General features: G+C 41.7%; 2 protein-coding genes across 2 annotated transcripts; both read left to right on the top strand.

Moving 5' to 3' along the window:
* Positions 1-59,846: 59,846 nt before the first annotated feature.
* th (tyrosine hydroxylase) lies at positions 59,847-98,813 on the top strand. The gene is given in 14 exon segments (XM_052029134.1): positions 59,847-59,930; positions 63,823-64,026; positions 69,689-69,863; positions 71,157-71,231; positions 71,234-71,244; positions 78,863-78,930; positions 79,063-79,113; positions 80,472-80,617; positions 82,347-82,482; positions 90,950-91,019; positions 92,762-92,818; positions 92,971-93,066; positions 94,381-94,514; positions 98,654-98,813. Coding segments are annotated over 14 exon segments (1,467 nt in total).
* Positions 98,814-114,242: 15,429 nt separating this feature from the next.
* On the top strand, positions 114,243-117,957 carry LOC127577996 (insulin-like). The gene is made up of 2 exons (XM_052029703.1): positions 114,243-114,429; positions 117,803-117,957. The coding sequence occupies exons 1-2, from the start codon at positions 114,243-114,245 to the stop codon at positions 117,955-117,957; spliced, it is 342 nt and encodes a 113-aa protein (XP_051885663.1).
* The last annotated feature ends 26,222 nt before the right edge of the window (positions 117,958-144,179 follow it).

Below are 144,179 nucleotides of genomic sequence, written 5' to 3' on the forward strand. Positions count from 1 at the left end.
TCAATGTTGAGGTCTCTGTGTGTTAGCTTCGGTGGGTTGTCCTGCTGGTCGGATAGGATGAACCTAGGGATTGTGATGAAGGAGTCTGTCACATGGACCTAGTTTGACCACTTCAGGCTGTGGAACAGAGGTCCCGATTAAATGTTAGTCCTCAGAAATTTTGTGAGGAGGACTTTGCAAGGTGAATTGGGCCAGAAGTGACTTGGCCCTGTCCAAATTCATAAGACCATAAGATATAGGAACAGAATCATGCATTTCAGCCCATCGAGTCTGCCCTGCCTTTCGATCTTGGCTGATTTTCTTACAACCCCATTCTCTTGCCTTCTCTCTGTAGCCCTTAACCCCCTTACCAGTCATGAACCTATCAATCTCTGCCTTAAATACACCCAATGACTTGGCCAGCACAGCCCTCTGTGGCAGTGAATTCCACAGATTCACCACCCTCTGGCTGAAGAAATTCCTCCTCATCTCAGTTCTAAAGGGACGTCCCTTTATTCTGAGGCTGTGCCCTTGGATCCTAGAATCTGCAACTAATTCAGTGTCTAGGTTAGTGTGGGGGGGGGTGGGGGCTGGGGCGGCGGAAGCGGTTCTTCAGGTCTTATTTTATCCCTGTTTGAACATATCAGTAATGGTGCAACCGAATGATCATTTCAGAAGGCATTTGAGTGAACTATCTTGACAGTGTAATCCCCTGAAAGGCATTAGAGAATTTAATGGGTTTTTGTGTTTTTTGTATTCTTATGGTCATCATTACTAAGATCAGTTTGTTTATCCAAATTCCAGATTATAAATTGATTTTAAATTTCACAACTGTCAAGGTGGGATTTGAACTCTGGTCTCTGGACTTTTAACTCCAGGATTTTGGATTACTAGTCCAGTAACTTGGACTAGTAACTCCTGTACAATAGCAATTAATATCCTTTTCTCTTTGTGAATGGCAGACTGGAATGGCAAAGTGTACATGATTATTGGTATTGTTTATAAATTATCAAACCCAGAGAAGCCTTTCTAACTGGTTCTTTTCTGCTGCAAGTTGATGATGAGATGGACTATAAGGGATCCAGTTCTCTGAGACATTTGGGTGCACTGAAGTTACCTAATGGCAACATGGAAGGATCTTCAGTAGGATTTAGAGTCGTGGCCACTTTAAGAGGCACAAATAAGGTCTGCTTAGTGGAGTGACCACTTCAGCATGGAATGTATGAGATAAAACAATTTGATAACAACAGGTGTTGTGCACAGCACTTTGCAACCGTAGATTCCTGATAGAGTAAATAGTGTCAAGTGGGTATCCACTGCCAAAGGGTGTTGCAGCCTGCCACTCTTTCAGCGCTCTGACTTCTGTGCTATTGCACCAAATACAAATGCTGGCAATACTGTATGTTGTGTAAACAATTCAGACTTTCCAATCCCAAGTAAGGGCAAACAATGGCTGAAGGATCAATGTCGGAATCAGCAGCAGACAGCTCAAACGGAACCAGTGGTGGACAAACATGTCTGAGTGAAAGCAAACCAACTTGCTATGGAAATATGCTCCCAGACTTCCTGACACTATCACAGCTTGATGTTCACAACTAAATTACCACACTGAATAGGGCCAAAAGCCCATTATTGAAAGGAACTACTTATTATATCTTCTTGGACAATGCAAATTCTCCTTTGAGCTTTTTATTAATTTTATTAATTTTATCTGTTTTTTCAATATCTTGATCTTAAGCCATGCTCCTCATATTTCTCTAATAATATAGAAAGAGGCCATTCAGCCCATTGAGTCTGTCAGCTTTCAGAGCAATCCCATTCCCTTTTTTATTTCCCTGTAACCTTCTCTCTCTCACATGCCCACCAACTCCACTCTGTATCTCTTATGAACTTTCTACACACAAGGGCCAATAGTCATTGACAAATTTACCTACTGACCAGCACGTCTTTGGGGTGTGGGAGGAAACCAGGTCACTCAGAGGAAAGTCGCGCAGTCACAGCAAGAATGTGCAAGCTCCACACGGACAGACAGACAGCTCCTGAGGTCAGGATCCAACCAGGGTTGCTGGAACTGTGGGGCAGCAGCACTACCTGCTATGCCACTGTGTACGCTAGCCAATGTTTGAACCGACTGCTGTCATGGGTCAGAAATTGTCATTAATTTCGTTGCATTTCGTGGGATCTTCCTACTCATAACCTAGCAGCTGCATTCATCTGTGTCACAGTGGTGGCCATGGATTGGCAAGAAGGTCCTTTGGGACATATTGAGGGCAAGAAAAGTACTTTGCAAATCAATGTCCATTTCTCAGTATTGCCATCCATACAGACTGGTACAGAAGAGGAAACCAATTAAATCAATTATATTTTCCTGTAACTTTTCTTCAGAATACCTAAGTTAATTGTTAGTGGTACATTCACCCTCCTTTCCAAGTGAAAGGGGTGCGATTAAATAGAACTCGAGAAATTGGCATGTTTTAAATTCGATAAATCTCATCCTTGATTTTTTTTTAAGGAGGTGGGTACAAGGGTAGTGAATACTCTGGTTATCATCCTCCACAGTTTGATAGATTCTAGAATTGTTCCTCTGGTTGGAGGATAACAAATGTGACCCCACTATTTAATAAAGGAGGGAGAAAGAAAACTGGGAAGGACCTAGCAGGAGGAGGGAAATGTTGGAATCTATAATGACAAATGTAATAACAGAACACCTTGAAAAGAATAATAGGTTTTAGCAGAGACAGCATGAAAGGTGAAATGTCTGACTAATCTACTGGAGTTCCTTGAGGATATGACTGGTAGAATAGATAAGGAGGAACCAATGGGTGTGGTGTATTTGGATTTTTGGAAGGCTTTTGATGAGGTTGCACACAGTAGGTTAGTCAGCAAGGTTAGAACATAGTAGATTGAGGGTAATATACTGACATTGGTTATCGTACAGAGAGCAGTCTGTGACTAGTTGGATGCTGCAAGGATCAATAGTTATTTGTTAAATGATGTGAGATTGGGTAACGTTGATGTTCAAAAGGACCTTGGTAATCTTATATGGAAGTCACAGCAAACCAACACACAGGTGCAACAAATGATAGGGAAGGCTAATGGTGTTATACGAGGATTTGAATGCAGGAGTAAGGACATCTTACTGCAATGATATATGGCCTTGGTGAGAGCACACCTGGAGTACTATGTAGAGTATTGATCTCCCAATTTAAGAAAAGATATTCTTGCCAGGGAGGGAGTGCAGTGAAGAATCTCTAGTTTGGTCCCAGAAATAACAGGTTTGCTATATGAAATTGAGTATACCAGGCCTGCATTCTCTAGAGTTCAGAAGAGTAAGAGGAGATCTCATTGAAACTTATAAAGTCTTCCGGGGCTTGACAGGATTGATGCAGAGAGGATGCTTCCATTAGTTGAGGAGTCTAGAACAAAAGGTCAGAGTCTCAGAATAAGACAGAGGTCATTTTGAACTGAAATGAGGAGATATTTCTTCATGCAGATAGTGGTGAATCTTTGAAATTCTCCATTCCAGGATGTTGTGGAAGCTCAGCTATTGAGTTCATTCAATATCAGAGGTCAATAGAATTCTGCATATAAAGGGAATCAAGGGATTGTGTAGGGTGGTGAAAAATGGCACGGAGGTAGAAGATCAGTCATGGTCTTAATGAATGGCAGAGCAGGCTCAAAAGTCCAGATGGCCTACTCAAATTTGTCAGGTGTATATGTTCTTATGTTGTATTTTTATACTGCACAAACTCCTTGCTGCTGTCGGTGACACCTGACACAAATCTCTGATTTGCTGGATTTGTTACAATTGTCTGCTGGGATGATACTCTACAACGGGCTTTCAAGATGACGCACTGGTAGTCTACACCATCCAACACGTTCTAGAGAAGCTGTATGACTTCCATTTTCAATGAGGTAAATGGAAGCAACAAAAGTTGGTCTCTGTGATGCAGGCTTGGTTCAGGCAGGCTGACCTATTGAAAGAAAAGCCTTTGTGTTTTCTACCATATGTATCAAACAGACAACACCAGTGCAGGTCTTGTGTAGTATTAAAGCATTCTACATCACTGACACCGTGCCTTTAATACACTCAATTATGGCTCCAGATTTAATCAGTTCACAACCCCTAACCCAACACAAAACATATTGAATCAGTCATTATTGTCGGCATGAGTAAAGAAACAAACTGAGCAACCCATTTGACTACTTTCAATGTGGAGCTTCGTTGAGCATTGATTGCCCACTTTCATTATGCTGTGATTTACTCTACCATTCTCACTTAAGAATTGGGGGAGAAAAAACACCTGCTCCTTGTCTAAATCGTACCTGCATTCATGAGTTATTGAAGTCATGTCCAAATAAACACTGCACTACATGAGGGGAGGTTTTAATAGCAATTTTATGTGGCTTTTAAGACAGTGAAGCCACTCCTGACACGGAAAAGGTAACTGGATGTGAAGCGTGCAGCCTATCTAATGATCAAAGAATAACTCTAATTTCTTTGGGGCTTGTGGCTGGAGTTGAGCCAAGGAAAGCTCCAGCAAGAAAAGACAAAGCAAGCCACCTGCTCCACTAGTCATTTATGTAAATACAAACTGTTACATTCAACTTGGCTGTAGAGTACTTACATGAATGGTTTGACAGTCCTTATCACATATAAGCAAATATTTAATTATTATTTAACTGTTTCCAGTACCAAGTGTACGAAAGAGTTCAGTACAAGAACAGACTTTGTGGCCTCTCTTTGTTTTCTTTTTAAGTGATTTATTTTTCCTTCCATTTGGCTTCCCGGGCAGTGTTTACGATGTTGATTGACGCTGGCTTACAGTTCCACTGGTTATTGGTGACATAGAGTCACAGAGTCAGACAGCTCAGAATCAGCCCACCATGTCCACACTGACCAGTGGGCATCCATCCATATTCATCCTATGTTCCAGCACCTGGCCCATAGCCTTCTATGCCTAGGCAATTTAAGTGCTCGTCATGACACAGCGTAAATGCTGTCAGTGACTCTTCTTTCAGCACTCTCTCTGGCAGTGCATTCCAGGTACTCACCACTCTCTGGGTGGGAAAGGTTCCAAAAGAGTGGGCTCAGATCTGCACTAAATCACTTCCTCCTCACCCTAAATCTATGTCCTCCAGCTTTATTCACCTCTGATAAGTGGAAAGGTTCCCTGCAGTCTACCCTATCTATACCACTCATAAGTTTATATCCCTCAATCATGTCCCCCCTTAACCTCCTGCACCTATGGAAAACAGACCTAGCCTTTCCAGTCTTTGCTCATAACTGAAACGTTTCATCCCTGCCACCATCCTGGTGAATCTCCTCTACACTCTCTCCAGTACTATCATACCTTTCCTATTCTTTCTCTGCCTGCTGAGTTCAGGGAGCAGAAGTCCATCTTCTCCAAAAATTCCAACAATCTTGGCTAACGTTTCAGTGCCATTCAAATGGGATGCCACACTGTCAGAGGTCCTGTTTTCTGGATGAGATGTTAGACCACCCCGTCAGCCCTTTCGAGTGAGTGCAAACAATCTCAAGCCAGATTTATCAAAGAAAATCAAAGGAATTCTCCTAAGCAACATTAAACCTTCAACCTGGTCAACGTGGACTAACTTTTAAACATTATCATGGTGCAGTTGGTGAGAGCTTTCTTTTGAGGAAAATTGTCTGTCACAGATCCTGCATTACAACAGTGTTTACACTTCCAAGTGGCACAGTGACACAACTAGTAGAACTGCTGCCTCACGGCGCCAGAGACCCGGGTTCAATCCTGACCTCAGGTGCTGTCTGTGTGGAGTTTGCATGTTTTCCCTGGGACTGTGTGGGTTTCTTCCGGGTGCTCCGGTTTCCTCCCACATCACAAAGATGTGTGGTTTGATAGGTTAATTGACCACTGTAAATGGCCCCAAGTGAGTGGTAGAATCTGGGGGTTAATGACAATGTTGGGAGAATAAATATGGTTTTAATGTTGGATTAATATAGATGGGTGCTTGATGGTCAGTGCAAATTCAGAGGGCCAAAGATCCTATTTCTGTGCTGTATTTCTCTCTGACTCTATAACTTCTAAAGTATCTCACCGATTGAAAGGTAACTGGATTATATTGCTGCTATATAAATGCAAGTCATTCCTCTAAATTCCACTTTTCATATTTTCATCCAGCATAGATTAATGCCAACCAGCCTAGCCTGTCTTTGCTCTCGGAGCAATCCCATCAATCCCATTTCCCTGGAGAAAGAAAGGACTGCAGATGCTGGAATCTAGACGAAAAACACTGTGATGCTGGAGGAACTCGACAGGCCAGGCAGCATCCATGGAGAAAAGCAGGCAGACAATGTTTAATTCCCCTACTGTTTTCCCTGTAGCCTTTTCCATAGGTTGAGCGAGCTACGGCTTTTCTCTTTGGAGAGAAGGAGGATGAGAGATGACTTGATAGAGGTGTACAAGATGATGAGAGGCATAGATTGAATGGACAGTCAAACTTTTTCCTAGGGTGACAATGGCTAACACAAGGGAACATAATTTTAAGGTGATTGGAGGAAAGTATAAGAGGGAAGTCAGGGGTAAGTTTTTTACACAGAGAGTGCTGGGTGCATGAAACACACTGCCTGCAGAGGTTGTGGGGGCAGATACATTAAGGACAGTTAAGAGACTCTTTGATAGACACATGAATGATAGAAAAATGGGGGGGCTATGTGAGAGGGAAGGGTTAGACAGATCTTAGAGCAGGATAAAATGTCAGCACAACATTGTGGGCCAAAGAGCCCGTACTGTGCTGTAGTGTTCTATGTTCATCTCACATAGTCATCAACTCTTCCCTGATTTTCCTACCACCCACCTACACAAGGGGCAATTTGCAGTAACCAATAAACCTACCAGCATGCCTTTGGGATATGGGAGGAAATCGGAGCACGTGGGGTGGAATGTGCATCCTCCAGACAGACAGCACCCAGAGTCAAGATTGAAGCTGACTTGCTGGAGACGTGAGACAGCAGCACTACCTGCCATGACCCCGTGCCACCCATTGAAGGGGATGAATCCAGAATGCTGAGGGGAAGGGGGGTGATCAAGAACAAGACCAGCATATCCTCCCCCAATATGGCTTCACCCACAGCAGTGGGCTGATGATAATGTACAAAGGACCTCACCAAGTTCCTTCTTTCTGGTCCATGGAGGTAGATGTGTGATAGTTACGACAGCTGCCTGAGACCTTGGCCAAATAGAGTCATAGAGCCATAAAGGGATACAGTACAAAAACAGGTCCTACAGCCCACTGAGTCCACCCTGACCGTCAATCACCCATTTATGCTAATCTTACATTAATCCCAATTTTTATTCTTCCAACATTCTACCACTCACCTACACAATTTTTAAACAAAAATTGATAGATTTTTTTGTTAACCAGAGGTATTAAGGGATATGGAGATCACGGATCTCATCGATATATGCTCGAGGGGCCAAATAATCTCCTGACCCTGTGTTCTTGTAATTGAAACTTCATGAACATTTTCCTTCCTGGTACATGCTGCCGCTTTCCTCAGCAAGGGGATTTTGAGACATTATAAATGTTGAAGGCAGATGGTGGCAGTTCTATGATCCTCCTGGATCAGAAGATTTGCCCTGTGTTTCAGTTTGATGGGGAGAATGGTGTGTGTGCCCACCTGTAGAGGCATTGGGGATTTGACATGTGACAATTTTAAGTTACCCCCAAAAAATATGTTCTGCTGTGGCCAGTCCTATTCAGAAATCAATAAAAGGGGATTTGGATGGAGCTACAGGTTGTGAGGGATCACATGAGAGCTTCTGTTACCTCCCACAAGAGTAAAGAGTGCAGGTGAGCAATGGGGCAGGCAGGGAATGGGACGCCTTCCCCGCCCCCCAATAGGAGACAAAGGAGACTTTAATTCCTGTTGCCTCTTTGCACAGTCACTGGTATTTTCATCTGTGAACCCAATGAGAGGGTCTTAATAATCAGCAGGATTTTAACTCAGCTCCTGAAGCAGCACCCACCACCCCAGTCGATCTGTGGATTGAGGAGAAATGAAACTTAAACTGAGCAATTCCCTGTGAACAACACTGCACTAAACTGCAACCATGATGGAAGACCCAGCCCCACTCTGCAAGCTCCCAGCCATCGGCCAATTAAGTGCTGGGATTCTGTTTGTATTTAGCAGATAGTTATGACTAAAAGATCCTGAAACCCTTCTTATTGAAACTTCCACTGTTAAACGTTATTCTCCTTTTCAGCTTTTCACAGCATTTGTACTGTAAATGCAACAGAGGTACAGATGCACTGGTGCTAGATCATGAGAGGGAAGAAGTCAGCCACCTACAGTTCAGGTGAACAGTGTATGATTGGGGGATTTTTAGCTGGGGATTTAGCAGATTTAATGCAGTAACTGGTTAACAGCCAGATCATGCTTGATCTAGTCTGCTCCGTGTTTGCCCCTGTGATTTTCTTGCAGCCATGCTTACATCTAGCTGGTCAAAATGGCCTCCAGGCCTTGCAGTGGAGCAGACCATGAGGAGGGACTAGGCCTCAGCTGGAAGATCCTGAGACCCTGTCCCCAGACCACCTTAATGGTTCCCTGCCAACTCAAAGACCTTTTTAGTTGAAGTCATTTAAAAACAGTTGAAATAAGTTAAAATGATAATAGAACATTAAAAACTGATAAATTAACAACACTAAAATTAATCAAAGCGTTAATATTGAGCAAAATAAAAAAACTTACCTACAATAACATGTCCAATCCAGGTTGGCAACCCCATCCAAAATGCACAGGTGTGGAAGTCAGGAACCCACTGACCAATGCACAGCAACTCACAATTAGTACGACTTGTCCCAATACTCTCAATTGTTCAAAGGCTACAAAAAGCAGAACTCTGGAAGAACTCGGTGGTTTAAGCAGCATCTGTGAGTGTTAGTCAATGTTACAGGTTGAGTCTGTGCATCTTGACTGAGAGGGAAGAGGTGAAGGTGGGTGGGGGGTAGTGGGAGTGGACAGAGACTGGTAGGTGATAGGTGAAACCAGATGGCGAGGGGATGATGGGTAGAAGGAACAAGGTGGGGAGAGGGGATGGAACAGATGAATAAGATGAGAAGAAAACTAAGTGGACTGGTGAGTGTGTGTGTGGGAGGAGAGCACCAGGAATGTGGGTTACCTTGAATTCAAAAATTCAATGTTTAAGCTATCCAAGATATGAGATGTGGTTCTTCCAATTTGCATTTGGCCTCTCCATAGCAATACAGAATGCTGAGGACAGACAGGTTGGTGTGCGAATAGTAATGTTAGTTAAAATGACATGCAAGCCAGAAGTTGGAGATGGTTGTTGCAGACAGAACACAGGTTGTCTAGTCTACACTTGATTTCACCAATGAAGAAAGGGGCACATTGTGAGCATTGAATGGAGCAGACCAGGTTGGAAGAGGTGCAGGTGAACCTCTGCCTCACCTGGAAGGGCTGCTTAGGTCCCTGGATGGTGGTGAGGGAAGAGGGAATGGGACAGGTGTTACATTTCCTACAGCTGCAGGGAAAGGTGCCAGGGGACAGGAGGGGGTGAGTGGGGAGGGATAAGCAGACCAGGGAGTTACAAAGAGAGTAGTCCCTGTGGAAAGCCAAAAGGGGGGAGAGGGGGAGATGTGATTGGTGGTGGGATTGTGTTGCTCATAAGCAGAGCTGGGTGTGTATGTAAGCTTCTGCTTCCACCATGTGGTGATTTGCAGTCATTACCATTCTCTCATTGAAATACTGTTACCTCTTGCTACACAGTAGGAATATTACAATTTCATGCAATTTAAAGAGCAAAGATTCAAGAGATATTGTCAAGACACAATACAAGAGAGCTCATCCCTATCCTGAGATCATACTTGGAGAAATGTTTGCAGCACTACTTTTTATATAATTGAGAATGATATAGATGTACTTGAGAACATGCAAAAGAAATTTGCTTGAAAAGACTTGCATTTGTATAGATCCTTTGAGATCCCTTTCAGGACATCTCTTACCACTGATTGAGTGCTTTGAAGAGTCGCCATTATAATATAGGAAAGGCAACAGCTAGTATGCTCCCACAAATGGCAGAGTGATAATGACCAGAATTGTAGGTTATGTGTCTCCTGCACAAGCTTGACATACTGTGCTGTGAGCTGCCTGAAATTTGTTGGTCTTCCAGTGTCAGTAGCCTGCATGCAAATGCTGTCAACTTGAACATTTCAAGGTGCAGGAGTGTGAGGGATGCACTGAAACTTGGTGCAGCCAATGACCTGAAATGTTGACTCTGTTTCTCTCTCCGTAGATGCTGCCTGACCTTATGAGTATCTCCAGTATTTTCTACTTTTGTTTCAGATTTCCATAATCTGCAATTTTTTGGTTCAGTCACTAGAAAGTGGTCTAGGGTTTGAGATCATAAAAAAGTAAACACTGTATTATTCTGCTTTGATTGCAACATTTTTTTCTCTCTCAGGATGTGGCAGAGGCTCCAAGCAACTTGCAAGGTATTATTGTGAAATACACATCAGATTGGATTGTCCAACCTATCTCATAGGTGATTATGGCAGCAATGTAAAGTGTTCCTTTCTCCTCCCTGTCCCTTCCTCTCAGTCAAGTTTGGCTGGACTCAATGCAGTGTGGACATCAACTGTGTGTGGTATAGGGTACATGAGCAGTTTTCACATGTGGTGAACTGGTGACGTCAGCTTTAAAGGCACAACACCCCTTACCCAAACTGTGCAATTGTGACAGTAGCAGCAAAAACTCAAGTGGAAAGATGAAATGTCTGCAAAGAGCCAATAATATTGGATGCCTTTCCAGAAAATAAATTTGCTTTTGTACACCACATATGGCCTTTGGATGAGATTTGCAGTGACTAATGTGCAGATACAATGAGCACATGCTTGAACACGCTCCAAGCATTTTGAAGACAACAATGAACAGTTTCTATCCACTTATGGATAGAAGACTCTTTCCAATTTCCATTTGCCAGGAGGGATGTAAATACAAAGACTGAAGATGGGTTCCCTAGACTCAATATACAGACAAGAGAATCTGGTGAGTCCATAACCAGCTTCTTGTCTCCTTTCAGCTTTCTGATTATTTTGTATTATTGACTTAGAGTCAACTTGTTTTTCTCCTGATGTACCATCCAGTGATTTGATTGAGTTTTTCAAGGTAATAGGAAAAGATGAGGTAGCTAGAAAGTACTTGCTGGTTGGGGAATCTGGTTGACAGGGGGATAGTCCAAAAGTTAGAGGCAGGGCTTTCAGGACTGAAGTTGAATGGAACCTCCACATACAGAGGGTGGTAGAAATTTGGAACTTTTCCACCAATGGAAAATGAGCAGCATAATGGCACAGCTAGTAGAGCCACTGCCTCATAGCGCCAGAGACCCAGATTAAATCCTGACCTCGGGTGCTGTCTGTGCGGAGTTTGCACATTCTCCATGTGACCACGTGGATTTCCTCTGGGTGCTCTGGTTTCCTCCCACTTCCCAAAGACACTCAGGCTGGTAGGTTAATTGGCCACTGTAAATTGCCCCTCATTTGTAGGTCAATGATAGAATCTGGGGGGAGTTGATGAGAATGTGTGATTAATGTGGGATTCGTGTGAGTGTGTGGTTGATGGTTGGTGCAGACTCAGGCTGAAGGGTCTGTTTCCATACCATATCTCTCAATGACTCTATGAATGGTATCTGTTGCTCGGTCATTACTCTTAAATCAAAGATCTGTTAACCAAAGGATATGGGGAAAGGCAGATTTATTGAATAAGGTCACAGAGCAGCCGTAACCTTATTGAGTGTTGGAATGGGAACAAGAGATTAAATGGTATACACACATTGATGTATTCTTGAGTTGAATGTCACATTGGTGTATTGATTGAGATCACTCATCATGAAGCAACGATCTTTAGCAATTTACATGGTAATAAACAGCACTTGTCACGACCGACTTCATTCCATCTGGTTGTTCTTATTGCAAATGAAAACGAAAGCAGGCAGATCCAATGTAGTTCATGACAAAACTTATTCTCCAAGTAGTTTTATAAATTACAAGGGAAATAAAAATGTTCGCTTCTCAAAAATCTACAGCTTTCACCTTGAGATAAACTTAATGTAGGAAGAGTAACCAAGACTGGACCTAGCATCCAATGCAACCAAAATTACCAGAGAGTGCCACAGTAAACCACACATCCCTCCAAGTGTTGGAGCTGATAGGACTGGTGGGAGGAAAGCTATCCCAAAGCTAGGAACATTGCAAATGGTGGTGTCATGCTGAGCTATGTTGGAGGTTAGCCATATAGTGAGGGACCAGTCTGATCAACACACAGGGCATTGGAGAGATCAGAGATTGAGATTGAGTACTTGCTGAGTACCAAGTGGGCCACCTTCCAGCCTGAAATAACTTCTGTACCTGAAGATTATTAGAACAAGAATCAGAATCAGATTTATTATCACTGACTTATGATGTGAAATTTGTTGTTTTGTAGCGACAGTACAGAGCAAAGACATAAAAATCAATAAATTGCAAAAATAAATAAATAGTGCAAAAAATGAGGTAGTGTTCATGGGTTCAGAAATCATTCAGAAATCTGATGGCAGAGAGAAAGAAGTTGTTTCTGAATCATTGAGTTTGGGTCTTCAGGGTCCTGTACCTCTTCCCTGATGGCAGTAATGAGAAGAGGGCATGTCCTGAATGGTGAGGGTCCTTAATGATAGGTGCCACCTTCTTGAGGTACCGCCTGTTGAAGATATCCTCGATGATGGGGAGGGTTGTGTCCGTGATGAAGCTGGCTGAGTCTACGACCCTTTGCAGTCTCTTGTGATCCTGTGCATTGGAGGCTCCATACCAGGCTGTGATGCAACAAGTCAGAATGCTCTCCACCGTACATCTATAAAAATTTGTAAGTCTTTGGTGACATACCAAATCTCCTCAAACTCTGAATGAAGTAGAGCTGCTGGCATGCCTTCTTTATGATTGCATCAATGTGTTGGGCCCAGGATAGATTCTCTGAAATGTTGATGCCCAGGAACTTGAAGCTGATCACACTTTCCACCGTTGACACCTCAATGAGGACTGGTGTGTGTTCTCCCGGCTTCCCCTTCCTGAAGTCCACAATCAGTTCCTGGGTCTTGCTCACTTTGATTATGAGTTTGTTGTTGTGACACCACTCAACTAGTAGATCTATCTCACTCCTATATGCCTCCTCATCCCTATAACAATGGCGTCAAAGGCAAATTTATAGACAGCGTTTGAGCTGTGCTTAGCCACACAGTCATGACTGTAGAGAGACTAGAGCAGTGGGCTCAGCACACATCCTTGAGGTGCGCCAGGAGAAGTCAGCGAGAAGAAGATGCTGTTGCCGATCCGCACTGACTGTGGTCTCCCTAGAAGGAAGTCAAGGATCCAGATGCAGAGGGAGGTACAGAGGCCCAGGTTTTGAAGCTAGGTTATGAGTGTTGAGGGAACAATGGTGTTGAACGCCAAGCTGTAATCAATAAACAGTAGCCTAAACTATGTCTTGCAGTTATTTAGGTGCTCCAAAGCAGAATGGAGAGCTAGTGAGATCCTGTCTGCTGTAGTTGAGACTAATGACACAGTCACCAACAAAAAGCAGCACAACTGACATCTCCTTCCAATGGATAACTGTTGGCATTGACCGAACTGGTGGGAAGAGGAGGCTCAATAATAGAGGACAAAAGGCAAACTGTTATCCTAAATTGCCTACAGTAGGATAGGAAGAGGTTGGTGTTCACCACAAAGACCAGATGGATTGAATGAAGGCTGTTTCTGAGCTGTGACTTCCACATAATTATAGTTCTCATTTAAATTCCTAATTAGCTATTGTTCTTCATTCTCAATGCAAAATACTGTGAAAATTATAATTATTATCCAATTGCCTCGAAGAGTAGCATTCCAAAGCAAAGAAGACCTCACGTGCAGGTAAAGATAGATGTTGGTAGTGACAAACGCCAAGCTACAGAATATCCTAGTATTTATTTTACATCAAACCACACACTGCCATGTCAGTGGCTGCTTGTAGAAGATGCTAAATATAAAAGGGCACTGAATGATGGGGACCAGTAAAGCAGAGAGAAGCACTTGCGAAGGGAGCTTTGATAAAGGCACCACTGTCATGTATGCTTGGGGTTTGTTAGTCTTGCTATAGTACTAACTGGAACTGATTTCTAGCCTGTCAGTTGTTAGCTGTTGCCCATAGTTTTAGCTGAATCTGCAGCCTTCAGGCAAATGTGTATGTGTCCAAGCCAATCTTTGTTATTCAGGGTGAATATTTTTATGTGACATTTCCCAGCTCAATCCAGCCACATCAGGAACATAGGCAAAAACAAGCAAGTCAATACAAATTTACTATTACAAATCTTAACAAGTAGTCAGTGAATCATTTGGCAGATGATGAATGTTGTCTTAAAAACTTCATGGGGTAGAAATAGTTAATGTGATATACACATGATGCAAATACAAAACATATAATTTTACTGTTAGAGTAGACTAGGGCCAATCCCCACTCCTAACACTTTAATTAGGTATTTTGGGTGAACATGTAAAACAGGAACTGCAGTCCCTTAAATATATAAACCAGCAGCCAATTGCCTGTCGAAGGAACCCATTGAGAAATTAGTCTGGTCAAGAGTTGAATATGATCCACTCTGGATTTGATAACTCCAGGTAAATTTAAAAGAAATAGAATTCTAAAACCTGCTGAAGACTCCATCACACCTACCTCTTCCATAGCTTAATCCAAATTCCACCTTTACTTTAACTGATTCACTATCAACCCCTTGAGGCGGATTTGTCTTTAACTTTATAAGATATTTATTTATTAGTCACATGTACATCGAAACACACAATGAAATGCATCTTTTTGCGTTATTGAGAATGTGCTGGGGGCAGCCTGCAAGTGTCGCCACTCTTCCGGCGCCAACATAACGTTCCCACAACTTCCTAACCCGTACGTCTTTGGAATGTGGGAGGAAACCGGAGCACCTGGAGGAAACCCACACAGACATGGGGAGAACGTACAAACTCCTTACAGACAGTGGTCCTATCCAGGACCTATGCTCTTTGTTGTTTCAAGTTGTTGCCAGGGCCCAACCCATAATCTCTTTGTTGTAGCCTCTAAGATTCTTTAGCCACCAGATGTTTTTCTTTATCAAACAGAGCTGCTTTTCTAAATATAACAACTCATTTTCCTACCTCCAAAAACATGTTCTTGGGGCCATTTTTGCCCCCTAATATCTTTTCATCAGGAACGTGACAGATTCCCCAAGATTAATAACTACTTTGCAATAAGTAATTCTTGATAGTTTCTCCAACATGGTGAGTCTGGTGGCAATCATTCAGAATAGTCTCAACTCCATGTTTCCAACAAAAGGGCTGGAACAGTAAGCCTATTTCTTGCTCCATACATGCTGCCTGATCTGCTGGGTACTTCCAACATTTACTGTTTTTACCTCATGTGTGATACACTGGGTAAATCATATATTGCCAGGTCAATGCTGTTAATAGCCTGAAGAGATAGACCTGAAAATAGGACCTGGTATTCTTCCCATTCCAGTTGACTACAAGTTACATGGTATTAGCTATAAGGGAGAAAGAAGGCTCTGTTTACCCCTGTTAATCTGCATCTATACACTTTTGGATATTTAATGTGTGTCCTGGAAGGAGTGAACATTCCACTTTGAACAAGTAATAGCCCCACCTATGTGCATGTCTCAGAGACTATTAATACGGGGTAGTTTTCTAAGATTGCTACAAATAAACCTGGTAACTCAGCACAGACCTGAGACCTACTTAATCTGTGTCATTCTTGACAATGCACTCAGCCATCAAGGAATTTTGATGCTCTGCTTTTGAGTAAAGCACTGGATGAGATAAAATCTCTGATGCAACTGGTAGAAAGGCAGATGGTCTTGCTTCATTATTTAAAATTAGGTACCTCCCTCAAACAAAAAGAGTTCTACAGTAATTTCAGATATGATAAAAGCAATTGTCACATATATGGCTGGAATTTTCTTCACATTGTATCAAGTCTGTTGCAGACTGATTGATAGACATCAATTGCTATGATTAGTCAACAACTTCATTACTTTTGTACTGTGCAGACACCTGGATGATTGAAGCTTTACATCCTTCTTAATTTTTCGTACACAAATCAATTTCAATGCAAGTGCTTTCCTCCAACTGGACTATTTCCCATCTGTTTAACAAATAATATCAGCTCATCCACAATTGCTAGATCCCAGAATAATCCTTACGAAGTAGGCAAAATAATTCTGGCAATGGACATACAAATAGTTTCAGGAAACCGGCTATGAATAACAATGTTGGTCTCAGAAAAAGTGTGTTTACTTTTTACTGCAATATGTCTTAAATCGAAAGGGAATTTAACAACAAATAACACTCAGAAAAACACCAGGGAGATTTTGGTGTAGCATGTTTGTAAGGAAGCTTCATAACATTTGGAAAGTGAAAAAAATGAATCCTTTTCCATTGTGTGCAAGCACATTTCCAAAGAGGCTTTTATGTGATCTCCAACCATCTTGATATGGTCAATTCAAGGAAAGGGCATTCTCCTAGCTGGCCATTTCCCCAGAGGTATTATGACAGGAATGGAAACAGTGTAACCAGTATCTGTGCCTAGACATTAGAGAAGAGCTATCACAATCCTCAAGAATTGAAAGGTCTCAGCACAAGAAACCAATCCCCACTTCCCAGAGAGCCAATATATTTCAACCATTTTTCACTTACTACATGTTAGAGTAGTGTATTAATGGATTTTACCAAGAGTATATGTTGATCATAGCATCAGAGGAAGCTAACTCCCTAAAAGGCTTATAAGGAGATTATAAAACTGTTATAATGCAGATATACTTGTTATACTGAGTATGAGAGATCTCACAACAAAGTTGACAAAAGAACATCTTTCATTAGGACCAAGTACTTCACTGGGAGAATTTCTAACACAGTTCATTATGGTATGCAGTATTGCTTCATTGGTTGTTATTCAAAACCTTTGAAAAAGAAGTATTTTCAATACTTATTACTAAAAAAACCTCATCAACCAGAAGCCACAACTTCTAGACAATTAGTTGTGATAATTCTTTGATAGTATGCACAAATTGGCAAATCAATAAAGATAATTATATTAGTCTATTATTCAATTTGGACTGGCCAATATGTTGAGATGAATGCATTTTTGTAAATATCACAGCCTCATATCAAACTGTTGTCATTAATTGGTTTAGTTAATGGAATGGATACAGAGTATTAAAGATAGGCAGTTGGAATGATTGAGAAAGATTCTAATTTGTTTGATAAAGGTCCATCATTTGAGCCGGCAGACCACATGAAAAACTTCTGTGACGTTTGCAGCTGCCTAGTATTTCATCTGGTGGCATGCAAAGCCTTTTCAATCTGCCTGAGTTAATGCAATCATAATAATAGAGATTCAGTTTAAATATTAGCTTGATAATGAAACAGAATGCGTCAGCGAGGCCAGTAAAAGGGCAGCTTCATTCCTATCTTGCCCTGTCAATTATGAAAAGAAAACATCATGCATTGAAATTACATCCTTTATGTTAATAATTGTTTGCACAACACAAGTGCTCTTGTCTGATAGTGCCATGCTTAGCATTTAGAACATTTCGTAAACTCTGCTATTATTAGCTTTTACATCCACTTTGTATTGAAGCCAAAGGAAATCTATATTATCTACAAAAAAAAGTGCATTTTGTTTTCCTAATAACGATCCATATCACACAGTGCAGAGTAGGATTCAGCATGAAGAAATGGCATGTTCAAATAAAAACAATGAAGCTGTCCAAAATAGCATCAGTAATATTGTAGCTTATTCCATTTCACATTGATGCTTACACAGAAATCTCTACATAAAGTGGAATAAAAAACAATTCAAATGAAATAAGGTTGAACATTTCTGTTTTCGTCAATTCCGTAAGGTCATTGCAACTCTGAGATGACACAGGAGATGCCCAAGTTGCAAGAACAAAAACCCAAGCAAGATTTGTGTCTGTCCAATTAGGGTGATGCTGGCCCCACAAGACTTCAAGAATTGCCCCTAATTAGGTATTTTATGGAAGCCTCTGGTGTCCAATTGGTCAATTATTAGGAACAGATACAAAATATCTGGAACTATTACAAGTATTTATAGGAATCCAACATCTTTTAAATGGAAGAGCCACTTTAGTATGAATGTACTTAACGAAGTTAAATTTTGGAAAGAACTGCTTCCATAAGAAGCGATACAGATTGTCAGCCAAGGGCGAATTCCTCCATAGGGAAGTGAAGCCTCAGAGGTGTGGATGTGATAGACTGAATGTCCTCCTACTACGGGGTTGATGATACTACTGATAATGTCTCTGTGGTAGCCTTGAAAAGACCAGGCAACATAGATGCTCATGGTATTGTGTCCTTGACCATTAAAGATGCAAGGAATTGCAAACCACTTGTATTAGCATACAGTAGCATTTTGTATTAACCAATTACATAAAATAAACTGCTGAGTTCTCTTTGGAGGAGGGGGTGGGGTGTCAATGCTGCCATTTAAACTCTTCAATAACCTGCAACTACCACAGTAATTTATCTTTAAAATCATTCATGGAAAATTAAAGATTATATTCAAAGCCAAAATGAAAAAAAATATCAAAAGTTCACTGTTGGGGAACATCAAATTTAAGCTTATTACCCTTGAGGCATCACAGTTCTCCACAGGAACAGCACAGAGTACACACTGGCAAAATTCATTAGTGAAGAGGCAGAAAATGTTTAAAAAATGCAAATAAGGAATAAATGCTACTCCATACAATACAAATAATAGAATATTAAAATTTAAGACATTTGAAACTTGCAGGCAATTAACTAAGGTCAGGAAAGAACAACGAACGGCCCAAACTCTGCACACTTTTTCCAGGTTTGACTAAAGCTCACCATGGACCCAAAGTTGCAAGTTCACCATGCATTTTCCTGCATCACTCATTAAGCAGATAATCAGCGCTGAATTGGAGAAATGATTCATTGAAATCACTTGCATGCTTTTTTTTGATCAGTTCTTTACCAATAAAAAGTTCCTTCTCGGCCATTCATGTAAGTGTGAGCCCAGTCTGATTTTTGTGTTCAGGGAGTATATAAATTATTCACAATGGATTTGAACTGCGATGTATTTATACTTGTCGGAACTCACTTTTGTTTCAAGAAACAGAGGCTATTGGTGTTTAAAGTTCCAGGATTCTAAAGCTTTGTGCTTAGCACAACAATAAAGCAAAGAACGAGAGAAGGCAAAATAAAGTGAGTTTATTTTTATTTTTAAGTTAGAAGTCAATATCAAGGAAGAGAAAGTGCGAGAAACGACAGAGATGATGGAGTTGGCATGATGAGGCAAACAATGCACTTGAGCCTTTTGGTAGGATTGCAGAGAAAAGTTTGGAGATGCAACAGTATTGACTTTAAGAATGAAAGATAATATTGGTCATAAGCAATAGCACCACATCCACTTAAATGGTATCAGTGGATATTGTGAGCTAGAAATACAATTACACAACACCAAAGAAAAAGTGGTTCTGTGCTGTTGAAAATCAGACTAAGCAATGATGTGCACACTTGACCGTGCCTGTTGAAGGGATTTTTGTTCTTCCCAGCAGTCTTATTCCCAGTGGAAAGCTCCCCTAAAATGACAAGAACAGTAAAGCAAAATCCAATATTTGTCTACACTGAGATTTTCATCAATGGTCTGAAAAACAAAAAATCTGATTTGTCTGCAGAACAACCAGGTTTTGCTAATCCTGAAACTCTGCTATTTAAAGGGCCAACACTCAGTGCGAAGGAGAGAAGATCATCTCATTTCACTTCAGCCCACAGGGATAGCAGACTGTGCAAGGAATTGGCCTGCTTTGCAGTCTTCCCCAAAGTGCAAGTGTTCAGAGAATGCACTCATGCTGTTACAGAGACCTCCCTGGCAACTTCCTGCTTATTTGTGCTAATTCTGTATAAGACCTCAGCTGTGCCATGTGTTGGCAGCAGGAACACATCATTGGGGAGCTTCACGCTGAAACTGCCAATGACTGCATGGGATACCGGGAAATTCTTTTCTCTAAACCCCACAACCAAAGTTCTCACACCTTTAACAATTTTCACAACTAGCATTGTGATGCCCCACAACATTGTTTGAATGGTTTTCAGAGTTGAAGTAGAGTTTATTGTCACATGCATACACAGGTGCAATGAAAAATTTACTTGCAGCAGCATCACAGGCACATAGCAACAGATACATAACATTCACAGGAAAAACATAAATTAAACATAAATTATACAATAAAACACAATTAGAACAAATAAAAACAAAGTCCATTGTAGTGCAAAGTAGTCATAGTTTTGCTGTACTGAGTTAGTGATTAGGGTTTTGCAAGCTGGTTCAAGAACCAAATAGTTGAAGGGAAGTAGCCTGGTGGTGTAGGACTTCAGGACCTCCTGCCTGCCCAATGGTGGCTGCAAGAAGATGGTATGGCTTGGATGGTGGGGATCTTTGATGATGGATGTTGTCTTCTTGAGGCAGAGCCTCATGTAGATTCTACCGATGGTGGGGAGGGATGTGCCTGTGATGTATTGGGCTGAGTCCACTACCCTGCAGCTTCTTGCATTCCTGCACATTTGAATGCTGCACCAGACTATGATACAACCAGTCAGAATACTTTCAACAGTACATCTGTAGAAGTTTGTTAGTGTTCGGTGACATGCTGAACCTTCTTAACCTTTTAAGAAAGTAAAGACACTGGCATGCCTTCCTTGTGATTGTATCTATGTGCTGGGCCCAGGACAGGTCATCCGATATGCTAAAACCCAGGAATTTAAAGCTGCTGTCCCTCTCCATCGCTGATCCACCAATGTAGACTACTGCATGTTTGCCCTCCTTCCCCTTCCTGAAGTCAACAATCAGCTCTTCAGTTTTATTGATGTTGAGCAAGAGGCTGTTGTTGTGGCACCACTCAACCAGGTGACCTATTTCGCTCCTGACTCATCAACACCAGTGATTCATCCAAAAACAGTGGTGTCATCGGTGAATTTGTATATGCCACTGGAGCTTTGCACACAGTCATATGTGTATAGGGAGTAGAGCGAGGGCTAAGCTCGCAGCCTTGAGGTACACGTGTTGATGGTCAGTGAGGAGGAGAGGATACTGCCAATCCTCACTGATTGTAGTCTGCCCATGAGGAAGTTGAGAATCCAGTTGCAGAGAGAGGTAACTAAGGTCCAGGTCTTGAGGCTTGATGATGAGTTTGGATGGAGTGATTGTGTTGATTGCTGGGCTGCAGTCAATGAACAACGGCCTGACATATATGTTCCTGTGGTCCAGAGCAGAGTGAAAACCTAGAGAAATCACATCCGCTGTTGACCTGTTGTGGCGGTAGGCAAATTGGAGCAGATCCAGGTCATCTGAGGCAGGAGCTGATTCACGCCAAAACCAACCTCTCAAAACACTTCATTACAGTTGATGTAAGTGTTACTGGATGGTAGTCATTGAGATGGGAACCTCAGACCTCAGAAGTGAGAGGCTGAATATGTCCGTAAATGCTCCAGCCAGTAGGTCCACACAGATCTTTAGTACTCGGTCAGGTACGCCATCTGGACCAGATGCCTTTCATTTGTTCACCCTCTAGAAGGATGCCCAGACTTCGGCCTCAGAGACTGAGATTACAGGGTCATCTGGAGATGTGGGGGCTCATATGGGTGTGTCATAGTTCTCCCTATCAAAGCTTTCATAAAAGGCATTGAGCTCATCCGGGAGTGATGGGTCATTGCCACTTATGCTAACCAATTTCGCCTTGTAGGACTAATATTGTGCAAGCCCTGCAACAGCTGTCGAGCATCCGTCCATGATTCCACTTTAGTCCGAAATTGCCTCTTTGCGCTTGCGATGGCCTTCCAGAGGTCATACCTGGATTTCTCATATTACTCTGGGTTGCCAGCCCTAAATGCCACAGATCTAGCCCTCAACAGATTTCTAATCTCCTGGTTCATCCAGAGCTTGGAAAGTTTTTGTGGGTATGGTTAAAATAAAACTGTATGGCATGATTTCTAGGTCAGTGTATTTGTTGATGTAGAGGTAATATAGACTTCAATATAGTCACATTCAACCTGCACTTTCAGGTTGACATTTCATCTGGCCAATGTCTCATTACTTTGTCAGTAGGCCGTCCAATATTATTTCTTAATTTGCTGTAGTTTGCTTGTGTTTCTCAATGACTAGTCTGGAGTCTGGTACACTGCTGCCAGCTCTAGCTCCTGAAATGGAGCTGTGTTTAACCCAGTCTCCACTGTCAGTGCTGAAGAGGTCACAAGTGAGATATATATCAGACAATTAGAAGCAAACTGTTGAAGGAAGTTTTGCAGTGGAGAATTTGTCAAAAGGAAAAGGAAGCCAACTGGGATTTTCTTTGCTTTATAACACACATTTTTATTGTCCAAAATATCACCAAGAGTACGACACTGTGGACTAGACAGAGGCCCGACTTTTATATTTTATGGTACTAATGCTCACAATTAGCAAAACAAAATGGTATCTTTTTAATTTGTGTATTGCAGTAGGCAGCAACAATTGGGTGTCTCTTCTTGTGTCGAGTAACAGCTCAACAACTGCAGCTTTAAAAAGGTAACAAAGCTGTACTATATGTACAGTAAGAATAGCAGCTAGCATCACCATCAAATGCTGACTTGCAACCGACTGGAATCACTATAGGATTACCAATAGCATTTATCATGAAAAGAATTACCATTAATGTTAAAATCACTTTTTGCTGTTGATTTCTGTTGCTTGCTTTGAAAATCATCAGCATTGCAAAGTCAAGGAGAATACCAGAACAATAGTTGAGATTCATAGTGAGTGGAAGGAGATAATATATTACCAGAATCCCATAACTCAGATGTGGTGAGCTTCATGAAAGAGCCTATGTGGATCAAAGCCATCTGCGCTATCCCTCAGAATGGTTAATTTCAGGCAAATATAACTTTTTCTGAAAATAAATTTATACTGCCACTTCTGCATTAATATAGTGGATATCTTCATAAAGGAATGGTGGTTTATTTCCAGAGGCTACTTAGCATACTAAAATCTCAAAAATATGAGATTCCTTCCAAAAAAAGCATTCTTATCAATTCAAATTCCTGGACAATACAACATAAATCCAGTCCTAAAATTTGCTTTGCTCATTAATGAACATTAATGAATATTTGCACTATTTTAAAAGATTATCTTTTTAGGTAAAGTTTGGGACTTACTTTTAGGATGTTTCTGGATAACTGGTGGAAGCTCCATTGTTTTCTGCTTGATGGGATGACATTAGCTTTTCCCATTTTCTCCTGCGCTGTACACTGAGAGTGTCATAAAATTTGTGATTTGGAAACTGAAAAATGAAAGAAAGTATAATTCAATGTATAGGGCAGAAGGCATGGTGGGGGAATATCATTCCATGGAGAGAAACTACAGTACCTGTCTCAGCTTAAATGTGTAACTGGGAAACAATTGTGATCCTCTGAAAAGTGAGAAGGGGAAATACTTGACAGCTAGTAGATTTATGAATCATGCTAAGAAAAAGCTCAAGCAGATGCTTTTGATGTATATAAAATAAGCCATAAGGCAAAGATATTGAATGCACTTCGAAGCACAGGTATTGTCGGGATTCTCAGCTGAATCGGTCATTATATGTTAATGTCACAATTGATACTTTCATTCCTTGTTGAATGAAAGTGTGCTTTTCTTGATTGCTGTATTGACATGGATGATGCCTCCCAGACCCACTTGAACCTCAGGCAATCTGAGGATGTCTCTCGATTCATTACAGCTCCTCAGGTTACCTAGGATTACATTGGGATGTCTCTGCCAGACCACCATTTCAGGAATTACTCTGCCACTTCTGACAGATGACAATGTCCATATTTTGTTTGCTATAAATCTTATGAGACACCTGCTGCTGTTATTGACCATTATTCAAGTTATCACATGTACCCTGGCTCTCACTTTACCCCAGAAATACTGTTTGTACCATATACAGTGGTTGCTTCTGTTGCAAAACAAGTGCAACTTTACACCTTGACAACATTTTCCAAGTCTACACTGCCCAGCGTTTTGAACAATTCCAGACTACGTGCTGGTGTATTCCACACTCGAGTTGCAGGCAAAGTACCTCAGCGGCAAAAGGTTTACAAAACTTATGTCAGAAATTGCATGATTTAGTTGAGGTGGGGAATAGGGCGGTAGCATAGCAGGTAGATTGCTGGACCAGTATCCAAAGACGTAGACTAATGATCCAGAGACAGGAAGTCAAATTCACTAATGGCAACTGGGTATTTAAAACTGTTAATTTAATGAATTCTGGAATAAGAAGTGAATATTGGTAAATGTTGTTGTGGCTGTGAATGAGCCACAAGAGACTAGAGCTGTAGATTTAAAAGGTCTTTATTCAGCACAACAAGCAGACATCCAGGAGAATCTCTCATAAACATTCATCGATACTTTAAGGACATTAAAAACAGCCACTGAACATGGGACATTCTGATTTTACACTATTATAAGTTACGCAGGGGAATACAATAAATGAATGTTAATGTTAATTGGCTCACATTGAAACTCCCAGGATGAGATTAGGGAAGGGATTTAGGGGACATGCTGTCACTTAATGCATAGATTAAATTGGTAAATTGGTTTATTATAGTCACATGTACTGAGGTACAGTGAAAAACTTGTCTTGTATACTATTCATACAGATCAATTTGTTACAACAGTGCATTGAGGTAGTACAAGATAAAACAATAACAAAATGCAGAATAAAGTGTTACAGTTACAGAGAAAGTGCAATGTAGGTAGACAATAAGGTGCAAGGTCATAACGAGGTAGATTGTGAGGTCAAGAGTACGTCTTGTCATACTAAGGAACCGTTCAGTAGTCTCATAACAGTGGGATAGAAGCTGTCCTTGAGCTCAGTGGCATAGCTTTCAGGCTTTTGTATCTTCTGCCAGATGGGAAGGGGGAGAAAGGAGAATGTTTGGGGTAGGTGGGGTCTTTAATTATGCTGACTTCTTTACCGAGGCAACGAGAAGTGTCGTCCATGGAGGGGAGGCTGGTTTCTGTGATGTGCTGAGCTGCGTCCACAGCCCTCTGCAGTTTCTTGCGGTCATGGGTACAGCAGTTGCAGTACCAAGCTGTGATGCATCTGGATAGGATACTTTCTGTGGTGCATTGATAAAAATTGGTGAAGGTCAAAGAGAACATGCCAAATTTCTTTAGTCTCCTGAGGAAGTAGAGGTGCTGGTGAGCTTTCTTGGCCATGGCATCTACGTGGTTGGACCAGGATAGGCTATTGGTGATGTTCACTCCTCGGAACTTGAAGCTATCAGCCCTCTCGACCTCAGCACTGTTGATATAGACACGAGCATGTGCACAGCCCCCCTTCCTGAAGTCAATGAGGTGGACTCTCACCTCACGATCTACCTTGTTGTGACCTTGCACCTTATTGCACTGCACTTTCTCTGTAGCTGTGACACTTTACTCTGTACTGTTATTGTTTTTACCTGACCTACCTCAATGCATTCTGTACTAACACAATGTAACTGCACTGTGTAATGAATTGACCTGTACGATCGGTATGCAAGACAAGTTTTTCACTATACCTCGGTACAAGTGACAATAATAAACCAATACCAATACCAATGACCAGTTCTTTTGTTTCGCTGACTTTGGGGAAAAGTCATTGTCATGACACAATTCCACTAAGCTCTCTATCTCCCTCCTGTACTCCGACTCATTGTTCCTTGAGGTACAGGTCACTATGGTGGTATCATCTGCAAATATGCAGATAGAGTTAGAGCAGAATCTGGCCTCACAGTTGTGAGTATATAGGGAATAGAGTAGGGGACTGAGGATGCAGCCTTGTGGGGCACCGGTGTTGAGAATAATCGTGGCGGAATTGTTGCTGTCTATCCTTACTGATTGTAGTCTGTTGGTCCAGTTGCAGAGGGAGGTGTTGAGTTCCAGGTCTAGGAGTTTGGAGATGAGTTTGCTTGCAATTATATTATTGAAGGCAGAGCTGTAGTCAATAAACAATAGTTTAAAGTAGGTGCCTTTACTGTCCAGATGCTCCCAAGATGAGTGTAGGGCCAGGGAGATGGCATCCGCCATAGAGCTGTTTCAGCGGTAGGCGAACTACAATGGGTCAAGGTTGTCTGGAAGGCTGGAGTTAATGTGTGCCATGACCAGCACTTCATGATGATGGATGTCAGAGCCACCTGGCGGTGGTCATTAAGGCACATTATCTTGATTTTCTTAGGTACCGGGATGATAGTGGTCTTCTTAAAGCAGGTGGGAACCTCAGATTGAAGCAGGGAGAGGCTAAAAATGTCTGCAAATACCCCTACCAGTTGATCTGCACAAGATCTAAGGACATGGCTAGGGACACCATCTGGGCCAGATGCTTTCAACATTGATAGCTCCAGGTGTTTGACCACATTCTCTTCTCAGAGAACTTTCAAAGTTCATTTCATCTTCCTTCATGTTTCCACCCACCCTTATGGACATGCTTCAGGGTATGGTCTATTCCTGTCGGATCCATGCTATTGAAGATACCTGTGTTGAAGATGTTGGCTATATCATTCGTGCCATTTTGTTAGCTCCTCCCATGCTGACCCATTGCAGTAAACATTGCATCCTTGTCTCACATTCTCACCTTCACCCACCTGGTCCCAATACAATTCTTAGACCATCAGAATGGCTATCTGCAGTTACTGAGTGGGCAGGAGACACCAGCTGGTTAACTTAATTTGGATCAGGTTGCAGATCTAGAGGGATGTCTGGGTTAGGATAACCAAAGTCTGTTGGTAGGTCTCTTGGATCTGTTCACAGAGAATTTTGGGGTGGCAGACATCTAAATGGTTCTCTCATTCTCTATCTCTATCTGGAATCCAGGCCTTTTTCTCTCTCCAATATCAACCCCAAAGGAAGGAAATGAAAGAACACAAACTTAAGACACAGAACAAAAATCCATTCTTGCACTCACCTTTCTTCAGAACCTTCACAAATAACTGTAAAGCTCAGAATAAACAGTTAATCCATCCCTGATCTGATACTTGGAATTTCAGCCTGGGCCGATTTACATAAACATTCAGTTACTGTATTCCCTGCATAATTTACTATAGCGCAAAGCCAGAAGGTCCCATGCTCAATGGCTGGCTTCAGTTTCCTTAAAGTATCAGTGAATATTACATTATTTAATAAAGTATCTTAGTACAAGGGTCAATAGAAGAGATTGTCTTATCAGTTCTAAAGTATATCTCTTAAGGGGTCTACCGTTGTGAACTGATGGCCTGTGATCGTTGCAGACAATGGTGTCTGTTTGATTAGTGTCTGTAAATTACATGTGACTAGGATTTTTTGAAGACTGTTTCTCATTTGTACTAATGACTGCTCTTCACGTAATTCCTGATGGATATCTAACAGTCATGATCATGAAAATGGCTGGATCATCATTAAAAACTCATCTGGGTCACTGAAGTACTCGAGGAAGGAAATCTGGTGTCCTTATCTGGTCTGTCAGATGTGTAACTCCAGATCATAGCACTGTGGTTGACTCTGAGCAAGTCACTCGGGTTAAGAGCAACCAGAGATAGACATTGACGGGGAAATTAAGGTAGATAGCTTCAATTAAAATAATCACTCACAAGTTAATTAAACAATGGAATGTGTATGAGTGACTGATTGACTTGCTCCTGTTCAAATGTGACTGGAATTTAAGGTGAATGCATGCCTCCAGCTCTGCATGTTTGGTTCAATGTACAAGATACACAATATGATTATATTGTGAACATGGGTGATGCAGCGTGCACTTAAAGACCAACTGTATCTGCAGCACAGGTAGTGCACACAGTGTAGACTGTGTACTTAGAGATAACGGTGAATATGACAGAAACTGGGAAGTGCAGTTACTCAGCAGATAATGCCGCTACTACACAGATCCGGTGACCCTGATTGGATTCTGACCTTGGCTGCTCTGTGTGGAGTTTGCACATTCTCCCCTTGACCATGTAGTTTTCCCAGGTTTCTCCAGTTTCCTCCATATCCCAAAGATGTGCTGATAGGTTAACTAGTTGCTGTAAGTTGCCCCTAGAGCAGCAGGGTCATAGGAGAATCAGGGTGGATTGATAGGCATGTGGGAGAGAAGAGGTTATAGGGAAATGAATGGGATTGATCAGAGAGCCAGCATAGACTCATGGACTGAATGGCCTCCTTCTATAGCATAAGAAACCATGAAAAAAAGAAACATTAAAAGGTGGGGTCTATACTTATGTTGCAGGCTATGCATAAGATAGGGCCTGTGCATAGTAAGATTTATATACATTATGGGGTACATATACAGTGGGAGCTGTGAACGGAGATGAATCTTTGAAAATGGTGGGAGTTGTCTGTGTTTAATAACTGCCATTGAAAACTCTAATTTGAGTTGTAGATTGGAAATTATTCAAATAAATCTGTTCATGGAGACACATGGAAATTGTAAGCCAGCATTTAATTATGTATGGCATGATCTGTCTGGATGGCATGCAAAACAAAAGCTTTTCTCTGTATCTTGGTACATGTAATAATAATAAACCAAGCCAAAAATTCTTTGTTAATTGGTCTCAGCACTCCTGCAGAGTCAGGGGCTATGGTTCTCAACCCCACACTAGTAACTTCACATGTAACCAAGGGAGCAATGCTGCAGGAGTGCTACATCATCAGAGATGCTGCCTGCTGGATGAGCTGACAAAGTCAGCATTGATTAACAAAAGTTAAACAGATGGTTAACAAAAGTTTGTTGTGTTGTATCATGCTGGACTGAGCCTGCAGCCGGGGGTCACCACCACAGCCCTTGTAAACCCATCCACCTGGCCAGGAAGTGGAGAAGACCTTTGGCTACTCCCAAAGCTGTTAAATATTCTAATATTTTATAAAGATCTGTCATTTAAAAACTATTAAAATTGGTGTATATGATTTAAATAAATAATACAGAAAGAAAATAAAGTTAATTAAAAAGACATATAAATACTTTGAAACCTTAAACTAATTCCCCCTTCTCCCTTCTACCTACGTCCAAATTACCCCCAGTGAAATCAATACAGACTCAGATCTAGCCTACCTATGTTTATAAAATGAGAGCACAACAAAATATCCAACACTATTGCAAAGAAGATTGCATTTGAACATTATTAAGGAGGCAAATGAAAAATCTCAAATTCATTCCCTCCTTATTAAGACAATCAGCAGATTGGCTATGGGTTCCCAGTTTGGTGCTGTCTCTTAAAGGGACAGTATTCTTTAAAATAACAACATCAACTCTGCTGGGCTGAGGTTGGTGTTCTCCAGCATTATGCTTGTAAATTACTTCACTCTGACTCTGCTATTGCTTTCCATGTGGAAGAAAAGAAGTTCCAGTCGGAACTGCCAACTCCAGCCCACCAAAATTAACTCCACTATTTTTAAGAGATAGCACCAAACTGAGAATCTTTGGTTATTGTGCTGATTGTTTACTTAACAGTAACCAATTCAATCTTCTTTTTAACACTGTCCCTTGTTTTGCTGTGGTTATATAAATAAACATAATCTTATTTTTTATTTCAATTTTACAAATCCACAGATTATGTTCATGAAATATTGTACTACAAGTTGCTATCAAAAACGCTGCCTTCTTGCTCTAACATTATACCAAGATTCAGTTAAAATGAAATAGCAATGCTTTTGTTTAAACTGCTAATTGTTGCTGGGGGAAAAAAATTGCAGCAATGAATACACTAGCCAAATGTGAGACAGTCTTTTTCTGTCACAATCATTATTTCAATGCTACATCTTTCAGCATGCTTGAAAATGCAGGTTACACGTACATGCATTGAGTCGATTCAGACTGAGGCATGCTAGAATGGTAAACATTGCCAAATGTTTCTAAAAGCAGATCATGGTACAGTAGAGATATGTTGAATACATTTCCATCAGTTTGAATGTTACTTACATACAAAGTATTGTACTGTGTGTTCATTGTGGGTAATTATGAGAAACAAAACTGAAACCACCAGGATTTTCAAAAAAAATATTCATTTCTTGACATTTTATTTATTTTCAATAAATTGTGTGAGATTTCACACTGAAAGTGTGCCGTCAAAAAATGATGACTGAAGTTGATTCAGGGCCTGTTTGACACGAGGAATGTGATGGCTAATAAACACAAAAGAATCAATGTTCTCTGATCAAGGTGTAACTTTTTTTAATAAAGGAGGAAGAAAGACAACAGGAAAGCACAGGCTGGTTGACATCAGTAGTGGAAAAATGCTGGAGGCTATTGTCAAGGATGAGATAACAGGACACTTACAATTATCAACAGGATTAAACAAAGTCAACATGGATTTCTGAAAGGGAAATAGAGTTTGACAAACCTAAAAGAGATTTTTGAGGATGTAACGGGTTGAGTAGATAAGACAAAACTTGGAGATGTGGTGATTGTCGGAAGGCTTTTGATAGTGTCTCTCACAAAAGGTTAGTGTGCAAAATTAAAGTGCTTAGTGACGTATTGGCATGGATTGAAATTTGGTTGGCAGACAGGAAGCAGAGAGTAGGAATAAATGTTTTTTTCCAGGCAGTAACTTGTGGCAGTACCACAGGGATCTGGGCTTGTGCCTCAGCTATTTCATAATATGTATCTGTTATTTGGATGATGGAACTAAATGTAATATTTCAAGTAAACTGAGTGGGCTTGTGAATTGTGAGGATACAAAGAGTCTTCAAGATGACAGAATGATTGAGCAAAACGTGACAAATGCAGTACAATGTGGATAAGTGTTTAAAAATATCCACTTTGGCAGGAAAAAATCAGAAAAGCAGTGTATTATTTAAACGGTGTTTGACCGGCAGATGTTAATGCACTTAAGAGATTTGGATACCTTGAACACCAGTTACTGAAAGCAAACATGCAAATGAAGCAAGCAGTTAAGTAGGCATTTGATATCTTGGTCTTCATAGCAAGAGGATTTTGAGTACAGGAGCAAGGATATCATGCTGCAATAATACAAAGCCTTATTGAGACACACTTGGAGTATTGTGTGCAGTTTTGATCCCCTTACCTAAGAAAGGATATATTTTCCATAGGGTGGTGCAGCAAAGGTTTACAAGACTAATTGGAGGGATGGCAGGATTGCCATATGAGGAATGATTTAATCAAATAAGCTTGTATTCACTGGAGCTTAGAAAATGAAGGGACATCTAACTGAAACTTACAAAATTCTGACAGAACCTGGAATTCAAATGTTGCTAATCTCCCATGACCCTGCTGGACTTACCTTATTTTATATTAATGTATTATTAGAATCTTGCAGTATTTTAATTAAATCTATTTATTGTTATTCTTTCAATCATTTTTATTTTTGTAGTAGTTTTTATTGAGATTTTTTTTTATTGACACAGCCTATGACAGTGGCGAATTCCAAGTCCTCACCCATACACCACCTGAGACCTACTTCCCTCTCAGAGCCTGCTCTGCATCACCTGGGCACCAGGCCTAATCTAGCATGTTCGGTGTTGATTCTAGGCTGACCAAGATCTGCACACCTTTAAACCTTCATGAGTTTTCAACCTGAGTTCAGTTCTAAACTTCAGATTCCAAATGATTTGCTAACTTTAATTTCTAAATCTTACTTTTCATTTGCAGTGAAGTGTAGTACCCTGATGCCTGATAATTGATGGGAGCTTAAATTACATATAAGATGACAACTGCCAATTCAGGAAAGTTTTCTAAATCAATATATAGAGGTACCAATGAGAGAGAATGCAATAGTTGATCTCCTATTAGGAAACCAGACAGGTCAGATGACAGAAGTATGTGTAGGTGAGCATTTTGGGTCCAGTGACCAGAATGTCGTTAGTTTCAAGTTAATTATGGATAAGGACAGGTCTGGTCCTCGAGTTGAGGTTCTAAATTGGAGAAAGGCCAATTTTGTGGAAATGAGAAAGGATCTAGGAAGAGTGGATTGGGATAAGTTGTTTTCTGGCAAGGATGTGCTCAGTAAGTGGAAGGCCTTCAAAGACAAAATTTTGAGAGTGCAGCGTTTGCATGTTCCTGCCAGGATTAAAGGCAAAATTAACAAGCATAGGGAACCTTGGTTTTCAAGGGATATTGGCGATCTGGTTAAGAAAAAGAGAGAGGTGTATAGCAGGTATAGGCAACTAGGAACAAATGAGATACTTGAAGTATAGAGAAAGTAAGAAAATAGTAAAAAACGAAATCAGGAAGGCAAAAAGAAGACATGAGGTTGCTTTGGCAGCTAATGTGAAGGTAAACCCAAAGGGTTTCTATAAGTATATTAAGAGTAAAAGGATAGTAAGGGACAAAATTGGTCCCCTAGAAGATCAGAGTGGTTGTCTATGTGTGGAGCCTCAGGAGATGGGGGAGATCTTAAACAGTTTTTTTTGCATCAGTATTTACTCAGGAAACTGACATAGTGGATATAGAAGGAAGGGAAACAAGCAATAGAGTCATGGAACATATAGAGATTAAAGAGGAGGAGGTGCTTGCTGCTTTACAGTGAATACAGGTAGATAAATCTCCCGGGCCTGATAAGACATTTCCTCGGACATTGAGAGAGACTAGTGTAGAAATTTCAGGGGCCCTGGCAGATATATTTAAAAGGTCCTGAGCCACGGGTGTGGTGCCGGAGGACTGGAGGGTAGCTCATGCTGTTCCGTTGTTTAAAAAAGGATCAAAAAGTAAACCAGGTAATTACAGGCCAGTGAGCCTGACATCAGTAGTTGGTAAATTATTGGAAGGTGTTCTGAGAGATCAGATATACAAGTATTTGGACTGCCAAGGGCTGATTAAGGATAGTCAGCATGGCTTTGTGCATGGTAGATTGTGTTTAACGAATCTTGTAGAGTTTTACGAGGAGGTTACCAAGAAAGCAGATGAAGGAAAGGCTGTGGATGTTGTCTACATGGACTTTAGTAAGGCCTTTGACAAGGTCCCACATGGGAGGTTAGTTCAGAAGGTTCGGACACTAGGTATCCATGGAAAGGTTGTAAACTGGATTCGAAATTGGCTGTGTGGGAGAAGACAGAGAGTGGTAGTGGATGATTGTTTCTCAGACTGGAGGCCTGTGACTAGTGGTGTGCCTCAGGGATCTGTGCTGGGGCCATTGTTGTTTGTTGTCTATATCAATGATCTAGATGATAATGTGGTAAATTAGATCAGCAAGTTTGCTGATGATACTAAGATTGGAGGCGTAGTGGACAGCAAGGAAGGCTTTTAAAGCTTGCAGAGAGATCTGAACCAACTGGAAGAATGGGCCAGAAAATGGCATATGGAATTTAATGCAGACAAGTGTCAGGTGTTGCATTTTGGAAGGACAAATCAAGGTCGGACATGCACAGTAAATGGTAGGGCACTGAGGAGTGCAGAGGAACAAAGGGATCTGGGAGTTCAGATACATAATTCCCTGAAAGTGGCGTCTCAGGTAGACAGGGTTGTAAAGAAGGCTTTTGGCATCCTGGCATTCTTAAATCAAAGTATTGAATATAGGAGTTGGGATGTTATGGTGAGGTTGTATAAGACATTGGTGAGGCCAAATTTGGAGTATTGTGTGCAGTCCTGGTCACCTAACTATAGGAAGGATATTTGTAAGATTGAAAGAGTGCAGAAGAGATTTACTAGAATGTTGCTGGGTCTTCAGGAGTTGAGGTACAGGGAAAGATTGAACAGGTTAGGACTTTATTCCTTGGAGTGTAGAAGAATGAGGGGAGATTTGATACAGGTTTACAAAATTATGAGAGGTATAGACAGAGTAAATGTGAGTAGGCTCTTTCCACCTAGATTAGGAGAGATAAGTACGAGAGGACATGGCTTTAGGGTGAAAGGGGAAAGGTTTAGGGGGAACATTAGGGGGAAACTCTTCACTCAAAGAGTGGTGGGAGTGTGGAACAGGCTGCCATCTGATGTAGTAAATGCGGGCTCACTCTTGAGTTTTAAGAATAAATTGGATAGATACATGGATGGGAGAGGTCTGGAGGGTTATGGACTGGGTGCAGGTATATGGGACTAGCAAAATACCGTTTCAGCACAGACAAAAAGGGCCGAATGTTTTCTGTGCTGGAGTGTTCTATGGTTCTATATATTGCATTGGATATAATATATAGATGCATTGTGCTTTACAGATGGTTAACATATAACTAATATATAAATCCTATATAATAAAATAATCATTTTTCTCCTTGCCATTTTTTCTCTCCTTTTTTCCCCTCCCCCCCAAGTTGCCTGCCTCCATACCTTTGACCCATCCTCTGGTGGACCTGCTCTCCCCTCCCCCGCACCTGGCTATCACTATCCCTGACCTGCATCTACCTATCACCACCTTGTGCCCACCCCGCCTCCCCTCTTTTGTCCACCTATCACTGCTCTGTTTTTCCCTCCTATATATTTGGCTTCCACTTTTCCTATCTTCAGTCCTGAGGAAGGGTCCTGACCCGAAACGTTGACCGTCTGCTTTTCTCCACGGATGCTGCCCGGCCTGCCTGAGTTCCTCCAGCATCTTGTTGTTTTATTCATCTAGATTCCAGCATCTGCAGTCCTCTGCTTCCCTTCTTTAATGTAATCAGATCTCTGGTAGTGTTGCTGAAGCCATTTTCTAACCATAGGTAGAATGAATTTATTCTGATAGGATAGCCTAGAATTACCAGGGAGCAGTGAGTTGCCTATCCTTGAACCTCACCTATCTGCTAGGATTACACTTACACCTACTAAATGGTACACAACATATAGGATTGAGCCTGTGGGAACAGTCCTTATTGAGTGGCTCAGATATCCCCACCCAACATTTCTCCAGAAACCAGCACCTTCTATAGAAGGAGGAGGGGCACAGTTGGAAATAGAAAGAGGGACAGAGATAAAGGGAGACATTTAAACAAATCTCATTAAGTGAAGCAGATCTCTCACACACAACTTATAGGCAGATAATCAGATAGCTTCTGCCATCCCTTTTTAGAAACAAAGATAAATAAAATTGTTTGTCTGTAGAGGCAGTGAGCATTTTAAAGTGAAAATGTCATGGTTTCATTCTGATATTCATCACTGGTAGGACTGTAATTATCACAAGCACTTCCACTATCCCTGTAGGCAAACCACATTGGGAACAGCAGATGCAGCACACAGTGCAGTAATGACTGATTAATCAAATAACAGGCTAACCATTTTAAGGGCCTTAAATTTCAATAATAAGACCAATGTCTTTAGCTGAGCAAGCTCAAAATGTATTGATTTACTTGTGCAAATCTGGTGGTATTGTTTACATGGAAATACATAAGAAAAAGACTCTGAAAACTGAATTTGCAGTAAAAATATTTTTTTCTTATCTCTGAATTGTGCCATCTTAATTAACCCTTACCTCTATCCCCATTTTGTTTTTTTTTGTGTTCCATTTGATATTTTATTCTGCCTCCAACTCTTTGAATCTTCATGACTCAATGTTTTAGGGAATGTAATAAATGTTTTTGTCTTGTTTCTTTTCCAGTAACTCTGGAGAAATGTCGCTGCTGGAGCTTGGCACCTCCTCAAGGAAAATCAGGGTGTGATACAGTTAACAATGTGCTAATCGATTTCCAACAGCACGATAATAGTGAGTCAGGCAATACCCTGCTTCTCTCAGCGAAACTTGCAACCCACCTCTTTTTCTCTTCCATTGCACTTTCGTCAAAGACTAACAGTTTTACAACGACAGGAATGTTTATATCACTTAGGCGATAACATCAAGTTTACTAATTTACTGTGACTGAATAAGGCAAAGTTTTTATAAAGCAGTGATCTGGGACATTAGTGGTGCTTTCAGGATCAAATTCATTAGAATGCTAAATAAGATACATGTGTAAAATAGACAGTAAATGTGTCCATCAATATCCCACCTGGTAAGTTAGGTTAAAAATCATTCCATTCAATTTAATGAAATGAACTGCAGAAGAGATTTACCATCATGCTGTCTGGATTAGAGGTATGAGCTATCAGGAGAGGTTGGACAAACTTGGGTTGTTTTCTCTGGAGCTTCGGAGGCTGAGGGGAGACCTGACAGAAGTTTATAAAATTATGGGAGACATAGATAGGGCAGACAGTCAGAATCTATTTCCCGGTGTAGAAATGTCAAATACTAGAGGGCATAGCTTTAAGGTGAGGGGAGGGAAGTTTAAAGGAGATTTGCAAGACAAGTTTTTTTACACAGAGAGTGATAGGTGGCTGGAATGCACTATCAGGGATGGTGGTGGAAGCAGATATGTTAGTGGCACTTAAGAGGCCTTTAGATAGATACGTGAATATGCATGAAATGGAAGGATATGGATTACATGCAGGCTAATGCGATTAATGTAATTTGACTTCATGTTCAGCCATGGTGGGCTGAAGGGCCTGTTCCTATATTGTATTTATCTATGTTCCATCCATTATGCTGTGAAAATCACAGATTTGTTCTATATTTGTGTACTCTTTTATTTACCCTACTGTTTCAAAATTATCATTTTTAAGGTCTAAAACACAAAACAGCTGTTGCTCTTCCCCACAATCTTTTGACCAGTTATCTGAGAGTGCTGCTGGCATTGTAGAAACCATGCCTTCTGTTAGAGTTTGCCAGTGACTGCCTGGACACATCTGATAGCTCAATGATAGTGATTGCTAAGACCTGAAAGTTGGTCGGTCAAAATTTCTTGGTCTAAGTCAGCCAGTTTAATTCTCATCTGTTGGAAAGTGATGGAGTCTAATAATCAGAGAACAGCACAAGCTATATTTGGATGAAGGGGAACTGTGAAAGATAATATTTAGAACAGATGACAGTGGAAGGGTCCCAACATTGCAACCTACTAGTGTAGTGAGTGGTGCTTAACTATCTTGGAAGTAGGGGCTGAAAGATGTGTGTGAATAACAGTAGCCTTAACTGTTGCCATATTCAATCATTGCAGACGATTACTTGCATACTAGACTTTTGCAAATCATGTATGAGAATACCCAAATCCCTCTGCATCTCAGAAGTCTACAATTTCTCACCTTTAATATGCTTCTTTTTCCCACATTATACCTCATCTCCCCAACCTTGGCCCACTCTGTTAACCTGTCTAGTTTCCTCAGTAACCTTCTTAAAGCCTCTTCACTTACTTTCATGCCTATCCTTGTGTCATCAGCCAATTTTGTAACTAATCCACTGCTGCCTTCGACCAAGTCATTATTATACATTGGAAAAAAGTAGATGTCCCAGCATAATCCCTCTGGCACTCCATACTTGCCAGCCAAAAAAAGACCCATTTATACAATCTTCTGTCCATGCCAATATGTAACCTCCTATACAATGAGCTTTTATTTTCCACAACACCCTTTGTTGTGGCACTTTATTAAATGCCTTTTGGAAGGAAATACAACACAACACACACACACACACACACACACACACACACACACACACACACACACACACACACACACACACACACACACACACACACACACACACACACACACACACACACACACACACACACCAGTTCCCCTTTGTCCACAGCATATATTACTTCTTTGAAGAACTCCAAAAACATGTTGACTTTGTATGATTACCTTGAATTTTCCTAAGGGCCAGACCAAAATCTCATTAATAATAGCCCTAAACATTTTCCCTATGACAGGTGTTATGCTAACTGGCTTGTGCTTTTCTGCTTTCTGGTTTGTGGCAGAGATATCCATTCTTGTTGTAACCCCTGGTTTACAACAAGAATGGATATCTCTGCCACAGCTCAATGCCACAGCATGTTTAAATGTGGTGAAAAAGCTGACCAGCATCTTGTTCCATCAGCAACCTGTCTGACACCTAGGAATGTGCACAAGTGGACACTGGATGAAGGAAAGCTTGGACTTGAATGTGATTTCCCTCCAGTGCACAGTCAAGCAGTCACTAGGTTCAATGAAGAAATACTAGAGGGCTGCCAAGACCTGTATCTGAGGAAAAGGTTAGTGTCTTCAAGAAAATATAGAGAAATTTAAATAAAAAATAATGTATTCTTTGTAGAAGGAAAATGATTTATTCCATTTTTGTTCATTTTATGTTGTTTGGGATTTTCTATGAGTATTGTGGTTAACTTCCAGAGCTCACTGTTTTTCTCCCTTTATTCCCTCTGGAAATCAAGCTACTGTTATTCTTTACTTCATATAAGCATGCCTAGCTGGTAGCTAGGAAAAATTTTCTGCACCTCCATACTACAAGCTGAATAATAATATATTAAATTCAGAAGGAATAAGCAGTACGCAGCTATTGGAAAAATCCCTCTTATGCTCATAGATTTAAGATGTAATTTGTTTAACATATCTTAAGTATCTTGGTTGCCTAAGGCATGTGTTACTTTGGTAGTTGGCAACCGTAGCATAACAGAATAAAAGAAATGACTGTTCTCATAAAAGCAGAATAATTTTGTAGAAATACGTGGCAGTACGACATAATTGCTGCAAACCTATGATTTTGTTTCCAGAATTCACTTAGAGCAAATCTCCTGCAACTCTATTTACTATCCATCAACGAATGCATATGGATCATTCTGGTTTACAAAATTGTACATTTGTAGGTAAATTTACTGCTGTCTTCCTGCCACCAGCTACTGTCAATGAAACAGAGAAATCAACCAGATGAATGAGCTTAAAAAGCTCTCTTTGCAGAACTATTTTGAAATGCTGGCTCCAGGTTATTTAGCTGCCAACTTGTGGATCTGTGTACTTCACCAGCAATGTGTGAGCAGTCATCTTCTTCCTTGTAGGTATTGTTCCTGTATTCAGTGGAATTGATCAAACCACAAATATAAGATAAATACAATTTATTTTGTTAGGATTTGTAGATAATGGAAGAAGGCCCGTGATGTAGGTGCAAAGAAAAGGAAAGCACATATAATCAATCAAGAAGTCGTGCTCATGACTTTGAGCTTGCATTAGAGAATGAATAGTAGACTGAAGGAGTTCCACAGTGTTTAATGGTTGAGGCTTAGAGTCAATAAGCATCAATGTGATTTGGAAACTCTTCAGTACAAGGAGAATGGGAAGAGGTACCCAGACTGTTTGATCCAGAACCCAGTAGCAGAGATGTGGAACTGTGCCTGTATGACTTAGGATAACCTGAGTAAGCTGGGAAATGAGTTCCCTTATAGACTGACCCTATCAATTGGCGAGGATGTCAGCAAGAATCCTGACCATCTAGAGGCAGTTGATTGACCATAGGGGAAGAAGAGAATTGGAAGTATAATATAGTAGTTATGGGTATGCGATATTTAGGGAAATAGACAACAAACTTTGTCGGCAGTAGTGAGAGTCCCAGATAGCATGTTGCCTGTATGGTGCCAAGATGAGGGACATCTCAAACTGATTTGAATGGATATTTGAAAGGGATGGAGAGGATCCAGTTATTATGGTCCACGGTGGGGCAGGCAGTCCTGTCTGCAAACCCTCAGGTGATGGGAGCTCAATTAAGGAACAGGACTTCATTGTGGAAGTACCTTCACAAGAAGACTCAGTGGTTCAAGAGATGGCTGGCCACCACCTTCTTGAGAACAATTAGGAGATGGGAAATAAATGCTGGCCTTACCCGGATACTAAAAATGAGTAGAAGATATTTTGTTAAAATGATTGCATAAATGTAAAGATGTCACTTAGCCTATTATTGATTTTGCTTTGAAGAGGAAATATATCCAAGGGGTTCGTGGAAAACTTACCAACATCTTTTAGCAAAAATAGGATCTGAAGTTAAGTAAAGAATGCTTCTTGATCCATTAACGAGATGGCACTTTCCAACTTTTTGCTGTTCTCAGCCCCTGTAACATGCCATTGCAAAGGCAGATGGCAGCCATTTGAACACACTGTAATGGCATCAGTGCCCACATTGTGAGGAGTACACTGAGTTGCATTGGCTTTGCTCCACAATGTTAAGGAGAGCAATAGGGTAGTTGGAGAGAACCTGTTTCTGCTGTTTTCAGAGGTGGAAGGGGTCAAGTATGAGGACAGAGTTAAAATTTAGAGCCAGGCTTCATTTTTGGAAGGTTTGGAAATTAGAAGTCAGTAAGCACAAATATAGTGAGGGTTTGAAACTCTGTTCTGCAAACAGCACATAGGTGCTTGTTTGTTAACTTGAAATCTGAGATAGATATTGTGTTTTTACACAAATATATAAAGGGTATGGGGCAGAGGTGGGGATATTTAAAGTCACAGATCATTCATGATCTCAGTAAATAGAAATTAGGAAACAACTGCTGATGCTGGAAATCTGAACAAAGATCACAGCCCAGGTAAATGGGACTAGCACAGAAAGAGTTGGCATGGACAAGCTGGGCTGAAGGGCCTGTTTCCGTGTTGTATAACTCTATGACATCAAGGGTTCTAGTTGCTGGATTGTTGCTGAGCTATACTTAAATTGATGTAAGGATGTGCCTGAAGGACCATGCCCTCCCACCCCCAGCCCTAGTTTTTTGGGGCACTGGCACCAACACTGAGACATGAAAGAAATGTATAGTTGGATGGGCTGCACCTGAAATTGGACTCAGTCTAGTGGATAGATAGAGAGCCACATGCTTAGTTGTATACAGTAGATGTTACAGCAGCAAAGTCAAGTGTGATGTCAGTAAGATTGGCACAACACCCTCCATGTGGTAGGTGCACTACAGGTGTAGAAGTGACACATTATGTGCCTGTGTGAGGTAGGAAGTCTAGATGGCACCTCAATTAATTTTTCACCTCAATTCAATTCATAAAAGACCTACAATATCCCACTGTAAGTCTTGGCTCCTGGGCAGAATTAAGAAATAAAATAGAAGTAAGTCTCCAGTAGGAGTTGTGGATAGGCTCTCTCATAGGAGCTTTGAAGTGTCGAATACACAATTGAACAGGCATGTGACTTTAACTGACAGATTTTGACTTTCATAGATTGGAGTGAATAGACCAGCTCATTCCTGGAAAGTAGTAAAACTATTTCAGTGTGTTCTGGATAATTTTCTGCAGCAAGATGTCCTAACAAAGGAGCAAGTCATATTAGATTCAGTACTGAGTAATGAGTCAGATTTAGTTATAGTTTGGTGATTCATGAGTGTTAACCTAATAACAATCATAGTATGATTGAATTCAGTGTAGCGTTTAAAATAGAGAAATGGGAGCCAGCAACTAAGATTAAGTTTTGGGTCAGGCTGACATCTACGTGACAAGTTGGAGACTACTCATAGGTAAAACTGGGTAAATCTGTTAGTGGCTGGATCAATTCCACTGATGACAAGGAAATAAAATTACTGCTTACACGTTCCTGGTACACAGACCTGCAAGTTGGTAGCTCAATAATCTACAACTAGCATTTGAAAAATAGTCACAGAAACAAGTGAGAGGCATTTGAACAAAAAGAACCAATGTGATCCAAAACTTGTTTATGTTGCTAAAGGGCAAGAGCTCTACTTGCCAAAGTAAATGATTGATAACTATAGAGTTAAAGGACAACATAATCCTAAACAGGAAAACATATACTATCATTAAGAATGTCTGATTAAATACTTTGAAAACTTTCAGCTGTGAATAATAAGTCATGCTGACAAACCTGACAGAATTATTTAGCAAAGGTAATTAGCAGGGGTGGATAAGGGAATGCACGTAACTTAGTTATATAAGTTACAGAAAGAGGGACAGAGAGAAACTACAGGCATTAACAAGAAGAAACTGGAAGCTCAACAGATATCTTGTTGAAAGATATGAGACAACCTTGGGACTGTTTCTCTCTGAGCATGGAACGTAGAACAGTACAGCACAGGAACAGGCCCTTTAGCCCACCATGTCTGTGCCAACCATGATGCCAGTCTAACTAATCCCATCTGTCTACACATGGTTTGTATCCCTCTATTCCCTGTCTGATCAAGTGTCTGTCTAAATGCCTCTTAAATGTTACTATGATATCTGCTTCTACCTCCTCTCCTGGCAGCACGTTCCAGGCATCAGTATCCTGAGGGAGATTCCATCAGGCCGTGGGGACATCCACCTTAATATATTTCAAGACACCCAACTCCTCCACCTTAATATCAACATACCCTTCCCTAATCTCACCATTGTCTATGTCCTTCTCCTTGGTGAAGATTGATCTGAAGTACTCATTAAGGACCTCATCCATTTCCTTTGAATTCATGCATAAATTCCCTCCTTTGTCCTTGAGTGGACCTACCCTGTCCCTAATCACCTCCGTGCTTCTAATATATGTTTAAAATGCCTTGGGATTGTCCTTAATCTTACTTGCCAAGGACATTCCATGCCCCTTTTCGCCTTCTTACCTTTTTGTTTAAGTTCTTCCTTTATGTTCCTCAAGGGCCTTGTCTGATTTCAGCTTCCTAAACCTTACATGTCCTTCCTTTTTATTTTTAACTAAGCTTACAATATCTCCTTGACTTCACAATAACTTGGAAATACAGTATAAATGTGTTATGTAGAAATACAGTTAATGGCAAGACCCTTTGGGTTATTTTCTCTGGAGGGTCAGAGGCTGAGAGGCGACCTGATAGAAGCATTAAAATTTGTAAGAGGCATAAATAGGGGAGATGGTCAGAGTCCTTTTCCTAGCATGGAATATCAAATACAAGAGGGCATAGAAAGTTTATAGGAGGTTTGCAAGGCAAGTTTTTTTACACGAAGAGAGGGAGAATATCAGGCATTGGTGTCCCAACTCACTGTTAAATATAGATTACAAGACTTTGTTCAAGGCCATAGCAAGTCTCGTCAAGTGTGTTCTGGGCCAAGTGATCCACCCGGTCTAAATCTGCACAGTATCTGGCAGCAAGGTTGGACGTATACCTCACTCACTTGGACTAGTGGAAGCCTTTGACAGGATACTGCATAGTGCATGATGGACATGCTCTCCAAAATGGGCTTTGGATTCTGGAGGATTCAGCCATTGCCAATGCCTCCACATTCTGTGTGAACTAATATTTAATGTAAATTCTTTACACTGAAGGAATAGATTGGTGCAGACACCACACCAACAGTTTCCATTTTACAAATGCTGTTATGTATGGAAACAAATATAAAAACTTGAGGCACATATACACATCTGTATAGATGTGCATGCACCATCAATGGAATTGCTCATGAATACATAAGTAATGGCACTAAATGGGTGCCAGGCTTAACTCAATGGTGACACTATTGCCTCTGCCAGAAAGTTCTATGTCCGAGTTCCATTCCAGATACATTAGCACTCTAGCTAGGCCGACAATTCAGTGCATTACTGAGCAAATGCTGCACTGGCAGAGATATCTTTGGATGAGATATCAAACTGAGGTTCTCAGCTGCACAGAAGAGATCTAATCACTTCTTTTGAAGAATTTCTGGGGTATTCTCCCATGGCTGATATTAATCCCTCAGCAACATCACCAAGACAGATTGTGGTCCTTGCTGGGTGCATCATTGGCTACTGCTTTTCCTATATTACTCACATCTACAATTCAGAAGTACTTCACTGGTTACAAGTGCTACTGTATGTAACATCCAGAAAGGAGCTATATAAATGCAAAGCTTTCTTTACAGCAGCAGTACCCCATCTTAATCCCTTCCTTCCTCCCCTTGACTTCACAATAACTTGGAAATACAGTATAAATGTGTTATGTAGAATTACTGTTAATGGCGAGACCCTTTGGGTTATTTTCTCTGGAGGGTCAGAGACTGAGAGGCGACCTGATAGAAGCATTAAAACTTGCGAGAGGCATTAATAGAGGAGGTGGTCAGAGTCCTTTTCCTAGGGTGGAATGTCAAATACAAGAGGGTATAGAAAGTTTAAAGGAGGTTTGCAAGGCAAGTTTTTTGTTTACACGAAGAGTGGTAGTTGCCTGGAACATGCTGCCAGGGGAGATGGTAGAGGCAGATACGATAGCAGCATTTGAGAGGCATTTAGACAGACACATGAACAGGCAAGGACATGGATCATATGCAGGCAGATGGAATTACTTTAATCTGGCATAATGGTTAGTGCAGATATGGTGGGCTAGGCCTTGTTCCTGTGCTGTGCTTTTCTATGTTTCGATGTTTTAGGGGCTTCACGGTTCTCCAACCTGTGTAATCCCTCTTTAGTTCCTTGATGTTTTCTGGGGTCAGCAGTGTGATGTTCAGCTCCTGTATCCTCCTGCCAGCCCTTGAGTCTTCCTGTAGGTGATAGTTTGAAGGAGAAGAACACTGGTGTGACTGTGAGTGCCTTGAACACGAAGATGAAGGCTATCAGGGACTGGACTGAGCCCTCTGGACTCAACCAGATAAATTACTGCAGTGTTCCATCTGCAGGGTTGCTGGAGACATTGCATAGCCTGGCGTCTTTCACAGCTTCCATCTGGAGTCTGGGGAGCCGTTCAATTTGTATCGATCCTGCTGGTTTGTCCAGCTGCATTGATAACACAGTTGAAGTCACCAGTCAGATTGAAAGGCTGGGACGTCTTGTGCTGCAGAGGCAGCTGCTGCAGTACACCCAGCTGTTTGTTCTGCATGGGCAGGGTGCGACTGTCTGAAACGGAGTGTTTTTTTATGTCATATGTGCCCACCAACCACCTGTTTGATTTCAGTGATGGTAAAGTTGCCTCCGAACAGCAGAATACCCAGGCTGGAATCACTGCATCTGTGGGACCACCATCACCATCACTGCTGAGAGATGCTGAGGTGCAATACGCCACACTGCTCCAAAAGGTACAAGTCAGCTTTGACCTTGGCAAAGTATCCCGAGGTTGCAACTTAATGCTCAGCACTTTAATACCGCACATAGAGTCATACAGCACGGAAACAGGCCCCTTGGCCCAACTGGTCCATGCCAACCAAGATGCCCATCCAAGCTAGTCCTACTTGTCCATGTTTGGCCCATAATCTTCTAAACCTTTCCTATCCATTTACCCGCCCAACTGTCTTTTAAAAGTTGTTATTGTACCTGCATCAACCACATCCTCTGGCAGCTCATTCCATATACATATCATGTGTGTAAAAAAAAGTTACACCTAGAGTTCCTATTAAATCTTTCCCCTCTCACCTTAAACCTATGCCCTCTAGTTCTTGATTCCCAACCCTGGGACAAAGACTGAGTGCATTCACTATACCTATGCCACTCATGATTTTGTACACCTCTGTACGATCACCCTTCAGTCTCCAATGCTCCAAGGAAAAAAATCCTAGCCTGTCCAGCCTCTCCCCATAACACTGTCCCTAGAGTACTGGCAACATCCTTGTAAATCTTTTCTGGGCATGATTCATTACATGTTAATTGATGTAATCTTTAAATATTTATATGAAAGGATTTAAAGTCCAAAGTCACATAACCACAGCCAGTTGCTCTATGCCAGTATGCACAAAGCATGTGTAAACTGTTGCACTTGCTCTGGGCTGAGGTACAGGCCCTACTCTCCGAGAGGATGAGTTCCATTGCAGTGAAGCTGATGACATTGCCGAGGGAAGATCAGCCTGATTCTTGATTACTGTTGTCTCCTCCATCTACATCTGTCTTCTGAGGTGGAGTTTCTGATCTCCTGGAGCTGTGTGTGTTGGCACTAACTGTTCTTTGTCTCCCAGGGCCATGGTGCATCGAACACTCCATTATTCCCAGTGTCCTGGAGATGGGGTGTGTTGGGCTGTTTCCCTTCCTTCCAGGTTCCTGGCTGGGTTTCTGTCCCTCCTTCTCTCCATCCTTTTCATTTTGCTGCTTCTTCTGTGTGTGTGCCATCAACTTACCCGTGAGGTGAAGCTGCTGACATCCGTCGGGAACATTTGTAGAAATTTTTCACTCATGTTGCAATTCTGAGAGGTCATTCTGCTTTGGAAGGTATGTTTTGCACTTTTTTTTTCTCTTCACTACCTGCCATTTCCTGCTTGTTCCCCTAGAAAGTTAAATATTTTGGTTGGATCACCACTTAACCATTTTTACCTGAGGAATGCACGGTTATTGTATAAGAACATCAGAACATAAGAAATAATAACATGATTAGACCATCCAGCCACTTGAACCTGCTTCACTATTCATCAAGATCATGGCTGATCGACCTCAGCACCATTTTCCTGCATTACACCCATATCCCTTGATTCTCATAATATCCAGAAATCTTGATGTGAATGAACATCCTCAGCCCTCCAGGGTAGAGAATTCCAAAGGTTCACCAGCTTCTCAAGGGATAAATATCTCCTCATCATAATCCTAAACAGCCCATCCTTTGTTCTAAAAGTGTGCCCTCTGGTCCTACATTCCTCAGCCAGATGAAGTATCTTCCCTGCATCTATCCTGTCCAGCGTTTCAAGATTGCAATATGTTTTGAAAAAGGATCACTGACCTGAAACTTTATCTCTGTTTCTCTTGCCACAGATTCTGCCTGGCATGCTGAATATCTCAAGCATTTTCGAGTATTATTTCAGATTTCCAGCGTAGATGCTTGAAACATTCCAACAGTCACATCCTGCCAATTCAAATTAATGCCCATTATATTTATTCTCCATCTCCTGTCTCCCATCCAACCAAACAGGTTGTCTAAGGGGTGCATATGATTAATCTGAAACCCTTAAATATCTATATGCCTCATCTTGTTCTTTAAAAACTATAAAATTGATTCTGATTCCAATACATTGCATACACACTATTGCTCACATTCACCACATACTGTACATGCAGGATACAAAGTGTAAGAAGCATGCGTAGTCTTTTACTGTCTTCTACCACATAAAGAAACGTAGCAGTGACTTGTGTATGGAGAAGATTCCTCACATTAAACAGGAGACACAAGAAAACCTTTCATAATTACTAAAGTACACATAAACTAAATATAAAACCTTTTGCTGTTACTGAAAAATGATCATCCAAATGTGATTCATTTGAAGCTCAGGAGATGCACATTAACTTTTCAAATAAAGACAGACATTGTCTATTTAAATTAGGCTTGTAAGACCAGCAATCAATCATAGGTAATTATGCCACCATTTTACATGTGTATTTATGGAAGCTGTTATGTCATTAAAGTTGGCTATTATGTATGATTGACCGTATTTTACAAACCAAATAAACATCTGAGTCATATCTTTGTTTATTAGACACTTAATGTGATTTCTTGTCAAAATTAGACACATTCAAGTCACAAAACATTGTATGCTGACTCATAATACAAATTAAGACTTTTTTTAATTTTAGAAATCAAAGTACAATGTGTTTAAGATCACAGTTTTAAAGTAGCTTTAAAGGTATTCTATTCTCCTGTAGAAGTGTCTAATGTGAAATAAAGCAAGGTCACATCTGGAAGTATACAACAGACAGGAGCATTTCCTTTTGTGCATTTTATGTGAAATGCATTTTATGTGAAATAAATTTTACATGTTTGTAAGGAACTTGTTTATTCTCCTGCTACACATATTCTACCAAGAGGATCTTCCTCCATTTGACATTCATCCATCCTTCCTCCATTTGACATCTTCCCCTCAGCAGTGTCATCAACCTGGTGTCACTGAGTACAGTAATGATATTTACTATGCATAGGTGTCATCTGTGCTTAAGTTGATAGTATTGGTATTGGTTTATTATTGTCACTTGTACCGAGGTACAGTGAAAAGCTTGTCTTACAAGCTGATTGTACAAGTCAATTCATTACACAGTTCAGTTACATTGAGTCAGTACAGAGTGCATTGACGTAGTACAGGTAAAAACAATAACAGTACAAAGCGTCACAGCTACAGAGAAAGTGCAGTGCAATAAGGTGCGAGGTCACAACAAGGTAGATTGTGAGGTCATAGTCCATCTCATTGTATAAGGGAACTGTTCAATAGTCTTATCACAGTGGGGTAGAAGCTGTCCTTAAGTCTGGTGGTATGTGCCTTCGGGCTCCTGTATCTTCTACCCGATGGAAGAGGAGAGAAGAGAGAATGTCCTGGGTGGGTGGGGTCTTTGATTATGCTGGCTGCTTCCCCAAGACAACGAGAGGTAAAGACAGAGTCCAAGGAAGGGAGGCTGGTGTCCGTAATGCGCTGGGCTGTGTCCACAACTCTCTGCAGTTTCTTGCAGTCCTGGGCAGAGCAGTTGCCATACCAAGCTGTGATACATCCAGATAGGATGCTTTCTATGGTGCATCTGTAAAAGTTGGTGAGAGTCAAAGGGGACAAACCAAATTTCTTTAGCCTCCTAAGGAAGTAGAGGTGCTGGTGAGCTTTCTTGGCTGTGGCTTCTACGTGATTTGACCAGGACTTTTGGTTCTGGACCAGTTAATTGTACATATAAGTCCCACATCAGAGTCACAGCTATAAACTTATCATTTAATGCGCTACTGTTATTTGACAATTAACTTGATAAGTTGTTAAAAGCAGACACATTCAAGTCACTTTGAATTTTATACTCAGTGTAGCACTGAAGAATTGCTGCATGCGCTGACTTTTGGATGAGATGTTAAACTGCCTTTTTCATGGTTGTAAAAGTTCAAAAGGCACTCTTCGGAATAAAAACGAGGGAGTTACATATCCCTAGTAGACTAGCTAATGTATAGCCCACAATCAACATCATTGAAAGCATTTCTAGCCATTACACCTTGAGGGCCGTTCTGTGCAAAGAGAGGAGCCCAGGAAACTTACAAAGATTATGGGAGAGAGACGCTGGGGAGCACGGAAGAAAGAGAGATGCTGTTAACTTAAAAGGTAAACAGATCCCTGAACTTAGGGTTATTATTCCTATTGGATAAAGATGGTGACCAAGTGAGATGTGCATTTTCCTGCAGGGTGAATCATCCCACCACACACCTCTCCCCTCAAGCCCATTTTAGAAAGCATGCTGCTCATATATACATGTTATATTCTATAGAAGGTCTTCTCCTGGTCCAAGCTGAACAAGGCAAGTGTCCACCTCCTTGTCCTGCATATAGGCAATGCTACCCCTGAACAGTGCAAGGCTGTCAGAGGTCTTCCTGCTGAGTACAGTATATATCTGGTCTGGGTGGATCATTTGCTCAAGAGTGTACTTAATTTAACTGGCAATGACCTGACATCCTCCCTCTCCTCCTCCTGCTGCTTGCAATTAGGTGATTATTCCCTTCCTCGTGGATTTTGACATGCCACCAACCAGAAGCACAGTGCTGCATATTTCCACAAATCTGGGCCCATCCAGTCCCACAGACCCAAATACAACTTGGCTGGTAAGCCATCAAAGTTGAGATGCTCCCTATCCTGCAGGATGCTCTCTTTCCTTCAAGCAATGGATGTAACTTGTCAGTTTCTCCAGGGTCAGTGGGTGGTCCAGACTTCCCTGCTTGCTGGATCATCCAAGATAGAGAACAAGACAGAGATCTCTTGGAACACCCAAATTAGAGAACAGGGGGCTCTAAGGAGGCTGTGCTGTCTGTTGCCTTTCTGGCGTACAAACCAGTATAGAAGGATTTGCAGATCTTCAATACGTTTGGCTGCAAGGATGTTACTGATCCCTCCTCTTGCTTAAGGCTCTAGATCACAGATCTCCCTTTGTGGACATTTTGAAAGCTGTAAATGTTAACCTAGAAAGTTGTTTAATAAAGTTACAAGGAGGAATGATGAGGATAGTGGAGTTGATGTTAATATGAACTTTCAGGAGGCATTTTCTAAATTAACACAAAACATAATGGTTCAGAAAATAAAAGATATGATACCAAAATGACGATGATAATTGAGCATATCACCAGTTTAAACAGAGGAGGAAGAGAGCCCATTTTAGAAAGCATTCTTCAGACTGAAGAGCAGTATGTAGAGAGTTATTCCAGGGTTTGCTATTAGGACTATTGCTTGTTCAATATACCTGATCTGGACAGGTTTAAGGAGCATAATTCAAAGTTTACAGTTGATGCAAAACTTGGCAATGTAGAAAGCAATAAGAACAAAATTAGTAGACTTTAAGAATGCCTAGATAGACTGCAGAAAAGGGCCAACACGTGATTGTATAAATCCAGATGATAATTAACTTTTCCCTGAAAATGATCTCTAGTAGTTTTCTCACAACACCATAGTCCTTAATTACTGTACTTATCATTCTCCCATGTTTTCAAGTGCAAACCTCCAATATTCTGCCACCACTCCAAAGTCCAAAGAAGCTGTCAAGGATCTCAGTTTTGAAAATATCAATTGACCTTACTTTAACAGGTGCTCTAAAGAGTGAGTTCCAGATTTCTACTCTTTCGTGTGGAAAAAAACTCCTTTCAATCTCACTCTTAAATCAGTTAGCTCTAATTTTAACATAATAACCTCTTGTTATTATTTTTACCACCACAGGAAATCTGTTCTTTAAATATATCCTCTTGAATTATTTTATTATGTATACATTCAACAGTCTTTTAAAATTGAGGAATTACGAAGCAATTATGCATAACCTTGACACTAAATTCTAGTCATTCAGTATTCTGCACTTCCAAAGCTTTTCTGAGATCAAAGGGAAAATATGGGAACTGCTCAATGGGTCAAGCAGCACTTATGGAGAGAGAAACAGAGTTAAGGTTTTGAAACTTTCATTAGAATTGCAAAACGGTAAGGATGAAACAACATTTAAGATACTGAGAAGTGGGGAGAGGTCGAGAGAACACAATAAGTGTTAGGGTGGTGAGATTACATAGCAGAAGAAGTGATAGAGCAGAATGGAAGAAGATGGCAAAGACATTAAAATATGAAGTGGAAATAGGGGAATTATCTGAAATTATCAGAGATGACGGAAACAGGAAGTAAGAAATCTCCCCGGAGCTGTGATGCCCCGAACCTTAGATTGGCTCTTTCCACGGATGCTGCCTGACCTGATGAGTGTTTTCAACATTTTCTGATTTTTTTATTGATATTAAATATATTTCAAAGAAATTCAACATTGCCACTTAGTTCTAAGGAGAACAGCATTGGAAGTTTGAGCCGTGATTCTGTGGTTTTCGTTTTATCAAACTGGCCAAAAATATGCACACTAGTTTGTGGTCAAGTTAGTGAGAAAAATGCACCGTTGCTTTTGATCGCTAGAACGTCTGTCAAAATACAGCTGTTTTCGCTTTGATGTTGAGCTCACAGAGTGAGTGCGTAATAGGTCCAAATCGTGCTTTATTGTTTGTACTACACATGTAATTTGTCAAAAATGACAAATTGCAAAGGGTGCTTAGGGGTGATCTGTGTGCAAATACTTGTTATCTTTTTGTGTGTGGACTTTCTGACTCATACAGGGTGGTCGGTTCCTCGCCAATCTAAACGCCCTTTGTCTCCCCGTTTTCCTTAGTTTAATAGTGCTATTAAACACTACTGTTTCAAAGCGATTCTTTATGGAGAGAAAATTACACTTAAATAGGGCTGAATCGATCGGGACAGGAAGTTTTTATGGAGTATTGTTTGTTCGCTGTATGTCAGCGCCTACATTCAGTATGACATTTGTACTGGTTCCGAATGCAGAGCATTTTTAAACTGAATCTTCTTCGCGGTTTCTTCTAAACAGATTTGCTTGTTGGGTGGTATTTTGTCTTCATGGTTGCCAAGATAGGGCAATTCTGCCCTATTTCCTGTCTCAGTAAACGCCGGCAATTGCATGAGGTTTATGTAATTGTCGGTAGTTCTCAGTTTTCGGAGTTAAAATAATGCAAACAAGTGACCGAACAGTAGGCATCGTTATATAGATCACGCGATTATATTTTAACACTTACATGCGAACCTCCTGATTCCAAATCTAAAAACTTGTGGCCGACATTACACAGGTTAATAAAAGTGTTACATACTGTACGTAACAATAACATGATGTGTATTACTGCAAGTACCAATATGTAAATATACAATATACAAAACTTTACTTGCATTGCTACATTGTTTAATACTACGTATAAATATCACCGTGGCACGTAAATGCAATTAATGCAATAACAACACGCATTTACACAGCTTTGGGATATAAATAACAGCCCGTTCGGTCCCTCATTGGTATGCTTCTGTTGAAATGTTAATGAAAGACCAAGTTATTGGCATCAAATTAGGCCAGATAAATACTCTGCGGACACACATCTGACATTTCCTTGTCTTGGCATACCAAGGATCTTGCCGGCGCTGATTCGCGGCAGAAGGTAGCGAACGCAGATAGACCCGCATCTACTTACAAATCGAAGTGCTTAGGCTACTGAAACATCTGCAACGTCTTCCGCAAAGAAACAGTGTTGTTTTCTACATGTAACCCGAGAGCAGCGCTACTGACGCTAAAGTTGCTCCACAAGTACAGCTCCAGAGCGGCTGAAACTTCGGGATCGAAAAGGCGGTGCTGCTAGAGGACACACACACTCACACACACATCCGAACCTGAATATTAATCATCCGATTTCAAACCATTTTTAATGTGGAAACTTGTATGGAGTTGAAAATAAAAAATAGTCATTTAGTAACTAGAGTTGGCTAGAGTCTTGGAAATAGTTTCCGTGCTAAAGCCACATTTAAGGAATGGGAAGGGGACTGTAGAACTGGGGTTAAATTCGGATTAACTGAGAGGCGGCAAAGTTTTCATTTCTGGAACGAGAACACCACAAAGGAGTGAAGTCACGGTAACTTAGAAAACATCTACAGACTGCGAGCTCCCGGGTGGATCAAGGTGATAATGGTCAGAGGAACTGCAAGTGGTGTTGGCTGAGGGGTGAATATTACCAAGACAGGAAACACTGAACGTTTAACATCCATTGGAGAGGTCGTCGGGGTTTAATGCCTTATCTGAAAAAAAGAACAGCGCTCAAAGTCCTTGGAATGGGATTTAAACCCAGGTTGTTGATGCAAAAGCAAGAGTGCGACTGCTCCACAACAATAGCTGTGCACTAGGTTAACCATGGGGAAGTTGCTGTGTGCAGAAGAGAGAGTAAATTGAATTAAACGCATCCTTTTGTGTTCCAGGTATCCAAGCAAACACGTGACTTCTCCCTCCCCAGGAGGGAGAAGTTAAACGTCTACCATGTTATTTGGAGGGGCGGGGGGCATTAGAGTGGGAGGCGGGGCGGTCCCGTGACTTTAAATTGCTTCCATGCCAAATGCAGTACATGGGATGTTTATCTGATCGGAGGAACCCAAACATTACCCCGTCAATTAACGTTTGTGTGTTACTCCGGGAGTGGATAGCAACAGTTAGCAATGTTGGTGCATCATGGGGTATAATTATCTACTATTAAAATAATATTTATGAGTATTTATGATAGTTTTTTGGGAGGGGGGAATATGCAGCTGCGGAGAAAACACTGCTCTAATTGCAAAATGTGACACATAATAATTAGTAAAGTTGAAATCAAGCAATTACAGCTCAAAAGATCTAGCATTCCAAACCAGACAAATGGGGCACTTAGTTCTACTGAGACGTTTCAGGAACGAACGATTTATTGTTTGTCTTCTTGTCTGCTATCAGCCATAACATCTCATAAGAGAGAACAATTAGATAACGTGCAAATAAAAGGACAATTTGTACATTTTAGGGTACTATCAAAACAACGCATGTTTACTCCGAGGCAAATATCTATGTCCGGATGAGGAGTAAAAACAGGTCACAAGCAATTCAGTGACAGGGGTCTTAATTATCCGATGGAGCTTAACAAGGCAAAAAATATTTGTTACATCATCTGCAGGACAGTATGAATTACTTCCCAGACCATCAACGGGGAGAATTGCTCATCAATATAACACCATGCCTTAGAGTATCCCTCTGTAGCAACAGGAAATTAATTCAGTCTTCAAACTGCTCAGAATGGCGTTGGTGTTTGCTTAGTGTATTGTATGTTGCCTGGTGCCTCACTCTTGTCTCCCTGTTGGTTCCCTTTCTAAACCATAATTGTCTTGACCTAACCGAGTCAAGGTGGCAATGAATAAAAGGTGCATTTGTTTAGCAGCTTAGAGAAATAAAGGACTGCAGATCCTGGAAGCTAGACGAAAAACACTATGATGCTGGAGGAACTCAGCAGAGAGTTCCTCCAGCATCATCTTTGTTTAGCAGCTTTCCTGGCTTCGGAGTATGCGAAAGCACTTCATAACCAATGAATGTTATTTTAAAGTGCGATCATGCTTGTAAAGTAGGAAGTAGTGAAACTATAGTTAAATAAATGGACTTGTTACTTGGTTGCATGGTGTTAGTTGGGGAACACACGTTGGTTTAGACCCTGTGAGAACTTTCTGCTTTTTGTCTTGGGAGGTGAAATGGAACCTCAATTCAATGCCTCATCCAAAATACTGCATCTCCCTCAGTACTGCACGAGTTTCCACCGACCATGGCCAATGTGGCCACCAGCTCCACCAATGGAAGATGCCAATTATCTCTGAGTGACATTGCAGCTACGAGTCCCAAAACGTGACAAACATTTTTGCATTTTAGTTCCAGTTGAAGGAGGAACCTAAATTCTTTCGCATCTCAGGAGGCCTCTGAGCGGATTGACAGACTGGAAATTTGAATGAGAGTTTTAAACCATTAAAATGGAAGTACTGCACTGAATAATCAGACTAAATTATGTGCTGAGATTTGAAGTCATAACGTTTCTCACTAAGAAGTGAGAAATGTATTTTGGATGAGGCATTGAATTGAGGTTCCATTTCACCTCCCAAGACAAAAAGTAGAAAGTTCTCACAGGGTCTTGTTCCCCAACTGACACTATGCAACCAAGTAGCAAGTCCATTTCTCACCAAGACTGGCAACTTAAACTGGACTTAGTGACAAAATGGTTGGTTATTAAAACATTTTGGGTTAATTAATCTTCTATATTTTATCTTACAATTTATCTTTTCATGTAAACAAATCCACACATAACTAGTATGCCACACAAAAAAAAATTTCAAATTTCCGAGTTTACCTCACAACAGTTACCCCGATCTCCTCAGATTTGTGAACATTGATAGTCTCGAATTCCTCTCTCACAGGAAGTCCAGGACTTCCATGGACACCTATGTCAAGCATGAAAGTTCCGATCTTGCTGGTCAAGTTCCGGTGTCCATTAACAGGTTGTGCACTGCCATGAAATCCAGAAGCAAAGCTCCATCTTGCTGAGATTCCCTCGTGTTTATTAAGGAAGTCATGGATCTTGTGCAAGGTTTGAATAGCTGCAGGACACACATCCCCATTGGTTTCAGTGGGGGCTGTGAGGCAGTAAGTGTAAGGAGAAGGTACATTCCTTTTCTTGTTAATTGAGTTTATTTTGTCTTTTAAATTATTTGGGCATGTTTTTAAGTTCTTTACTTTTCTTTATATTCATTAATTTAATGTATTTTAATTACAATACTTATAACAACATATTGTTATTTTAATAATGATTAATTCTCTATTTCATTATTAATAGTTTCATATACTTCCAAATGTCAGAAATAATCCGAAACATTTAAAAATCTGACACTTTTGACAGCAGGCAAAGCTGGGGACAAAGTTTTGCAGGCCATCAAAGCCTTCAGTGGTGGTTCGGGCAATTGCCTTTTCCACTGTGAAATTTAAGGTCTTGCTACCACTCAGAGCATTGTCATTAGATGTCAGGACCATTCCATGCTACCAAGATTCTGTAACTGGATTCAGTGAGGTGTGCCTGTGGTGGCTGGCCAATAGCAGTGAAGTTCATCCAGCAAAATCAGGGTCATTGTCTGCCTCTATTCTGTTTTCTTATTGTGTATTTCTGAAAGTTGTATTGAAATGCTTGTGCATCACATTCACAATGACAAGCAGACCTTTTTTTGGGAAATCTTCTTCATCTCAGTTAAAATAGAGTTGGACCAGACCTCACTGTAAACAGAAAGCCAGTTTGTATCCAAACATTTCTGATATCTCTATGAACAGAAACCCCAGATAGGACGATGGTGTAAAAGGATATTGTTATGACATTATGATATGTCACTGGAGATAACCATTGAGGATTGAAGGCCCATGTGATTGTGAATAAAAAAAAACAGGAAGCTGGGTTTGAGATCAACCAATATAGCTGTTGGATAAAGGTCGGATTCTGATCAATCAGTGCAGATGATGGAGAAAGAAGATCTGATGTCAATGATTGCAGATATTATGGAAATAAAACTTGAAATCAACTAATACTAAAGATAGAGCAATGCAGTTTTGAGATCAACCATTATATGCAATGGAGAAATATGGATTTGAGTCAATCTGTAAAACTTATGGGGAAAATGTAAGGTTCAAATCAAACAATTTGGTTGATGGAGAAAGGAAAATGGAGAATAATTGGTACAGGTATTGGTATAATGGTATTGGTTTATTATTGTCACTTGTACCAAGGTACAGTGAAAAACTTGCATATCATTTGTACAGATCAATTCATTACACAGTGCAATGAGATAGTACGGGGTAAAAACAATAACAATAGTGTCACACCTACACGTGCATTGCAGGTAGACAGTAAGGTGCAAGGTCAAACAAGGTAGATTGTGAGGTCAAGAGTCCATCTCATCGTATAACAGTCCATCTTATCGTTCAATAGTCTTATCACTGTGGGATAAAAGCTGTCCTTGAGCCTGGTGGTATGTGCCCTCAGGCTCCTGTATCTTCTGCCTGATGGGAGAGGAGAGAAGAGAAAATGACCTGGGTGGGTGGGGTCTTTGATTATGCTGGCTGCTTCACCAAGGTAGTGACAGGTGTAAACATGGAGGGGAGGCAGGTTTCTGTGATGTGCTGGGCTGTGTCCACAACTCTCCACATATTCTTGTGGTTCTGGGTAGAGCAGTTGCCATACCAAGCTGTGATGCATCCAGAAAGGATGCCTTCTATGTTGCATCGATAAAAGTTGGTGAGTGTCAAAGGGGACATACTGAATTTCTTTAGCCTCCTGATGTAGACATGGCTATTTTGAGCTAGCAGACTAGATGAAGGGGAAAGATGATTTTGAGAGTAGTAGGTGCAAGAGTGGGGACAGAATCAGTAGATTCTGGAAAAATAGAACATTTTGAGATCAATCAGTGCAGGTAATGATGAAAGCTAGGTCCAATTCAGTTACTATATGTAAGGAAACTATCAGTTTGAGATCAATCAGTACAGGTGATAATGAAATGAGTCTTAGATCAATCAATGGGCATGGGGAGCGCTGGACTGAGTTCAATCACTGGTAAATGATGAGGAAGATTCGCGTAAAATATATTGTTATGTGTAATGGGGGAAATATAGATGTTAACCAGTGGGAGATAACAAGGATGGGTGAGTTTCAATACAAACAGGAAAGGCGGTCAGGAAAGATGAACTTCACATCGGTCAGTATAGACAATGGGTGGAAAATGCGCCCGAGCACTATTGTTACAGGGGCCGGAGGGTGAAGTGGATCTCGTCCCATCGCTGTATATGATGGGAATAGGTGGGTTTAAGAATAAAAAGGAGAGTCAAGAGAAGACAGTTGGAATTTAAAATCTGTGTAAGTATTGGAGGGAGATTGGCTTCAGATCGGTCAGGAGAGGTGGTGGAACGGGTGGCCCTGAGATTAACCGGTACGCGCAGTGGAGGAGGACGAGGCTGTGCATTCGCCGAGCCTTTACGTTGCCTGTGAACTTCACCATGGGTCTTGGATGCTATATTTATTTAGTTCATCTACTTTTCACTGTTTATTAGCACAGTCTAGCCCCATGGACTAAACCCCGTAGCCTTTCCTCGGAGATGTGTTCGAAGTTTAACCTCTTCTCATCTTCACCACCTCCAGACAGAAACATTCTCACCGTGCAGCAGGTACAATTATCCCGAGGCAATGCAGCAACTCTATTTTCTGCTTTTGCCAGCTCTCCCTCCCTCATCACCCCAACACAAACCTATGAAAAACAGTCAACAGTTCCTTAGACCCTAAAAAACATTTTAGCCAATGAACTTGACTTCAGCATTACTTGACCTGCCCCGATTGAACTCTCAATTTTCACACGTACATTAAGTAATACAACTGAGAACGCGCGATGAGTTTCTATTGCTTTGTTAAGTCTTAATTATATATATTGAAACCTAAATCATAACTTTAACTAGAGAATGTTATATAACCATAGGTTTAGAGGCCATCCGTTCGCCTCTTCACAATCGGCTGTCAATTTACCCTTGATGGGCCGCGCCAATGAAGAAAAACCGAACCGGTTAAATATTGTTGGTTTTCACTCGGTACCTCCCTGGCCATTGTGTTTGTCACATGCAGGACTTTTTTTTAATTAGTTATCATTTCTTCAGCTGTATTGCTGACGAACAAAGTGTGGTTTCCGCGATAATGGCAATGGCATAAAGAACATTTTTTTTGTCTCAAATTTGATTATCCTGTCAGGGCCAATGAGTGTTGTGCCCTTCCACATTCAGACCCATTAGTCTAGCGTTGGGGTCGGTAGAAATGCTACTTTTAAGTGTGCTTTGCGGATCAACTACCCACCGTTTCAACGTCGTTTCCAAAGTGTGGTCCGTGAGGTTTCATGGCGCAGAATGATTCCCTTTCGTTGCAGTTTTAACGTAAATCTGTTAATCCGAAGTCCCCGAAAGTGGTTGGAGTCAAAACTGAGAGTAAAGTGGATGGGAGTCAATGCCGACCATAACTTGACTTGACTTACATACATTAGTCACCCAGGAGCGAAGTTGTTAGCGGCAAATGAAACGAAACATGTCTGGTCTCCGGGGCAACTCGCGCCTGAAGCAGCTGCTCCGGGAGCGGACGGCTGATCGTCCCCCGCATGTCCCGCTTCCCGCCGCCCGCACCGAACACCTCGGCCGAAATGAAGGGATACGCTCTTTTTATTTCGAAGACCGTAACCGAGTGGGGCGGACGACGGATGGGAAACTCGGCTCCAATAAGGGAGGGATTGGAACCTGTATAGAAAGGGTTTAGAGAGTGGATAGAAGTTCTTAAAGTCATGAGAAGGAATTTCTTCGCCTAGAAGGGTGGTGAAATGTTGGGATTCACGACCCCAAGAGTGCAGTCACTGAGTATATTCAAGACAGATGGATTTTTAGGTGTTAGGCCAATCAAAGAATGTAGGGTTAGTTCAGGGAATTGGCGCTTGAGGTGAAAGATCAACTACGAGGGGCCGAATAGCCTACTCGTGCTTCTGGATGCCACGCATGATCGTACAGAATAAGGAGAAACGATTTCCAGTGGGCCAGAGGACACCCATTTAAGATGATTCATGACAAAAAAAAACTTAGGGTAAACATTTCCTTACAAAGTGTTTGGAAGGGTAGTGGGAGCAGATTCAGCGGCCACGTTCAAAAGATAATTGGGTATCAGAATCAGCTTTATTATCACTGATTTATATGTCGTGAAATATGTTGTTTTGCAACAGCAGTACAGCGCAAAGACATAAAATGACTATAAAATATATTTTAAAAACGTGCAAAACAAAAGGAATAACGAAATAGTGTTCATGGGTTCGTGGACCATTCAGAAATCTGTTGGCGGAGGGGTAGCGACTTAAAGGGAAAGATTTACCGGAGAAAGAGCGGGGGATATATTGGATAAACCCACCAATAAACCCGCATGGGCACGATGGGCTGAACAGCCTCCTTTACGTTTTATAATTCATTGGTTTGCAAGAAAGAACAGGGTGATTTGCTTCTGTGGTTCGATCCATGGTAGAAGGTGGTGCAGACCGGTAAAAATCCCCTGTAATTCTCACCGGGGCTGGGGGCGGGGAGATAAAAGTTAACAAAATTCTTCCGTTTCTTTTTATTGGAAGAGGACTATCGGGACAGATTTGTTGTTTGCTCGACATTCAGGAAGTCCAATAAATGGGCGCGATAGGGTGTCAGATAAGTAAATGAGAACACTTGACGCACGGAGGAAGATGCAGCTCGCTTATAATAGGAGCGGCGGGAAGACGGGCTCGGTTGCAAGTTGCCCGAACTTGCACGAACGCTCAATGATGCCCACATCGAGTTCCTCGTCGGCCAAGGGGTTCCGCAGAGCGGTGTCGGAGCTGGACTCCAAGCAAGCCGAGGCAGTGACGGTGAGATCCCAATTTCTTTCCTACACTCTCCGTTGACTGTCTGCTTCTTTTCTTTGATCTCAGTTGGGATCTGCCTGTGTGTGCATTTGTTTTGCAGGAGCGAAATATTTTTGCCCGCAAGTTAGTCATATGCCCGTACTATTTATGCGTTCGATTAAAAATAGATTCTCGAGATCTCAGCCCCTTACCAATCGCTCCCATGGGTTAAAAACACAAAGATCAACCGAAAGGATAAAACATTTAAAGCCGCTATGGGCACTGCATTCTAATTCAAGGTAGCCGTCACAATTATCGAGAGCACCTGACACAAAATCATTTTCTGTAAAGGAAAGCTATTTACATAGCATAAACGTGTAAGTGAGGGTTGAAATCCCGCGAAGATTGAGAGAGACGAAGGGTAAAGGTGGATTGATTTACCCCGAATGTGTTTCAGAATGTCTCTGGCCCGCTGTCCAACAACAGCGCGCTCAGTCGAATCACACGGAGGAGCAAATTGGATGGGGTATTGGCTCCATTAGGCATGCAAAGATTTTTTATTGTGTGTTTAAGAGTTTAATAATCTCTAAACACGAACCGCCAATCAATTCTGTAAAAGTACAGAACGGTGGGAGAAAGATACTTGCAAGCGATGTAGCCAAATCAGTAAATGCACAGTAATTGGGGAGATAAGTTTGCGTTTTAATCAGGATGGCTTTCCATGCGATGCTGAACTCACCTGAAAGTTGGACGTTTTAGAATTTTTTCCCTGCAGCTCTTTATTTCAAGTTCCTTACATCCTCTTGGAATAAAACGTGCCAGCGACATTTGTCACTAAAAGCAAACGTTTTGTCCAGTACCCGGCTAGTTACTGAGTCAGCTGGAAAACGGGATGGCCACATTTCTCTTTGAGGTGGTATTTCCTATCATTTGTACCTCTCCTAGAAGTTTGATAGCTGATCAAATGGAGTGCCCTTGCTCCTGGTAGCTCCCGACACCGCCCCGGACGGAAGGTTGGCACAGTTTCACTTCCCCATGTGCCTGTGTTACCACCTCATTCAAGCCCTTCAGACAGAGTGACGGCTGCCTGCTAGCAAAAGTCCAGTCCAACGCCTGAAGTACATAAAACCATTCCAAAAACAAAGATGGAGTGAAGCAACAGATTCCATTCAAACGGATCCTTTACACCCTTTGCTGTTGAAAGCTGCTGCGAGCAGTTTCTTCACAGCTGTATAGGATGTACTTACTGTTTGTTCCCGACAAAATATGCTGTAGCCCTGTGTATAGATAGAGGAGGATTCCTCCAGCTTCTTAGGAACGAAACAAAAACCCATTCTTCTTAGGTAGTTCCACTGGATGCACAATGACTTGCTTCTGCTGGAGTTCTCAGGGTTCTGAAGTGAATCATGAGAGCAATGTGAGATTGGCAGACCTTGCCTCAGGTGGGGCAGGAGGTGCTGGGGGCAAGAGGACCCCCCATCAGGCAGGTGGGTATTTCGAGAGGTGGTGCGTTGTTGACCAATTTTGAATTATTTCACTTCTAGCCATAAACCTGATGGGAAATTAAGCCTATCCATTCTCTCCGTGCAACTGTTTCTTTCTAACCTATGCATGCTATGCTCCCTTCACTTCATGTATGGTTATCATTCTAAAACAAAGACAGAAAATGCTAGAACACTCAATGGTCAGTCAGAACGTATGGGTGCGGTTGCAGATTTACTGTTTCTGGTTTAATCTGTTGGTTCATTCATTTTAACTGTTCATTTCCCACTTTATCTTAGCATTTGCTCTGTCTAGCCTGATGTTTTTTTCTGATTTTTTTACGAGGAACTAACAACCAGACCTCGACCTTACTCTGTACCTTCCTTCTTATTCTAGAATTCTTTGATCTTCTCTTTCTCCAATCTCTCTCTAATTTACTCTGATTCGTCTCTTTTATTTTTCATTTTTTTCTTTCCTTCTTTTGTCTCTTTTTAACTTCTGTCTTCTTTGTCGATGGACTCTTTTATTCCTTTCTTTCTAACTATCCTCCATCTCTCTAGTTCCTCCTCTCACCCTCTTTGACCCTTTCCATCTTCAATCTGTGTCATTTTCCTCTCGACCTTCACTTCCTGATCATTTGACTCTGATTCTCTTATTTTCTAATCCCTCTTAGGTTCTAAGATTTCTCTCTTCAATGACGTACACTCTGTTCAGTGCTGGTTCCCCTCTCTCTTTAATTTCTTTCTCTAATATTTTCAGTCGTGAATCTTGGGACTCGAGTGGCATTATCTTCTCTTAGGTAGTTTGAAGGTTTAAGCCTTGGTCCGGTAGCTGGGCACACATCAGTGCAATACTGGGAGTGCTGCAGTGTGGGAGGTGTTACCTTTCAGGTAGCATCAGTTCCATTAGCTGGCCATTGAAGGTTCCCTGTAAATAAGAGTAGGTGCTCTGGCCAACATTTAACACACAACTAGTGATGCCAAAATGGTTTGTCTCGTCTTCAGTTCCCCCCAAAAACTCAGTTCACTTGCCAACACCTCCCATCTCATCTCAGGTATCTGTCAAACTGAACAAAACTGCATGTAATCAGAGCTGAGATGGAGATTAGGCTCCATTGCACCCACACTATTGCTAAACTAGTCCATTTCCATCTCATATTTGCCCATTTCTACCCCAGTATTGGTCACCCACTGCTGAAACTCTATACGATGTTACCACGAGTTTGGTTTTTCTGGCTGACCTCCTTCATTCTGTCTTTCATAACCTTGAGGTCCTACAAAGCTCTGTAGTCTTCTTAACTTGCACCAAGTTCTGTTCACCATCAACCCACAAATTGCTGATGTCCTTTCACCCCCCTCCCCCCCCCCCCCCCACCGACCCACCTATATATGCTGCTTTGATTTCAAGGATCTCATCTTTGTTTCAGAAGCCTTGATGGTCTTGCTTGTCCCTCTAACAGCCCTATGCATATCTGGTCTCCTCCACTTCTCAAATGCTGATCATCTCTAAAAATAAATGCTCGATTAGTAATGGCCATGCCTTCAATTACCAAAGCAAAACTCTGAAATTCCCTTCATTATCATTTCTGCCCCTCTCCTCTCCTTTCTTCTTTTAGATGTTCCTTAATTCCACCTCTTTGACTTTCTTTTCAAGTACCCACTCTGATCATCTCCTTTGTGGCTCAGTCAAACTGTTTGGTAACAGTGCTATAAAAACCCATTGGGACATTTTGATACATTAAAAGCATTAAATAAGTGTATTTTTCTTATGGCTGTTGTTAGTTAAAATGATGCTGCTCAGGGGGCAGCATGGTAGTGTAGTGGTTAGCGTAACGCTATTACAGCACCAGGGATCCAGGTTCAATTCCTGCTGCTGTCTGTAAGGAGTTTGTACGTTCTCCCCATGACTGCATGGGTTTTCTCCGGGTGCTCCAGTTTCCTCCCACATTCCAAAGACCTAAAGGTTAGGAGCTGTGGGCATGTTATGTTGGCACCGGAAATGTGGCAACACTTGCGGGCTGCCCCCAGCACATTCTCAGTAACGCAAAAAAAAGACGCATTTCACTGTGTGTTTCGATGTACATGTGACTAATAAATAAATATCTTATCCTCTGGTCGTTTTGTCTATTCTCTTTCTCTCAAGCTCTGGCTTTCTCCATTATTTTTTTCATATCATTAAATTTTGATTTTCTCCAAGATTTTCTTATTCTTTCTTTGTTTTCCTTACATTAGAATTAATTCTGGATCCCCTCTTTTCCTTCATCTCATTTGGTTCCCTCCTTCCTTTTCTCTAAGGCTGATCCTCCCTCCTACTCTTATAACCTTGCTTCTGTCTTTGATGGATGCCAGTTCATCTTCTGCTTCAGATTGAACTAATAGAGGGCTGCTCTGGCTTAACTCTGAACCTGTCTGATGTTCTTTCTTTGTGGTGTCAGTCCCACCACTTCATCGGACGCAGACAGTCATTGATTGAAGATGCTCGGAAGGAGCGGGAGGCAGCTGCTGCCGCTGCAGAGTCAGCAGATTCGGGGGACCAGCTGGTGTTTGAAGAGAAGAATGGCAGAGCCATGGTTAACCTGTTCTTCACTCTCTGCTGCAGCAAGGGATCTGCACTCTCCCGCACCCTTAAAGTGTTTGAGGTAATACCAAATATTAGCCATTGTGGCAATGAATGAATCACAATAGTTTGGACAATATAGGAATGATTCATGAGTTTCAAAAAGTACCTGTTATGGAGCTTGGAGGAATACAAGATAACCTGGTCCTTCAAACTCTTTAACAATTACCTAGTAAATGAGATGAAAATAATGACATTGGTCTGATTACAGCTTTGCTTCCTGTATCTGCAGTTGGACTGTAGCTAACTCTGAGATCCAATGGTGGTCACAACTCAGAGTTACACTGACAGCTGCTGCCATATTGAGGTTAGTGACAAAAGAGAACTGCACATTAGTGCCTGTGTGGGTGACTTCAGACAGACTCACACTTGGGTGGTGCAGGAAAAGTTTTGATTTGAAATCATCGTGTTATGGTGACAGAGTTTGCTGATATCAGTGTTCTGATGAGTTGTAGGTGATTCATTTCCAAAAGAAAACTATTATGGATCAATTAAAATATTAGAAACGCTCTAGTCCACTCTAGTAAGATCAAAAACATTGGAAATGCATTTTATAAACATTTTCAGAATGTTCTGTTTTTTGTGCTTTTAAAATGGATGTTTCAGCTGGCTTTAGGGTTGAGTCATTCTTGGCAGGGCATGTGGCCTGACATTTCAGCTCTTGAAATACACAAGGTGGTCTGTGGTGATATGACTGTAGTTGGTGCACAATGGGTTAATGAGGCTTGAGGGCTAACTTCAGAGCTTGCGGGTGGACCACGCAGTGAGTCTGAGGCAAAAGGCAAGGCCCAGGTGATTTTCATCTTTGACTTATTCCGAGTTTGCCCAGAGGAGACAAACCAGCACAAATGATCTATTGTGTCAGTTTTAGCATTCAAATGATCTGCTTCTTGGGAGAATTTAATAAACATGGTTTAGATGCTAGCATCAGGTTATTGTTGTACAATTGGCCAGATTGACTAAAGATGTTATGGCAATCCTATAGACTCTGCAGTGAGTATGTTACAGCTGTTGATGACCATTATTCTAATTATTCCATGGGAATCCATTAGACAAGACTTTTGTAAAATATATTGGCTAAGGTTCTGCTCTACAATCATGCACACATTTGTGTAAGATAGATACTGAAGGAAGCTGCAAACCTTCTTACTGCCCAACCTGCATTCCCCTCCTCCCACCTGAAAGGCTCCATAGTTAACATCTCTTCCCTTCCTTGTGGCATGTAATTTGTGACAGGGGTCATGGGCTCACTATGGAACTGTTCCTCATAAACTGGTGGAAGCAAAGTCTTTGAAGTACTTTCCTAATCATGGTGGAAGTGGTGTATGCATTAAAAGAAAACCACGTAGTGAGATTTCCCTGTGGTATTGTTGTTGGCCAAGATCAATCCACTGCAATGATTTCAGCAAAAACCTCCAATGGACGCATAAACTTTCCACTGAAATTACAGAGGCCAAGGGAGGAAGTTCACTATCAGGAAACTTTGTTCAAGAGCTTGCAGAAATGAAGTGAAAACAGAAAAATGCTGGAAACACTCGGCAGGTAGCTTCTGTGGTGAGCTAATGTTTCAGATCAAAGGCCCTTTGGTCTCAACCTGAAACGTTAACTGTTTTTCTTTCCAGAGATGTTACCTGACTTGCTGAGCATTTCTAGTGTGTTCTGTTTTGGTTTCAGATTTCCAGCATCTGCATGTTTTAATCTCTAGTGAATTGAAAGGTTGTCCCACAGCAGGGTTGGAAAGAGTGGAAAAAATGAATCAAGAACCACAAGCCGAGCTTTCAAATACTGCAAAATATTGAAGGAGAGAGGACTAGAATGAAGGTAGCTGAGAGTCCAAACATTTACACTGATTAAAACAGGATTTGCTACAGTTTGACACAGTGAAGATGCAAGGAGGAGAAGGATGCAATTGGTGCACTGTAGAAGAATTACATCTGAAACAAAGTCAGATTTCTGTTTAGAGGCACAGACACTAATGCACCATTTCGAATGGCAAACTATTATCTTAAGAATGGATTAGGGATCTGCAGACCCACTTGAGTGATATGTGAGATAACAGCATTCATTTCTAGGTCCCTCCTGGCAAAACAAATAAATTGTTAAAGCAGATTCAGTTATAATAGTATTTGCATGCTAAAGAACAGCCTCTGGGGCTGTAGCACGAAACCAGCCATACATTATTATGGTCACACAGAAGAGTAATTTAATATTCCATGTCATGTTTTTTTTAACATCCAAACTGATTGAACAAGTGGCCCAGCAAGGTGCGAGGTCGGATAACAATCAGGCAGAAATTGAATTCCCATTAGCATCACTTTGTCTTGATTATATCAACCATGTGAATTAACAACTCTTTTTCTTCATGCTGAAGTTAACCTGAGGGAATTGAAGGAATTGAAGTCACTTCCTTCAGTATTTTCTTCCCTGTGCCCTATCAATTCAGTCAAGGTAGGAACCAAGAGGGTACCTCAATCAGCTGCTGGATCAGGGAGGAAAGTAATTCAGCCATGGCTTGTCCTCCCTCTTGCTCTTCAGTGACTCCTACTGGCAAGTGAACAACATTTGAGGACAGTGTTCACTTTGTGGATTGCACCCAGCTGAATAGTCAGGTCAGGGGCATCAGGTTCCAGTTGACTGAGGTTTATCTCGAATGGAGCCTAGCCCTTGCACACTAAACATTTGCATCCTCAAGCCCTGTCTGCACCATGCGGGTTGGCATTCTAGTATCCACCAGGGAATTGCACTGAAATTGGCAAAGACATCAGGAGTACCAAAGCCTGAGGAACTGCTGCAGCAGAGATTGTGGGACATTTCCTTCTTTGAAAATTGCTGGTTTGATTTTGACGAGCACATCATCTCACTGAGGAAAGTTTACACAGATTCTGGATCTCTGTGGAAGTTCCTTAAACCTTCCAATGACTCAGTGCTGCAAGTCTGGCCCTGTAGCCCGGTGTCAATTGACTCCGATTTGCAACTGTTTGACACATTCACGCTCACATAGGGTGGGCATTTTGTGTCACCAGTCCAGCCAGCAGGAAGTGGGGATGGGGGAAGAGGAGGCAACAGTGAAGGGGAGGATGGGGAGAGTGTTGGTTAGGTGTTATGCACATGACAGAGATGCCACTGTACATATACATGAGCAAAATATTTTGTGGGGGGATCAGAATGTTACTGGCATGACCAGCCTTTATTTCCCATCCCTGTAATACCCTTGAATTGAATGGTTTTTCAAGCTATTTCGTGGTAAACCACATTGATCTGGTGTCACATATAGGCCAAACCAACTACAGGTAGCATATTTTCTCTCCTGGAGCACATTTGTGAACTGGATACGTTTTCGTGACTATCCAAGTAGTTTTGTGGTCATTTATACCAATAGGTAGTTACTCTTTAAAACAAATTCCAAATTACTCATCTGAATTTAAAATTCCACAGTTGCCATGATGGAGTTTGAACACAAGTCCCTTGATTATCAGTTCAGTAAATTTACCATGCACAGCTAGAAAGGACTGTTTTGTTCACACTGTTTAAAGACATACATTGATAAGAAAAAAATCTGGGAGAATTGACCAGGATGATTCCAGGTTCCATCGGTTTAATTTATGAAAAAAGGCATAAGAGATAGGAGAAAAGACTAAGAGCACATGATACAGGTCTTCAGTCTAAGTGAATGAATCAGGTGAAGTAAGTATACTTATCTGAACTAAATATCTCGGGTAATGAAGCCTCAGATAAAGAGGGCTGAAGAATTAGGTATCATTACTTCAGCCTACATTTTTGCATAAGATACTCCAAATACTATTAGTGTTCTCTGGCCTGAATTCAGAGGCAAGATTGAGAAATCAAGGAGAAAACATCACAACAAAAAATGATACATGGATAGACTGGATTTCAGCTTGTTCAAAGTGAACAGAGCTTCACTCTGTCTTGTTGACATAATTGTGAACTACTGAAGCAGTTGGAAGAGTTGGAATACCATATCTGCAACATAAAAGAGGACTGAATACTAGACATGCATAAGATGGATTGATCAGTGTCTGTATAAAGCATGTTAATATAGTTTCGAATGGTGCCTTTGTAGATTATATGGAAATGTGTAGGCTTGCTTCAGTAGCTGTAAACTTTAGATAGAACTTTTAAATTTTCACCCTATAATCTCACATTCAGCCTCACAAGCAGCAGCAGCAGAATCCCAAGAGTAAAATGAAAGGCATCTACCCACTTCCAAATTTTTGTTTTTAATCTAGTCAAGACCTCGTCACTTTTTATGGGATCTTGTTGTCTGCTTTGCAATATTTCATGTGCCCACATGTTCCCAGACACTGACAATTTCCTGAGATAGGAATTTCTACCCATCTATAGCATAAAAAGTTTATGGAGGCATATACTTTCTGCCCACTACATTTCAGATTTCACACATTGTCTCATGTAAATTCATAAAAACATAAAAACATAGAAAATAGGAGTGGGAGTAGGCTGTTCAACCCTTTGTGCCTGTTCTACCTATCTATGGAATCATGGGAGATCCTGTGTCTTATTTAAAAGATGAAGAAACATATCATTGTTTCAAATTACAGAGGGGGATAAAGCAAACCCCAGGAACAGAAATCAAAGAACTGTATTATCTTAGCTATTCCCAGACATAAAACCAGGGTTCTAGTCTCTGGTTTTAATAGCAATCACAATTATTTATCAGACATTGTAGGAATAAAGAAACAGCACAAAGGTACTTTTGTGCCAGAATAATAGATTTGGTATTGTATTGCGTAAGAATTTGATTATGAACAACATTACATTCACTAACAGCTATTGGGAAACTATGGAGATTTTGTCTTTAGTGGGTTACCAGCAACTGCCATAGTCTGGAGTAAGTGGGGAATGACAATCATATCCTTCCATAAGTCATTCCGTAATTTATATGCTCAAACCCCGTTAAGATGCATCACCATGGCTAACAATGTTCAAGGAGTGACACCAATTGGAACAATTAAGATTTGTTGTGAAATTTAGATCAATATAAATTATAAACCCCACCAGAATTAATTTTGTTTTGACAGTGTGACACAACATAGATGTCTTTGTATACTTTGATAAAAAGACTTCTTGACAATTCTGTTAGTGTGAAGTACATTGTTGACTGTGGCAATTTTGCTCACTTTGCTTGAAGACATACATTGATTAAAAAAAGTCTGGGAGAAGTGACCAGGATGGTTCAAGTGGATTCAGAGACTAACTTTTGAAGAAGGGTATAAGAAAATAGGGAAAAGCCTAAGAGCACATGATACAGGTCTTCAGTCTAATGAAGTATACTCACCTGAACTATATACCCAGGGAAATGAATATATGACCAGAGGCCACTTGCACAAAACTTACAAATTTCAGGCAATATTAGAAGTTAGTGATAAATTCCTGGATATTGGATATGTTGAACTTGGACTTCCTATAAAATCAAGCTGGGCTGATGTCTGTTGATTAAATGCTAATTGACAGTGATAGAGATATTATTTTTTTCCAGGGAAATGTTGGAAAGGAGTATGGGATGATCGAGAGGAGGAAATTAGTGGGTACTGAGAGAATTATGTAGTAGAATAATTTAGCATGGGATCTGGATATTATGAGCTTCTGTTGCAACTATGGAATTCCGCCTTGTTTAAAAGTTTTTTTTTTCTCCCATCATGTTATAGACCTTTGAAGCTAAGATACATCACATTGAAACAAGGGCATCCAGGAAATCTAAAGATAACCCAGACATATTAGAATTCTTCATCCGCTGTGAAACTAACAGCTCGGATATCAGCACCTTGGTCAGTTCCTTGAAAAGAGTTGCTGAAGAAGTAAAAACAACAAAAGAAGAGAAATGTAAGCGTGGAGTTCTTTTTCTCTCTCTAACCATCACATGGTTCTTCCAAGGTCATGCAATCCCAAAGTGTTTAGTCCTCAGTGAATACCATTGATTTTTATCCACTCTTTTATATAGTCTATCTCTTCTGGAGTTTTCATTTATATTTGGGTGGGAGCTGGATATCAAACATTGAATGGGAATTCTAGATGATTTTTTTTTCCTTTACTCTTGGTAGCCCAGGGGTTCTGAATAGAGATGCAACACTTTAACTATTGTCCCAGGAGAGGTTGGCAACTGTCCATAGTTTAGGATCTGCAAAACAGAACATCGACATAATAGTCATAGAACTAAAATACACGAAACACAATTATCAATATGTGTGAGGCACCTACATTGTACACAATAATAACCCAGATCTAATGATTTCCATTTGTGCTGCTGGCTGAGAGAAGAATGCTATCTAAGCAACCAAGATTAAATGATGCACTGGGTCTTTATATTCCCAGTTGATAAAGACATATTGGGGCTCTACCTACAGAAGGGGCATCCTAGCACTGCAATAAAGTTTCAGAATGGTTAATGTTCTCAAATCCTAGCAGAGGTTTTGAGCCCATGTCATTCTGACCCAGAGTGCTAGCAACTGAGACAAACTGCTGTTTATTTTTCTTCAACCTTTATGGAACATTCAGCTGCAGATTACACACACACACACACACACACACACACACACACACACACACACACACACACACACACACTATATATATATATTCAATAAACATGCTCATATAATACACAAATTATAGTCGAAATATGCATTCCAATAAATGCTCCACATCTCCATAAATTCTGCTGAGTACTTGTGCAGCTGATTGAAAAGCCGACCGGGTGCGTCTGAAAGAACCTTGCAGCAATCCTTCGTATCTCTCCTCGTGCCCTGGAGCAGAGTTCGAACTTGCGAATGATTTTGCAGTTGCACCAAAGAATGATTAAACAACGTACAACTACAGCTACACCTCTGATAATTACTTTCTGCCCATGCTTTGTTTCATCATCATCCATTGCACTCCATGCAGGACTCCCATTCTTGCCGAGGTGTGCCCAGTGTTCGACAGCATTTCCCTCCTTCAATCAGTGCTTCTATTTATTGCACTGATTTTTATTTGAAAATGCTGCAGGGTTATTCTGATCATTACTGGCCCAGCATAAATGGATTCTCTTCAGTAGTTCTTTGGCTCTTACAGCACAAGGCTACTCAAAGCAGGTATTATTGTTGGTTATCTGTTTTTGCATTTTGTCTCTATTTCTAGATCACTGGTTTCCAAAAAAGCTATCAGATTTAGACAGATGCCATCAACTGGTTTCAAAATATGACCCAGACCTGGATTTGATCATCCGGTAAGTTTTGAGACAGTTTTTTGAAACAGTTCTTGCTGGTGAGCTCAGGGCAGTCAAGCACTTCCAATGCGAAGGGTAAAATTTAGATGAAGTTGAAGGGAAGGATTCTCACGAGAGTCATGAACACCACCACAGAACAGTGGGCCATATGATCTGTTTCTGTATTGTAAGATCACGTTACTTTCTTTCTTGCCATTTCAGCCACATTAGTGATGAATTACTGAATAGCCCAAACATTAAAAGAGAGATAAAGGAATCCTTTACCAGCTCGTTCCATTCAATATATTTCAGAATCAAGTTGGATTACACATTTTGTCTGCAATGTTTCTCAGCATAACAAGGTTCAATTCTTCTCTACCATTTATGGCGAGTGGTCCCTGCTCATTCCCCTTCACCATCGTATTTATAGAGCAGAACTATTGAGGAGTTCTGCATTGAGGACTCCTAGCAGTGAGCTGCACAGGACTGCAGAGTGTGGTCCCACCACCAAAGGGTTATGAAAGTAGGGTGAGAATGGCAGGAAATCATGTGTCAACAGCCGGCAAGCTATAGCAAAGATTTATGGCCATATAAAAACAGATTTGGCGTAAATGTATCATTTTCAGGTTGGCATGCTGTAACCAGTTGAGTTCCTCAGGGATCTGTTGCTGGGACCTCAACTATCTACATCTATATTAATGACCTGAATAAAATGACAGAGCATACTGTAGCCATATTTGCTGATGGGTTTAAAGATAGCTGGGAAACCAAGTTATGACCTAGAGGTAGGAGCTGGGATGGGTGGAGCATAAAGAGTCTGCAAAGGGTGTAGATAGGTTAAGTGAGTAGGCAAAGATTTGGCAGATGGAATATCAAGTAGGTAATGTGAAGTTTGGAGGGAAGAATAAAAAAAAAAGCAGAATATTGTTTAAATAGAGAATAACTACAGCAGAGTGTTGCATAATGACAAATAATTAGGAAGAACGATAAAATGTTCATCCATATTTCAAGGGAGATGGAGTACAGAGGTAAGGAAGTCTTGCTACAAGTCTTTAAGGGTATTGGTGAAACCACACCCGAGTATTGCATATAGTGTGGTCGCCTTACCTAAGGAGGGACCTATTGGCATTTGAGGCATTTTAGCTTTACTTGGGTTAATTCTTGCAATGAAGGGGCTAGCTTATGAGGAAAGGTTGAGCAGTTTTGAGTCTGTACCCATTGGAGGACATTAGAGGTGATCTTATTGAAACATGTGAGATTCTGAGACGGTCTGACAATTAGGTGCTGAGCAGATGTTTCCTTTCATGGAGGAATCTAGAATTGAGAATAAAATAGTTTCATAATAATTGAAGATGTCATTTAAGATGGAGATGAGGAATTTCTTTTCTTGGAGGGTTATTAATCGAGGAATTATTTATCCCAGAAAATTGTGGAGGTTAATCATTGAATATATTCAGGAGAGGTCCATTGGCATCAAAGGGTATGGAGCTGAGGCCAAGATTGGATTGGGGATGACTTTATCGAATAGGCTCGACAGACAGTGCTTCTTATTTCATTTTCTTGAAATAAGATGTCTTTTCAATAGGGCTGGAGAGAAGATACGAAGTGTCTGCATTAATCAATAGATTGCAAGTCAAAGGTAAATGGAGTTACAAGGCACTACAGATGTCATGAAACCATGCAGCTTGTTGATGGATGAAATAAAGATAGTGTTAATACCAACTATGAGAAGGGTTTCTCTAAATGGCACTGTGGACCAATTTCTTAGAGGATAGCAGTACAGACAGAATCAACTCAAGGTGCACACCTAAACGCTTGAGAACATATGAAGAAGGAAGAGATCATTTTAAGAAAGATGAGACTACCCAATAGTTTCCAAACATAGATGTTCTGATTGTACTAACTGCAGTGTGTGGTTTGTCTGTTCTCATTTACCACTATTCCACTCATTTACCACAAAAGAAATAGCATCAGTGTGTTGGTTAGGCTCTTGTTGACGAGAATGGCAATGGATTGAATTAAACATCAAATTTACTGAAGTAGCAGGGAAGAAAGAAGAGGAAGACTTGCATTCATGTAGTGACTTACAGGACATCCCATTGGACTTTACAACAAAAGATGTATTTTTGAATTTATGGAGGCAGTCTATTTTCTCATAGCATTCTCCCAAAAACAACAATGCAATGTTTTCAGGATAATCTGTTTATTTTCAGTGGTGTTGGTTGAGGGATGATTATCAAGGATGCTGGGGAGAGCTCTCTGTTCAAATTAATGACTTGGATCTCATACATCTGTGCAAGAAAGTAGATATTTAACATCTCATCTGAAAGACTGTGTAGCATTCCTTCAGTACAGCAGTAGCATGCCATCCTTCACGTTGTGCTCATGCTTCTGGAGTGGGACTTAACCTGACAACAAATGCAACTGAACTTCAACTCAGAAGGATGACTCGACACTGAAGTTCACAGCCACCGCTGAGGCGTGGTTGCTGGCAGGTTAAAAGCCAGCAGATGGCACCGTTGGCTTTGCAAAGCAGAACCTGCATGTTAATTGTGCCTGAACATTCCAAGACCCTGTGTCCTACTGCTGCATAGATAAGGGTGGGTACAGGCTGTCTACCTGCAGTGCATCTGACCTGCCTAGCACTCACTCCTTTGTCCTCCTCCTTCCTCACAAAGGATACACAATCCAGCACTCCCTGTTATCAACATCAGCAAAGAAAAAATGTGCAAGTTTTGGAAATCTGAAACTAAAAGAAGTAAAGGAATCTGCTGGAGACACTCACCAGGTCAGGGCATACCGGTGGAAAGAGAAATAAGGCTATTGTTTCAGGCTGATGACTGTCAGAAGTGACAATGAAAACTCAGCATTTCACTCACTTCCTGACAGGCTGGAACCTGCCTGCCCTTTATTGCCTGGTTTATATGGACAAGCTGAATGCGGTAAATGGTTCTTCTGTTGATGACTTCAGGCCACCTGTGGACTATATGGTAGGTGAATCTGGTGGCAAGAACAGTCTCCTAGTTGACTTCCCAGCCTTCAGTTTGTATACTTTGTATTCTGGTGGAAGGAATTCCATTTCATTCCCAATGGGAAGATAACATATATCTGCCTACTAGATCTCAGTATTTCCAAATTTCTAATCGTATCTAAGAAATTCACTGACCAAAAAGGCCAAAATTTTACTGATAATGATGATAATGATGACATAAGCAAGGGAAACATTTTTGAAGGCTGACTTTACTATAGTGAACGTCGGTCCCTTGGAAGATGAGAAGGGAGAATTAATATTGGGTAATGAGGAAATGGTCAAGGCGTTGAACGACAATTTTGTATTGGTCTTCATGGTGGAGGACACATCTAACATGTCAAAGAGAGGGTTTATGGATGCGATGGGAAGTGAGGACCTCGATACAATTGCAGTCACTAAAGAGGTAGTGATGAGCTAACTAGTGGGCCTAAGGGTAGACAAGTCCCTTGGTCATGATGGGATGCACCCCAGGGTACTGAAAGAAATGGCAGAAGTTATAGTGGAGGCGTTTGTGATAATTTATCAAAATTCTCTGGACTCTGGGCAGGTCCCGATGAAGACAGCAAATGTCACGCCACTGTTTAAAAAAAATGATGTAGGCAAAAGGCAGGTAACTATAGACCAGTAAGCTTAATGTCTGTTGTCAGGAAAATACTTGAAGCTATCATTAAGGAAGAAGTAGCGAGACATCTGGATAGAAGTGGTTCCATCAGGCAGACACAGCATGGATTCAGGAAGGGCAGGTCCTGTTTGACAAACTTACTGGACTTCTTTGAGGATATAATGAATGTAGTGATTAGAGGGGAACAGGTGGATGTTGTATACTTGGATTTCCAAAAGATGTTTGATAAGGTCCTGCATAAAAGATTTAACCATAAGATAAGGATGCATGGAGTTGGGAGTAAGGTATTAGCGTGGATAGAGGACTGGCTAACCAATAGAAGGCAGGGAGTTGGGATAAATCGGTGTTTCTCTGGTTGGCAATCAGTGGTGAGCGGGGTGCCACAGGAGTCGGTGCTGGGCCCGCAACTGCTCACGATATACATTAACGATTTGGAAGAGGGGAGCGAGTGTGGCACATCTAAGTTTGCTGATGACACTAAATAGAGTGGAAAAGCAAATTGTGCAGAGGATGCAGTGAGTCTGCAGAGAGATATAGATAGGTTAAGTGAGTGGGCAAGGGTCTGGCAGATGGAGTACAATGTTGGTAAATCCAATGTTGGTAAAAGTGGTCATCCACTTTGGGAAGGAAAATAGAAGATCAGATTATTATTTAAATGGTAAAAGATTGCAGCATGGTGTTGTGCAGAGGGACTTGGGAGTGCTTGTGCATGAATCTCAAAAGGTTGGTTTGCAGGTGCAACAGATTATCAAGAAGGCAAATGGAATGTTGGCCTTCATTGCGAGAGGGATTGAGTTTAGGAGTAGGGAGGTTATGCTGCAACTGTACAGGGTACTGGTGAGGCCGCACCTGGAGTACTGCGTGCAGTTCTGGTCTCCTTACTTGAGGAAGGATATACTGGTTTTGGAGGCAGTGCAGAGGAGGTTCACTAGGCTGATTCCAGAGATGAGGGGGTTAGCCTATCAGGAAAGATTGAGTCGCCTGGGACTATACCTGCTGAAATTCAGAAGAATGAGAGGGGATCTTTTAGAAACCTATAAAATTATGAAAGGGATAGATAAGATAGAGGCAGGGAGGTTGTTTCCACTGGTAGGTGAGACTAGAACTAGGGAACATAGCCTCAAGATTCGGGGGAATAGATTTAAGATGGAGATGAGGAGAAACTGCTTTTCCCAAAGATGGTGAATCTATGGAATTCTCTGCCCAGGGAAGCAGTAGAGGCTACCTCATTAAATATATTTAAGCCACAGTTAGATAGAGTTTTGCATAGTAGGGGAATTAAGGGTTATGGGGAAAAGGCAGGTCAGTGGATCTGACTCCATGGCCATAATCTTATTGAATGGCAGAGCAGGCTCAATGGGCCAGCTGGCCTACTCCTACTCCTATTTTTTATGTTCTTAACTCAACACCGTATCTGCACATGACCAGCAGAGGGAAACAAAGGGTGAGCTGTTTAATCAGGGAACTGGCCAGAAGTGAGCAGCCCCAGACAGCTGTTATTCTCACCTCACCTGAAGGCAATGTATCCCGTGGCTATTGCATGACATCCATGTGCACAGATGCAACCATCATACCTGCTTATGAACAGTCACAGAGGTCTCCCAGCCACTGCAGGTGAGTGACAATGCCCCTTCGTCACCTGCCACTTCCTTCATCTTTCGTATTGCAGATCCCAAAGTGAAAACAATCTTTGAAAATAGTTTTATACCAATGATAGCCTGGCTGAGGCTGACCTCTCGCCACCCCCTTCCCCCCAGCTCTTACCACATGCTGGGGTTCTCAGATTTGAAATTCCAGTTCAAGGCTTAAGGCACCCGTATGTAAGTGAAAGGATTAACACACAACCTAGAAGGCCTGTGCCTAGGAGCCCAGCCAAACTCACCACACTTCAGAAACACTCCAAGCACTTCCACAGTCAGTTCCACTAAAGGATAGTACACCGCAATACGTCTGGCTTTATTACTAACACATGTGTAAATATTACTTGTGTATGTTTCTTTGCGAATTTCACTAATGGATAGGGGGAGAAGTTCTACGAATTCTTAAGCAGGCTGTGCCCACTAGGGCCTCCATTCAGTGGGAGGCTGACACACGGGATTACTCTACGCTGGCTTGCCAGTGCAGGGTTGAAGTTTCTCACTTGCAGTTGTACCCAGTACCTCCCATGAAGTAAATGTTGAGAGTTGTCTTATCCTAGCAGCCACTGGCAGCGGTGCAAAAACTTTGGACCTGATCTTGATGGGTTCGCATTCAGAGATGCCTCTGTTGCTCCTGTCCAATGTCTACTAATTCCCAGATGCATCGAATTATGAAGGGCGAAAGGGAAAACAACATTAGTGGAAGAGAAAGGAATACAAGGGAGCATAGAAGTCCAAAGAAAGAGGAGTGAGCTGTTACTTGACTGCCCCTGGTGGAGTGTACGGTTAATGGCCCTGCTTCTTAACAACTCTCTGCTCTTATTCAGTGGGAGACAGTGCCTCATGACATTGGCATAAATAAACATCTCAAACTCAGAGTATGTTAAACATTGACTGGTGTTGTGAAGAGGATAGTCAGGGGAAGGTTCTACAGGTCTAGGGGCACCTCTACATTGGGTGTATGAGCTATGTCACTGTAGTCCACAACAGACTATTTCCTCATGTTGTATCTGCAACCTCAGGCTTGTGCAGGGTTATCTGCTCAGTACCTTCACTACAACCTGTATCTGACATCAAGAAATGCTTGACCCACACATATCTGACAAAAACAGAGCGCAACCTTTAGCACTGTGAACATCTTAATAACAATACAGTTCAACATGATATAAATACCACTCACAGCTTAAATGGTGGTTTATTTAAAATAAACAATCTTTTGACATTGTGCCGCTACTTAACCCAGATCCTTTTAGGCTGGTGGAATATGCGGTCCACCATCACTTGGTAGTTTATTTTATTTTGGTCACAGCTGGTCCCTATCGTATATCTTGAACATAAGGACCTGCCAAAAAGATCAGTGTAACTTTTTATGATTTGTTTTCATTGAACAACAGACAGAGTCTAAAATCCTATAAACTTCAGCTACATCCCAGCAATGCTCAGGAAGTTTACGGACTCTGCCAGACTTAACATTCTACCGAAGCACATTGTGTACTTTACATCTGTTTTCTGTGTAGTTTACCATAGCTACAGCCAACGTCCCCATCATTTGTTTATTATAAATGCGCGAATTGGCTTGTGGTTTGGACTGCAATTCTGGTTTTGTAGCCACGTCTTGGGTGCCCAGAAAATCCTAAAATAAATGCTGAGCTCCAAAGGGGATGAATTCTTAAGGGTCTGAGCAAGGGGGAAATTGGAAAGTCCACTGGGCGTGTTTAAAAAAAAAGAAAGCATTGCAGAAGAGACTAATAGCAGCACATAGAAGAATACGTTCACATGGATGTGCAACAGTTTTTAGTCCCTTATTGAAGAAAGGACATCCTAGTTTTGGAGGCAGTCCAACAATCATTGACTAGGCTAATTCCTGGGATAAGATGGTTGTCCCATCATAGTAGCAAAAGGACTTTGATTTTGGAGATTAGAAAAATGAGGAGTGATCTCATTAAAGCCTACAAGATCCCAAGGGGCATGACGGGGTAGATGTTGAAATGTTTCCACTAGTGGGAGAGTCTTAAAAAGGAGACATACAAGATAAGGGTGCGATTATTTATAACTAAGATATATTGGAATTTCTTCTCGCAGAGGGAGGTGAATTTCTAGAATTCTCTATCCTGGAGGGTTGTGCAGACCACAGGTATCTGAAGATAGATAAATTTTTGAAATATCGGGGAATTGAGAGCTATGGGGAATTGGCACAGAAGAGGAGTTGAGGCCTCGGGCAAGTCAGTCATGATCATCCCATCTCTCCGATGGGAGATTATTTGCACAGGTTCTGCAGCCTTGATGGATTGTAGAGTGTAATGCTATCACCTGGTTTCATTATCATTTTTGTTTGATGATTTATTACAGGGGTTCTCTGATGTTAAGTACAGGGAGCGAAGGAAGCAGATAGCAGAAATTGCTTTAAACTATAAGCAGTAAGTTGCATGCACACTCCAAGTATCTGTGATCCCACTTTGCATGTTGTTTGAATTTACACTCTCTTTCACTGATATCTTAAATTAGAGTTATATTAAACCAAGAATATTAATTGCTGCTTGTTTTTGCAGTGGCGATCCAATCCCCAGAGTAGAATACACTGCAGAGGAAATTGCAACTTGGTTAGTCTACTGTATATTGTACTAAGACTCCTCTGGGGTCAAATTTCTGTCAATTAAATATATGTGTGATTATGATATGTGATAGTCCTAAGAAATATAAGGCCAGTTGACCTAATTAAACTCAACACTCTAGCATCCCAACTCTCCTTTTCTGACATTCATCATTTTAAGTGTAACAATGAATTCTCCTCCACTATCTCCAGAAGGAACCTTACCTACTTTCTACCAAGCTTGGATTTTTATAAGAGCTGGTTTTTGGGATCTCCTTACTGGGTTCCCAACTTAGTGTTGGAACAACTAGACAGCAGTTGTAGAGGGGATGCATCAGACACATTCAAAATGATGAATTGCAGAACAGGAGAACCAGGGAGCAAGAGGCCATGTTGTGGCCAAAAGTTCTCAACTTTCTTACACAATCTAGTGCAGCACAAATAGTTTTAACTCAACACACTGCCCTGTGCCTTGCAATGTCAGATATATCTCAGTGTAGTGCTCTTCCCTCCAAATGAGAAGGGTATAACTTCAAGCCCCACTCCAGTAACTTGAATGCATAATTCCAGTTAACCTTCCAGTGCTCTACCGAGGGAGCGCTGAACTGTCAGTGGTGCCATGTGTTGCATGAGGCACTGAACTTTGCCCCCTCGGTCGTCAGGTAAACAGAGGAGCTGTAGATTATACCCAGTATCCTGGCCAGTACTTATCCCTCCTTCAGCATTAAAACTTGTAATCTGATCATTTATCTCACAATGGGATCCTGCTGTGCACATTTCCCTTCATTGCAGCAGCACCTAATTGGCTGCAAGCTTCACGGCTTTGTAACCACAAATGAAGTATTACAGTGAGATAGCTCCAAAGATGAGTCAATAAAGGACTGGACCTCCTGGTTAGTTAATGAGCTGTACACATCAGGAAAGTTCCAGCTATAGTTGTGCAATGTTAGTCTCAGCCAATACAGTGGTGAATGTGCTACAACTACCAAGCATTTACATTTTATGTTCCATTGATGACTCACAATTAAATCTCCTGCCATTACTGACTATCTACAGCATAGCTGCCAACTTTCAAGGACCCAGTGGAATTGGAGATACCTATTTATCACTTGTCATCTGTGACATAAGGAACACTGGTCAGGGATAGTAGTGTATTGGTGTCACAGATCTCCATGTCAACTCTACACTCCTGGGACAACACACTCCATTTATTGTTATCTTTATTACATTAGCAGCTTCAAAAGAGGAAACAGAAATAAAAAGTGGCCTGTCAGACAACCAGTATAGCAAAGGAATTTGGAACAGTCCAGTGCTTGCTGAGTTAAATGCATGCACTGTTGACCTTTTTGCTGTGTTGCTGTATGACAGGAGAGAAGTGTACACAAACCTGAAAACCCTGTATCCAACACATGCTTGTTCAGAACATCTGGAGGCCTTCAGGCTACTGGAGAGGCAATGCTGTTACACTGAAGACAATATACCTCAACTTGAGGACGTCTCCTGCTTCTTGAAAGGTTAGCACTGATTTAAATGTTAATAGCTCATCGAAAAAACTTAATATTTGAAGCATGTTGATGAAAACAGCAACAACTTTTATTCATACACCAAATTCAATGCAGTGAAGTGTCCCAAGGCAATTGACAGGAGAATTATCAAACAAAGACAGACAAAGGAGAGCCAAGGAGTGGAGGCAATTGGTCAAAAGGGATATGTTTTGGTGATGTGAAAAAAGTTGAAGAAAGCAATACTATTTCGCATCTAGACAACTAAAAACATAGGGGACAGTGGGGGAGCAGAGCATTAGAATTATGTTTCATTAATGGTTCAGCAAATTAATTGATATTTACAGCTTGAATCTGTGGCCATTAAGTCATCTTGTGGCATAAAAGAACATATCATTTCAGTGCAAGACACCATGCAACAATAGCATTGATTTCTCTTATTCTGAGTCAGCTTGCAACACATATACAACTACCAGAAGACTAGAAATGATACACGTTGATGCAATGTTATGCAAAATTGCCATTCTCGAGTTATGTTGCTCACCACACTTCACAGCAGGTCACCCTGAGGTCTGCCACGTTGAACATAGTTACTGACACATGTTCCCAGACTGTTAGAAGACAGAACTGAGGAGTGTTGCCTTGCCTATGAGTTAAAAGGAACCCATATAAGGTTTTAAATGCTCTGTTCAATTGCAGATCAGCATTAGCCAGGAACCACATGTTATGTAGTGGCACCTCTAATGATCTCAGCCAAAATGATGCTGGAGCTGCTAACATTAATCCAGGTTTTAGCAAGGGAAAGATGTGTTAGGTTCCCAACTCCTAACTTTTGATCTGCAAAGTTCTGGTTCCATTGTAATGAGTAAGTTGCAGCAAGTGCAGCAGGAGGCTGTGGGAAAATATGTTCACACCCAGAGAGAGATGCAGAGGACATAGCCTGCACTTGGCTACCTAGGATCAGTTCACACTTAATATCGGGACCAGAACCTTCCTATCATCAGGCAGGCGGGTTGCACACACCAAATGGGCAGCTTCAGGCAGCTCACTGGAGGAAAACTCTTGAAGATTGGGGCCCTGCAGATAAATGTGAGGGAGCAGCCAGAGGGATGTGACTTTGGAGGACAGGGGTCTTAGAACATTCAGGAGGGAGGTTGGCAGTGGTGGTGATTGTGGTGGGGGGAGCTGATGAATCACGGTCATTTTGAATGTTGGAGGGAAAATACTGGGAGTCAGTGGTCTGTATGACTTGAAAGTGGAGCTGGGCGGATCTCTCCGACACCACCAGCTCCTCATTATAGTGAGTGACAAATAGTGAAGTTAACAAATTTATCCTTTTGGTGTCAGCCTGCAGCAAGCAGCATCTTCATTCACTTAGGCATTCTGGTTTTCCTGAATGCATCTGATGCTGTTGTTAGTTCAGAGCAAGCTAATCTTACTGAGTAGGTCACTAACAGGTACAGGTCCCTTTCTAGGATATACAAAGAGTCTTGGCCTGAACACCTTTTATACCTGTATTAGATTGAGTATGGACTTCCTGCCTTCTGTTTGGAAAGCTGAGGTGCACATTTAGGGTCACAAAAATGAATATCTGCCATTGAATATATTGGCCTCTTTTATCTTGCAACAAATTGCATCCATAAGCACCTAAAATGTTCATATAACTAAACAGAAGGCTGCTGCCACTTTTATGACCTGTTGTGATTTAGCATAACAAATGTTCCATATTTGTTTGTACCAGAACACTCGGGATTTCAGCTGTGGCCTGTGGCTGGGTTACTTTCGGCCCGGGACTTCCTGGCAAGCCTTGCTTTTCGAGTTTTCCAGTGCACACAATACGTCAGGCATGCCTCCTCACCAATGCACACTCCTGAGCCGTAAGTCCAAGCAATAAACTGAACAGAGGTATCATGTTCTGGAAATGAATTACTGAAAACTTGTCATGAGAAAGCAAGTACTGGAAATGAACAGCTTGTCTGTCAGCACCTGCTGATTTAGTCAGAGAGCTAACTGCTTCCTTTATGGATCATGACAGAACTTCTGTGACCTTCCAGCATTTGGTTTCTTTACTGAATTTCTGTGTTACTATTGGACAAGGTGGTCTGATTGGATTCCTTTATTCATACACAGTCTAGAGCGGTTAAGTTAATGTCATGCTGGGAGAACATATGTTACTGTAAAATGTTAACACACATAACTTTGCATCAGAATTGCTATGTTTCACAAAAACATGAAGTAGATACAATGCTACAACTAACCTTAGTATCTGTGAGTGGCATGGAGAAGCATCCAGATACTAGTCTCTATTCAAGTCGAGTTTATTATCATGTGCACAAGTACAGTAAAGTACAGGTATAAGGGAAGACTTGCTTGCAGCAGCATCACAGGCATGTAGATTCAGACAACACACAAAACATAAATTATACAAGACGGTGAAGAAAAAGTCTGTGCAAAACAAGACATTAGTGCAGAAAAACAATTAAGAACAAGTCTATAGCAGTGCAAAAGGTGGTCTGTACTGTTCCATTGCTGAGGTAGGATTAGGGCTGTGCAGGTCAGTTCAAGAACCTGATGGTTGTAGGAAAGTAGCTGTTCCTGAACCTGGTGGTGTGGGACTTAAGGCTTCTGTACCTCCTGCCTGATGGTAGCAGCAAGAAGAGGGCATGACCCGGATGGTGGGGATCCTTGATGATCCATGTTCTTGAGGCAGTGCCTCATATAGATACTTTTGATGGTGGGAAGGGCTGTGCCTGTGGTGGACTGTGCAGTGTCCACTATTCTCTGCAGCCTCTTGCATTCCTGTGCATTGAAATTGCCGTACCAGGCCATGATGCAACCAGTCGAAATACTTTCTACAGTGTATCTGGTGAAATGCGGAATTTCCTTAAGCTTCTAAGAAAGTAGAGGCATTAGTGCAACTTCTTTGTGATTGCATCTATGTGCTGGGTCCAGGACAGGTCATCTAAGATGTTAATGTTCAGGAATTTGAAGATACTAACTGTCTCCACCGCCCACCCTCTTGAAGCAGCAAATGAGTTGGGTATTTAGAAAGGGAAGAATGGGCCTCAGCTGTGATGTCTTCTCAGGCAGCCATGGGGTGATTGAGGCTTTGAGCTTGCAAAGCAAGCTATTGTCAAAATCTTGGCAGGTGATCAATGGAAACAAACTCCAAGCAGTATTTCATGGAGGGCCAGGCCAGTATTGCACTGTCATCTAGATTATATCCTTTACTGCTCATCCAGAACTGCTGATTGAATGAGATACCAAAGGCAACTGCATGCCCAAATTGTATCCAGCTTGTAAATCAGCAGAAGCACTGGGAAGAAGAGCGTAGAAAAATGTCACCTGCATTTACTCAGCAAGAAATAACTTCATTAAAGATCATGTAGGGGAACTGTTGAAATCATTGCTGTCAGAGTTTTGCACAGGGCAGTATGTAACAAACAAGGTGGAGAGCTGCTTAGTTTTGTGTAGATTTCAATGTGCAGTTTACTGCACTTGGTATGTAACCATGGTACAGTATGTAAACCTATCTGGGAGATGTTTTCCTGCAGTCCTGTAACCACTCTAAAAGCCTTCCCTGTGGCCACAGTTTATCTTAGGCTGCTGTGGGTATCTGCAACAGCAAAAGGTCTCATAGAAAAAGTTGAGGAATGTTGAATCATGAGTTGTAGCAGTTGACAAGAAATAATAGTTAATCTGACAGGATTACAATTAATTTGTGAGATGGGGTCAATATCAGCCATTTAAGGAACATAAACAGCCCATTGTCTTTAAGGTAGCTATGGTGTGGCTGTGGCTGCAGAGATCCCGACAGGCTCGGACAAGTTCTAACCAACATTGTACCTGTCATTTTGAGGCACTGGGGAAGTTGTGAAGGCAAGATATTGATCAAAAGTGTTCAGACACCAACCAATCTATTCTATCAGTTACCTACTTCTCTGTTTTGGCCTCCTGGCTGCTGTCCTTTACTAATAGAATTGTTTCCCTTGCACTATTGTTTCACCTGTTTCTGGTTACACAGCCCATTGCAGTCAGCTAATGGGAAGAGCTAGCTCCAAAAACCTCCCCCCTCCTCAATGACGGCAGGGCCCTTCATTTGAGTTCCAAAGATAAGGCCGGAATATTCACAACCACGTTCAGCCAGAGGTGCCAAAGAGATGGTCCATTCAGCTTTTCCCTGAGTTCCCCAGCATCACTGAAGCCATTCTCCAGCCAATGTGATTCACTGTACGTGATATCATGAAATGGCAGACAGCACAGGATACAGCAAAAACTGTGGTCAGACAACATCCTAGTTGAAGTAATGAAGACCTGTGTTCCAGGACTAGCTGTGCCTCTAGCCAAGCAACTCCATTACAGTTACAGCACTGGTATCTACCCAACAATGTGGAAAATTGCCCAAGTACTTCCTGTTCACTAAAAGCAGGACAGATCCAATCTGGATAATTACTGCTCAATCGGTCTACTGTCAATCACTAGCAAAGTAATGGGAGCTGTCATCAATAGTGCCATCAAGCAGCACTCACTCACCAATGACTACTCACTGACGCTCATGTTGGGTTTCACCAGGCCCACTTGGCTCCGGCCCTCATTGCAGCCTTGGTCCAAATACAACCAAGGAGCTGAATTCCAGAGGTGATCTGAGAGTGACTGCCCTTGGCGTCAGGGCAGCGTCTGACCAAGTGTAACGGTCATGGAGTCCTGGTAATGCTGAAGTCCTTGGGCGTCACAGGGAAAACACTCCAGTGGTTGCAGTCATACCTCGCACAAAGGAAGATGGTTGTGGTTGTCCGAGATCAATTCTCTCAGTCCCAGAACATTACATTGGAAGTTCCTGAGAGCATTGTCCCAGGCCCACCCATCTCCAGCTCTTTCATCAGTGACCTTGTTTCCATCATAGAGTCAGAATTGGGCATGCTTGCTGATGGTTGCACAACATCCAATTTCATTTGCAACTCCTCAGGAACTGAATCAGCCCATAACCGTATGCAGCATGATTTAGATAACATTCAGGCATCAGCTAATAGATGACAAGTAGCATTCGTGCCACAGAAGTGCCAGGTAATAACCTTCTCTGACAAGACTGAGTCTAACCACCAACCCTTGACATTCAATGACATTGCCATCGCTGTATCTGCCACCATCAATATCCAGTACTCATCGCTGGCCAAGAACTCAAATGGACCAGCCATATAAATTCAGCTCAGAGGCTGGGTATCCTGTGGCAAGTGACTCATCTCCTGACATCCCAAGACCTTTCCACCATTTGCAAGGCACTAGTAAAGAACATGATGGAACAACCCCCCCTCCCCACATGCCTGGATGAGTGCAGTCCAATATGGGCGAGCACAGTGTCGGCATGGATTCATTGAGCCAAAGGGCCTGTATCCATGCTGAATTGCTCTAAGAAACTGAACATCATCCAGGACAAAGCAGCTTGCTTGATTGGCAGGCTCTGTCCATCCTAAGCATACCTTCTCCACCACTAGCACACAGTGACTGCAGTTTGTACCATCTACAAAATGCACTGCAGTTACTTGCCCAGGCTACTCCGATAGCACTTCCCAAACCTATGAGATCTTCCATGAAGAAGGACAAGGGCAGTGGGTGCATGGAAACACCGACACCTGCATGTTCCCCTCCAAGTCACACACTGTCCTGACTGGCAAATATGCCTCTGATGGTTCCTCGTTGATGAACCTAAATCCTGGAATTCCCTCCCCAGCAGCACTCTGGGAGTACCTTCACCAGAAGGACTGCAGTGGTTCAAGAAGATAATTCTTCACCATCTTCTTGAGGGCAATTAGGGATAAGGAAAAAACTCTGGCCTGACTAGCGATGCCCACATCCTGAAAATGAATGAAAAAAGTCATGCCCCATGAATAGAGATGGTCCAGGTATGGCAGTGTTAGAGATTTGTTATGATCATTGTTGGAATTTAAGGAAACCTGAGTGCCAAGAAAAAGCAAAATAATGAAATCCTCTCACCAAAGTTCTGCTTTTTGGAACTGAATTAAAGTACCTTTCAGAGGAACAATACTTTTCCTCAACTTGGAAATTAAGGTTCGATAATCTCTTCCCATCTCAGCCCCCCTCCAGATGGTGTTAGCAGTCCTGGTCAATGACAAGCATTAAGGAAACAAAACAACAAATTGCTGGAGGAACTCAGAGGGTTGAGCAGCATTTGTAGAGGCAAAGGGGTAGTTGATGTTTTGGGTCATGACCCTGCATCAGGACATAAAGGAAGCCCTGGGAACAGAAAGATGTGAGATATTTGGACAATTCCATCTTGGTGTCAGGAACCTTCAGAAGTATGACAAACCAGAGCTAGGAAACCCCAAATTAAAAGCAGCAGGAACTTTTGATTGAGTAGATCTTTAATTCATAAATCCTCACAATGCCCCACTCTTTCAGATTATCTAATCATAAATAATCCTCTGACCCAAAACTAAGAATTCAATCCCAATGCTAGGTAATGTTATGGATGCTCCTGTGAACCAAGGTTAAATGGATTGGTGTGGGATGGAATTTAATTAGAATGCAAAATTATCAGATATAAAGGATTGTGAATAGCATTTTAAGCTGCCCAGTATTTATGCTACATTGCCTAAAAATTGTACCAACCCAGGTTGGGATAAGAGGGCAATTGAGGGGCTGTGAAATTGATAATCACCTTGCACACATGCTTGGGTCTTGGACAGAGAATTAATAGATTATTTCAGGCTTCTATATACCAATGGGATTAAATGTGAGAAGAACATTGTATGACATGCAGAAGGCCATGGTAATTTGGGGCTCTTTATCCAAGGGTATTTCGTTATTTGAAAGACCTCCAGTCATGAGTGTTTCTAAAGAAGACTTGGTCTCTAAATGGATATCACTTTAACAGAGATCAGGAAGTGTAGAGTGCTGAGCCCATTTGAGGAAATCCATGGCAGTTACATTATTGCTGTGAGAAGAGTGATGGAGCTTTGGTGCACGTCTGGTGCTAAACTATATCATGGAGGGGCAGAAGTTCATCAATGGCTGGAGGAGATGGAAAGCCCAGGGTGGAATGGTGCACCAATAAACAAACCCGACTTCAATGGATTGATAGCTGGTGTCAACTTGGAACATCAGTGAGGAGTTAAAAGAAGTTGCGACTTTCATAGACACCGGAGAAAGAATGGATTAATCGGAATCTACCCAGTGAAAACCTGGGCTAGGAGAAAGATAGGAGATCTTTTTTTTGCACCAATTTGACAATAAGCAGAAGAAAACCAATTCTGAGCTGAAGGAGGTTGATGAGTTATTTACCCCATGGGTTTATGTGTCAGCTCTGATCAGTGCTGCAGAGACTGATAAGGACACCACTAAATCAGGTGAGACAATAAGGCACTGAGGTGGACACAGTCTAAGACAGACAGTCCATGCCCTGCATGTTGTGCTCTGCATTTTTTAGGTTTGTTGTGCTTGTCTCTTTGAAGGTCAGGGATTGGAAGAGCCTAAGGGCACACTGAAAATCCAAGGCTGGACTATTAACATCGTGATCTGAAGCAGCCAGTTGACAGACATCATTCCTGCCCAATACTGATAATTGGCTTTGACAATCTTAGCACTGCTTACTTCTTTTAACAGGGATCTATGCAGGTATCCTGTAAGTCTGAATGACTATTAATTTCATGGTTTCTTGAGCTTACTTCATAATATTTTTTCTTTCTGTTTGCTTCTTCCTTTATTATAAAAAGAACAGGATGGTCTGATGACGAACCAAATAGGAAAATCTATTATATTTGTCTTGATAACCAGATGTAGAAGCTGAATTAACCTGATAATATCAGGAAGTGGAGGTCACAATTGTGCATCTGGGAATAACACACTGATACCTCCTGATGTTTTTTTAAAGCATGTGTACTGTTAATCACGTATCCACCATGAGTTTTTGAGTTAAAACATGTATTTTGCGAATTAAGCAAATGACTCCTCAGGACCCCAAAAGGAGGCAATCTCGCTGGGTACCTGGAGTAGAATGTTTCCCAGTGTATGCTGGCAGAATTTTATTGAAACTCAGGAAAAATCTTCCTCAAGTCATCATCATTATCAGCCGTCACTGGCCTTCAACACACTGAATCTGTTTTAGCAATAGGTGTAAGGCAGCTCAGCTGTGGCTCAGTTGGAACCGTACTTCCCTTTGATTAAGAGAATGGTGACCAAGTCTCACTCCAGAAATTCAGGCTTTGAACTCAAAGCTGATACATTAGTGCAACGCTGAGGGAGTTCCTGGCGTTTTAGTGACATGCTAATCTAGGATCCTCCCTTCCCTCTTAAAGGGACATTAAAGGTCCCATTGCATGAGAAGAGTCTGGTTAATATTTATCCCTCACTCTACATCAGAAAAACAGAATAAATAGTCACTATCACTTTGCTGTTTGTGGTAGCTTATTGTGTTCAAGCTGGCTGCTGTATCTTCAATAATATAGCATTTAAAAAGCTAATTTATTGGGTGTAAGGTGCTTTGGGATGTCCTGAAGGAATGTGAAAGGCACTCTGTAGATGCTAGCCTTTCTTTAACTTGATATAAAGGGTACTTGCACATGGTTAACTGAACTCTAGATGGCCCCTGATTCTGAGCATTTGCAGCGATCAGACTTGCATGACTTTTCTTTCTCCTTTTATAGAATGTTTGTTCTAAAATATCTTGGAAATAAAAGCAATTGGTTATTCCCACATGAAAGCCAATGGTTATTCAGATATAACACAACTGAGGTAATTTACAGTGCTTATAATAGAGAGAAAAAGGTGGATGCAGGAATGTGCTATGGGAGAGATATGGTGGGAATCCAGTCTCCTGGCATCATCTCCACTCCTGTTCCAAGCTACTGGAAACATAGATACTGGTCTGTAGCTCATCCAAGTGCTGATTACTGATGCGGGAGTCTTGATGCCAAATCTATAGTCCATTTGACTGCACTGACAAGACAGCTTTCGCCTTTACTTGACAGCACAGGGGAGTTCAATATAATAGAACTACCCTTACTGGTTGTGTGTAGATTGGGCTCACCCACAAAGCCCAATACCTTGCAATATTCAGGCTTTGAAATTCGAGGGGAGTCTCTTTGCTTACACGTGGATCTAGAGCAGACTAATTGTTGCCCCCATGCTAACTGACAACAAATCTTCCATCACCCTCACCACTTTAAAAATTGGCGATAGTTCTCCCTTTGACTTCCTGACACCTCCTTCCCACCGCCCAGTGGCAACCTCTTCTTCACTCAACCTGATCTGAATCCCAAACAACACATGACTCCTGCACCCAGCAACCATTAGTGATCACCCCCACCTCCTGGGGTCCTGACTCAATCCTTGAGGTCCTGATTCCACTCCCTCCTTCCATCACTATCCCCCAATCTCTGACTGATGCCCAGAGCCCACTGGAATCTCTTCTGCGTCCACCCTTCCTAACTGTAACCCATACCCTCAACTAACCCACCTGTCACTGCTGGTGGAACCTAGCAGAGGAAAGGCCTTTGACTATGTGAAGCATGTGAGGAGACTTGTATTAAACACGCCATCTTGTGCCTAGTACACGGCCATGCTTTCAAAGAGACCTTCGTTGGCCAGCCGTTTGAAATGCCTTTCCTGAGAATTCTAGGCCCCTATCTTCTGCTCCAGTGGGTACAAGACCTTCCAAATCTCTCATTCCAACTAATGTCAGTCCCCAGCTGCCAAGAGTTCTTTGTTGTCTTTTAAGATAAGATATTTATTTATTAGTCACATGTACATTGAAACACAACAGTGTAATGCATCTTACTGCGTTACTGAGAATGTGCTGGGGGCAGCCCGCAAGTGTCACCACTCTTCCGGTGCCAACATAGCATTCCCACAGCTCCTAACCTGTATGTCTTTTCCCAGGGTAGTTGGAAACTCTTGCAGGCTCCCTACCCCCCACCTGCTTCCCCCCACCTCCACAGCTTATTGGGAGACGGTAGAAGGAGTGCTCACAGAGCCTCCCACTGGAATTTAACAGGCCAGTGAGAACACAGGGAAATCCTGGGCTCTACTCCAAATTCGCAGCTCTATGGTGGGGAAACCAGTCAATGAGATCAAGAGTGTAGGGATTTATTTTCAGGATGCACATCTAAAGAATAGTCCCTTGTTTCAGTGGCTGAAGGACATGGGAAACCATTGGCACTATCTCCTACAAACTATTGCCTGAAGAGGTTTTGGAGAGGGATAAGAGCATTGTCATGAAGAATTGTCAAGATGGAAGTGCAATAGACTTCTTTTGTCTTTTCACAGAATACACCTCTTGCTGGGATGGCCACTTTGAATTAAATTGATTCTCTTTCTCTTCATATTTAGGGATTGTTGCCATGAGCTGCTGGGTCACGTGCCCATCCTGGCTGACAAGACATTTGCACAATTCTCACAGGTAGTTCCATCTTCCTTTATTGTGAATATTTACTCTGCGCAACATGAAAAGAATTCAAGGACTGATATTCCTAGAGCACAGAAAGCTAAAAGACTCATACGAGGTTTACAAAATAGACCAGAGTTTTGACAGAGGAACAAAGAGGAAGCTATTTCCATTGGCAGAATGTTCACTAACCATAGGGCACAAAATTAATTGCCAGAAGATTCAAAGGTGAATTGAGGTGAATTTTTATTGTAACACAGTGAGTTGTTATAACTTGGTGTGTACTATCTGAAAGGGCAGTGCAAGTAAATCCAATAACTCCCAAAAAGGAATCAAACCAGTTTCAGAAGCAAGGGGGTTTACAGGACAATGAGGAATGGATAGAGGGGGGCAGCTAAATGGATCATTCTGTGAAACTGCTGGAACAACATAATGGCAAAATGGTCTCTTTCTGTGTTGTGTTATTGTATGATGACTGGCATGATTTTGTTCTAAGGTAAATTGTGCAGCTGTTATTAAAGTCATTGATTTTCTCCTGCCTTGGGGTGCTGTGTTACTGAACCCGTAGAATGATTGGACTAGATCCTGCAGAACTGATATTCTCAGTGTTTCCAGTTGGAAAGCTGATAAGCAATGTAAAGAACGGCAATGTACTTGAAACTGTGTATTATGATGTTCTTATCCTATTCACTCGACTAATGAACAGCATTATAATTAATTACGGACTTTAGAAATTGACACAAAAGCCATTTTTAGCAGTTGCTGACATAAAAACTTGTGGCTAAAGATGAGTATCACAGGGATGTGAGTGGTTCCACCAGCTTCCTCTTTGTACACCACTGACCATTTCCTTTAACCGTTCTTTCTTTATTGTTATCTTCAGCAATGCTTGAAGAAATCCCTTGATCTCCTTCTGTCCAGGAACTATTACTTAAAACGTAGTGAATAGAAAACACTCATATCCCTGGGATGTCAAATGATGACAAAGTGAATGAAAAGGGAGGTAAATGGAGAAGGTTATTAGAACATGAAATAAGAAATAAAATGCTGGAAACACTCAGCAGGTCAGGCAGTGTTTGTGCAAAGAGAAACAGTTAATGTTTCAGGTTGAATACGCTTCAACAGAACCTCATTACACCCTTATACCAAGTAGGGAAAGGAAGGATAATTATTCTTTGGAGTCTGCCTCTCACAGCTGTACTGGTACTTGTCTCTCCCCAGATGCTGCCTGACCTGCTGAGTGTTTACAGAACTTTCTGCTTATATTTCAGATTTCTAGCATCTGAAGTATTTGATTGTTTTTATTAGAATGTGGAATGCTGTGCCACGGGAATTGTAGATTCAATGCATAAGGAAAGGGAAAATAGTTATATATGTAGGTATATTATAGAGTACATAAAACAGAATGAGATACAGGACAGTAGGAAGATGGCAGGGCAATGGGATGCATTCTAGTTTTGGTAGAATTCCAGGATTTTGACCAAGGAACAGTGGAGGTTTGAGGAAACTATCTAAGTCAGGATGATATCTGATTTGCAAGGGAGCAATGGTCTTTCAGTGTACCCGTTGCCTCTGTACCTTGTGGGTGGTGGAATTTGGATTTGGGGGAAGAGAGACTAGGCTGGAAGAGAGGCCAAATATGGAATCAAAATAACTCTTGAACAATAAAGAAAGAAAGCGTCAGTTTGTGAATCATGCCTGCACTGCTTACTAAGTTACTTTGTCAGTGATTATTGTCTAACCCTCTATCACCTCAGAACATTGGCCTCGCCTCCCTTGGAGCCACAGAAGAGGAAATTGAAAAGCTTTCCACTGTGAGTTTTACTGTGTTCACACTGCATTCAAACCATGCTACTTCTGAATTTTTTTTTAAGAATAAGAATTTAAAGAGAACATCCAAACTTGCCTTAATTACCCCAACTGGGGAAAAGCAGGGTAATTATTCTCTGGAATCTGCCTCTTGCAGCTGTACTGGTTTACTGTGGAGTTTGGACTGTGCAAGCAAAATGGAGAAGTTCGAGCTTATGGAGCTGGCCTGCTCTCATCCTATGGCGAACTAATTGTAAGTGAAATCAGAAAAAGGTGGTATAAACATATCTTTATTTAACGCTTCAAGTTACAAAGAAATTTTTTTATTCAAAGTAGATTTTCAGGTTCTGGCTCCCTCCTGCTTTTGTCTGCCCATCTTGCACTAGAGAATAATGTGATTTTTAGTGACAGTCCGGCAGTCTGGTACCTTGTCTCAGTCGGTATCACATCTGCCAGCCTGGAAGGTGCTGTTTCTCATCATGATAAATTCACCTTGGAAGAGACTGTGGATGAAGGGAAGGATATGAGAGAGGGAGGATTAGTGTGTTCACTTCTTTGTCTTTAGCCCTATCACTCGGCGCAGAGCCTGTACTAGCTGTTCCAGGTTCCTTCATCATCTCCTTGGACATAAGGACATGTAGGAATTTATTTCTCATGCTATGTGGTTGTGCCCCAGGCTTCTCCTGAATTGAGTGTACAGTTGGTTAAGGCTACAGCCTATCATGGTTGAATATCTGCCAATGCGTTCAAACTGTAATGTTTGCAGCAGTTCTAAGTGGGTCAGAGTGCGATGCAGTGCAGAATTATTTGGTTGGAGTACTGATTGATAGGGATCCCTGGTAGGTCAGTAATGAAAGAGGGTTGGGAGATGGGGAATGGGTTATTGAGTAGTGTGTGAAGATATCGGTGCAATTGAAGAGATGTGGCCACACATGTGAACTTCCTACTGCATTGAAGCTAGGTCCTCAGAGTTTGATACCTGGCATTGATCTCCTATCAATGCTGTCTCAGTGTACAATTGGCTGCCAGTGGAAAGAACACGTACCTCCTTCTCTGCATCTCTTGCACAAATGCCTCCAGTACTACATCCAGAAGTCATAGACCACTTAAGAGGGGTAGTTGGGCTTTAAGCAGGACAAGCCAGCTGTTCAAGAAGTTGGCTCCTGCTGAGGTCAGAGCCACCCTACGGTTAGTACTTGATGCAAGCTGAAGTTATGAGTGAGCAGTCAACACAAATTTGGTGCACTTCCTACATCAGATCATACAGGCACAGATTAATTGTGCATCATGATCCCCATTCCCGCTTCAGGAGCTTTCCAATATAGCTCCTAACAAGTTGGCACCTGGCAAAAATGTTTTTTTAAAGTTTGCCAGTTTTGAGGAAGCTGGTGAGGAGGGAGAAACCATTGCTTTTTAAAAATATAATGGACATAATTCCTTGAAATTGTTGGAAAATAAAAATAAGCCTTTCTGTTCCTCAATGGATGAAAGCAAAAATTAAAGCTGACATTGAATTGTGGATTGACAGATTTTTGCTGAACACTGACACTGAACGATTTGCACACAGCATGCCCTGTCTGGTGAGCCTGAGTTGAGGGAGTTCGACCCCGTAGGAGCTTCAATCCAGCCCTATCAGGATCAGACATACCAGCCGGTGTATTTTGTATCTGAAAGTTTCAGTGATGCTAAAGACAAACTGAGGTAAGAAACTACTGTCAAGTGCAACAGCGTTACAGCCAAAGCACATGCACTGCTGTCTCAATGACTCACAAACCTGTCTCCCTGCTCACGTCACCATCCCCCTGTTTGCTGGGCAGGATAAGCAGCAATTCAGAAGCAGGAGCGAATCCAGAGAACATGAAAATTCATAGGTTACCATGCTATTTAAAAATACCTGGAAACAAACAGCTGTTGTTGGTAAATGAAGGTTGTTATGAAACTTCAGAATACATTGGCATGCCAAGGAAACTTCAAAAACTTAAAAATCCAACTGGTTCACCAGTGAGGAGGGAAATCTGCCTCACCTGGTGGTCCTCAGTAAGAATGGCTAACTCTGTATTTCTCTGCATTGACTCAGAAGCTATTCAGTTGCCATGGTAATCTCTCAATGATTTAGACAGCTCCCATCACCACCTTGCCAGGGCACCAGAACTTGCCTTTCAAGCCCAGACCTCATAAGATAAGATATATTATTTCATTATTTATGTAGTATTGCATTATCATCCTGTGGTGAATTTCTCTGGCACTCTGGTGCCATCATTCACAACCCAATGATGAGAGATGGTATTTTTCACATTGGAGATTTGTTGGCCTATTTTTTTTCCCTCTTGGGATTTAGGTGCAAGAAGCATTAAGGGGTTAATTAGTCTCAACATTCCTGGATGAGAGAACAAGGCCCATATTTCTGTTCCTCATTGTTGTCAAATGAAAAATGAATGTATGGAGATAATGGGTTAGGATGGATCTTGACTGAATGGTAATCCTTTTTATTCTTTTATAAAATGTAACTTCATTGGCAAGGTCAGCGTTAACTTCCCATCCACAACTGCGGTAGTGGTAAGCCACCTTCTCGAACAGCTTCAGTCCTGCTGACACTGACATCAGTAGGGAGCTTACATCTAGTGACAATGAAGGAAGGAACAGTGCCATATTTCCATGTCGAGCTGATGTGTGCCAAGCTGGAGTGGAATTAGCAGATGGTGATATTTCCATACCTCTCTTTTCCTCCTCCCACATTGTACAATTGAGAGGATTGGGAAACGCTACCTAAGAATTCAAGATAAATTTCTGCAGTCTACCTCATAGTTGATAAATACAAGGACCGCTGTGCACCTGTGGTGGAGGGATTGAATGTTTGAGCTAATGGATAGGGTACCAGTTGAGCAGACTGCTTCATCCCAGGTGATATTGAGCCATTTGAGTGTGACTGTGGAGCCAAACATCCAGGAAAGTGGAGAGTATTCTAACATAGTCCTAACTTGTACCTTGAAGGTAGTAGAAAAGTTATGGAGAGGCAGGGTATTACTGGGTCACTGAAGAACACCCAGCCTCTTACTGCTCTTGTAGACACAGTATTAATGTGTTTGGACCAGTTTAGTTTCTGGACAATGGTAATCCTAAGCGTGTCGATGGTGGGAAATTCAGGGCTGGGAAGGCCATTCATTGACATGATGCATAGATTATCTCCTGCTTGAGATTGTCACCATACTGAACTTTCTTGTCCTCTAACTAACACAACCATTATCCTACTGCTAAGTTTGATCTGCTGTGGAGAATTTATCCCTAATATCGATTGCTTTACTACCCAGCCCCTAGGGCTGCTTGTCAGTCAAAGGCTGCCTTTATGTCACAAGCTGTAATTGTCACCTCATTTGTTATCTTCATCTCTTTCCAAGTTTGGACCAAAGTTGTAGTGAGATGTGGATCCAAGTGGCCTGAGCAGAACTCAACCATGCAACTCGAAACCTCAATCAATGATGGGGTAATAATTGGATTTGTCTAGTTTTTGTTGACAGGACATAGCTGGGCAGTTTTCCACATTGTCAGGGAAAATGTACTGGATTAGCTTGGCACAGCAAGTTCCAAAGCTAAATCCAGGATGGTGCCAACAATCCTTTTCCTTTCAGTACTCGCCACTGTTTTGCAATGTCACATGGAGTAGCTGAAGATTTCTTTTATTAGTGGTGAGGATTTCAGAAGGAGGTCAAGGTAAATCATCTACTTTGTGCTGTTGGGTAAAGGTTGTCATCCATTTTTTTTCAGCTTCAAAGATATTTATTGTCCATCCCTAATTAGACCTCAACTGAGGAGAAAGTTAAGTGTCACCCAGGTTTTTTTTAGGTCCAGTCACATCTCAGCTCCACTGGGTAAGGATGGGCGATTTCTTTCCCTGAAGTATTGTATGTTTTTTTTTGATAATCCAATAGTTTTACAGTATACTTACTGTTACTAAAGATAAATCTTTTTACATTCAGATTTATTTGGTTGAAGTTAGACTCCCTAGCTACCATAATAAAAATAGAAAATGCTGGGACACTCAGCAAGTCAGGCAGCATCTGTGGAAAGAGAACCAGTTTATGTTTCGGATCCAGGACCCTTCATTGAACTGGGAAAGAGAGAAAACAAGTTAGTTTTCAGTAGCAGAGAAGGTGGGGAAGGGTGGGTTGAACAAAAGGAATATCTCTGTAGTGGGAGGCCACTGTCCCACTGTGATAACACTATTGAAAGGTTCCCTTATACAATGAGATGGACTCTGACCTCATGATCTATCTTGTTGTGACCTTGCACCTTATTGTCTACCTGCACTGCACTTCCCTGTAGCTGTGACACTTTACTCTGTACTGTTATTGTTTTTACCTGTACTACCTCAATGCACTCTGTACTAACTCGATGTAACTGCACTGTGTAATGAATTGACCTGTATGATCAGTATGCAAGACAAGTTTTTCACTGTACCTCAGTACAAGTGACAATAATAAACCAATACCAATACCAAGTGACTTAATGTGGCAGTTAAGTAGCTGTCTCAGGCAAAGAAACATAATCTGATTTTAACTGCCACTTAACTGTTACATTAAGTCATTAGGTCTCAGCCTCTCAGATATTCCCTTTGTTCTACCCATCCCTTCCTCACCTTCTCTGCTATTGAAAACTAACATTCTCTCTCTTTCCCTGTTCTAATAAAGAGTCCAGGACCTGAAATATTAACTGCTTCTCTTTCCACAGGTGCTGCCTGACCTGCTGAGTGGTTCCAGCATTTTCTGTTTTTATTTGAGGTTTCCAGCATCTGCAGTATTTTTGATTTTCATTCCCCTGCTACCACGGTTGGATTCAAACTCATGCCTTCAGATCAATGGTTCAGACGGCTGGCTGCTAGCCCAGTAACCTAACCCCTATGCCTTCACATGCACTTGATTTTAGCAGTCATATACTGGCCATGCCACTAATTAGGGCAAGTTCATGATGCTACCTCTTTTCATGAGTCGTACAATTCTCTACCAGCAGATATGGCAGAACTGTGAATCTTTAATCTAATGAATTCAGCTCACTACATAGTCCAGTGTTCTAATTTAGATGATACGTCACCTTTAAGTACACCTGATGCTGCTTCTACGGGACCTTTTACATTCCTTGCTGAGTCTGGGTTCATGCCCTGTCTTCATGGTATTAATAAAATAAAAGATATGCTGTGGTGGAATGTAATTCCACTGTTAATGGCACACAATATATCTTAGGTGATTTGTCCTTAATCTGTGCTAATTAGCATGGTGGGTCACGCCATACAACATGATGGAGATTGATCTCATTGGCATAGTCAAGGATTTCTTCACAGATCATTAATGTCAATTCATGTTTGAAAAATGTATTGCTTATTTTGAACAAATTATGCATGTGTTTCAGAATATATTCAATATGTCATTTTATCAAAAACTTGTAACAAAAATTCATATGGATGGTATTAGAGGAAATGTAGCATCATTGACAGTAAGTTAACCAAAAATAAACTAAGATTTAGACATACGTATTGCTTAATTGGAAAGTGTTGAACATTTTCAATAGAGTTCCCTTCTATTCCCAATAGAACAACACTTACTTTTAAACACAATTGATCATGCCCTCAATAAACTATATAATTATTCAAACACCGATTTTTCCCCCCCAATTTTAGCCTCAGTTTATTGTACAAGTTTTTTGCATTTTTTTCTCACAACTGTGGACTATTCTTAAAAGATTATGGGATTTTGTGTTATTGATACAATGCACCTGGTAGTTAATATGCTGAATCAAAACAGTTGTGCTGATTGTTATCTCTGATGGAATTGTGGCTTTTGTGTTTATAGAAAGTATGCTGCAAGTATTAAGCGGCCATTTTCAGTGAAATATGACCCATTTACCAAGACCATAGAAGTATTGGACAATCCTCAGAAAATCAGGAAGTCGTTGGACAGTCTGAAGGATGAACTGAAGATGCTGGCTGATGCATTAGAGATATTATCCTAACCTTCAGCTCTACACCCATCATAGAATGCACCTATGCTCTTTCTATACTACTGTTGCATTGTAAGCTTCATCTGTGAGTCAGGATTTTTAGCTTTCATTTTGGTGTGACATTGTATGTTGTTGTACTGATATATAGATAAAGCAAATGGAGGGTTTGCTTCACTGCCACTGCTGGGTGGATTTATTTTCTTTTGGATCTTCAGCAGTGCAATACTAGAAAAGTTGTGTGAGTGAAGGTGTGTGTGTTTGGTGGATGGGTAGTTGGGGATGGGAGTGATGTTTGGTCTTCATAGTTGAATGCTGGAATAGATTTGGGGAGTGGGGATTGGGGGTTAATGGCCTGTAGCAGTGTGAACTTGGTCTTTGAGATATTGCAAATTGGACTTAGAGCAAGTCAGAAATCTATTTAACATGTGCACATAGTAAAGCAGGTGACAGATTCTCTTTTGGCCTGTTTTGCAATAATGAACAAGACTGATTTCACCCCCAGCCTGGTTTCAACTCATGTAGGGGCTCTGCTTGAATGAAAAAGGTTCTACTTTTGTTTGTGCTGTATCTCCTTTCCTTTAATGGTCATTGATGGAAACCACCACTCTTGAAGATAGTAGATATTGATATAATTATTGGATGTGGAACACTTCATAGTCAAGGTGTTCAGCTGCACAGAGATATAGTTGAATGTCTTATTACATGGTCATATTTACTGATGCTCAAACAATTTGTCAATCAAGATCCACATGCTTCTTCTAACTGCTCCAATGTAGGCACCAGAGCAAGTTGGAAACTTTTCTTCTACATGGGGAACTTGTGATACCAGTTTGTGTATTGTTGGGACGTGGGGTGGGGTGAAGAGAGAAGGAACCTGGAGCTGAAAATACTCCCAAGCATAAACATTAGACATTGGGAATAGGGACAATGCCATAATGTAGAAAATATCACACACATTTTCCTTCAGTGGAACATAAAGGTTTGAAATCTTGTGTGAGTCAGGGAATCTTACAGCTTAGCAGAGGCCATACAGCCTGTTGATCTTATGATGAATCTTTGAGAAAGCATTTCAATTAATCCCACACTCCAGTCACTTGCCCTAACCCTGTAAATTAGTCATCTTCAAATAATACATAATTTAACTTTTGAACTCTCTCTTATCGAATCTATTTGCATCCCTGTTAGTCTACTCCAGACCTCAACAATGCTCCATGTGGAAAACTTCTCTTTTTGCCTCTGGTGACAATTATTTTAAACCTCATCCACTGTTTGAAGAAAGAGTTTCTTTCCATTATGACCTAATAAATCACTCATCATTTTGAATACCTTGATTCGTCCTCCCCTTCGTCTTCTTGACACTTAGGAAAATAATTCCTGTTTCTCCAATCTCTTTGCAAGCAAATCCCTTCAGCCTGGTATCATTCCTCCTGAAGTGCAGCATCGGGATTTACACACATTACTTCAGCAGAAGGCTAACCAATGGTTTGTGAAGGTTCAGGAAGCATAGACCACCCAGGCAGTCCAAGCTAATGTTTGTGCTCCACTTTAACATAACATCTCTGTTTTTGTATTCAGTTCCATTATTTACAAAGCCAAATATTCAAACATTTTCTTAATCGCCTTATCAACTTATGCTCCAGCATACAGATATTTATAACATGTACCCCAACCTTCCCCTGCACTTGCACCTCCTTAATGAAGCATCATTTAGATTATACCACCTCTCCATTCTGTTTCTCCAAAAGTGCACGTCTGATGTATCCGCATTAAGTTGTCTTTGTCATATGGCTGCATCATTCACCCAATCTGGCTATGGCTACCTGAACTCTCCTTCTATCCTGCTTACAATTGTCTTTGTCACCAAGTTCAGTATCAAGTGTAAACTTCAAACTGTACCCTCTAAACCCGAGTCCAGGTTGTTTATTCATAACAAGAAATGCAAGAGGCTTAATACTAGTCTGTGTCTGAAAACAATCCTTGGGGAACCCCATTTCATACTTTTCCCCAGTCAGAGAAATGTTTACTCACCACTACCCTCTGCTTCCCATCCCTGGGCCATTTATATACCTAATTTACTGGTGTCCCTTCAATACCATATGCATCTATTCTCTGAACAAGCTTGCACTACCTTCATTGATCCTCCATTACCTCATCAAAGAAATCAAACATGATTTTCCTCTAACATACCCAGCTGTCCCTCATTACCAAATGCTTTTCCAGGTGATGGTTAATTTTGTCATTTAAAAGACATTAGTTTCTATGTAGGTTAAAACAAAGCTTTCTGCTTTAAATTTTCTTCGTAATGAATGTCAGCAAATCATTGGGAAGTAAACCTCCTTCCTCTGCTCTAGCAGTTAGTTGCTCACACAGCCAAGCATCCTTGGACTGTGCAGTCTCACCAACAAGGCAGTCACCTGTCAAATTGACTCTTGCTGTTCTCTTCCATGTATTATGTGGCAATGGTCAAAGTCCTTGTCTAACCCAGAAATCATCAGCAATTGGAATGGAATGTTGTCTTTGCTCTGTTAATGTAATAAACACTGTCTTGGTTGGAAAAAAACAAATCTGTTATTTTATACTGTATTGCCTCTGTGGGTATGTTGAAGTAGGCACACAAGAAAGCATTTCCAGTATATTGATGTGAGTAACTTAGGAGACAGTTTGGGTGTAGAACCTGTTCATGCTATTAGATGTGGTTTTGCATGCACAGGACTTTTCATGCATTTTTCAAGCATTGGCTTTATGGTCTGACATCAAACTTTCATTGTCTCCCAAACTCACAAAATGCAATTACCAGGGACTCAAGTGTGGGGCCAAGTTTGGACAAAGCCCTTGTATTTACTGAAGAGCTTTTGCAGAAATAGATTAGAAAGTAAGCAAAGGCACCCATTGGACTGGACAATTTAATATCCATTTAAGCCCATGTTTGATCAGACTAGGAATCTCCAATTGATGACAGGTCATTGACCTGAAATATTTATGTCCTTTCTCTCTCCATAAATGCTGCCTGACCTGCTAAGTTCTTCCAGTGTTTTCTGCTGTATTTCAAATCTGCAACAGATCTTTGTATGTACTGAATCCGCTTCATTAGAAATAAACTTGAAGGGCCACTGCACTGTAGTGTGTCAATAACCATCCCAAAATCCTCCTGTGTGGTTGAAGCAACAGGATCGAGAAATGTTGTCAAGGAGGTTTGTGACAAGTTTCTGCAGTCCACCTAGCTAGCAATTGGTGTATACAAGGCATTCTGCACTGCCTCATAGAAACCATGTACAAACATCAATCCAAATGCATAGGAAATGAATCAAGGTGCAGCATTCTCAGGTAGTGGTTCCTTTGCCAGACATAACACTTAACCCATACAGGCCGTCCCTGGCTAACAAACAAGATTCTGTTTGTACTGCCATCCACAAGTCGAGTTTGTCCAAAATTCTCTTGAGATGGTAACCACACCTCCACAGTATTGTAGTGAATGGCATCAAAAGCACATAAGACTGATAGGAAAGAACATCACTAAAAGTGGAGAGAGAGAGGAAACTAGTTTTGTTGATTGTAGGAACGAATGTATGTATATACATCGGACTTTTGAACCTAATAATATTATAGGAGCTTGTTCATATGTATGGCTGTCCATAATCTGGAGACGGCCTGTACAATGTCTTCAAACTCTTGTTGTCAACTGTTGTATTCTAGTTTGTGTCACTGTTATAGAAGTTGCAAAGCAGGTGCACCAGGTGATCTCCAGTACAACAGGTTCACAACATTTACAGATGAGGAAACTAGAAATTGGATTTCACACACTTTCGGTCAGTTAAACATAATAGTGGTTCAACCCTAAAACTCAGTTGGGGGACTGACAAAAAATTTGCTGACTTGGTGAAATAGAGCATTCTACTCCCATCCCCTATTTAGGCTCTTAAAGTGTGATTTGCATGCTTCCCAATAACAGCTGCCAGCAGAGATCACAGCTGCTGCATTATTGGGGATTGTGAGAAGTGTGTCAGAGCCTTAAAATACACATTGCGTGGTGAAGGGGGGACATGTGTCTTCATTTGTCTGGCCATGCCTTGCAGTCGCACCCACACATCCATTTCTGTGCTCTAAGTAGCCACAAGCCCCTGGGAGAGGGGATGATAATACAGGCAGAGATCAGAGCAGTGATCTGTGCTGTGAAAAGCTGCTTCAGACACACGCACATATAAACACACACATTCACGCACACACAGAACCGATCTGCCACATAGGCAGATCAGTGATCAGTACGACTGGCAGAATGAATGAGTAAAACATCACGTTCCACTGAGGACTCTTTAATTTATGTATTGTTGGCAACCTGTTGTGGGATTTGTTACTTTTTGATGTTCAGTGAAATACGCAGGTCATAGTTTGCACACTTAGCACTAACTTCATTTGTTAATGAAGGAATAGGCATCATGGATGTTGATGACATCACCATGAGTGTGAATAATGCAGCAAAGGTAGCCCCTGTACTGGGTGAATCAAGTCTGGAACTGCCTGGTCCAATTTCCCAACAGGCAGGATTTCAAGTGAATGTAGTTGAGTTAAAACACATGCAAAGTGATTTTTATGTGCATAATAATGTGTACAAATCAGTCCAATTTCTTGGCGAGATACATCTATACATATAGCTAAACTACAAATAACCAGTTATAAAATCCAGTACATAAATCGTTCAAATCAAGAAAATTACATGGAAGTTTGCCAAAAGAACAAGATTAAAATGATGGTGTTGAAATAGAAAGATGTCATTTATACAAAATGATGATCTTTTAATAATCTTGTTTAAATAATACTACTAAACATGAGGAAGGATCCTTAATGGCAGGGAGCCAGCCTTTATATGACAAATCCAAGTAAACTTACAAGCTGAGAGCAAATTCCATGTGATCCAACATCAGAAAATGAAACCTGTAGGAACACCTCCAGCCAGAGCTGTTAGTTCTATTCATTGCTGCCTCCCTAAATCCGTTCCTTGAGCATGCTGAGAACAGTGCTTGTGAAAGGGAATGTCAATGCTGAGATATCAGGTGTTGTCAGAGACCAATGACCTGTCACATGATTGCCTGTGAATTTTGCAATATAAAATAACAAGGTCATTATTACTTCAGACAGTATAAGGCTTGAGGGTTATTAGCAGTTATCTATTTTGTTAAAGCTATTGCTTCAAACATTTTAGTTATTGAACGGGGACTGTTTGGGATATTAAAACCTCATACTTGGGCAAATTATGTCTGGTGGAGTATCCCTTTGCCAAACATCATAATGCACCATACACCACCACTACAACATTACCTAGAACATTAGCTGGTACAACAATTCATTGTCAAAAAAAAATTGTGCTGTAGGAGGCTATGTCAGGTGACCATATGATCTAATGGAACAACACTTTCACAATTCTGACATAGTCATAGAGTCACAAAGTCATACAGTACAGAAGCAGGCGCTTCATCCCAGCTTGTCCATGCCAACCAAGATGCCCATTTAAGGTAGGCCCACTTGCCTGTGTTTGGCCCATATCCCTCAAAACCTTTCCTATCCATGTACCTGTCTAAATGTCTTTTAAATGTTGTTATTGTACCTGCCTGAACTACTTCCTCTGGCAGCTCATTCCATACACGCAACACACTCTGTATGGAAAAGTTGCCCTTCAGGTCTCTTTTAAATCTTTCCCCTCTCACCTTAAAAGTCATAAGTGCTGGCATCCAAGATAGTGTTTCACAACTGGATCGCTATTGGCCATTGGCATCAACCTCTGGCAGAGTACATCACTGCCTGAACACCATATGACACACCACCACTGGCATCCCATTTGGCAGTGTGCACTACTGCTGGGACCCGTAAGGTATAACACCTAGGGAGTCCCTCTGGGTTGAGGATGATTAGCTTTCACTCTATTTCTGAGGGTTCTGAGGTTACTAATGTGGCCAAGGAGAACATGGGCAGACTCTACCACAGATAGAGCAGTAGGTGCATGAGAGGATGGCAGTTTGTGAAATGGCGCGTTCCTTCCATCGCTTACACTGGAATTCTATGTGATCCCAATGTATGGAGTTGAAGTTCTCAGTGCCATCCCAAATGGTCCTGCTTCAGAGGCTGGGAATTCCTACCAGTCAGTGGGATGTTACAATTTTCCAAGGAGGTTTTGAGAAGGTCCTTGAATTGTTTTCATTGGTTTCTGAATAGAGTGTCTGTTTCAGGATCTGGTGTTGGGCATGGGACTGATGTGGCCTGAATGTAATAAGGGGCTCAATACTGGGGACAATGGCCCAATAAAGGATATTGCCATTTGTTCACTTACCCTGCCAGTGGAGGATTTTGCAGAGACAGCCGTGGTGGTTTCTCTCTGGTGCTTGTGGTAGGTAGTCCACATCTCAGAAACACCCATGGGTGGGATCAGGCACAGATGCCATACCTCCTCGTCACTTCACCCATCTTCTCCTCCCTGTCCCTGAATCTCTTCCGCTTCAGCGTTCCCCTGACATCTGATGGTTTCCAACCAAACCTTCAAGCTCTTCCTTGCACCCTTCTTCTTGTGCCCCTGCTTCTTCCACTGCACCATGCACATCTTCCCCTCCCCCCAGCTTTTCGCCTATCTCTCTCCCCTTTTCCCACCTCACCTCTTTCCTTCCACCTCCTCCACCCTCCACCAAAATCTTTCCAACAGCCCCTTGGTCCCAGTCTGGTAAGACCTTTCATGCACTGTTACTGAGCAGTGTTTCCTTTGTAATGGGCCAGCTCGTGTGCAGGGGAATTGTTGGCAGTGGCCTCAAGTCTGTAGGTGAATGTGGCAGAGCCCAGCAACATGTCCGTGGGCAGCAGGGTGGGGGAGCAAGGCTACAGAGGAAAGTCAGGCCCGGGGTGAACCAAACCCATAACTCTCTCCACCTCCACTCACCCCCTTCTCTCTTATACCTTACTCCTACCTTTCTATTTCAGTTCTCTGACTTCCAACACCACCCTGACCTGCTTCATTTTCCAGCTGTTCAGTCTATGACCTAGTCCACAGCCCGAACTTCTCCCAGAAAACCCAGGGTGGAAAACCGCTCCCTGGTGCCAGCACGTGACAGCCTCTTGGTGCTCAGACTGTCAACCCACTTTTTCCCACAGTAGCTTCCAAGAAACCCACAGAGCCTCTCCCATTGGCCCTAAACCCATGAGATCTCTGTCTGCCCCTTACCCTCAATCCACGAGGCCTCTTTCCCCTCATTGTGAAATGAGTATCATATCAACAGAAAAGTGGGGGAAAGAGACCAAATGCTGAAAATTCAACTCAACTGAAGCTAAAATAGAAAACTGCAATGGTGTCTTGAGTCAAGAAAATCAAACAACATGGGCTCATGCATCAACACAGGGTTAGAATTATACAGTATATCTACTTCCTCCCATACCTCCAAACTTAAACACTGAGTGAACAACTCAACCTGACAGATTCCCACAATATATAACATACTCTGGTATTGCAAAAGTTGATATTCAGACCAGAAAACCAATAATTAATTAAGACACAAGAGATTCTGCAGATGCTGGAAATCTGGAGCAACACACACAAAATGCTGGAGGAACTCAGCAGGTCAGGCAGCATCTATGGAGGGAAACAAACAGTCGATGCTTCGGGCTGCGACCCTTCATCACGACTGGAAAGGAAGAGGGCAGAAGCCAGAATAAAAGGATGGGGGGGGGGGGGGGGGGGGGGTGGGGGGGTGGTGAAGTGGGAAAGATGGGAGAATCTGCCTCCCAGCTTCTCCCATCATTCCCACATCCCCCCTCCCTTACCTACCTACCTTCCCCCCTCACCTGGATTCACCTATCACCCACCAGCTCGTGCTCCTCCCCCTCCCCCCACCATTTTATTCCAGCTTCTGCCCTCTTCCTTTCCAGTCCTGATCAAGGGTCTCAGCCTGAAATGTTGACTGTTCATTTCCCTCTATAGATGCTGCCTGACCTGCTGAGTTTCTCCAGCATTTTGTGTGTGTTGCTCAATAATTAATTTAACTTAAAATAATTAGTTAGTCTGTATTGAGTCTGGGTCAAGGAGTCAAGGGGCTGACTATAGATAAAATGGAATGAGGTGTTAAAGCAGCCAGCCAAAAGGAAACTGGGGTTACACTGATGGGTAGGACCAAAATGTTCCATTAAGCAAGTTAGCTTTTCCCTAGAGGTAATACAATGAGCAATGAAAATATTATTGGAGATTACATTACAGATTTGAGGAGCTTAAACTCTCGCATTAATATAGCAACTTTCACATCCCCTGAAAATGCCCAAAGGAGTCACAGCTAGTGGAGTACTTGTGAAGTGTCGTTGTTGCTGGAATTTGCAGCTGTTAGATAAGATAAGATATCTTTATTAGTCACATGTACATCGAAACATACAATGAAATACATCTTTTGCATGGAGTGTTCTGGGGGCAGTCCGCAAGTGTCACCATGCTTCTGGCGCCAACATAGCATGCCCACAACTTCCTAACCTGTACGTCTTTGGAATGTGGGAGGAAACCGGAGCGCCTGGAGGAAACCCACGCAGACACGGGGAGAATGTACAAACTCTTTACAGACAGCGGCAAGAATTGAACCCTGGCGCTGTAATAGCGTTGTGCTAACCGTTAGGTCCCACAAACAGCATGAAGACATCTTTATTTGGAGATATTGGTTAGGAGATGAATATTGGCTGGGACACCACCCTGATTGAAGGGTCTCGGCCCGAAATGTCGACTCTTTATTTCCCTCCCTGACCTGCTGAATTCCTCCAGCACTTTTTGTGTATTGCTCCAGATTCCAGCATCTGCAGAATCTCTTGTGTCTCGGAATTCATTGCTCTTGCTCTGCTTCAGATCTTTTACGTCCCACCTGAGAGTGAAGACAAGGTCCCAGGTTAATGTCGCTTCTGGAAGACACCTCTCAACACTGCATGAGAATGGTTAATCTGGAGCATCTAGAAAGAGGTAAATCTTGGGGTGTTGCTCTGAAGTGGGAATGCAGGCAATGAGACCAGGCTGGCAGTGGAAAATGTCAACCTAACTCAGTGGTGGAGCAAATAGGAATGAACTCCACAACTGGCTGGCTTCTTCCAGCTTTTTCTGTTACACATCCCAAATCATACCAGAAGGGAGGCAGGGGAGGGACAGCTGAAACATAGGGCAGTGGAATAATAAACTGGACCATCCCGAAAGGAGAGTAGAGGACAAGGAAATGTGTTAGTAAGCTGAAAGAAAAATATATCCCTGTCGGAATACTGAGAAATGGAACGCTGATCACCAAAAACAACCAGATAAGCCCTTTGTCCAAATTACAAGGGTTTTCATTTGAGATGTTGTACTGCACATCTGATGTGCAGACACTGGGGACTTCTTATCTAAAGATGCTCTGATCCTTGGTTCACTCTACACTCTCTTATCAGCTGTAAGAGACAGCAGGCTCATTGAATCCAAGCTCTATAAAGCCCAAAGGACTAGAAATGATTAAATCCTTCATAAAAAAGGGTGTAAATCTCCACCCTTAACTACCTTCTTGCTTTCAGCAACTGACAGAGTTATTGTCAAATTCCAGAATTTTCCAGTTTCATTCTGGTCGGGGTAACATGTTTTCACCAGTAGAGGGAGCTGGCAGCAAGGGTTAGTTTTAGCCAATTGACGACCAAATGAATTACTGCATCCGAACGAGATTCTGTTGTATAGCACAAGGCACAACTCTTCATTTTAAGTGTTATACGTCTTCAAAAACTATGTGGTACCAGTCTGCTAAAAACACTGACTAATATTGTCAATGGTAACCTCAAGGATATGTCAGCTTGCTCATTGTAGTTGCCAAGTGGCCAAAACACACTTCATTAATAAGGCTGGATTGACAATAGATTTAAAAATCTTTCCTAGAAATTCCTTCCTGGTCGGTAGCACCTGATATGTTGTAAAGTGGTGACACCATATGTACTCACCATCCTGAATTCATTCCATTGAAATCACCAATGCAGATCCAAAAATATGGCCACACCTTAATCTGCTTTTGCCTGGCAATGTTCATGAAATGATATTGAGGGAAGGATCCAAATCTGTGAAATTTACCATCAAAGTTCTTCCTGGATATTACATGTCGGGATTTGGTCTGCTCTATTAGGAGAGACTTAAGTGTTATATATCTGGCAAGGTTTCTGTAGCTTTCCTAACGGATTTTTGGAAGGAGTGAAGAAATCAACATCTTGAGAAAACACAGATTATTGAGTCATTCTCATATGGCTGTTGAAGATACTTGATGTGTGTACATTGGCTGAAATATTTCCTACATTGCAGCAATGACCACAGGTTGAAAGCATTTCACAGAATCACCAAATAATTACAGCATGGAATTAGGCCATTCTGTCCATCAATTCCACACTGACTCCACGCTAGAGCAATTGATCTTGGCCCATTGCCCTGCCCTCTCCCCACAGCTCTGCGAATTCTACCCTTTCAGATATGTATCCAGCTCCCTTTTGAAGGTTACAATTTAATCCACCTCCAGGACTATCCCTGACTGTGCATTCTAGATCCCAAACCACTCACTGCGTAATAAATATTTTCTTCATATTTCTTTTGGTTCTTTTGCTAATCACCTTCATTCTACGTCCCCCTGCTTCTTGAACCTTCTTCCAATGGGAACAAATTCTCTCTACCTATTTTCTCAATAGCCTTCATGATTTTAAATACCTCTATCAAATTCCCTTGCGACCTGTTCTGTTCCAAGGAGAATAACTCCAGCTTCTCCAAGCTAGCCACATAACTAAAGACCTTCATCCATGGAATCGTTTGGGTAAATGTCTTCTGCATCCTTGCCTAAGCTTTCACACTTTTCCTAAAGTCTGGCACCTAGGTCTTCAGAAACTATAAACTGTGTTGGGGATTCCACCGCTTATGAAAGATGCTTAATAACTGCTCTTTACAGGGAAGGTACATGGTACAGGGAAGGTACATGTTTGGTCCTTTGATCAATGTTATCTTTTAGTCATCATCCAGATTGTCTGAATTGTCTGGTAAGGTTTTAAAGCAGGTTTAAGAATTGCTTTCTAGCATTAGCTGTCTCCTTGGATTTGCAAAGATCCTGGCACTCTAACCACAGAACTGAGTATAGGTTGGGTGGACAATATAACAGTATCACTGACTAGGGTCAGCTCCAGCTCTCTTGGTGCCATTATGCAGTCGGATGTTTTGCCTGACAGGTAGATTTGACGACCAGTATATTTTTACAAAGGACTGTCTACTGTTCCAGATCATCCAAAGCTAAAGTGTTCCATGATTCCCCTTGGACTCACCTATGCATGTTGGAGAACGCCTTGCATTCTCCTGACAAAGAAGTTCTTCTGTATCCTATGTTCTTCTATCACACCCATCCCAACTCATGTAAATTGGCTTCTGGTCCACCAGTACCTCAAATACCTCGCTGCTCTCTCTCTCTCTCTCTCTCTCCACCCCCCACCCCCCTCCCCTGTCTCTTAATCTCTGTTGCTTTCTAACCTGCGTTACATTACAGCATCCCAGCACTGGACTCTGCTCCCCATCCACTCCACCAATCACCTTTTGCTCTGATTGGCGTTATCGATTCCCCTGCTTTTACTCCACGAATGCTCATTCTCATTTTTGGAATTAACTTCTTAAACTGTTCCATTCCCTCCTCTCATTTTTGTAAAACCTATAAAGCCCACCTCTTTTTTTTATGGACAATCTTCCTCATCACTCCATTTTTTGGCACAGTTCATTTATGCTCCCTGCGAAGCACCATTGAATACCTTCCTACTCTATAAAGGTGATTTTTGTTACATTGTGACATGATCCCAATCTGGAGAATTGACAGTGGCATTTGCCCATACAGCTACAGTTAATAAGCTTCAGAACCAGTTCAGATTGTGAAACAGTTTGAAGGAGGAGCCCACCGATTCTAAGCCCCAGCACTTGAAATATAGTCCTTGCCCAGGTGTGCGTATATTAATGGAGATGAATTTTAAAATGCCTGCAGAAAGGCTTATAGAGTCAAAGAGCTGTACTGTACAGAAACGGGTCCTTCAGCACATCACCTCCACGCCAACCTTTTTGTCCATCTTCACTAATCCCATTTGTCTACATTAGGACCACATCCCTTTATGACTTGCCTATTTAATTGTCTGCCTAAATGCCTCTTAAACATAGGGATTCTATCTGACTCCACAACCTCCCTGACAGTGTGTTTCAGATGTTGGCAGGCACAGTAGTGTAGCGGTTAGCGTAACACTATTACAGCACCAGTGACCCGGGTTCAATTCCGGCCACTGTCTGTAAGGAGTTTGTACGTTCTCCCTGTATCTGAGTTGGTTTCCTCCGGGTGCTCCGGTTTCCTCCCACGTTCCAAAGACGTATGGGTTAGGAAGCTGTGGGCATGCTATGTTGGTGCCAGAAGCGTGGTGACGCTTGCAGGCTGCCCCCCGAACACTCTACGCAAAAAGACACATTTCACTGTGTGTTTCAATGTACATGTGACTAATAAAGATATCTTAACCACTCTCTGTGTTAAAAACATACTCTTCAAATCCCCTTTAAATTTTCTACCTCTCCCCTTAAACTTATGCCCGCTTGTTTATGATATCCCTACAATGGCAAAAGGATTTTGACAAGTTACCCTACCAATGCCTCTCATTATCTTGTACACTTCTATCAGGTCACTCCTCAGCCTCCTTCATTCCAGGGAAAACCAGCCCAGCCTATCCAGTCTCTCCCTGTAACTGAAGTCCTCCAATCCAGGCAGCATCCTGGTGAATCTCCTCTGTATTCCCTCCAGTACAACCACATCCATCCTACAGTGTGGTGGCCAGAACTGCCACAATACTCCAAGTGCGGCCTAACCAGTGTTTAATAAAGTTGAAATATAACGTCCCAACTCTTCTATATGTTGTATATCTCATATTGCGACCAATGCTGAAACAAATGTGCGTATGGCTAGAGCTGTAACGTTACAATTGGGAGACTGGGGACATTATTGACACTAACATCTATCCTCTTCCACCCCCTCTCCCACATGTTCATGAGTCTCACTAAAGGTGGGATGTGTATAAAATTATACAATTACTTCTCAATAAAAGTTAAAGGCAAAAGCTTTGATTTTCTATTTATTTTGTTCTCTGATTGACAGCACATGTCTGACAGATTCAACCTGGGGAGGTTCACTTTTATCCTGAAATGACTGAGCAGAGCCAGGACATTAATAAAGAGGAATGAGATGGATATTTAAAAGTTAAATTTAAAATTAAGTTCCTTTAAATTTAAAGGATAAAAGTTAAGGAATGTTTAAATGTTGAAAAGTTCAGCATGGTTTCGACTCCTAACTATTATCCAGGGAATTCCGGGTAAAAACTCAACATATAAATGTGTGGGGTTAGAAATGGATTTGGTTGGGATGTCCTCCATTTTGTAATAGCCAGCTGAAAGTCAGCATCCACACATAGAGACTGGTAACTTGGATGAAGTAATGAATGGCTGTTAGCATTCAAGGACTTCAAGATTCAAGGGAATCAAGATTGATTGTACAACTGTATAAAACAGATGACAAATAGATAGCTCCATTTACATCCCACCAATCAATGTCAACGGAAATAAAATTTGGGTGAGATTTTTGGACAAAGCCAAAACTGCCACAAACAATATCTCGAGATGGAGAGAATTTAGGGGAGGATAAACATTTGAAACTGCAGTTGTGCAACTTAATAAGAAAAAGAAGCAGGAGTTGGCCATTCAGCCCCTCATGCTGCACAACTGCACAACAAGATTGTGGCTGAACTTTTACCTCAGTGGCACTTATCTGTACTGATGTCATGCCTTTCCATTCCCTAATATCTCAAAAGCTATCAAGCACTTTCTTGAATATACTGAACGTCTAGAGTTCCCTCATGTAGTGAATTCCAACGATTCATCTTCCACTGGGTAAAAAAAATCTTTCTCAATGCTGTCCTGAATGGCTGATTCTTTATTTTGAGTCTGTGACCGTGGTTCCAGGGGAAAAGTTCAACTGGGCATCTACCCTGTCAAGCCCTGTGAGAATTTTATACGGTTTAATGAGATCATTGCTCAGTATTCTAAGCTCAAGAGAGAGTCCAGGCCAATCTGCTTAATCTCCACTCATACAAAAAAACACACCATTCACGCCAATGACCAAAAGAGAGACATAATAAAATGCTGCAAGTAACAATAGTTTAGAGCTGGACATGGGCCAGAAAGAGATAGGAGAATGCTGGGAGTAAAGGGAAAAACAGAAATAGCTGAACAGAGGGAAAAATAAAGTGAGCCATTAATCTTTCAAATCTGGAAAACCAAAGGTTTTCATTTGTAATGGAGCCAGTGATTGCAAGCTCATTGTCTGTCCCATGTCAATATGGTTTGGTTCTATTCTGAGAAAACTGCTATATCAATGAATCAACTGGTTCATTAGGATGGGCAATCCAGCATTTTAAGTGCTAAAATGCATCCCCTTTTCGTCACAAACTCCAACAAACAAAACAAAGAATGCAATTAATACACCAGCACTGTCTACCAGAACAGCCCCAGTTGTTACTAATTGACCAGTGGACACTTTAAGAGCTGTTCAGAAAGGTTTAACAGCTCTTGAAAGTGAAATGACCATGTTTTATGAATGGCTTCTGATGCAGAGCATAAATGAATGATAGGGATAGAGATTACCAGTGCAAACAATTACAGGATATAAGTTAAATGACTTGCAAAATGTGATGATTACCTAATGTGCAAAGACAGCAACATTTTGCTTGAGAATTAAGGTGAGAGATGCTTAAAGTGCCTAATATAGATTTAAAAAACAAACACATGAACCACTGTGCTCTATAAATTAACTGGCTTCCTAAAGACCTTCACGAATTGAACAGATTCAGAGACAAGCTACAGCAGACTGATCAGGTAAGGTTACAGTGAAATACTTTTGATTACTTTTGAGATCTGAATAAGGCACGGCATTTGATTTAACAGTATTTGTAAAGTTAGTGGAACTATTCTTTCCACCCTTCTACGTGTTGCATCTTTGGCTCAGGAGTTAAACTTCTGCCTCTGAATCAAAAGTCTGCTCCAAAACATGGACCTATAACTGAGGTTAACATCTCAGTTCAGTGTGAAAAGCTCAGCTAGTCACTCAAGGTGGAAGTGCAATGAAGATCAAGGAGGTGGCCTGGCCAACATTTAACACCTCAGCAAACAGCACTGAAACAGGTTATCCTGTCCTGCATATCATCCCTGCTTTTGGATATTGTTATGCAAAAACTAGCTAATGCACCTGCTTGTAAATACAGTGACAAAATTTCTGAAGTTATCTTAGAAATTGTCAGTGTTGAAGTTGCAGACATTCTGCAGATGTAAATGGCACAATCTGAATTTAATGTCTATTTCTTTTCTCTCTAAAAGGAAGACCCACCTCTTCCATTGAAATGGTGTTTTGGAACCAAATCATGCTGGTGTCTGCATTGATCATCTTTTCTTGCCCTAAAGGATTAGAAACACTATCTTCACAGCACCTGTGTGGCTCTCACCTAGTAGATGCTTTGTACTTTGTGTGTGGACCAAAGGGATTCTACTATTTACCTAAAGCGAAGAGAGGTGCAGAGCAGTTTCTAGGTATGTAGCCTTCATGTTAAAAATAATTTCTAGTACAGTAATCAGTTGGTTGTCCTGACTCTTGTGTAGTTATTGAAAATCATAGTTCAATGACATTGGAAAGGTATCATGAAGGATGGATTTCCTCTTTAGATGGACTTTGAGTGAATGACAGAGTAACATGAAGGAGCTATCCAATTATTCCCATCTCCCTGGTATTATTTCAGAAGGATGGCATTGAAGTCATCATTCCATTGAAATTATAAGTACTTCTCCACCCAATATGCTTCTTCTCACCGCCAGCAAGTTTTTCTTTCTGCCTCATGGACATTTAGTTTCCTGTAAAGTGTGTCTAATCTTTTTCATTTCTGCTACTTCTTGTGGTAAAAATTTCCATATCTATTTCCACTCTCAGCATATCCTCCTAAATTCTTCATTAGATTCATTAATGACTGTCTTATATTCATTGCTCACAAGTGGAAATGACTTCCCCATGTCAACAGTCAAGCTTCTTCATAATTTAAAGGCCTTGATTATGGCACATCTCAGCTTTTTCTTCTCTCATGAAAAAAAAGTTTCAGTCTGTTTCATACTAGATCTGACCTCCCAGCTCTTGCACCATCTTTGAGAAGCTTTTCTTTTCCCTGTGTCTCTACATCCTTTTCCTAACATGGGAGCAGACATGAACTCAAAAAGCAAAAAGCTTAAAATACATTTCCTGCTTTGCAATGTTAATAATGCTCCACTGTATTTGGTTTCATGTTTACAGCCTAATCAGCTTGTTTTGTAACTTCCTTTTTAATTTGTACCTTTAGTTCCATTGCTCCTTTCATTGATTTAAATTCTTATTTTCCTAGGCGTGTGTGGCCTTATTCCCTGTTTAAAAGTTCCATCTTACAATAATGTATGTTCAAATTCATTTGCCATTTATGCACTTACTACATTTACTATTGTTCTTTTTATTTTGGAGACACAAGATACTGCAGATGCTGGAATCTGGAGCAACAAACAATCTGCTGGAGGAACTCAGCGAGTCTAGCAGCATCTGTGGGAGGAAAGGAATTTTCGACATTTCATGTTGAAACCCTGCAGGGTTTCGACTCGAAATGTCAACAAATCCTTTCGCCTCACAGATGCTGCTCGACCCCCTGAGTTCCTCCAGCAGATTGTTTGTCCTTTTAATTTTGTTGCATTCCTTCTCATGTACACTCTTCCCATCCAAACACCACAACCCTCCCAAATTCCCCCCCTCCTCAATTTTTGTGTCACCCACTCTTTTGGTATTATATTTTTAATTCCCAAATCCAAATTATGTAATTAAATAGGAAAGAGAATGGATTCAGCACCAATCACTGTGGAATACCATATCTCACGTTTTGCCAGTCTGAGTAGCTACCTTTAAGCTCTACTCTGCTTCCCTGTTTGCAGTCAGGTTGCTGACAATTCTGCCATTTGCCACCTGGCTTCATACTTTAGTCATGTATCCACTAAGTGGACCTTATCAAAGGCCTTTGTAAATTCCATTATCATAGCTACCATATTGCCCTCTTGATCTTTGAAGGAACCTTATTCCATCCTTCATCCCATAGCTTTATGTTTTTGTTTTTCAATTTTGTATGCAATTTTCTTCTGCAAGTTTCAATATCTCTACACCCTTACCAAACTTTTTCTGGACAATTGATTGTTAGTCCAGTTATACCCAAACACACTTTTACTCCACTTTTTTAATATGTTGCACAGTAGTACAATAAATTTTACAGTGAACCCATTGAGTTTAAAGGGAGTGAAAAATATACGAGCGCTCTGGACCCAGGCTCTGGATGTAAACCCCTTGGCCCCTAGTGTTCTGGACTCCAGCTCCAGATGTAAACCCCTTGGCCCCTGGTGTTCTGGACCCCAGCCCCAGCTCCAGCTCATGGCCTGGACCCTAGCCCTGACCACTCTCTGATCCCCCAGGGTCTGGCCGCATACTCCGTCTGGACCCCGAATCACATTCCAGACTGATCAGGATTTTTGAACACTTGCATGCCGATTATTGGAGTTTTTCTGTCTTGAATCTACTTCTACCTGTCAGATGATGCATTCCAAATCATTTCAACTGGCTGCATAAAAATAAATTCTCTTCATCTTCCTTCTTGTTCTTTTGCAGTTATCTTAAATCTCTCTTCTGTCTGACGATCATATGAATATTAGAAATGGAAGCAGCTATTGGCCGTTTGGCCCCTGTGCCTGCTCTATCATTTAATAATGTCATGATTAATCACTCACCTCAGTGCCACTTTCCAGCACTAACCCTATCTTCGTTGATCCTTTAATAGTGGAAAATCTGTCGGTCTCCACCTTGAATATATTCACTCACTGAACTGCCATTGCCCTTTCGGGAAGTGAAATCTAAAGATACACCACCTATTGGGTGAAGCAATTTCTTATTAGTGCTGTCCTGAATGGCCGACATATCATTTTGGGATCTGGCCCCTCATTCCAGACACTCAGCTTGGACAAACATCATTCTTGCACAGGACACTTCAACATTCATAAAAACCCCTCATAACTTTGAATTCCCCTATCAAATCTCAACATAACCTTCTGTTCAGTAAGAAAAGTAAAGAAAACAGAATGGTACTAATCTCTTGGTGTACTCTATCCGAGATTGTTATCAAACATAGTTTTTAAAGTGTGGTGTCATGAATTGGACACCCCAGCTCAAGCAGAATTATTTGTAAAATGTGGAAGTATTTGAACATTAGAAAATTGGCATGGGTGGGGGGGAGGGGGGTAGGTTGTGTTTAAATGCTAGCCATCATTCCAAACCCAGTAACAACCTTCTCCCAATTATATGCACATCCCTAGATTCATTGCAGCTTGAATATTTCTTGAGGGATATTCAGAAAAGTGGATTTAATGATAGACATTGGTGAATATATAAAAACATTGTTTTTTTTCCTTTCCTTCACCACTACAATATGGGGGAGAGACAGAACTCAGATCTGTGTTCTTGTATTCATGTCTGGTATCAGGATACTATGGATGGAGTGAGGGAGAAAAGGGTGCATAGATAGTTACAGGTTCTTTACTTGATCAAAAAAAATGCAAGGTCAAATTGTTTCTTTGGGAAACTAAAATAAAAACAGAAAATAATGGAAACTTAGCAATATCTGTGGAGAGAGAAACAGATTAACATTTCAGACTGAGCAGAAAAATGCACTCTCTTTTTAGAGTCAGAGTCATACAGCACTTGTAGAGCACGTCCATAGTTTTCTGTTTCAACTTTCTTGCAAACTGAATGATCTGAATTGGCAGGGAAGTAGAAAAATGTGGAATGCTGTGCAGGAAGAAATTGGGAGGAAAAAAGAGAAGTAAAAAACTGACTTCCTGCAAAAATATTCTCTTTCAGCTTTACGTGGGGAAGAATCCATTCAAGAAAATGAGATTGGGCATCAAATTCCATTCAATAAACTGCTGGGTCGGATGATGAAGAGGGGGATTGTGGAACACTGTTGTCACAATACCTGTTCGCTTTTTGATCTGGAAGGCTACTGTAACCAGTAAAAGACATAAATGCCCTGAATGTCACAGAGTCCTGAAAATGGAGCATGCAGCCATTGTGAAGCAAGCAGGTCCAGTGTCACATCGTTGATAAATATAAAGCAAGTCACATCTAACTATGTCAAAGATACCTTTGTGGGAATTTGAATAAAAGTACAACAAAGATATTTCCTTTGTTGCCAAAATTCAGGTATTTTTAAATGCCTTCTATCTATTGCCTACTGGGTTTCATTAGCATGAATGGATCTGCTTCCTTTATCTAATGAAGCAAAGCATACTCTGTTTATAGGGATAAACTCACACATTCTACGCACTTTCACAGTTTGAAACAGTCTGGAAATTGTAACTTGTATGTGACTTTAAAAATAAAGAGCAGCTTCAGGTGCTTTGATTTTCCTTTGCATGTCCTTCCTTTAAACTCCTAATTTGACCTCGGTGTGTTACCTACAACACAAGCTGCAGCTGGAGGCTGTTGGAAGCTCACTGAATGTGTGCTTTGGTGTAGGGAATCAAGGGAATTAAGATTACACCTTGTCAATAACTTAGCTGCCTAATGTTTAACTGAGCTAAATGGTGTGGCTATATAGTGTGGTGTATAGTGTTAGCTTCAGTGCTTGCGGCTGAGTTAGCTCCTTGTAAGGTTCAGACAGAATCTCGAGTTCTCCAATAATATCCACTACTGGGGAAAGGGAAATTACTTCTCACAGTCCTGTTTCCTATTGGTTCTTAGTGTCAACAGGATTGGGCTCAGCTGTGGTGGCCAAACAGTTGTCTACATTCTGGGGCCAATTTCCATGTATTTCCATTCAGCTGAGGAGGGAAAAAACATTGATGGGTCAAGCTGAAAAGATTGAGTGAACCATTTTTTCTTATTCTATCAGATCAACAGGTACTGACCTAAAAGTGAAAAATTGCCACTGCTATATCCATGACAAATACATCACAGTCACTGGTTCCCATTTGTTATGCTAGTCAGATCCTCAAAAAACTTTAACAGACATGTCAAACAGAATTTTCTTTTCATAAACCCATGTTGGTTCTGCTCAGTTCCATTATTCTTTTCAAGGTGTTTTGTTATGTTTCATTTTAGATTCCAGCAGCTTCCCAGCCACTAACATCAGACTCAGTAATTGCCTGTTTTCTCTTTCCCTCCTTTCTTACATAATGGGGTCAGACTTTCAATCCACTGGAATAATTGCAGAATCTATTGGATTTTAGATGTTGATAACGAAAGTTTCCACGACCTTGGAAGTCACCTCTTTCAAAACCCTGGATGTACTTCATCAGGTCATTGTGATTTAAGCTCACCAACTTCTCCAGACTATATTTTTTGAATATTTAGTTCCTTCATTTCTTCATTCTCAGTAAATCCTTGATTCTGCAATATATCAGGTACATTTTGTGTTTTTCTATGAAGGCACATGCAAATAATTGTTTAATCCCCATTCTAATTTCTCCTATTTCTGGTCTATAAGAAGCCCACACTTGTCCTCACCAATCCTTTCCTCTTTATTACCCGGAACAAAGAGGCAGTTGCAGTGATAGTAACCACGGATGGTTGTTAAAAACTATCTGGTTCATTAATACCTTTCAGGAAACGGAATCTGTCATCTATAACTGCTGTGGTCTGTATGTGTCTCCTGACTGAAGATCATGGTAGTCAATTAATTGCCCTCCAAAATGGCTTTGCAGGAGAAATTGGGAATGTAAAATAAATATCAATCCTTACAATAACATCCACATCCCATAAAGAAGAATGCAGTGAAATCTCAAAGCAAAACTCTCATATATTTGGAACACAATATATATCCCCTATTCCCAATAATATTCCCCTATTGTCCTGCATTCCTAACAACCCCCCACAGATTCTCCCACTAGGGTCACCTACACACCGGGGGCAACTTACAGCAGTCAATTAACCCACCAACCCCTAAATCTCTGGAATGTTGGAGGAAACCAGAACCCTACACAATCACTGGGAGAACATGCAAACTCCACACAGACAGCCCTGTTAGCTACACCAGTGTGCTGTCTATAAATAATCCTACTGCAAACAAAAGAAAGGTCCTTGACATTAATGAGAACAATCCATAATGGGAACAATCTACCTTGGAATAATTTCTCTGAAGGTTCTCTATCTTATATCTATAATGACTGGAGGCAACCTTGCAAGTAAAATGAATTATCATTGAGAGGAAGCTATAAATTAGTGATGTAGGCTTTCTCTCTGGCTCGGTGGATAGAGACTTTGCACAAGGTGATCTGAAAGCACACACACACCATTAACAGCTCAGGTTTGATCACTGAACTGTGCCAAGTTAGATCTTCTCATTCCTGGTTCAGTGTCCTTTAGGAACAGTGCCAAAGCAAGTGATTGATTACAGATTAAAGGTCAGATCCAAAACCTTCCCTGAGCATCAAGTCAACCAATTGAGCCTTTATCCTTCAAGATCCTGACAGGATCATTTTACTGCAAACATTATGAAATTTTAGTCACCAACATGAACTACTTCAAGTACACCTTGGGATCCATAACACTGCTCACACTTTCTTCAGTGACACCTAGTACCAGGTTGACAAAATTTAGAAGTAATAGGGGGGTTGACCACAGTATCATCTCCTAAGGAAAGGGGAGCAAATAATTTGTGATGAAATAAAATCTTTCTCATACTCAGGCTTCTGAAATGTATTTTATAGCCATTGACACACCTTGCAGTGCAGTCATGTAATGTTAGGAAATGCAATAATCAAACTTTCTGAGATTGAAGGCTAACTTTTTTTTGCCCATCTAAACTGTTGACAGTTCTAAAATTAATTATATATCTAATCTGTTGCCAAAGCAAAAACTGCTGGAAAAACTCAACGGATTAGGCCGCATCTATGGAAAGAGAAACAGAGTTAACATTTCAGTTCAGAAACTCTTCATCGGAACCAAATCTGTAGAAATGGTCTGCTTCATCCATATCCTTCTCCAATTTAGTCCATTCACAAATCATCCTTTAATAATAGAACAAGGATTCCCTGGATTAGAGCAGCTATGATTGGGACAAAACCACTCAATGAAGGAATCTTTTGCAAACAGATAATTGCAGGGAATTGTATCTTTTTACATAACCTTGGGAAATCAATTTAGTGCAGGTGTTGCTGAAGGCCATCTTTTGTTAAAGTATCCTGAGGTATTGATGGTCATCTCCTTGAACTATTTCCTGCTATATTTCATCTAGAGAATTGTCAGTAGATCCCACCACACCACACTCCCACAACCCTGAACAGATCATTGTTATGATCCAAATTAGTGATTTTGCTCTTGTAGCAAAAAAAAGACCAAAAGAACTTGATTTAAGAAAAGCACACCTATTTCTTTGTTTAATTTATCAGGCATTTCTTTGTTTAATTAATTGCTTGTTTACTAATTAAGTAAATCCAAGCCTCCATCGGATACTCCCTGCTATAATCTTCAGTTGTCAATTGCATTACAAATCTGATCATACTTCATTCTGCTCCTTATTATTCATGGAATGATTTCGGTTAAAATCACTTCCACCTTTACTTATATACGCTTTTACCTTTTATGTACATTAGCCTGAATTGTTTGTCAGACTCACCACACAAACTGCGCCACAGAATCCAATCCTTAGCAAATAGCAAACTGTGTCTAATCATACAAAACATCTCTGCAAGCTTTTTAACACAGCAAATTATTAATGAAGTATCAATGATAAGTGTTGAAGGGATAGAAAGTAAGAGTTTTTGTGTATCTCTGATCTATTAGCTTGAACTGTCACAAGAACTCACATTTATATGGAACCTTTTGTGTCACTGGGTGCTCCCAAAGCACTTTGCATCAAAATAAATGTTCCTCAAGTATAGTGTAGAGAAGAAACACAGCAGCCATTAGGTCCCATAACCAACAATGAGGTAAATAACCTATGATTTTCTTGGCAGCTCTTTCAGTCATCCATCATAGATTTGATAAATAACTGACGGGAACCCTAGCTTTAGGTGTAAGTTGCCTTTGACTTCTATCAACTGACAAGGAAAGACCTAGTGAAGATTCAAAGTGGACTCACTTCTCAACTCTCTTCAGTCAGAGCACCACCCCTATTACTTCTTCAATCAGTAAGAAACATATCAATCTGTAATTAGATTCCTTAAATTGAGAGATGTGTCTGCATGTTCTATTGATGTAGCTGCGCAAACATGCCTGATGTCTGTGTTTAACACTGAGTGCCTGGCAGCTCAGACCACTGCACAGTTTGAGTTTATGATCAGAAATCAGCAGGAGATCCTCACCATTCGAATATCTCTCTTCTACGTGCACTTGTGCAGCCAGATAAAAAGTTGGGCTAGTGTTCTTTCTGAATAAAAGTGATACATCCTCAGCTAATGAAGCAGTCCATGCAGCAAGACCCAGACTGCATTCAGGCATGTGCTGATGAGTGACAAGAAACATGCACTCAACAAAAGTGCCAGGTAATGACCACCTTCAACAAAAGAGAGGCCGACCACTTTTCCTTGATATTCAATGGCATTATTATTTCCTGGTTGTCCATTAGCAACAGCCCAGGGCTCACCACTTACCAGAAATACAAATGAACCAGACATATTCACACTGAACAGAGGCCAGAGGCCCAGCAGTTAGTGACTCACCTCCAGGCACCTCCAAAACCTTTCCACCATCTACAAAGCACAAGTCAGGAGCGCGATGGAATACTCTCCACTTGTCAGCATGAGTGTATCCCCAGCAACATTCAAGAACCTTCATACTATTGAAGACAAAGCAGGCATCTTGTTGGTACCCCATTTGCCATATTCCATCCACCAACAACACACAGTTGCTATAGTGTGTACCATCTACAAAACGCACTGTAGTTTCTCACCTAGTCTACTCTGACAACACCTCCCAAACGTGCAACCTTTCCCTACTAAAACAAACAAGGAGAGCAGGTCCACAGGAATACCACCACTGCAGGTCATGCACTGTCCTGACCTGGAAATGTCCATGCCTTCATTATTGCTGGGTCAAAATCCTGGATTTTGTCGAAAATGATGGAAAAGCTTGTCATTACATTGGCTTAGTTCACTTTTATATAGAACATAGAAGAGTACAACACAGAACAGGCCCTTCGGCCCACAATGCTGTGCTGACATAGCTAATCCCTCCTACCTACAGAATGCCCATATCCCTCCATTCTCCTCTCATTCATGTGCCCATCCAAGCCCCTCTTAAAAGCCCCCAATGAATTTGCCTCCACCACCCTGTCAGGTAACGCATACAGTATTGCATAAATCTAGCAATTCAAACATACCAGGGAGCCCTTACAATTCACGATTGTGTGTTTTCACAGTTTTACATGTTGTTGAGAGGAGCAACCTTCGGTATTCATGGAGTGTCATTTAGTGAAAAGACATCAGGAAGATCACGGGGGTGATGAAAGATCTCTGTGAATCAAAGAAGGAAATAGTTGGGGTTGCCCAAATCTTTTGTCAAAGTGTTGGATTTTAAGGAGGATCTCAAAGGAGAAGATAGGAAATAACTGCAGGAGGTGGATAAAAAGGAAATTATAGAGTGTGAGGCTTAGACAGCAAAAGGCATGGACCAAAGAGAAGAGGAAATGTCATTGCAAAAGAGAATTTTTGGTGGGGGGGGGTGGTTGTGAGCAGGGGCAGGTGACAGCATTGAGTGCAAGTTCACAATGGAGGTTAGATGTTAAAAGTAAGAACTTCAAGTTGGAAATCTCCGAGAATTGGACGCTCATAGAATTTAGAACATAGAAAGAGGCCATTCAGATAATCATGTTTGTGCCAACTGAAAAAAAATCTGCACAATCTAATCCCATCACTAAGTCACAGCTCTTCAAGTATACAGGCAAGTACTTCTTAAATGAGATGAGTATTTTTGCCTCGACACCTTTCCAGGCCTCCACCAACCAGCAGGTGAAAAAATTTTCCTCCCCTCCCCGCTAATCCTGTCAATTACTTTAAATCAATGCCCCCCTAGTTTTCTAAGGGAAGTAGGTCCTTCCTAGTTATTCTATATAAACCCCTCATAATTATATGCACCTTATTTAAATCTCTGCTCAGCCTCCACTACTCCAAAGAAATCAGCACCAGCCTATCCAACTCTTCCTCACAGGTACCATTTTACAGCCTTGATGACATCATCATAAATCTCATCGACACCTTCTGATCTACAGTCAAGTCTTTCCTGCAATGTGCTGCTCTCTGTGTGGAGTTTGCAAGTTCTCTCTGCGACCGCATGGGTTTCCCCTGGGTCCTTTGATTTCTCCCATTCCCCACTGTGTCTGAACAAGCCCCCACCTACACTAATCCTGTGGAGGCACAAGAGACTGCAGATGCTGGAATCTGGAGCAACACACAAGATACTGGAGGAACTCAGTGGGTCAGGCAGCATCTATGGAGGGAAAAAAGGACAGTCAAGACATTGTCCATTTCCCTCCATAGATGCTGCCTGACCCACTGAGTTCCTTTGGTATCTTGTATGTTACACCAATCCTGTTTTTGGTTGGACTCCAATTCTCCCTCATTCTCATGACTCATTGATTGAGTCTGCAGTTAGCCTCAGACACTGTTGGTGCTCCATCGCTCTGGAAAAATGTTGACCCAGCATAAAAGAAGCTTGGAGCATCACAATATCGCACCCTACACTTTCATTTGCATTCCAGCCAAAACAAGCCATGTTGGTTCATGAGGACACATGTGCAGTCGACATTAACCATACCACTCTCCCTTATCCTGTCGGAGGAGAACTGTACATCATCCAACCATTAATTAATTCCACTCTTTGTCTTTATTATCCGTGTGGATAAAAATGTCAAGTGGACATGAATCTTGTTGGCTGTGTTGGGTTCCATACGAACAGAACAGGGGCAAACAGTTTGCTTCATCTGGGCTTTTAAGATCTTAAATTAGATAAAGAGAGAGCAAGACAGAAGGAAAGTACTACTCTTAATCCCTTCCCCTTTCTCATTCCATTCCACCTCTGGTATTGGTATTGGTATTGGTTTATTATTGTCACTTCTACCGAGGTACAGTGAAAAGCTTGTCTTACAAACCGATCGTACAGGTCAATTCATTACTCAGTGCAGTTACATTGAGTTAGTACAAAGTGCATTGATGTAGTACAGGTAAAAACAGTAACAGTACAGAGTAAAGTGTCACAGCTACAGAGAAAGTGCAGTGCAATAAGGTGCAAGGTCACAACAAGGTAGATCGTGAGGTCATAGTCCATCTCATTGTATAAGGGAACCGTTCAATAGTCTTTTATCACAGTGGGATAGAAGCTGTCTGGTGGTACGTGCCCTCAGGCACCTGTATCTTTTACCCAATGAAGAGGAGAGAAGAGAGAATGCCCCGGGTGGGTGGGGTCTTTGATTATGTTGGCTGCTACACCAAGACAATGAGAGGTAAAGACAGAGTCCAAGGAGGGAAGGCTGGTGTCCGTGATGCACTGGGCTATGTCCACAACTCTCTGCAGCTTCTTGCAGACCTGGGCAGAGCAGTTGCCATACCAAGCCGTGATACATCCAGATAGGATGCTTTCAATGGTGCATCGGTAAAAGTTGGTGAGAGTCAAAGGGGACAAACCAAATTTCTTTAGCCTCCTGAGGAAGTAGAGGCGCTGGTGAGCTTTCTTGGCTGTGGCATCTATGTGATTTGACCAGGACAGGCAGTTGGTGATGTTCACTCCCAGGAACTTGAAGCTCCCAGCCCTCTCGACCTCAGCACCATTGATGTAGACAGGTATATGTCCACCACCCCTTTCCTGAAGTCAATGACCAGCTCTTTTGTTTTGTTGACATTGAGGGAAAGGTTGTTGTCATGACACCATTCCACTAAGCTCTCTATCTCCTTCCTGTACTCCGACTCATTGCTGTTGGAGATATGGCCTACAACGGTGGTATCATCTGCAAACTTGTAGATGGAGTTAGAGCAGAATCTGGCCACACAGTCGTGAGTGTATAGGGAGTAGAGTAGGGGGCTGAGGACGCAGCCTTGTGGGGCACCAGTGCTGAGAATAATCGTGCTGGAGGTATTGCTGCCTATCCTCACTGATTGCGGTCTGTTTGTTAGAAAGTCAAGGATCCAGTTGCAGAGGGAGGTGTTGAGTCCTACATCTCGGAGTTTGGTGACAAGCTTGCTTGGAATTATTGTATTGAAGGCAGAGCTGTAGTCAATAAACAATAGTCTAACGTATATGTCTTTACTGTCCAGATGCTCCAGAGCTGAGTGTAGGGCCAGGGAGATGGCATCTGCTATAGACCTGTTTTGCCTCTGTCACATAAATCCAAAATCAGATTGGAATACTGAACAGGATTCTGAGTAATTCATACATTTCTATACAAAAGCATCATATTATTCTATTTTAGTCCCTCTGGTAGTGACTCATGTCAGGCTACAGTTAAGTATGGGTTGCTGCTGTTTACTGTCTTGGTGATGCAGCCTTACCTCATGTGTAAGCATAGTTAGTGAATCTTTTCATGCTATTCCACATCAAGAGGCATCACAACAGGGGTGGCACAGTAGTGTAGAGGTTAGAACATAGAACATAGAACGGTACAGCACAGAACAGGCCCTTCAGCCCACAATATTGTGCCGACATAGCTATTCCCTACTACCTACAGAATGCCCATATCCCTTTATTTTCCTCTCATTCATGTGCCCATCCAAGCCCCTCTTAAAAGCCCCCAATGAATTTACCTCCACCACCCTATCAGGCAACGCATTCCAGGCATCCACCACTCTCTCAACAAAAAACGTAATAGAGCATAATGCTATTACAGCGCCAGCGACCCTGGTTCAATTCCTGCCGCTGTCTGTAAGGAGTTTGTACGTTCTCCCCGTGTCTGCGTGGGTTTCCTCCAGGTGCTCCGGTTTCCTCCCGCATTTCAAAGACGGACATGGGTGTAATTGGGCGGCGCAGGCTCGTTGGGCTGGAAGGGCCTACTACCATGCTGTATAAATAAGGTTTTAGAAAAAAAACACCCAACTGTCCTTGTTTTCAACTGACAATGCAATTCCTGTGTGCAGTTCCTGCTAAAGTGCACCCCTCCCCGCCCTCCCTTCTTGGTCTAAGAGTGCAAAGGTCAGTGGTTAAGTTCTGGATGATGCCAGCTAAGGCAGCACACCTCACAAGGTTGTGATTGGAAATAATTGACCGTGATCAGAAAGGCGGTTCTCCCAGGACGAATTCGTGGTGGATCGTGGCAGATCTCTGCAGACACCAACATTGAGGTGAAGATATCGAGGACTCTTCGCGATCAAGCAGCCACCTGATGAGAGCTTAACCTGCTGACACAGAGGAGGATCCTAGTGCTGACTGGGAAACCAGTCCAACTCCTCTGTTCTGCAACCACATCAGGATGGCGGCAACGATGAGCACCTCTGGAGGAGGGATCCGCAATACCGTCAGAGTGACGGTGAAGGACCTCGGCGATGGGAACCCTTTCACAAGGGACCTCTTCATCAGGGTCTTGTTGGATATGTGCAAGTTCGAGGCAAAGGACATCTACTCCCTCCAGGACTTCACGGGTAACGGGTACTTTGACGTTACCTTCAAGTACCCGGTGGGATGGCAGAAGCTGCTGCAGGACTTTCAGGAGAAGGGGAACGAAGCTCAGCTGTCACTGCTGAAGGTGCAGCCTCTCTTCACCCTTCCCACCCAGAAGGAACGTGTGGTAACGGTGCACATGTTTAACCCACATGTGCCCGTGGCGGATGTCCTCACCTTCCTGGCTCGGTACGTTGACGGAGCGGGAAGCCGCGTCGACATCAAGGACCTGTTTGGGATCTGGACCAGCAAGCGCCAGGTGAAGGTCAAGTTGAGAGTTGACGCAAAGGGATACATCATCCACCCCCCCTCAGCGTTTGCCATCGAAGGGAACCGTGGATACATGGTGTACACAGGACACCCAAGGGTGCATCGCAACTGCAACAAACCCGGACACGTGGTGGCCCAGTGCAGCGCAGTCATCTGCAAGAACGGCAAGCAGAAAGGTCACCACACAAAGGACTGACAAGAGAGCAAACGTTGCAACCTGTGCGGGGAAGCAGGCCACCTCTACAAGGCCTGCCCAAAACAGGCCTGTACCTATGCACAGGCAATAAGAGGGGGTGTCAGCACCAACACCCCGGGGGACACTGACACACCCCTCACCAGCAAGGGGGCCTCAGAAGAGACCGAGACCGGGGGGGGGGGTGAGGACAGCCCGACCACCTCGAGCTCCCAACCCCTAGCTGTGAACTCCCAGCCCCCTCCCCAAGAGAAGGAGTCAATGGAAGAGGGAGTGGGGGAGGGACAGGAAAGCGAATGGCAGACTGTGAAGAGGAAGAAGGCACAAAAGACACCACCCAAGAGACAATGGGCTACAGAAAACAAGGGTACTGGAAAGAAAAGAGTAATGCAACAGGTGGACACCAGCAACCTCTCCTCGTCAGAGGATGAAGGCAACAGCAGAAGCCAACGACGGAGGCAGAGGAAGCAGCAAAATGGAGGAGAGAACATTCTCTGTTTTTATTATTACGACACCTCATAATCTTCACAATCCAGTTCCACGCTGAACAGATTTAGTAAACAGAACCATCTGACAAATACAGTTGAAAAGTTCAAAACCAAAACATTAAAAATGAGGCATTTTGTTTGTGTAATGTTCTCACTGTATTGCACTGAAGCGTTGGAAGATCACTGGTTCAAAATTCTGGAGTGAATAGTGGACCCCATACATAGTGAAAAAATTACATAACAATATATTATGGTTTAATGAAGTTAACAATTAACACAAATAATAAAAGAACATACCAACAAATGAGCAATTCTCACTTGCAATGGGCTGAGACCTCACTGGTACCTGCCCTGGTTTTTCTCTTTGAGGATCAGATTTTAATTCTGGAATAGGGGAGAGGTCACAGTGTTTGGGACCAGGCATTGGCCTCAGCTCAACCTTTGTTCATTTGCTGGGATTCCCACAAAGCCCATTGACAGGAGTAAAGAAACAAAATGATTTTGCCCACCACTAACATTGGAGGTTGATTGAAAATTTTGACTACTTTATATAGCTTGTTGGAATTACCAGGTCCCAGTTTCTGTAAACATCTTTTGAGTCTCAGATTGCCAACAGTACGTTTTGCCCTACCTGGCTTTGCTCTTTTATCATCAAAGTCGAGCCAGTTTAAATCAGAGATGATGTGATATTTATATCCACAAAGCTTTGGGAGTGGTACAAAGGTCATGCCTTGAAAGCCCAGTATCTGAAGTCCTCTTGATCTCTGAGTTATCCAAAACAGCTTTGTCAGAAAGCACTATAATAGTGTTTAGAATGCGTTGTTGATTGGTGTGTCCCCTTGTAACAATAGCTTCGGCTCCTGCACACATTCAGACAAGAGAATGCTGCCGGCCACCCACCACTTTTAGTTCAATACCGGCAGCCTAAATAAGATAATGCCATTGTCCTGCTGAATCCGTTAATCACTACTCAAATCACCTGGAGAACACATCTCTTCAATCACGTCTTTGCCTCTTGCACCCTTCCAAATCAGTCACTGACCCCTCTCTATATTGTTCACTGCCCCTACATGAATTCAGACTGTAAAGTGCTTTCTTTCCATGCAACAACACACACCATCAAAACATAATCTCTTGTTGACAAGCAGATGCATGAGGGGCAAAGAGAGCGCTCACTGGGTGCTCCGTTAAAGCACAATTTGCTCCCCAGTGGAAGAGCGTCCAGCATTGAGTCAGCCAGCATTGAGGCTGTGTGCATGATCCGTCCCAACTTTCTGTCATTTCAGTAGGCAGTGGCATCTCTATCGGCTGCAAACACTGAATCCCTGATGCAACAATGGGCAAAGGCAGTGCTTTGTGTGCTGGACTGTGCACAACAGCCACATCTTAGGCAAGGGATGCAGTCATTGTTAGGAGACTTCTTAAGCAGAATCCATAATATTTTAGAAAGCATCAGCTTGCACCTTTAAAGTACTTTCATAAACGTTCTACTGTGTTCAACAGGTGTATTGTCAAGTTAAGCTACATAAGGAGATATGAAGTCCTTTACAAACTTTAAAATCAAAGAATTCTTTAGAGGCAGGTTTTAAAGAGCGCTAAAGGTTCTGAACATTAAGCCAGATGGGTTTGGCTAGGTGGTTCATAGAGAGAAGGACAACCTTTTCTCAGCTTTTCATCCTTTGACATGCCTGTTCATGTTAGGATTGCAGGCTAAAACTGAGCTGGGCTGAGTAGTGAATTCTTGCACAGACTGTGATGCTCAAGCCAGCATTACTACATCAAGAAGCATTAGATAAGTCCTTTTTTTCTTTTATGCCTGTTCGAGAATAAAAAAACACCTCCAATAATCATTATGGCTACAGGAGAAATTTTTCAGGGAGTTTTCCAACTAGACATAGTGTCTCTGCAGCAAAGAATGTGTGGAATACTTTACACAGGATTATTATAACCAATATGTTCTTTTCAGCTACTGACTCACAACTAGTAAATAATTTTCTGTTCTGTTCAATGATTCAGCCGGGCAAGGCAAGCTGACTCAACGATCTTATCTGAATAACTTTCCTTTTCTGTGTGTGGTAGCTCTCTATTTAAAGAGATTCTGGTAAACAGCATTACACAAATGACAAATTGGGTTTCTTCCTTAATCCTGTGCCCATTCCAGTATCAAAACAGCATGAAAGGATGAAGCCTAATCCATCTTGCATACTTGTTGCATTGGGAAACGCTCCTGGAAGAAGATCTAATCCATATTTTGACTACCTTATTCTGCAATGATATTCAGCACAAATCAAAGAACACACCAAGCTTAAGGTTCCAATTATGTGGGCACATGAAAACTGACAACAAAAAGGGGATTTGAATAGATGTGGGGATATAGAATCTGGACCAGGCCGTTTAGCTCCTTCAGTTGGGTCATGACTATTCAACAGTTTAACTCCATTTACCCGCCTTTGTCCATAAACTTTTATATCTTTGATTAACACAAGACTATCTCAAATTTAATGACAGCAGAAAAGGAAATCAAAATGTTTCATTTTCTAGTGATAAGTATAGGGGTGAGTGCCCAAATGGACCATAGAATTCCAGCTACTTCTAGCCTTCCCTAATTTAAACCTTTGCTAATGAATGTTTGTGTAATAGTGAGAGGTACCAGTATAGCAGCACATTTCTCAAATTGGGAGAGCAATACATTTCAGAGTTCAAATAACATTTAAATGATTCTCTTGATGACAGAAGATTGAGGTGTGAACATATCAATGAACTCACTTCTTTTAACCTTGAAGGAAGCAAGCTGGACACCCAGAAGTGCTAACTCATAAATTAAAATAAAAGTACAGAGCTCACAGACTTTGTATGTTAGCCGTGGCTCAGTGGATGGCTCTTTGTTCTGGGTTAGAAAGTTATGGGCTCATATCCCACAAGGAGACGAAAGCTAAAACAGCAGGCTGGTACTCCATTACTGAGCAAGGGGTATGTTGTTGAAGCTGCCAATATTTGGCTGAGATGATGAAAGCAAGTCCTGCCTACTTCTCAGATGTGGAAGGATGGCAGACCCCAACTCACTATTCATAGAAAGTCATGGAATAATTTTACAAGCTAATTGACTGAAGAATGAGGCCTGGGGTTAAATTAGACACCTCTTTCAAAGGGCTCACATAAGCATAGTGGATGGTTGTAGGATTTTGTGTGAAGGGTCCAGAAAGACTGACGTTGTTTTCCTGAAGTGGGGAAGGATGAGGGGAGAATTAATAGAAATAAACAAAATTAGATACTTGAGGTGAAGAAATGTTGCAGGGCTGCAGGGTAAGAAATATGGATTGCTCCTCAGGGAGCCAGAGCAGACTTGATCCACTTCGTCACACAGGGACAAGGGATCCTTTTATCTCCACCTGAAACTGGGGACTTTTTATCTTCTCACTTTGATGGACAACTTCTGTGCTGTAACTATGATTCACTTATCTTCCGATGGATTTCATTAAACATAGAGAAACCGTTAGTGGTGACTGATGGCTTGGTAACCATAGAGCATAGATTTGTAAATGCCAAATTAAATCACTTTGTGGATGAAAAGAAACATTTCCACAGAGCAAGTTGCTGAGCTATCTGATAGAATCAGTAGGTAGCAATCTGACCCTCTGTTCCGAGCTATGCCATGGGAAGAGATTACCAGTTGGACAGAGTTAATGATTCAAGGATGTGTTCAAAGTCTGCTTAAAGAAATTCCACATCTCCAACGGCTCCCAGAAATCTCTAGCCCATGACTGTGCAAAGTGGAGAAGGAGCATTCAAGATGGTACTGAGAACCTTGAAGCCATGCATTGAGGGCAAACAAAAGCCTTGTATAAGCATTGTAAGGAGGAGACCACCTCACAAACTATCCACCCACCCAACCCATCAGCCACTGCTGCCCATCAATGGAAGTCTCCACTTTTTAACACTGGCCTCATTAACAACCCCAGAATCCACAAAATCAGATTGAATGTAAGTTATCAAAGTGAGTTCACATCAAGGGATTCAGACAATTTTTCTTTCTGTTGTTGCTGCCTGACCTGCTGAGTATTTTGAGAAGTTTGTGTTTTTATCTTGATTGCAAGGGACTACCTAAGAAGAAGAACTCTCACCTGGGAAAGACATGCTCAAAGTATAGGCTGGCAGAGTGAGGATACACTGTTGATGTAGTGTTATCATGATAGGACATTGAATGACCAGATGAACCTGAAATGATCACAGGAAGATCTTAACTGTAGGTTTCAAAAAGGAACTACTGGAAAGGAAACTCCATGGGTGGCAGCGTGACCCAGCTAGAGATCTGAAGGCTCATGGCGCCTGTAACCTGGGTTCAAACCTGGCCTCAGGTGCTGTCTGTGTGTGGAATTTGCATGTTCTCCCTGTAATCACAGGGGTTTCCCCTGGGTCAACACACACAAAATTCTGGAGGAACTCAGCAGGTCATGCTGCTCTTGTGTCTCCGGTTTCCTCTGGGTGTTCCAGTTTCCTCCTACATCCCAAAGATGTGCAGGCTGGTAGGTTAATTGGCCACTGTAAATTGCCCCTGGTGTGTAGGTGAGTGATAGAATCTGGGGAAATTGATGAGAATGTGGGGAGAATAAAATATGGGATTAATACAGGATTCCTGTAAATGAGTGGCTGATGGCCAGTGCAAACTTGATGGGTTGAAGGGTCTGTTTCTGCGCCGAATCTCTCTAGGATCCTGCGATGAGGAAGAATGGAGAAAGAGCCAAGGAGTCAAGCTGTCTTAAAGAATTGACACGGGCCTGATGGTCTTCTGTGTTACTCTATTAAACAAGAAAAGGCACCCCAATGTGAATTGTATCCAATAAGTTACTTTGATGTGTGTGTGTGTTTTTTAAATGTATTCAGTTTTTTGGGATTTGGTGGTCACAAGTAAAGCTAGTGACCATCTCTAATTGTCCTTGAGAGGGTGGTGATGATCTGCAGCCCTTTGCTTGAATGTAGCAGTGAGAAGTCAAAGTCAACCATATTGCTGAAGTCAGCATTCCTCCCCTGAAGGACGTTAATAAATCAACTAGTAAGTTTTGTGGTCACTAATATTTAGTGTAATTGTTTTATTTTTAAAAAAATGCAAATTATTTAACCAACAGACCTTAAATTCCGCAGTTTCCAGGGTGGGAAAATGAACTCACATCCCCAGACTGTTAACTCAGGCACCCTCCATGGCTAATTTACTAATTTAACCACTACACCACTTCCAAGCAATCATTACTCAGTTTCAGTAAACCAAATATTTCATCCTAAGCTAACAGAAATGGAAAAATTAGATAGGGTAGGCAGCATTTTAGTGGTGTTGATTCAGGGATAATTTTGCAAGGAGACACAAATTCCACTCAACTTCTTCACACAGGGGACAAGGATTTCTTTTATCCCCACCTGAAGGTGGGGACTTTGCTTAACTTCTCATTCAATGAACAACACTTCTGAAGGTGTAATTTTCCACAAAGGGGATTATTTTCACTTTGGACAACAGTATAAACGCCAATATAGCAAGTTGGCCATCTGTTTTTGCATCTTCTTCAGGCCTGACTTTGTGGCAATGCAAGTGTTGTAAACAGGACAAACTGAAATAAACATGGTTTAAAGAAATATATCTGTTCCACTTAAAAATATATATCCAAGCTTTAAAGACAGTAAGAGTCAATGCACATAAATTGTTGCTTTTTCAGCATCTTGGCCTTGTAATGTTGATTGTACTGACTGATTCAATAACATGCAGGAGTCATTTGCAGACTCCTTGAACTCATTCATATCAATACCTCGTTTCAACAAAACAGTGGCATTATCTTTTTACAACCACAGCCACAAGAGGACTAAATGGCAGAGATCAGCTAAAAATTAGCAGCTCCTCAATAGCTTTTCACTACGGTTTGCCCAGTATTCTCGTTGGATTGTAGAAAAATAGTCTGCTAAAATCCTGTTAATAATGCATCCACATCATCATTCTGGACATTGCCTTTTAATGTTTTTTGTTCTGTGCAAGAAAACCGTAACAGAATAAAATTAATATTCTACGGGCAGCAGCATAAATACACAGAGTGGGAAAGATTATGCAAATATTGTTTCACATCTCTCTTGCATCAATATCTTGCTATATGGAAATCAAAACCACTCAGGTTGGGCTTCGAGGAGCTGTCTGGTGAGATGTAATCAAAAATGCTGCAGATATTGGAAATCTAAAATAAAAATAGAAAACGCTAAGAACACTCAGCAGGTCAGGCAACATCTGTGGAAAGGGAAACCAATCAGGGACCCTTCATTGGAACAGATATAGTCCTGACAAAGAGTTTCACACCTGCATGGTTAACTACAATTTAAAAATACAGAAAATGGTAGAAGATTCAGTGTCTTTTGCCCTGAGTGTTAATTTTGCTTCTCTTTTCAGATGATGCCTGACCTGCTGAGTGTTTCCAGCATTTTCTGTCTTTTGACATGGGATCTCAACCTCTTTACCTCTGTGAAAATCAGAGGAACTAGATACTGAAAAGCTGAGTTAACATTTCAGGTACAAAATGATTAAAGTCCTTCAAAGGGTCTTGAACCTGAAACATTAACTCTGTTTCTCTTTCCATTAATGTGTCTTTACTTCACTGTTATACTCAAAAAGTATTATGCCATGATTAGAACTTCTGTTCTAGTCCTTGCTTGCTTGTTGCTACCCTTAAATGTATTCAGAGAAAAAGATAGCTCTTTTTTAATGAGAAAACGATTGAGTGATTGCCTCTGGATAAAATGTGATGACATACTGGATGAGGAATTAACATTAAGTGTTAGGCCAGAACCTAATCAATTAACTTGTAAACCACAGAAACATTTTATACCGTCAGCCTGGCTGGGTGAGTTGTTTTACGCACTAGCAGAGCACAAGTCAAAATCTGGAGATTTATATAGTTCTATTATTAGCAAAAAAAAGATTGCATCACCATTTAAAAATAAGGCTTTTTTCATAACGTCAGAACATAAAACACCAGGAACATTCAACAGTTCAAATGGAAAGAGCTGACAAAATGAACCGTGTGTGTTTGAAACCAGCCAGGCATGGCACCCTGATTCACTCCACGCCCATATTAACCTTGTACATGAGACCACTCAGGCTGCACCTCAAGTAGCCATGTGGCGAGATGTGGTGAGGCATCAGCAGTCAGTAGGTCTTGGTGGACAGAACACTGAGGCCCCCACTGCTGACGAGAATGCCTCGAAAGGAGGCAATGTCCTAAGCGTGCAGCCTTAACTCGCGTCAAGGTCAATGAGCATTTGCAGCAGTTTTTATCCGTCTCCTATCCTGCACCCTCACCAACATAGAGTCATAGAGAAATACAGCACAGATACAGGCCCTTCGGCCCAACCAGTCCATGCCGACCATGGTGCCCACCCAGCTAGTCCCAATTTCCTGCATTCAGCCCATATCCCTCTAAGCTCCACCCCTGCATGTACCTATCCAGGTGCTTCTTAAATGATACGATTGTACCTGCCTCAACCACTTCCTCTGGCAGCTCATTCCATAGACTCACCACCTCCTGTGTGAAAAAGTTGCCCCTCGGGTCCCTTTTAAATTTTTCCCCTCTCACCCTAAACCTATGCCCCCCAGTTTTGGTCTCCCCTACCCTGGGAGAAGACTGTTTCCATCCACCTCATCCATGCCTCTCATACTTTTAAACATTTCTGTAAGATCACCCCTCATTCTCCTATGTTCCAAGGAATAAAGACCTAGCCTGGCAAACCTCTCCCTATAACTCAGGCCGTCTGGTCCTGGCAACATCTTTGTAAATCTTTTCTGAACTCTTTCCAGTTTAACCACATCTTTCCTTTAAATAGAGTGATCAAAACTGTACAAGGTGACCAAAACTGTAACCGCACACCAAGTGTGGCATCACCAAAGACTTCTACAACTGCAACACAATGTCCCAACTCCTATACTCAGTGCCCTGACTGATGAAGGGCAATGTACTAAACACATTTTTCACCACCTTGTCTACCTGTGATGCCGCTTTCAACGAACTATGCACTTTGGACTCCTAGGTCCTTCTGTTCCATTACACTCCCTAGTGCCCTACCATACATAGTATAAGTCCTATGCTGGTTTGACTTTCCAAAATGCATCACCTCACACTTATCTGTATTGAAATCCATTTGCCACTCCTCAGTCCACTTCCCCAACTGATCAAAATCTCCCTGTAATCTAAGATAACCTTCTTCACTATCAACAACCCCTCCTAATTTCATGTCATCTGCAAACTTACTGATCAAGCCTTGTGCATTCGCATCCAAATCATTTATATAAATAATGAATAGCAAAGGTCCCAACTCTGACCCCTGTGGCACACCACTAGTCACCGGCCTCCATTCTGAGATACAACCTTCATCCACCACCCTCCGCTTCCTACCTCTAAGCCAATTTTGAATCCACCTAACTAGCTCTCACTGGATTCCATGGGACCTAACTACCATGCGGGACCTTGTCGCAGGCCTTGCTAAAGTTCAAATAGACAATGTCCACTGCCCTACCCTCATCTACCTTTTTGGTTACCTCTTCAAAATACTCTGAAAGGTTCGGCAAGCACAACTTTCCACACACAAAGCCATGCTGACTCCTCCTAATCAGACTCTGTCTATCCAAATGCTAGTAGATCCTGTCCCTCAGAATTCCCTCCAGTAACTTCCCCACTACTGATGTCAGGCTGACTGTCCTGTAGTTCCCTGGATTGTCCTTGCTACCCTTCTTAAACAATGGAAGGACAGTAGCCACCTTCCAGTCTTTGGGAAATTCACCGGTGATTAATGGTGAAGCAAATATCTTCGCAAGGGCCTCCACTATTTCTTCGCTAGCTTCCCACAAAGTCCAAGAATGCACTCAATCAGGCTCTGGGGATTTATCCTCCTTAATGTGCTGTAAGGCTGCAAATACCTCCAGCCTGGTAATATGAATGTTCTTCAAAACATCATCAATTGTTTCCCTTATTTCTTGAGCCACCACGATTTTCTCCTCAGTAAACACCGAGGAAAAATATTCATTAAAAATCCCACCCATCTCCTGTGGCTCGAGACATAGGTGGCCCTGCTGATCTCCAAGGGGAACTACTCTCTCCCTAGCCACCTTTTCACTCTTAATATAGCTTCAGAACCTCTACCTGCCAGATCCATCACATACCCTCCGTTTGTCCTCCTGATTTCCCTCTTAAGTATATTCTTAATCTTTTTATAGTCATCAAGGGATTCACTCATCCCTGACCTCCTAAACCCAATGTATGCTTCCTTCTTTTTCTTGACTAGAGCCTCAATATCTCTCATCAGCCAAGGTTCTCTAAACTTGCCAGGTTTACTCTTCACCCTAACAGGAACATGCTGCCCTTGGACTCTTGATATCACACTCTTAAAAGCCTCCCACTTGCCATTCATTCCTTTCCCTTCAAACCGGCTCACCCAATCGATCTCTGCTAGATACTGCCTCATTCCCCCAAAACTAGCCCTGTTCCAGTTTAGAATCCTAACCTGTGGACCTGTCCTATCCTTTGCCATCACTATGTTAAAACAATTGGAATTATGGTCACTAGAGCCAAAGTTCTCCCTGTTACTTGCCCTGCCTTGTTCCCTGAGATAAGGTCCAGTATTGCACCCTCCCAAGTAGAGCCCTCTGTTTAGAAGCAATTTAGAAACTACAATCAATTAAAATTTCATTACATAATTAAAATAAAACAATGTTTAACATGTTTGGTATTGGTATTGGTATTGGTATTGTTTTGTTATTGTCACTTGTACCGAGGTACAGCGAAAAGCTTGTCTTACAAACCGATCGTACAGGTCAATTCATTACACAGTGCAGCTACGTTGAGTTAGTACAAAGTGCTTTGATGTAGTACAGGTAAAAACAGTAACAGTACAGAGTAAAGTGTCCTAGTTACAGAGAAAGTGCAGTGCCATAAGGTGCAAGGTCACAACAAGGTAGATCATGAGGTCATAGTCCATCTCATTGTATAAGGGAACCTTTCAATAGTCTTATCACAGTGGGGTAGAAGCTGTCCTTAAGTCTGGTGGTACGTGCCCTCAGGCACCTGTATCTTCTACCGGATGGAAGATGAGAGAAGAGAGAAATTGTAAAGAGTAATTGAGATAAAGTTTATTGAAACACATTAAAATAATTATTTAAAATAAAATAAACACAGTATAAATAACTGAACTCATCGTTTTCTTTCTAATCTCCAGATCAGAAATCCACTTCCCGATGAATGGGGATTTCCCTTCCTACAGCAAGTCTGACTGGTTTGGGATCACAGAGGTGGATTCCCCAGCTGTGTGCCAGCCAGCTTCTGTCACTCAGTTCCTCCTGGAATTATGATGGGGTTGCATTAGTCTGAGGTGTATTTTCCTTCCAGTGGCTGAAGCCCAGCACAATCCAGTCCATTGCTGTAGATTGTTGCCCCAGCTTTGATGAATGAAAGAAAAACTGCATTAATATACTGCTTTCAGATGTTCCAATGCCACTTATAGCCAATGAAGTACTTTTCAAGTTATTCACTGTTATAATGAAGATATATGGTACAAATATCCCACAATTAATCAGATGATCTGTTTCAATGCAGTTGATTGAAGGACAGGTATCAGCCAGGACATCAGGAATAACACCCCACTCTTATATGAAATATTAGATATATACTAGATATATTTATTTATTAGTCACATGTACATCGAAACACACAGTGAAATTTGTCTTTTTGCGTTACTGAGAATGTGCTGGGGGCAGCCCACAAGTGTCGCCACGCTCCCAGCGCGAACATAGCATGCCCACAACTCCTAACCTGTACGTCTTTGGAATGTGGGAGGAAACTGGAGCACCCGGAGGAAACCCACGCAGACACGGGGAGAACGTACAAACTCCTTACAGACAGCAGCCAGAATTGAACCCGGGTCACTGGCGCTGTAATAGTGTTATGCTAACCGCTACACTACCATGCTGCCCTATGAGATAATTCTATGGGATTCTTTGTAAAAACAAAGGACTGCAGATGCTGGAATATCTAGATGAAAAACACTATGATGCTGGAGGAACTCAGCAGGCCAGGCAGCATCCGTGGAGAAAAGCAGACAGTCCATGCCTCAGGTCAGGACCCTGAATCTATGGGATTCTTTATATAAATTGGAGAGAGTAATTGTGCCTCAGTTTGACATCTCATTCAAAGAAAGCTGGGCAGAGCATTGGCAGAAGGCAGTTAATCCCATCAAGTGTAAGGTGAAGAATTTAGAATGTCAAATAGGGGTAGAACATAAATAGTAAATTGTAGATAGCTAAGGAATGCTGAGGAACAGAAGGACCTTGGGGTCCAAGGCCATAATTCCCTGACACGTCGAGAGGGTAGTGAAGAAGTCAAATGGCGGGCTTGCCTTCATTGGTCGGGTCAGAGAATCTAAAAGTTGGGATGTTAGGTTGCGACATTTACACAGGTTGCATGCAGTTCTGGTCACCATACTATAGGAAAGATGTGGTTGCACTGGAGAGAATGCCAAGAAGATTCACCAGGATGTTGTTCTTGGACTGGAGGACTTTAGTTATAGAGATAGATTGGATAGATTGTTTTCCCTGGAGTGAAGAAGGCTGAGGGGTGACCTGTTAGAGGTATACAAAATTATAAGAGGCATGAATATGGTCAGAATCTATTTCCCACAGTAGTGTTATCAAAAACAATAGGGCATAGATTCAAGGTGAAAGTAAGGAGTTTTAAAGGGGATTTGAGGGGAAAGTTTTTACAGAGAGTGGTTGATACCTGGAACACACTGCCAAAGGAGCTGGTGGAGTCCGATACAGTCATTATGCTTAAGAGACATTTAGACAGGCATTTATTCAGCAGGTAAGGTGGTATCCATAGAGAGAGAGAATTGGCACTTCAGATCAGTTTCCTATCAACAAAGCAGCTTTGCCATATTCAGTTAATCCTGTATGTACATCAGTTATATTTCACTTAGCTGGAAGATTCTAAAACAGCATTCCAATTTCCATCATCAGTTCCAGAAGATGCCACCTGGCATATTGCGAAACAGTTCACCATTTTACATCATCTGACATTACGGGGATTCCTTGTCTGCTATCAGTCTCTTGGTCTCTCTTAAACCAAGAAAGGAGCCTTGAGTCATAGAGTCATACAGCACAGAAACAGGCCCTTTGGCCCACCTCATCCATGCTAACCATCAAGTACTCATCTATACTATTTCCATTTACCAGCACTTGGTCCATAGCCTTCTGTGCCTTGGTGATTCAAGTGCTCATCTAGATACTTCTTAAATGCTCTGAGTGTCTCCACCTCCCCTCTCGGGCAGTGCATTCCAAACTCGAACCACCCTCTGGGTAAAAACCTCTTTCTTATATTCTCTCTAAATGTATTATACTTTACCTTAAACCTACGTCTTCGGGTTATAGACACTTCTGCTATGGGGAAAGGTTTACCACTGTCTACCCTGTCTATTGTCTACCCATTGACTGCAACCCCATAGTGCATCACAAAATATTGGTAATTGGTAATTGGTTTATTATTGTCTCCTGTACCGAGATACAGTGAAAAACTTTTGTTAGTATGTCATCCAGACGGATCAATCCATATGTAAGTGGATGTTTCAGATTCTAGCTCACCTTCAACTAAGCAGTCAAGATCACAGACTGTAACTTCCGCATCAACCATGGTTCAATACGAAGCTTTATACTTACATTCATATTATCAGTGCATTAGAGTGCCATGTGATATTAACAAGCTGTATTATCAGCAATAGAAAGGTTAATGAGCATAATGCACATCTTTAGCACTTAGAATTTACTTTCACTGCACAGTAATGTTGTAGCAGTCAGGAAGTAGGAAGTAAATAAGCACTAAAGGAAGCTCACTAATTACTGATCTGTAACACTCACAACACCGCAGGCATTAGGCTTAATGCTGACAACAATCTTAGGCTTAAAGTTATTCTGTATAACCAAAAGCACAATCCTCCAAGTCAGAGAAGGCAGTTAATGATAGAATCCACCCCAAATGTGACAGATCCCTGTGATGAGTTTGAGAGGAGCTTTGCACTTTTGAAGAGCTGATTAGAAAATTGTAGATGACGTGCCATCAATATTCTGTTAGGTGCTCCGTATGGAGATGGACAGCTGTCCATATCCTGTTGCCCTCCATTGCTGTGTACAACTTTACAATTCAGTTCATCAGGAGTAATTGCAAAGTTGTACATAGCAATAATTGTACCCAGAAAGTGGTTGAGTAGAAAGGATGAACATTGGTGGCATGTTTGTCACAGCAAACCAAAGTTCTGATGAGCCGTTTTTGATCTCAAACCTTAACTGTTTCTAATTCCACAGGTTGTGTCTCACCTGCTGAGTGTTTCCAACATTTTATGTTTTTATTTCATATTTCCATCATCTGAAGTCATTTAGATTTTCAAAGTGTTGCTGACTGTTAGGATTCCCACATCCTGTATGCACATGTCCTCTTGTACTCAAGGGAGGGAGCCAACCTCCAATAACTGACATCTCGCCTCACAACACTCAGAAGCAGGTGGAAGGAAGAATTTTATTTTAAAATAAGTAAGTTATGGGATGTTATGTGAACACATAGTAACAAAATATTTCTTCTTCTTCTGCACTTTCTTTGGCAGTTCCTTGGGATCAAGGATGACTTGCATGTACTTCAATTCTGAGGAGTGGAAGATGCTTATATGTGAATTCTTTTCATGTGAATGGCCTTTGCAAACCAGTTACTACACAATCTCCTCAGAGTGAGGTCCTGATCTAATGGTAGGGAGATCCAAGGCAATTGGACAACAACTTCTGCCGCACAGACTTAGGGACCATGCACTCATGTGAGCTTTTGACTAGAGTGATGCTCAGGTGACTTCTGAGTGTTGCTAGAAATTTCGTGCTCTCAGCTAACAACTTATTAGACTCCTTATAATTCATGCACTATATATTGCTAAGCTATGACCTTATTTTTTCAAAAGATTGTATTTTATTTCTTTGGCACATTTTCCTGATATAATAGAATTAATTCAAATGTATTGCAAGGAAGTAACTGAAGCTGCTGGGCTTACAAATCTGCTCCATTTTACTGTTGTGATGTTAGAGGCAGCCTTGTGGCATTAATGTCAAAGCCCTCAAGTGTGCAGAAGCACTGATACCCTTCTCAGTTGTGGGTTTATCCTTATGCCATCAGGTGCCAGAGACGGCAAAGCTAAACAGCTCCCACTGGTGGCTCCAGGAGACAGGGCTGCCTTTTTTTTCGGGTCTGCCTGTGGGTGGCCTGAAAGCTCAGCGTTTCTATACAGGCGAGCTTTGCACATTCCCTGCGACCCCAACACCCACCTCATCCCAACCATTCCGAGTAAAGTTTCCCAGTGTACTGGAAAAGCTCATGATGGATTAATACATTGCTGTCCTTAGTGAACATGTCCCACAGCAGAAAAGGGGGAGCACTGCCTCAATTACTGAACTGTTTCCAATGGGCGCAGCAATCCGAAGGAAGCAATAGACAGCGAGGTGGATTGGATGCCACCAGAGCAAGTGAAAAACAACAGCGTATGCGCAATAATTATAGTTTGTTCTGTATAATTACTGCATTACACTGTCACACAGGGCCTAGAGAAAGCAGAATAACAGAGCAACACAGAGTCAAAAAGACAACAGCAGCTCCTGAGCTGCTAGTGCCTGATATCACGTGGTTGAGCTACTATGCTTTATTTTTCTACCATGGATGAACAATAAACTCAACTTCATATGTTACGCAAAGACATACAAGGTGAAGTGGGAGTATGTTCGTTCTTCACACATGAGCCTTGACAGCTAATGTTGCCAATAAGGAGACGGAGAAAAGGTGCTGCAAAAAAAATCACAACAATCCAGTTACTGCCCAAGGTCAATATAATCTTTCCCACAATTTCTCAGGCTGGAGAGGCAGATGGTAGTTGCAGCCATTCCTTTACACTGGAGCCCATTCCGTTTTGCTGTTTCTGCTTCATTTTGCTGGTTCCCACTGTTTTCTGATGGTTCCCACTATATCCTGTTGGTCCCTCCTTTCTCTTGGGAGCCACTCCTTTCTGACAGTCCTTGTTTCTGGCCTTTCCCCATTCCTTTGTGGTCCCCATTCTGTTCTGCTGGCCTTCATTCCTTTGCTCATCTCTGATCTTTACTGGTGGCCCTCACTCCTTTCTGCTGGTTCCTACTTTCTGCTGGTCCCCACTCCTTCCTATTGGACCCCACTCCTTCCTGCTGGCCCCCGGTCCTTCCTATTGGTCCCCATTCCTTCCTGATGGTCCGCAATCCTTCCTATTGGTCCCTATTCCTTCCTGCTGGCCCCCGGTCCTTCCTATTGGACCCCACTCCTTCCTGCTGGCCCCCGGTCCTTCCTATTGGTCCCCATTCCTTCCTGATGGTCCGCAATCCTTCCTATTGGTTCCTATTCCTTCATGCTGGCCCTCACTCCTTCCTATTGGACCCCACTCCTTCCTGCTGGCCCCCGGTCCTTCCTATTGGTCCCCATTCCTTCCTGATGGTCTGCAATCCTTCCTATTGGTCACTATTCCTTCATGCTGGCCCCCACTCCTTTTTGCTGATCTCTACTCCTATTCTCTGTTCCTTTCTGCTAGTTCCCACTCCTGAACCTCACTCCTTATGACAGTTCCTACTTCTTTCTAAACATCAGAA

The sequence above is a fragment of the Pristis pectinata genome, chromosome 14, assembly GCF_009764475.1.
Source record: "Pristis pectinata isolate sPriPec2 chromosome 14, sPriPec2.1.pri, whole genome shotgun sequence".
NCBI classification, from domain to species: domain Eukaryota; kingdom Metazoa; phylum Chordata; class Chondrichthyes; order Rhinopristiformes; family Pristidae; genus Pristis; species Pristis pectinata.

Coding starts and splice junctions, on each gene's coding strand:
- LOC127577996 (XM_052029703.1), top strand. CDS start 114,243: ATGGTGTTTTGGAACCAAATCATGCTGGTGTCTGCATTGATCATCTTT. Junction 114,430..117,802: donor AGGTGCAGAGCAGTTTCTAG/GTATGTAGCCTT, acceptor ATTCTCTTTCAG/CTTTACGTGGGGAAGAATCC.